Source organism: Oncorhynchus nerka, linkage group LG9b (genome assembly GCF_034236695.1).
Source record: "Oncorhynchus nerka isolate Pitt River linkage group LG9b, Oner_Uvic_2.0, whole genome shotgun sequence".
Classification (NCBI taxonomy): Eukaryota; Metazoa; Chordata; class Actinopteri; order Salmoniformes; family Salmonidae; genus Oncorhynchus; species Oncorhynchus nerka.
In genome coordinates, this window is record NC_088424.1 from 33,147,706 (window position 1) to 33,291,008 (window position 143,303).

Sequence of the window (143,303 nt, forward strand, 5' to 3'; positions counted from 1 at the left end):
GGAGCTTTACCTAGCATGGACTTGTAGATGACCTGGAGCCAGTGGGTCTGGCGACGAATATGTAGCGAGGGCCAGCCGACTAGAGCATACAAGTCGCAGTGGTGGGTGGTATAAGGTGCTTTAGTGACAAAACGGATGGCACTGTGATAAACTGCATCCAGTTTGCTGAGTAGAGTGTTGGAAGCAATTTTGTAGATAACATCGCAGAAGTCGAGGATCGGTAGGATAGTCAGTTTTACTATGGTAAGTTTGGCGGCGTGAGTGAAGGAGGCTTTGTTGCGGAATAGAAAGCCAACTCTTGATTTGATTTTCGATTGGAGATGTTTCATATGAGTCTGGAAGGAGAGTTTACAGTCTAGCCAGACACCTAGGTACTTATAGATGTCCACATATTCAAGGTCGGAACCATCCAGGGTGGTGATGCTGGTCAGGTGTGCGGGTGCAGGCAGCGAACGGTTGAAAAGCATGCATTTGGTTTTACTAGCGTTCAAGAGCAGTTGGAGGCCACGGAAGGAGCGTTGTATGGCATTGAAGCTTGTTTGGAGGTTAGATAGCACAGTGTCCAAGGACGGGCCGGAAGTATATAGAATGGTGTCGTCTGCGTAGAGGTGGATCAGGGAATCGCCCGCAGCAAGAGCAACATCATTGATATATACAGAGAAAAGAGTCGACCCGAGAATTGAACCCTGTGGCACCCCCATAGAGACTGCCAGAGGACCGGACAGCATGCCCTCCGATTTGGCACACTGAACTCTGTCTGCAGAGTAATTGGTGAACCAGGCAAGGCAGTCATCCGAAAAACCGAGGCTACTGAGTCTGCCGATAAGAATATGGTGATTGACAGAGTCGAAAGCCTTGGCAAGGTCGATGAAGACGGCTGCACAGTACTGTCTTTTATCGATGGCGGTTATGATATCGTTTAGTACCTTGAGCGTGGCTGAGGTGCACCCGTGACCGGCTCGGAAACCAGATTGCACAGCGGAGAAGGTACGGTGGGATTCGAGATGGTCAGTGACCTGTTTGTTGACTTGGCTTTCGAAGACCTTAGATAGGCAGGGCAGGATGGATATAGGTCTGTAACAGTTTGGGTCCAGGGTGTCTCCCCCTTTAAAGAGGGGGATGACTGCGGCATCTTTCCAATCCTTGGGGATCTCAGATGATATGAAAGAGAGGTTGAACAGGCTGGTAATAGGGGTTGCGACAATGGCGGCGGATAGTTTCAGAAATAGAGGGTCCAGATTGTCAAGCCCAGCTGATTTGTACGGGTCCAAGTTTTGCAGCTCTTTCAGAACATCTGCTATCTGGATTTGGTTAAAGGAGAACCTTGAGAGGCTTGGGCGAGTAGCTGCGGGGAGGGGGGGGCGGAGCTGTTGGCCGAGGTTGGAGTAGCCAGGCGGAAGTCATGGCCAGCCGTTGAGAAATGCTTGTTGAAGTTTTCGATAATCATGGGTTTATCGGTGGTGACCGTGTTACCTAGCCTCAGTGCAGTGGGCAGCTGGGAGGAGGGGCTCTTGTTCTCCATGGACTTCACAGTGTCCCAGAACTTTTTGGAGTTGGAGCTACAGGATGCAAACTTCGGCCTGAATAAGCTGGCCTTAGCTTTCCTGACTGACTGCGTGTATTGGTTCCTGACTTCCCTGAACAGTTGCATATCACGGGGACTATTCGATGCTATTGCAGTCCGCCACAGGATGTTTTTGAGCTGGTCGAGGGCAGTCAGGTCAGGAGTGAACCAAGGGCTATATCTGTTCTTAGTTCTGCATTTTTTGAACGGAGCATGCTTATCTAAAATGGTGAGGAAGTTACTTTTAAAGAATGACCAGGCATCCTCAACTGACGGGATGAGGTCAATGTCCTTCCAGGATACCCGGGCCAGGTCGATTAGAAAGGCCTGCTCACAGAAGTGTTTTAGGGAGCGTTTGACAGTGATGAGGGGTGGTCGTTTGACTGCGGCTCCGTAGCGGATACAGGCAATGAGGCAGTGATCGCTGAGATCCTGGTTGAAGACAGCGGAGGTGTATTCGGAGGGCCAGTTGGTCAGGATGACATCTATGAGGGTGCCCTTGTTTACAGATTTAGGGTTGTACCTGGTGGGTTCCTTGATGATTTGTGTGAGATTGAGGGCATCTAGCTTAGATTGTAGGACTGCCGGGGTGTTAAGCATATCCCAGTTTAAGTCACCTAACAGAACAAACTCTGAAGCTAGATGGGGGGCGATCAATTCACAAATGGTGTCCAGGGCACAGCTGGGAGCTGAGGGGGGTCGGTAGCAGGCGGCAACGGTGAGAGACTTATTTCTGGAGAGAGTAATTTTCAAAATTAGTAGTTTGAACTGTTTGGGTATGGACCTGGAAAGTATGACATTACTTTGCAGGCTATCTCTGCAGTAGACTGCAACTCCTCCCCCCTTTGGCAGTTCTATCTTGACGGAAAATGTTATAGTTGGGTATGGAAATCTCAGAGTTTTTGGTGGCCTTCCTGAGCCAGGATTCAGACACGGCAAGGACATCAGGGTTAGCAGAGTGTGCTAAAGCAGTGAATATATTCAGGGCATAATGCGCAGACAGGGGTATGGTGGGGTGCGGGTACAGCGGAGGTAAGCCCAGGCACTGGGTGATGATGAGAGAGGTTGTATCACTGGACATGCTGGTTGTAATGGGTGAGGTCACCGCATGTGTGGGAGGTGGGACAAAGGAGGTATCAGGGGTATGAAGAGTGGAACTAGGGGCTCCATTGTAAACTAAAACAATGATAACTAACCTGAACAACAGTATACAAGGCATAATGACATTTGAGAGAGACATACAGCGAGGCATACAGTAATCACAGGTGTTGAATTGGGAGAGCTAGCTAAAACAGTAGCTAAAACAGTAGGTGAGACAACAACAGCCTATCAGCTAGCACAACAACAGCAGGTAAAATGGCGTTGACTAGGCAGGGAGGGTCGGATTAACTACACACAGAGCCTGAGTGCGGCTGGGGCCGACAGATAAAACATAAACAAGCAGAATGGAGTACCGTGATTAATGGACAGTCCGGCATGCATCAAATCAAATCAAATCAAATCAAATCAAATTTTATTTGTCACATACACATGGTTAGCAGATGTTAATGCGAGTGTAGCGAAATGCTTGTGCTTCTAGTTCCGACAATGCAGTGATAACCAACAAGTAATCTAACTAACAATTCCAAAACTAGGATTTTGGTGAAATTCAGGAGGGGTGAAACACAAACACAGTTGTAAAATATAATTGATGTATTTCACCGAAAATCCCTCATTTTGTGTTTTGTGAGACATAGGTTCCGCTTTGCAGACTACTTTATGGGGAAAATATGTAACTATTACAATTTTTACTTTTAAAACCCATAAAAATTCAAGGATGTTTTCAGACCAGGAAATACCAAAACTGATGATGTTGGTATGTTTTTAGGTCTATAATTATCGCTCCTTGACCTTTCACAGGTGTTCAGAATTAAGATGATTAGGATGAATTGGTCCATAAATATTTCTAGTTTGTAGGCACTCCTAGATCATTCAGTCATGTCTCTCCTTTGGCAATGTGCAATTCTTTTGTGACACTGTGTTCCGTCCACATTTTCTGTTCTTCCCACGGGAGAAGGGATGGCGACATTCCACTACAACCTCAATGGCTGTGCCATCAAGAAACGGGTAATGTCTAACTCTTGACCCAATGTATGCCATTTTGGATCCTGCGACGACTAATGCTTCTCCTTCTATTCCCCAGGTGACTGGCAAAAAACACATCTATTCAACCAGCCTGACTTACAGACCTAACCGAAAGCCCAAACCTGCTGCTATTAGTCACCATATTAAGTGTGTTTACATAAGGTAACCATCTATGCCAGGGGTACTCAACTCTTACCCTAAGAGGTCTGGCGCCTGCTGTCTTTCGGTTCTACTTTATCATTAATTGCACACACCTGGTGTCCCAGGTCTAAATCAGTCCCTAATTAGAGGGGAAAGATTTTTTTTAAATGCAGTGGAACTGAGTTGAGTTTTAGGGCTCTATTGGGTGTAGTGTACTCTAGCTATGGTGTTGGAATCAAATCTTCCTAAGCCTTTGCCACCTTCATTATTAAACTAAACATTCCCCTTGTATGTAGACCTGAGGGATGGATTCCCCATTCCTTATCCCTGCCTATGGTAGTGCTGAGGGTCATGGAGGATTGGTTTTCACATGGCACTCCTCAATGGTGAGTGACTCATACAACATCAATTATTGTAAGAATATGTTCAGTCAACTTAACTGGTAAAGAAATTCCTAGCAGAGGACACTGCCCAAAGCTAGTTGAAACCTGTGGCTGTACAGTACGTATGAGCATTGTGCCCCTTCCCTCTCTGTTGCATGTAGAAGACCTTACTGGTCTGGCTAAGAGCAGCCTGTTTCCCCTGGGCTCTTTCATCCCCATCTGGGCAGCAGTGGATCAGAAGGACCATCAGCCCTTGCTGCTGCTCTTGGAGGAGTGTGTGGCGGCCACAACACCAGAACTGCAGTCTGCGAGCCTGGTGTACCCCATCATCACCAACAAGGGGTATGTACCAGACCTGGCTATGGCCATGTAGGGTGCACGTTTTGGTTTTTGACTGCCTAGCGCTACACAGCCTACTCAAATGTTGAAAAGTATTGAATACATTTTAAAGTTAGCTTATTTGCTGGATGGAAGTTCTGTTTGTCTGCTCATTGCACAATGCATTTTCAGTTGCCTTGCAGATGGGAAGACTGGGAACTCCAGGTTCCTGCCTAGGTACCACTCGTCTGCTATTCTGCTTTACCTGCAGTCCTTCAAGTTTGCCTTAGGCGAGGAAGTGAGTGGACCACAAGTTCTCGGTATGACTGGGTTGTTTTCATACTGTAGCTCTTGACTGTTCTCTTATTTCACCCCAGGTGTATATTCATTGTAAGCTTGTTGCATGGGACCCTGAGGTTTTTGATATAGAAAAGAAGGCCTGCCACTACATTAAAGAGACTGGAGAGTAAGTATTGGTCACATAACGACCATAATGACGTTAGTGCCAATGCAACAGCCAACTTTTTTATTCATAGATGGGAGCTGCTGGACGACCCGTCTCAAAGTGACCTCTGCAAGTGCTGTGACTCGAGTTGCAAGCCTCGGTTGAAGAGGGTGTGGATTCAGGTATTTTGAGGCACTTCATTTCAAGCCTGACTAAACTGTAGTTCCATATTCATTTGAGCTGATCACTCTTGAGTTCTGATGGGACTGCAGCTTGAAGTAATTTATATATTTTTCTCAGAACCCCAGGGCCTGGTTCAAAACTCTGTTCTTGGACCGCTCACAATAGTGGAAAACTCTGAAACCCGGATCCCCAGTGAATTTGTAAAATATCCTACTGTAGAACAAGGTTGGTGATTTTGGCATTGAAGACTATAGTTTACACTTGGCTTTTAATTGTATCAGCTTTGATGCCAAATGAACTTGAACCTGTAACCTACTCATCTGTCATTGTGTTCTGTATTCAGTTGACTGGTCGGTGTAATGGTCTGGAACACTTTGCTTGTCAGGTGTGTGTGCTGGTTATTTTACTGTAAAATCCCCAACGGCAATGAGATGCATGTTACTAACAATTCTTCAACCTGTTACAGGGATGGCTGTCTTTTCTGTCTCTACAGCCATCTAATTGTAGGTGGCCTGAAGGGTGCATCACTTTCTACTATCCTCAGTATGGATGTGAAGTCCTTTGACTTGAGCATGTTTCAATAAAATGAGTACTTTACAATGGTGTTTGTTTCTAATGGTTGTCGAAATGCTATGATCCTGATGAGATGTACCCTAAATCCAGTAGTGCGGAGCCGGTATCTACACAAAATAGCCAAGAGGTGACCATCTGGTTGTAAGATGATCTCAATGAGAGTGCTCAGTGTTTTGCGACTTCGTGTCCTGATTACTCTTGAACTGTAACACTTTCTTCTCTTGGCATAATTTGTTTGCTAATGATAGTCACAGCAGGTGTTCATGCAATGGTAGCGCTATTTGAAAGATTGTCATAAGTGAACCTGCTTCTTGTTGGCTATACTTTTTCAGCAGTAGCCCACCCCAAGATGAAATTGACAAGCCAAGTTTAGGGATTGTAGGTGGCTGATGGCCATGCTTAGGTAACAATTCAGGAAAATGGCTGTAGTTTACCTTAGTTTAAATGTTTTTATTTTTATGAGAGTGCCCTTCAGGGAATATACCCCAAAGATTATCTTGGTTTCAGTGTCTTTCATACCTCACTGGCAAAAATGTCTACCTTTCTAACAGTTTAACTAGACTATCATTCGCATAAGGCAAGATTGAAAATCCCAGCAGCATTCATTGACATATAACTGATTAAACATTTCATAACACTGGCATTTCCCCTCTGACAGGTCACAAATGAATCCCACCCCAGTTAAATTTCATCATAGCTCATGAGCCCAGTACTTGCACTGTATCTGGTAACAGAACTCATTACAGACCAAGCGTCACAGGTTTCTTTCTCCCTTTTAAAATGATTTCTTTGCGTTGTCTTCCAGGAACCTCTTGTGGGATGCTGACTTGGCCTGGGGGGTGACTCCAATATGGCTGCTGTTTGTAGACCTGGTACTTTTGAACAGGAACTCATGACTATTAGTTCAATAATGATGGGCTCCCGAGTGGCGCAGAGGTCTAAGGCACTGCATTTCAGTGCTGGAGGCGTAACTACAGACCCTGAATCGACCGGCCGTGATTAGAGTCCCGTAGGGCGGTGCACGATTGGCCCAGCATTGTTAGGGTTTGGCCGGGGTAGGCGGTCACTTTAAATAAGAGTTTGTTCTTTACTGACTTGCCTAGTTAAATGTGTGCTGAAGACACACCCCTCTCAGCTCACATGACAAATAACAGATCTTAGGAACTTTACTTGAGAGAGGAGTATCCCATAGCCAGACAGCATTAGCTATAAATTATCGTTCAGTTTGGTCTCCTAAACGAAGTCCCTATCCACTTCTTGGTACCACTTAGGACCAAAACATTACCTCATCCAATGGCATATGTCAATTGTCAATTTGAGATACTCCCATCTCAAATACACCCTCCTGGACAAGACCAGAAAAGACAGTGAGCCTCCTCGGCTTTACACTAAATCAAGATAAGGACAACCTCAGAGGGGACATGTAATAGTTACAGACACATTCCCATAAGACAAGCCTGACCTCTCCCCTCTCTGGGGCACAAGTAACTTTCCCCACATAAGCATACTTATGAAAATTGATAAAACATCTTATTAATGTTACCTAAAGAATTTGGATTCTGACACAACAGGTGGAAGTTGTGTTGGTGGTTGATGTGGCAGGGGTAGAGGTCATGGTGGGTGTGAAGCCTACAGCTCGAGCCAGACTGGTTGCTTGTGGATATACGGATGGATAATTCTGGGTGCTGCTTCATAAAACTGTTAAAAGCAGTCTATGCCTGCCAACTGCCTTTCCTTATTCAATGTGTTTTGGATTCCCATCCTCTCCGCCAGGTCAACTGACCCGTAACCTAATTCCTATTCTGAACCTAGCCTAACCGTAAACCCTATTCATATGCCATTTAGCATATGCTTTTATCCGAACCCCAAACCTTATTCTAATCCTAACCCTGGCTCCTATTCTAATTCCGACCCCTAATCCTGATAACTGGGGGATTATCTGACTATGATAGCAGACATATTAAGCTAACTAGCTGGCACGCATTTAATTCACCTCAGACGTTCTGCTAGTTAGGTTGCTAGCTAGCTAACTTGGCTAGTCAGTGCCTAAATTACAGCTAGATACAAATGATCAACAATAAAGAGAGATATCTTGCCTCAACATACTAACCTAACATATTACCACTTTACTAATACAATCCAAATGTTTCCTCTAAACAAATGGATGATTTATCTTAAGGCTTCCTTACATGTATATATCAAAAAACAAAATGTATCTAACTTCATTGGATTATATATACAACTTTTTCTAAATGATAAATAATTAAATACATTTAACTCCAAATTGTTTGATGGCATGACTTCAAAAATGTTGAAATAGAGGACATTTGTTGTTGTTGTGAGAATTTCAGGAGGGAGGGCACGCTACCCCAGGGTGCGTCTCGCCCCCATAGTACCCTATATCCTAGTTGATTTGATGGTAAATTTACAACACTTCTAAGCGATGAATAAGAAATGGGAAAGTTCCAATTCCAAACAAGCTTAAGTCTCTTTCTGTACCTGTTCAAATTCTCTGGAAATGCAGTATTGCTTTCTTCCTTCCATGAGATCACTAGCTATTCCATTACTTTTCCAGTGATTTTTTGTTTAAAAATGTACATTTAGAAAGTTGGCATAAAAATAGTCCCGACAATTGAATTGCCTGCTATGATGCGCTTTCATTTCATGTCTCGTATATCTCGTCACATCAACAACAACAAAAATTGCTAAAACCCAGTGTCAAATATAAATTAAGTGGTTGAAGTGTTTTTATTACCCATTTAGGAAAAATGTGAATTAATACATTTGAGACAGGTGGCAGTGCATACAGGCTATCTGTTTCATGTTTCAGGTAGCCCTCGAAAGCCAGCATGGACAGAATGCAATAATTGTCTCATGCCATATTATAATTGCACTGAAATAATTGAATGGTGAAGCTTGCATCCACCCAGTCAACCATAAAAGCAAGCCAAAGCAATTCAGGCATTCTTGAAAGTCTGGACAATCCTCTGACCAGGCTTTGTTGAGGCATGCCAGATCTTACAACAACATATCAGCTAACCACATATGTTATAGCAATCTGGTTCCTGACACTCATTGGTACTAATTTGATGCATGTAGGCCCTCAGAGCAAGGGATCAGAGCAACCTAATGCTGTGTTCAGTAACCAAGTGGTAATTCACCATATATGACTGGGAAAATTCCACTTGAATGGCCCTCCAACTGGTAATTACTAGTGGGAAATTTGTCTATCATCCTGAGATCCCACATGCTGACCTCTGATGTCATCTACTATGAAAATGACCTCAATAATTGCATTTTTTCAGTTAAATGCAACAACAAAACATTATTTATAAAAAAGCTATTTATTAATATGGTTTTTGAACACTATAGTTTGTTTACAAGCATGATAGCTGTACTTTTAGTTTATTGTTCATGCAGCTTGGCATTTCTCAACGAGTTCAAAGCACGGGAATGCATCCAACTAGTTACGACTTCACAACTGGTAAATTCAAATCTCCCACTTGGTTACAAACGCAGCATAAGTATCTGATAATTAATTGCAAGCCTGGAATGAGTTCATACTAATGATTTCCAGATCAGTGATTGATTTCCTGTGTAACAGGTGTAAAATGTACTTGATGTATCTCACCAAAAATCCCTCTTATATATTTGAATTTATTATTCAAAGGTTATTTTAAGATGTATTACATTACTTTCAAGAGTGAATTATTTTTATTGTATTTCATTTCTAAATTGTGTTAATGCTGTGATGTCATCAACGGGAGCCATGCTCTTACTCCTCAGTTTGCTCAGAGCGTGATGAGGAGGGGCAAATATACTTGTATGGAGTCCAGACTGCAGCAGTAACTTTTGCCTTGTATTTGTATCCATTCCATGCAGTCATTAAAAGAGAGACAACTGGCTGAATTGTGTCCAAAGCCTTATCTTCCACCTACACCTTACCAGAACCCAACGCAGAAAGGTACCGGTGCAGAACCGGTTACATTGGTGCCGTGGCCCGGATCAACGTGGATCATTGTGAATCGCCGTTGATCAACACCAGCTTGGTCACCAGGTGGCCAGTCCTGACTTTGGAAATCTTATTACACAACTAGCCCATCAGATAGGACAGTCTATATCATCTCAAATTAGGAAGGAAGGTGAGAAGAAGGAGGACATGCTCAGAGCTCCAGTGCAGGCCAGACATTCACTGACACACCCTCCCTTAATCTATCCGGTATGAACTTGGTGATGCAGTCTGTCGTGAGAGAGCCTCCATGTTTCAGAGGGGATGGGTCTGACAAGTACTCAGTACATGAATGGGAGGAACTCATTGACGTTTCCCTGAGAAAGAGGGGCTTGCCGGTCATAGAACAGTCACAGGAGATCATGTCCAAGCTTATGGGGAGCGCTAGAGACATCATAAAGATAACACTCAGCAGCAATACATCTCTGAAACCTCACGAGACCCCCAAAGTGATAATAGATATACTGAAACAACATTTCAGTGAGTTGACATATTCATCCATGCCTCTTGACGATTTTTATAACACTTTGCCAGTACTAGGAGAAAATGCCATGGAGTACTGGATCCGGTTGAAAAAGGCAGTAGATGTGGCCGACGAGTGTTTGAGGAGGCAGGGTCGGAGCACCGAGGACTCCAGCCGAGAGGTAATGATGATGTTTGCGAAACACTGCCCAGATCCTTCTCTTTCTACGGTTTTAAAGTTCAAAAAAGCCGATAGGTGGACAGCAGCTGAGATACAAGAACGTCTAGACGAGTATCAGTCTGAAATGAAAGCCCAAATGTTGACCAGGTCAAAGCACCCTGCTGCTGTGAGACAGGTGGTCACACATGTCCAGATGCCTGTACTTGAAGATGAAGTGACATCTTGTCCAGTGTCTCCTAACCAGAGTGAGGTAATTGTCACACCCTCTAATCAAACTGAAGGAAACTGCATGCAAACCTTGATAAGCTTACTTGATCGCAGAACACTCAGACAACAGTAAGACCGCAGCACCCACCTAACCAAGGGTACTCTTACAGGAAATATTGCAAGGTGTGTAACGGTTCAAACCACTCTACACTTGCACACTGTAGAAGGGAGGGTCTGTGTTGGTCATTATTTGAGTCAGGTCACTGGAAGAAAAACTGTCCGGGCCTAGATACAGTGAGGAGGACACACGAGCAACCAATGGAGCGGAGCCGTTAAACTAGCGGGCCCGCATATGGAGGGGGGATATGCGGGTGAAGAGAAACAAACCCTCGAGTGTGATGAAGATTTAGAACGACGATATGTGAACGCATGTAGTACAGCACCAGAAGGGGTTCGGGTCATAGCGCAGAATATACAGAGTAGCGCCATTTGATGAACTGTTTTATGCCCCAGTCACTGTAAATAACCAGTTCCAATTGAAAGGGATGCTTGACACTGGCTCCATAGCCTGTTCTTTAAGCGAAGCAGCAGAACAAAGAATGCTGGCGGAAAATATTAGTCTAGAGAAGAAGCCACTATCAGAGCCAGTCATTCTCGTTGGTTTAGGGGGGAAAACAAAATGCATGTATGAAGTTGACCTTGATGTGTATGGGATTAGTTGTTTAGTCCCAGGTCAGCATGATGATCTCATCCTCAGTACAAACTTGATAAAACACCTTATGCATCAAATGAAGGGTACTGACGAGTACTGGAACCTCATATCAGAATGTGCTTCGCAGCCATCATCTGCAGGTGAATACTTTTTGAACATGATGACTAACCTGACATGTTGGCAGAGTGAAGAAATGCCCAGAAAAATAGGGACAGTCAAACTCAACCAGGCTGTCACACTCCTCGCTAAACAAGAGCAGCTAGTATGGGGAGGCTTCCCAACATTTATGAGGATGATGCTTAGCATTTTTGGAGACCTAAACTTCAGTAGCCTGCTGTGTTACCTAGACGACCTCTTGGTGTTTGCACCAAGCGAAAGACAAGCCTTGGATAGATTGGAGCTGGTGTTCCAGAGACTGTGACAGCACAACCTGAAACTGAGTTCAAAGCAATTTCTTGCGGACGTCTGTGAAAGTTTTGGGTCATGTCATTAATGGTGACGGGGTGGCTGTGGACCCAACCAAGGTGGATGTGATATCCAAAATGACAAAGTCGCATCTAATGGAGGAAGATGGGTGCACTCCTTCAGTACGAAGTATCAAATCTTTCCTAGGAATGATATTCTACTATCAACATTTCATTCCAAACTGTTCTGCTATTGCCAAGCCACTCTTCGCTCTCACCGCAGGTCAGAAGAGAATGGGGAAGGTGAAGCCTGAGAAGCAAGCTGGCAGCTTCAGAAAGTTGAAACCTACTGACTGGACTAATGGGTGTGATTCTTCACTTAACAGCCTTAAGGAGAAGTTGTTAAACTGTGCTATTCTTGGTCATCCGGATTTAACAAGGCCATTAATCCTGTCAATTGATGCCTCCCTGGACGGGTTGGGCGCTGTACTGTCTCAAATACCTGCGGGTGAAGATAGAGCACGTCCCATCGCTTTTGCCAGTAAAACATTGAGTGGCTCACAAAAAATATATCCTGCCCACAGACTTGAGTTTCTGGCCTGTGTGTGTGAAAAGAGTGTGTTTGAAAAGTTTAGCCACTGGCTCAAGGGACATTCATTTACAGTTTGGACTGATAATAATCCCCTCACATACATAATGCCGAAACCAAAATTTGACGCCTGCGAGCAACGATGGGTAGCCAAATTGGCGCCCTACTCATTCGATCTGAAGCACATAGCAGGTACAAAGAACGTTGTGGCTGATGCCCTCAGTAGGGACCCATTTGCCAAGTTAGTTAGTCACAGGCTGATCAGTGAGAACTATGTCAGTCTGCTTGCTGAAGACGATGCTATAGGAGAAGATGGGATTCAAGATGTGTTTCGCTTGAAGGTCCAGAGTCACATAGTGAAAAAACAAGCAGAGACAATCTCTACGAATCAGTCTGACAGCTGTCCTTTAACATGTGGCTCTGCAGTAGTGAAAGCGATCTGTGAAGTCTATGATCAGTGTGATGTAGCGACCGAAGCTCGATCAGTACAGTTAGTGCAGTCTGTGCAACTACTCATATCTCCAAGCCATGAGTCCCTTCCTGCGATCTCTTTTGAGACGCTTCAGCGGAGTCAAGAACTTGATCCTACGATTTCTAAGGCTATCCTGTTTGTCATCCGCAAAAGACATCTTTCAAGACGAGAGAGGGATGGATTTGATTCACAAACCCTTGCACTCGTCAAGGAGGGGGAAAGGCTCAGGGTCCAATATGGATTTACAGGGTGACAAAGGATCCCCTGAGCAAACAAAAGAGTGTGTGATGCCCAAAAATATGAAGGAGAAAGCATTGAGTGGTGTGCATGACCATGCTGGCCACCAAGGGCAAGCTAGAACTCTTCATTTGGCAAGGCAGCATTTCTTCTGGCCCAAGATGGAGCATGATGTGAAGGAGTATGTCAAGTGCTGTCGGAGATGCATCCTGGCTAAGTTTCCTGAGCTGTCTGCTCGACCTCCCCTGGAAAGCATCAGAACCTCTGCTCCTATGGAGTTGGTATGTCTCGACTTTTGGCGTGCTGAGGACAACAAGCTACGCTCAGTGGATGTATTGGTTCTGACAGATCACTTCATCAAGTTAGCTCACGCCTTTCCATGCTCAAATCAAACGGCAAAGCAAGTTGCCAGAAAGATATGGGACAAGGTATTTTGTGTTTATAGATTTGCTGAGCATATCCACACGGATCAAGGTGCCAATTTTGAGAGTGAGCTAATCACAGAACTTCTCAAGCTCTCTGGTGTCGCCAAGTCACACACAACTGCGTATCATCCCATGGGGAATGGGGGAACGGAAAGGTTCAATCGAACTCTGGGAAATATGCTTCGCTCACTCCCTCTAAAAGCTAAATAGAAATGGCCGCAGCAGATACAAACTCTAACGTTTGTCTACAATGCTACTGTACACGAAACCACTGGCTATGATCCATTCAAAGTCATGTTAGGTCGCGTTCCGAGACTCCCTGTTGATATAATGTTCAAGCAAGTTTTGAGGGATCCTGTGCTTGTTGACTATAGTAGCTATGTCAAAACACTGAAGTCCCATCTCCATGAAGCAGTGAGCATCACTCAACGGCATACAGTTAAAGAACAACAGAAACAGGCCAAACATTATGACAGAAAAGTCAGAAGCACTCACCTGAACAAAGGAGACAGAGTGCTTCTCGCTAAAAAAGGAGAAAGGGGGAAAAGAGAACTTGCCGACAAGTGGGAAGCTAAGGTGTACACGGTCATTGACAGAAACTTACACACACACATATATAAGGTGGTGGATGATAAAGGAAACACCAAGGTGGTACATCAGAACCTTCTTCTAGACATCAGCTTTCTGCCGGTAGAAACACCTAAGGATGATTCACGTTTATTTTTTTATTTCACCTTTATTTAACCAGGTAGGCTAGTTGAGAACAAGTTCTCATTTGCAACTGCGACCTGGTCAAGATAAAGCATAGCAGTGTGAACAGACAACACAGTTACACATGGAGTAAACAATTAACAAGTCAATTAGACAGTAGAAAAAAAAGGGGAGTCTATATACATTGTGTGCAAAAGGCATGAGGAGGTAGGCAAATAATTACAATTTTGCAGATTAACACTGGAGTGATAAATGATCAGATGGTCATGTACAGGTAGAGATATTGGTGTGCAAAAGAGCAGAAAAGTAAATAAATAAAAACAGTATGGGGATGAGGTAGGTAAAAATGGGTGGGCTAATTACCCGATAGACTATGTACAGCTGCAGCGATCGGTTAGCTGCTCAGATAGCAGATGTTTGAAGTTGGTGAGGGAGATAAAAGTCTCCAACTTCAGCGATTTTTGCAATTCCTTCCAGTCACAGGCAGCAGAGAACTGGAACGAAAGGCGGCCAAATGAGGTGTTGGCTTTAGGAATGATCAGTGAGATACACCTGCTGGAGCGCGTGCTACGGATGGGTGTTGCCATCGTGACCAGTGAACTGAGATAAGGCGGAGCTTTACCTAGAATGGACTTGTAGATGACCTGGAGCCAGTGGGTCTGGCGACGAATATGTAGCGAGGGCCAGCCGACTAGAGCATACAAGTCGCAGTGGTGGGTGGTATAAGGTGCTTTAGTGACAAAACGGATGGCACTGTGATAAACTGCATCCAGTTTGCTGAGTAGAGTGTTGGAAGCAATTTTGTAGATGACATCGCCGAAGTCGAGGATCGGTAGGATAGTCAGTTTTACTAGGGTAAGTTTGGCGGCGTGAGTGAAGGAGGCTTTGTTGCGGAATAGAAAGCCGACTCTTGATTTGATTTTCGATTGGAGATGTTTGATATGAGTCTGGAAGGAGAATTTACAGTCTAGCCAGACACCTAGGTACTTATAGATGTCCACATATTCAAGGTCGGAACCATCCAGGGTGGTGATGCTGGTCAGGCGTGCGGGTGCAGGCAGCGAACGGTTGAAAAGCATGCATTTGGTTTTACTAGCGTTTAAGAGCAGTTGGAGGCCACGGAAGGAGCGTTGTATGGCATTGAAGCTCGTTTGGAGGTTAGATAGCACAGTGTCCAAGGACGGGCCGGAAGTATATAGAATGGTGTCGTCTGCGTAGAGGTGGATCAGGGAATCGCCCGCAGCAAGAGCAACATCATTGATATATACAGAGAAAAGAGTCTACCGAGAATTGAACCCTGTGGCACCCCCATAGAGACTGCCAGAGGACCGGACAGCATGCCCTCCGATTTGAGACACTGAACTCTGTCTGCAAAGTAATTGGTGAACCAGGCAAGGCAGTCATCCGAAAAACCGAGGCTACTGAGTCTGCCGATAAGAATATGGTGATTGACAGAGTCGAAAGCCTTGGCAAGGTCGATGAAGACGGCTGCACAGTACTGTCTTTTATCGATGGCGGTTATGATATCGTTTAGTACCTTGAGCGTGGCTGAGGTGCACCCGTGACCGGCTCGGAAACCAGATTGCACAGCGGAGAAGGGACGGTGGGATTCGAGATGGTCAGTGACCTGTTTGTTGACTTGGCTTTCGAAGACCTTAGATAGGCAGGGCAGGATGGATATAGGTCTGTAACAGTTTGGGTCCAGGGTGTCTCCCCCTTTGAAGAGGGGGATGACTGCGGCAGCTTTCCAATCCTTGGGGATCTCAGACGATATGAAAGAGAGGTTGAACAGGCTGGTAATAGGGGTTGCGACAATGGCGGCGGATAGTTTCAGAAATAGAGGGTCCAAGCCCAGCTGATTTGTACGGGTCCAGGTTTTGCAGCTCTTTCAGAACATCTGCTATCTGGATTTGGGTAAAGGAGAACCTGGAGAGGCTTGGGCGAGTAGCTGCGGGGGGGACGGAGCTGTTGGCCGAGGTTGGAGTAGCCAGGCGGAAGGCATGGCCAGCCGTTGAGAAATGCTTGTTGAAGTTTTCGATAATCATGGGTTTATCGGTGGTGACCATGTTACCTAGCCTCAGTGCAGTGGGCAGCTGGGAGGAGGGGCTCTTGTTCTCCATGGACTTCACAGTGTCCCAGAACTTTTTGGAGTTGGAGCTACAGGATGCAAACTTCTGCCTGAAGAAGCTGGCCTTAGCTTTCTTGACTGACTGCGTGTATTGGTTCCTGACTTTCCTGAACAGTTGCATATCGCGGGGACTATTCGATGCTATTGCAGTCCGCCACAGGATGTTTTTGTGCTGGTCGAGGGCAGTCAGGTCTGGAGTTAACCAAGGGCTAAATCTGTTCTTAGTTCTGCATTTTTTGAATTGAGCATGCTTATCTAAAATGGTGAGGAAGTTACTTTTAAAGAATGACCAGGCATCCTCAACTGACGGGATGAGGTCAATGTCCTTCCAGGATACCCGGGCCAGGTCGATTAGAAAGGCCTGCTCACAGAAGTGTTTTAGGGAGCGTTTGACAGTGATGAGGGGTGGTCGTTTGACTGCGGCTCCGTAGCGGATACAGGCAATGAGGCAGTGATCGCTGAGATCCTGGTTGAAGACAGCGGAGGTGTATTCGGAGGGCCAGTTGGTCAGGATGACATCTATGAGGGTGCCCTTGTTTACAGATTTAGGGTTGTACCTGGTGGGTTCCTTGATGATTTGTGTGAGATTGAGGGCATCTAGCTTAGATTGTAGGACTGCCGGGGTGTTAAGCATATCCCAGTTTAAGTCACCTAACAGAACAAACTCTGAAGCTAGATGGGGGGCGATCAATTCACAAATGGTGTCCAGGGCACAGCTGGGAGCTGAGGGGGGTCGGTAGCAGGCGGCAACGGTGAGAGACTTATTTCTGGAGAGAGTAATTTTCAAAATTAGTAGTTCGAACTGTTTGGGTATGGACCTGGAAAGTATGACATTACTTTGCAGGCTATCTCTGCAGTAGACTGCAACTCCTCCCCCTTTGGCAGTTCTATCTTGACGGAAAATGTTATAGTTGGGTATGGAAATCTCAGAGTTTTTGGTGGCCTTCCTGAGCCAGGATTCAGACACGGCAAGGACATCAGGGTTAGCAGAGTGTGCTAAAGCAGTGAATATATTCAGGGCATAATGCGCAGACAGGGGTATGGTGGGGTGCGGGTACAGCGGAGGTAAGCCCAGGCACTGGGTGATGATGAGAGAGGTTGTATCACTGGACATGCTGGTTGTAATGGGTGAGGTCACCGCATGTGTGGGAGGTGGGACAAAGGAGGTATCAGGGGTATGAAGAGTGGAACTAGGGGCTCCATTGTAAACTAAAACAATGATAACTAACCTGAACAACAGTATACAAGGCATAATGACATTTGAGAGAGACATACAGCGAGGCATACAGTAATCACAGGTGTTGAATTGGGAGAGCTAGCTAAAACAGTAGCTAAAACAGTAGGTGAGACAACAACAGCCTATCAGCTAGCACAACAACAGCAGGTAAAATGGCGTTGACTAGGCAGGGAGGGTCGGATTAACTACACACAGAGCCTGAGTGCGGCTGGGGCCGACAGATAAAACATAAACAAGCAGAATGGAGTACCGTGATTAATGGACAGTCCGGCATGCATCAAATCAAATCAAATTTTATTTGTCACATACACATGGTTAGCAGATGTTAATGCGAGTGTAGCGAAATGCTTGTGCTTCTAGTTCCGACAATGCAGTGATAACCAACAAGTAATCTAACTAACAATTCCAAAACTAGGATTTTGGTGAAATTCAGGAGGGGTGAAACACAAACACAGTTGTAAAATATAATTGATGTATTTCACCGAAAATCCCTCATTTTGTGTTTTGTGAGACATAGGTTCCGCTTTGCAGACTACTTTATGGGGAAAATATGTAACTATTACAATTTTTACTTTTAAAACCCATAAAAATTCAAGGATGTTTTCAGACCAGGAAATACCAAAACTGATGATGTTGGTATGTTTTTAGGTCTATAATTATCGCTCCTTGACCTTTCACAGGTGTTCAGAATTAAGATGATTAGGATGAATTGGTCCATAAATATTTCTAGTTTGTAGACACTCCTAGATCATTCAGTCATGTCTCTCCTTTGGCAATGTGCAATTATTTTGGCTGTCGTCGCAGCAGCAAGCGCTGCCAATGAAGCTACGTCTAATAATGAATGCATAATATGATTATGTAGCGCTGATACCATGTTAACTTGAATAGGCTACTTATCTCATGCTGGCCGCCTAACAGACTAGCCAAGTTGTGGTGTTGGCTCTTGAGATGTGAATGATGACATTATCAAATTTATATTTTTAGATTTTAATGTGGATTGTGAGAAACACTCCATTAAAGTGACATGGAAGGTCAGTCCAGAGTTGGTTGAACATGCTGCCCGTCTTTTCCTTGGACACTGTGTTCCGTCCACATTTTCTGTTCTTCCCACGGGAGAAGGGATGGCGACATTCCACTACAACCTCAATGGCTGTGCCATCAAGAAACGGGTAATGTCTAACTCTTGACCCAATGTATGCCATTTTGGATCCTGCGACGACTAATGCTTCTCCTTCTATTCCCCAGGTGACTGGCAAAAAACACATCTATTCAACCAGCCTGACTTACAGACCTAACCGAAAGCCCAAACCTGCTGCTATTAGTCACCATATTAAGTGTGTTTACATAAGGTAACCATCTATGCCAGGGGTACTCAACTCTTACCCTAAGAGGTCTGGCGCCTGCTGTCTTTCGGTTCTACTTTATCATTAATTGCACACACCTGGTGTCCCAGGTCTAAATCAGTCCCTAATTAGAGGGGAAAGATTTTTTTTTTAAATGCAGTGGAACTGAGTTGAGTTTTAGGGCTCTATTGGGTGTAGTGTACTCTAGCTATGGTGTTGGAATCAAATCTTCCTAAGCCTTTGCCACCTTCATTATTAAACTAAACATTCCCCCTTGTATGTAGACCTGAGGGATGGATTCCCCCATTCCTTATCCCTGCCTATGGTAGTGCTGAGGGTCATGGAGGATTGGTTTTCCACATGGCACTCCTCAATGGTGAGTGACTCATACAACATCAATTATTGTAAGAATATGTTCAGTCAACTTAACTGGTAAAGAAATTCCTAGCAGAGGACACTGCCCAAAGCTAGTTGAAACCTGTGGCTGTACAGTACGTATGAGCATTGTGCCCCTTCCCCTCTCTGTTGCATGTAGAAGACCTTACTGGTCTGGCTAAGAGCAGCCTGTTTCCCCTGGGCTCTTTCATCCCCATCTGGGCAGCAGTGGATCAGAAGGACCATCAGCCCTTGCTGCTGCTCTTGGAGGAGTGTGTGGCGGCCACAACACCAGAACTGCAGTCTGCGAGCCTGGTGTACCCCATCATCACCAACAAGGGGTATGTACCAGACCTGGCTATGGCCATGTAGGGTGCACGTTTTGGTTTTTGACTGCCTAGCGCTACACAGCCTACTCAAATGTTGAAAAGTATTGAATACATTTTAAAGTTAGCTTATTTGCTGGATGGAAGTTCTGTTTGTCTGCTCATTGCACAATGCATTTTCAGTTGCCTTGCAGATGGGAAGACTGGGAACTCCAGGTTCCTGCCTAGGTACCACTCGTCTGCTATTCTGCTTTACCTGCAGTCCTTCAAGTTTGCCTTAGGCGAGGAAGTGAGTGGACCACAAGTTCTCGGTATGACTGGGTTGTTTTCATACTGTAGCTCTTGACTGTTCTCTTATTTCACCCCAGGTGTATATTCATTGTAAGCTTGTTGCATGGGACCCTGAGGTTTTTGATATAGAAAAGAAGGCCTGCCACTACATTAAAGAGACTGGAGAGTAAGTATTGGTCACATAACGACCATAATGACGTTAGTGCCAATGCAACAGCCAACTTTTTTATTCATAGATGGGAGCTGCTGGACGACCCGTCTCAAAGTGACCTCTGCAAGTGCTGTGACTCGAGTTGCAAGCCTCGGTTGAAGAGGGGTGTGGATTCAGGTATTTTGAGGCACTTCATTTCAAGCCTGACTAAACTGTAGTTCCATATTCATTTGAGCTGATCACTCTTGAGTTCTGATGGGACTGCAGCTTGAAGTAATTTATATATTTTTTCTCAGAACCCCAGGGCCTGGTTCAAAACTCTGTTCTTGGACCGCTCACAATAGTGGAAAACTCTGAAACCCGGATCCCCAGTGAATTTGTAAAATATCCTACTGTAGAACAAGGTTGGTGATTTTGGCATTGAAGACTATAGTTTACACTTGGCTTTTAATTGTATCAGCTTTGATGCCAAATGAACTTGAACCTGTAACCTACTCATCTGTCATTGTGTTCTGTATTCAGTTGACTGGTCGGTGTAATGGTCTGGAACACTTTGCTTGTCAGGTGTGTGTGCTGGTTATTTTACTGTAAAATCCCCCAACGGCAATGAGATGCATGTTACTAACAATTCTTCAACCTGTTACAGGGATGGCTGTCTTTTCTGTCTCTACAGCCATCTAATTGTAGGTGGCCTGAAGGGTGCATCACTTTCTACTATCCTCAGTATGGATGTGAAGTCCTTTGACTTGAGCATGTTTCAATAAAATGAGTACTTTACAATGGTGTTTGTTTCTAATGGTTGTCGAAATGCTATGATCCTGATGAGATGTACCCTAAATCCAGTAGTGCGGAGCCGGTATCTACACAAAATAGCCAAGAGGTGACCATCTGGTTGTAAGATGATCTCAATGAGAGTGCTCAGTGTTTTGCGACTTCGTGTCCTGATTACTCTTGAACTGTAACACTTTCTTCTCTTGGCATAATTTGTTTGCTAATGATAGTCACAGCAGGTGTTCATGCAATGGTAGCGCTATTTGAAAGATTGTCATAAGTGAACCTGCTTCTTGTTGGCTATACTTTTTCAGCAGTAGCCCACCCCAAGATGAAATTGACAAGCCAAGTTTAGGGATTGTAGGTGGCTGATGGCCATGCTTAGGTAACAATTCAGGAAAATGGCTGTAGTTTACCTTAGTTTAAATGTTTTTATTTTTATGAGAGTGCCCTTCAGGGGAATATACCCCAAAGATTATCTTGGTTTCAGTGTCTTTCATACCTCACTGGCAAAAATGTCTACCTTTCTAACAGTTTAACTAGACTATCATTCGCATAAGGCAAGATTGAAAATCCCAGCAGCATTCATTGACATATAACTGATTAAACATTTCATAACACTGGCATTTCCCCTCTGACAGGTCACAAATGAATCCCACCCCAGTTAAATTTCATCATAGCTCATGAGCCCAGTACTTGCACTGTATCTGGTAACAGAACTCATTACAGACCAAGCGTCACAGGTTTCTTTCTCCCTTTTTAAAATGATTTCTTTGCGTTGTCTTCCAGGAACCTCTTGTGGGATGCTGACTTGGCCTGGGGGGTGACTCCAATATGGCTGCTGTTTGTAGACCTGGTACTTTTGAACAGGAACTCATGACTATTAGTTCAATAATGATGGGCTCCCGAGTGGCGCAGAGGTCTAAGGCACTGCATTTCAGTGCTGGAGGCGTAACTACAGACCCTGAATCGACCGGCCGTGATTAGGAGTCCCGTAGGGCGGTGCACGATTGGCCCAGCATTGTTAGGGTTTTGGCGGTCACTTTAAATAAGGTTTGTTCTTTACTGACTTGGCGGTCACTTTAAATAAGAAGTTTGTTCTTTACCAAACTGACTTGCCTAGTTAAATGTGTCAATTCAGTGAAGCTTACAAAACAATTCTTAGTATCATTTATAGTGAAGACACACCCCTCAGCTCACATGACAAATAACAGATCTTAGGAACATTACAAAGGAAGACTTTACTTGAGAGAGGAGTATCCCATAGCCAGACAGCATTAGCTATAAATTATCGTTCAGTTTGGTCTCCTAAACGAAGTCCCTATCCACTTCTTGGTACCACTTAGGACCAAAACATTACCTCATCCAATGGCATATGTCAATTGTCAATTTGAGATACTCCCATCTCAAATACACCCCCTCCTGGACAAGACCAGAAAAGACAGTGAGCCTCCTCGGCTTTACACTAAATCAAGATAAGGACAACCTCAGAGGGGACATGTAATAGTTACAGACACATTCCCATAAGACAAGCCTGACCTCTCCCCTCTCTGGGGCACAAGTAACTTTCCCCACATAAGCATACTTATGAAAATTGATAAAACATCTTATTAATGTTACCTAAAGAATTTGGATTCTGACACAACAGGTGGAAGTTGTGTTGGTGGTTGATGTGGCAGGGGTAGAGGTCATGGTGGGTGTGAAGCCTACAGCTCGAGCCAGACTGGTTGCTTGTGGGATATACGGATGGATAATTCTGGGTGCTGCTTCATAAAACTGTTAAAAGCAGTCTATGCCTGCCAACTGCCTTTCCTTATTCAATGTGTTTTGGATTCCCATCCTCTCCGCCAGGTCAACTGACCCGTAACCTAATTCCTATTCTGAACCTAGCCTAACCGTAAACCCTATTCATATGCCATTTAGCATATGCTTTTATCCGAACCCCAAACCTTATTCTAATCCTAACCCTGGCTCCTATTCTAATTCCGACCCCTAATCCTGATAACTGGGGGATTATCTGACTATGATAGCAGACATATTAAGCTAACTAGCTGGCACGCATTTAATTCACCTCAGACGTTCTGCTAGTTAGGTTGCTAGCTAGCTAACTTGGCTAGTCAGTGCCTAAATTACAGCTAGATACAAATGATCAACAATAAAGAGAGATATCTTGCCGCATTGGTGTGGCAGACGGATTCCTGCCCTCAACATACTAACCTAACATATTACCACTTTACTAATACAATCCAAATGTTTCCCTCTAAACAAATGGATGATTTATCTTAAGGCTTCCTTACATGTATATATCAAAAAACAAAATGTATCTAACTTCATTGGATTATATATACAACTTTTTCTAAATGATAAATAATTAAATACATTTAACTCCAAATTGTTTGATGGCATGACTTCAAAAATGTTGAAATAGAGGACATTTGTTGTTGTTGTGAGAATTTCAGGAGGGAGGGCACGCCTTACCCCAGGGTGCGTCTCGCCCCATAGTACCCTATATCCTAGTTGATTTGATGGTAAATTTACAACACTTCTAAGCGATGAATAAGAAATGGGAAAGTTCCAATTCCAAACAAGCTTAAGTCTCTTTCTGTACCTGTTCAAATTCTCTGGAAATGCAGTATTGCTTTCTTCCTTCCATGAGATCACTAGCTATTCCATTACTTTTCCAGTGATTTTTTGTTTAAAAAAATGTACATTTAGAAAGTTGGCATAAAAAAATAGTCCCGACAATTGAATTGCCTGCTACGATGCGCTTTCATTTCATGTCTCGTATATCTCGTCACATCAACAACAACAAAAATTGCTAAAACCCAGTGTCAAATATAAATTAAGTGGTTGAAGTGTTTTTATTACCCATTTAGGAAAAATGTGAATTAATACATTTGAGACAGGTGGCAGTGCATACAGGCTATCTGTTTCATGTCTCAGGTAGCCCTCGAAAGCCAGCATGGACAGAATGCAATAATTGTCTCATGCCATATTATAATTGCACTGAAATAATTGAATGGTGAAGCTTGCATCCACCCAGTCAACCATAAAAGCAAGCCAAAGCAATTCAGGCATTCTTGAAAGTCTGGACAATCCTCTGACCAGGCTTTGTTGAGGCATGCCAGATCTTACAACAAAATATCAGCTAACCACATATGTTATAGCAATCTGGTTCCTGACACACTCATTGGTTGATGCATGTACCCTCAGAGCAAGGGATCGCAACCTAATGCTGTGTTCAGTAACCAAGTGGTAATTCACCATATATGACTGGGAAAATTCCACTTGAATGGCCCTCCAACTGGTAATTACTAGTGGGAAACTTGTCTATCATCCTGAGATCGCACATGCTGACCTCTGATGTCATCTACTACGAAAATTACCTCAATAATTGCATTTTTTTCAGTTAAATGCAACAACAAAACATTATTTATAAAAAAGCAATCTATTAATATGGTTTTTGAACACTATAGTTTGTTTACAAGCATGATAGCTGTACTTTTAGTTTATTGTTCATGCAGCTTGGCATTTCTCAACGAGTTCAAAGCACGGGAATGCATCCAACTAGTTACGACTTCACAACTGGTAAATTCAAATCTCCCACTTGGTTACAAACGCAGCATAAGTATCTGATAATTAATTGCAAGCCTGGAATGAGTTCATACTAATGATTTCCAGATCAGTGATTGATTTCCTGTGTAACAGGTGTAAAATGTACTTGATGTATCTCACCAAAAATCCCTCTTATATATTTGAATTTATTATTCAAAGGTTATTTTAAGATGTATTACATTACTTTCAAGAGTGAATTATTTTTATTGTATTTCATTTCTAAATTGTGTTAATGCTGTGATGTCATCAACGGGAGCCATGCTCTTACTCCTCAGTTTGCTCAGAGCGTGATGAGGAGGGGCAAATATACTTGTATGGAGTCCAGACTGCAGCAGTAACTTTTGCCTTGTATTTGTATCCATTCCATGCAGTCATTAAAAGAGAGACAACTGGCTGAATTGTGTCCAAAGCCTTATCTTCCACCTACACCTTACTAGAACCCAACGCAGAAAGGTACCGGTGCAGAACCAGTTACATTGGTGCCGTGGCCCGGATCAACGTGGATCATTGTGAATCGCCGTTGATCAACACCAGCTTGGTCACCAGGTGGCCAGTCCTGACTTTGGAAATCGTATCACACAACTAGCCCATCAGATAGGACAGTCTATATCATCTCAAATTAGGAAGGAAGGTGAGAAGAAGGAGGACATGCTCAGAGCTCCAGTGCAGGCCAGACATTCACTGACACACCCTCCCTTAATTTATCCGGTATGAACTTGGTCATGCAGTCTGACGTGAGAGAGCCTCCATGTTTCAGAGGGGGATGGGTCTGACAAGTACTCAGTACATGAATGGGAGGAACTCATTGACGTTTCCCTGAGAAAGAGGGGCTTACCGGTCATAGAACAGTCACAGGAGATCATGTCCAAGCTTATGGGGAGCGCTAGAGACATCATAAAGATAACACTCAGCAGCAATACATCTCTGAAACCTCACGAGAACCCCAAAGTGATAATAGATATACTGAAACAACATTTCAGTGAGTTGACATATTCATCCATGCCTCTTGACGATTTTTAGAACACTTTGCTAGTACTAGGAGAAAATGCCATGGAGTACTGGATCCGGTTGAACAAGGCAGTAGATGTTGCCGACGAGTGTTTGAGGAGGCAGGGTCGGAGCACCGAGGACTCCAGCCGAGAGGTAATGATGATGTTTGCGAAACACTGCCCAGATCCTTCTCTTTCTACGGTTTTAAAGTTCAAAAAAGCCGATAGGTGGACAGCAGCTGAGATACAAGAACGTCTAGACGAGTATCAGTCTGAAATGAAAGCCCAAATGTTGACCAGGTCAAAGCACCCTGCTGCTGTGAGACAGGTGGTCACACATGTCCAGATGCCTGTACTTGAAGATGAAGTGACATCTTGTCCAGTGTCTCCTAACCAGAGTGAGGTAATTGTCACACCCTCTAATCAAACTGAAGGAAACTGCATGCAAACCTTGATAAGCTTACTTGATCGCAGAACACTCAGACAACAGTAAGACCGCAGCACCCACCTAACCAAGGGTACTCTTACAGGAAATATTGCAAGGTGTGTAACGGTTCAAACCACTCTACACTTGCACACTGTAGAAGGGAGGGTCTGTGTTGGTCATTCTTTGAGTCAGGTCACTGGAAGAAAAACTGTCCGAAGTCTGGGCCTAGATACAGTGAGGAGGACACACGAGCAACCAATGGAGCGGAGCCGCTAACCTGTTGCGACGAGCAATCCCGTATCCGGGAGCGTAATTATAGCCTCAAGCTCATTACCATAACGCAACGTTAACTATTCATGAAAATCGCAAATGAAATTAAATAAATATATTGGCTCACAAGCTTAGCCTTTTGTTAACAACACTGTCATCTCAGATTTTCAAAAAATGCTTTTCAACCATAGCAAAACAAGCATTTGTGTAAGAGTATTGATAGCTAGCATAGCATCAAGCCTAGCATTCAGCAGGAAAAATAAAATAATTTACCTTTGAAGAACTTAGGATGTTTTCAATGAGGAGACTCTCAGTTAGATAGCAAATGTTCAGTTTTTCCCAAAAGATTATTTGTGTAGGAGAAATCGCTCCGTTTTGTTCATCACGTTTGGCTGAGAAAACCCCCTGAAAATTCAGTCATTAAAACGCAAACTTTTTTCCAAATTAACTCCATAATATTGACAGAAACATGGCAAACGTTGTTTAGAATCAATCCTCAAGGTGTTTTTCACATATCTATTCGATGATAAGTCACTCGTGGCAGTTTGGTTTCTCCTCTGTTCAAAATGGAAACATGCACGCACCTGGAGATTACGCAATAGTTTTGACGGAGGACACGGAGCGGACACCTGGTAAATGTAGTCTCTTATGGTCAATTTTCCAATGAAATGCCTACAAATACGTCACAATGCTGCAAACACCTTGGGGAAACGACAGAAAGTGTAGGCTCTCTCCTTGCGCAATCACAGCCATATAAGGAGACACTTCCTGTATGAAATTTCAAGCTGTCAATTATATGCATAGTCGAGCATCTTTTCGTGACAAAATATCTTGTTGAAACGGGAACGTTTTTCATCCAAAAATGAAATACTGCCCCCAGAGGTTCAAGAGGTTAAACTAGCGGGCCCGCATTTTGAGGGGGGATATGCGGGTGAAGAGAAACAAACCCTTGAGTGTGATGAAGATTTAGAACGACGATATGTGAACGCATGTAGTACAGCACCAGAAGGGGTTCGGGTCATAGCGCAGAATATACAGAGTAGCGCCATTTGATGAACTGTTTTATGCCCCAGTCACTGTAAATAACCAGTTCCAATTGAAAGGGATGCTTGACACTGGCTCCATAGCCCGTTCTTTAAGCGAAGCAGCAGAACAAAGAATGCTGGCGGAAAATATTAGTCTAGAGAAGAAGCCACTATCAGAGCCAGTCATTCTCGTTGGTTTAGGGGGGAAAACAAAATGCATGTATGAAGTTGACCTTTATGTGTATAGGATTAGTTGTTTAGTCCCTGTGCTCATAGTCCCAGGTCAGCATGATGATCTCATCCTCGGTACAAACTTGATAAAACACCTTATGCATCAAATGAAGGGTACTGACAAGTACTGGAGCCTCATATCAGAATGTGCTTCGCAGCCATCATCTGCAGGTGAATACTTTTTGAACATGATGACTAACCTGACATGTTGGCAGAGTGAAGAAATGCCCAGAAAAATAGGGACAGTCAAACTCAACCAGGCTGTCACACTCCTCGCTAAACAAGAGCAGCTAGTATGGGGAGGCTTCCCAACAGCGTGCCACTGTCTCCAGGAAGCACCATGCCATGAAATATCATGGTGGGTCGAGTCATCACACCCATGTGGGGCGACAGGTGGGTGCCCATGAAAGTCACTAACCTATCGGACAAACTCTAAAGACAAATTGCAAGCTGGCTGATGTGTCTCCCTGTCTGGCTGTGGAGGACTTCACCGATTTCCAAGGCTCCTGAAAAATGGAAGGGGGAACTCTAGGAAAGCAGCCCATTACAACCGACTCTGTGGATTTGAAGCAGAAACTGCTTGATGTAGGGTTGGTCAAACCAGTCAAGCATCAAGAGAGGAATTAGTTCAGTTACTTCTTAACTACAATGATCTGTTCTCCAAGAGCGCACTGCATTGGGGCAAAGCCAAGGGCTTTGAGCATTGCATTCGACTCACAGATGACAGACCATTTCGCCTACCATATCGGAGCGTTCCGCCTGCCCATTACCAGAAACTACGACAAGTGTTGACGGAAATGGAGGAACAGGAAATAATCAGGAAATCCGTTTGCGAATATGCTTCCCCTCTAGTAATGGTGTGGAAGAAAGATGGTGGGCTTCGTATATGTACAGATTTCAGATGGCTAAATGCAAGGACACACAAAGATGCACATCCACTTCCACACCAATCTGACTGTCTTGCAGCTCTAGGGGGCTACACCTACTTCAGTACGATGGACTTGACGTCAGGCTTTTACAACATACCTATGTGTGAGGAGAACAAAAAGTATACAGCCTTCACTACCCCACTGGGTCTGCATGAATACAATTGAATGCCGCAGGGCCTATGCAATAGCTTGTTTTCGAGTTGCTGTGCGTTTTGTTGCCAACCTATTTTGCTACCTGACAACTTTACGGTTTTCACTTTTTAATTACCGTTCATATATTTATTTATTTTTTCCTCAACTTTTTCACTCCGGACGCTTTATCTGGACACGATTCGTCAGGACCTCCAACAGCCAAAGCTAAGTAGTAACATTAACATGATGCCTTCTAATTGCAGCCGCTGTACTCGCCTTACGGCGAGGATAGCTGTGCTGCAAGCCCAGCTTCAGACGCAATCGTTAGGCAAGGGTAATTTCAGTGTAGGAAAGGATGAAACAGCGTCTGTGCCACCAGTAAGTACAGATAGTAGTATAAATCCCCTGGCACAGTCCCCGCAGCCGGACAACTTTCTCACGGTTTCTGGAAGGAAATGCTGTAGGAACGCTCAACCGGTTTTCCCCATTAAGCAGCGGGTCGGAGTCAGAGGCCGATTCTTCTCTGGTCTCTACTCCTCCCGTTACGGGGTCTGAGACGCCGAAGCTTCCCACCATTAGCTCTGACAAATTGAAAACTCTTGTCATTGGCGACTCCATTACCCGCAGTATTAGACTTAAAGCGAATCATCCAGCGATCATACACTGTTTACCCGGGGCAGGGCTACCGACGTTAAGGCTAATCTGAAGATGGTGCTGGCTAAAGCTAAAACTGGCGAGTGTAGAGAGTACAGAGATATTGTTATCCACGTCGGCACCAACGATGTTAGGATGAAACAGTCAGAGATCACCAAGCGCAACATAGCTTCTGCGTGCATATCAGCTAGAAAGATGTGTCGGCATCGAGTAATTGTCTCTGGCCCCCTCCCAGTTAGGGGGAGTGATGAGCTCTACAGCAGAGTCTCACAACTCAATCGCTGGTTGAAAACTGTTTTCTGCCCCTCCCAAAAGATAGAATTTGTAGATAATTGGCCCTCTTTCTGGGACTCACTCACAAACAGGACCAAACCTGACTTGCTGAGGAGTGACGGACTCCATCCTAGCTGGAGGGGTGCTCTCATCTTATCTACCAACATAGACAGGGCTCTAACTCCTCTAGCTCCTCAATGAAATAGGGTGCAGGCCAGGCAGCAGGCTGTTAGCCAGCCTGCCAGTATAGTGGAGTCTGCCACTAGCACAGTCAGTGTAGTCAGCTCAGCTATCACCATTGAGACCGTGTCTGTGCCTCGACCTAGGTTGGGCAAAACTAAACATGGCGGTGTTCGCCTTAGCAATCTCACTAGGATAAAGACCACCTCCATTCCTGTCATTACTGAAAGATATCATGATACCTCACATCTCAAAATAGGGCTACTTAATGTTAGATCCCTTACTTCAAAGGCAATTATAGTCAATGAACTAATCACTGATCATAATCTTGATGTGATTGGCCTGACTGAAACATGGCTTAAGCCTGATGAATTTACTGTTTTAAATGAAGCCTTACCTCCTGGCTACACTAGTGACCATATCCCCCGTGCATCCCGCAAAGGCGGAGGTGTTGCTAACATTTACGATAGCAAATTTCAATTTACAAAAAAAACATTACGTTTTCGTCTTTTGAGCTTCTAGTCATGAAATCTATGCAGCCTACTCAATCACTTTTTATAGATAATGTTTACAGGCCTCCTGGGCCATATACAGCGTTTCTCACTGAGTTCCCTGAATTCCTATCGGACCTTGTAGTCATAGCAGATAATATTCTAATCTTTGGTGACTTTAATATTCACATGGAAAAGTCCACAGACCCACTCCAAAAGGCTTTCCGAGCCATCATCGACTCAGTGGGTTTTGTCCAACATGTCTCTGGACCCACTCACTGTCACAGTCATACGCTGGACCTAGTTTTGTCCCATGGAATAAATGTTGTGGATCTTAATGTTTTTCCTCATAATCCTGGACTATCGGACCACCATTTTATTACGTTTGCAATTGCAACAAATAATCTGCTCAGACCCCAACCAAGGAACATCAAAAGTCGTGCTATAAATTCACAGACAACACAAAGATTCCTTGATGCCCTTCCAGACTCCCTCTGCCTACCCAAGGACACCAGAGGACAAAAATCACTTAACCACCTAACTGAGGATCTCAATTTAACCTTGCGCAATACCCTAGATGCAGTTGCACCCCTAAAAACTAAAACAATGTCTCATAAGAAACTAGCTCCCTGGTACACAGACAATACCCGAGCTCTGAAGCAAGCTTCCAGAAAATTGGAACGGAAATGGCGCCACACCAAACTGGAAGTCTTCCGACTAGCTTGGAAGGACGGTACCGTGCAGTACCGAAGAGCCCTTACTGCTGCTCGATCATCCTATTTTTCTAACTTAATTGAGGAAAATAAGAACAATCCGAAATTCCTTTTTGATACTGTCGCAAAGCTAACTAAAAAGCAGCATTCCCCAAGAGAGGATGACTTTCACTTTAGCAGTGATAAATTCATGAACTTCTTTGAGGAAAAGATTATGATTATTAGAAAGCAAATTACGGACTCCTCTTTAAACCTGCGTATTCCTCCAAACCTCAGTTGTCCTGAGTCTGCACAACTCTGCCAGGACCAAGGATCAAGAGAGACGCTCAAGTGTTTTAGTACTATATCTCTTGACACAATGATGAAAATAATCATGGCCTCTAAACCTTCAAGCTGCATACTGGACCCTATTCCAACTAAACTACTGAAAGAGCTGCTTCCTGTGCTTGGCCCTCCTATGTTGAACATAATAAACGTCTCTCTATCCACTGGATGTGTACCAAACTCACTAAAAGTGGCAGTAATAAAGCCTCTCTTGAAAAAGCCAAACCTTGACCCAGAAAATATAAAAAACTATCGGCCTATATCGAATCTTCCATTCCTCTCAAAATTTTTAGAGAAGGCTGTTGCGCAGCAACTTACTGCCTTCCTGAAAACAAAAAGTGTATACGAAATGCTTCAGTCTGGTTTTAGACCCCATCATAGCACTGAGACGGCACTTGTGAAGGTGGTAAATTACATTTTAATGGCATCGGACCGAGGCTCTGCATCTGTCCTCGTGCTCCTAGACCTTAGTGCTGCTTTTGATACCATCGATCAGCACATTCTTTTGGAGAGATTGGAAACCCAAATTGGTCTACACGGACATGTTCTGGCCTGGTTTAGATCTTATCTGTCGGAAAGATATCAGTTTGTCTCTGTGAATGGTTTGTCCTCTGACAAATCAACTGTAAATTTCGGTGTTCCTCAAGGTTCCGTTTTAGGACCACTATTGTTTTCACTATATATTTTACCTCTTGGGGATGTTATTTGAAAATATAATGTAAACTTTCACTGCTATGCGGATGACACACAGCTGTACATTTCAATGAAACATGGTGAAGCCCCAAAATTTCCCTCGCTAGAAGCATGTGTTTCAGACATAAGGAAGTGGATGGCTGCAAACTTTCTACTATTAAACTCGGACAAAACAGAGATGCTTGTTCTAGGTCCCAAGAAACAAAGAGATCTTCTGTTGAATCTGACAATGAATCTTAATGGTTGTACAGTCGTCTCAAATAAAACTGTGAAGGACCTCGGCGTTACTCTGGACCCTGATCTCTCTTTTGAAGAACATATCAAGACCATTTCGAGGACAGCTTTTTTCCATCTACGTAACATTGCAAAAATCAGAAACTTTCTGTCCAAAAATGATGCAGAAAAATTAATCCATGCTTTTGTCACTTCTAGGTTAGACTACTGCAATGCTCTATTTTCCGGCTAACCGGATAAAGCACTAAATAAACTTCAGTTAGTGCTAAATACGGCTGCTAGAATCCTGACTAGAACCAAAAAAAATTGATCATATTACTCCAGTGCTAGCCTCTCTACACTGGCTTCCTGTCAAAGCAAGGGCTGATTTCAAGGTTTTACTGCTAACCTACAAAGCATTACATGGGCTTGCTCCTACCTATCTCTCTGATTTGGTCCTGCCGTACATACCTACACGTACGCTACGGTCACAAGACGCAGGCCTCCTAATTGTCCCTAGAATTTCTAAGCAAACAGCTGGAGGCAGGGCTTTCTCCTATAGAGCTCCATTTTTATGGAACGGTCTGCCTACCCATGTCAGAGACGCAAACTCGGTCTCAACCTTTGTCTTTACTGAAGACTCATCTCTTCAGTGGGTCATATGATTGAGTGTAGTCTGGCCCAGGAGTGGGAAGGTGAACGGAAAGGCTCTGGAGCAACGAACCGCCCTTGCTGTCTCTGCCTGGCCGGTTCCCCTCTTTCCACTGGGATTCTCTGCCTCTAACCCTATTACAGGGGCTGAGTCACTGGCTTACTGGGGCTCTCTCATGCCGTCCCTGGAGGGGGTGCGTCACCTGAGTGGGTTGATTCACTGTTGTGGTCATCCTGTCTGGGTTGGCGCCCCCCCTTGGGTTGTGCCGTGGCGGAGATCTTTGTGGGCTATACTCAGCCTTGTCTCAGGATGGTAAGTTGTTGGTTGAAGATATCCCTCTAGTGGTGTGGGGGCTGTGCTTTGGCAAAGTGGGTGGGGTTATATCCTTCCTGTTTGGCCCTGTCCGGGGGTGTCCTCGGATGGGGCCACAGTGTCTCCTGACCCCTCCTGTCTCAGCCTCCAGTATTTATGCTGCAGTAGTTTATGTGTCGGGGGGCTGGGGTCAGTTTGTTATATCTGTACTTAGTACTTCTCCTGTCCTATTCGGTGTCCTGTGTGAATCTAAGTGTGCGTTCTCTAATTCTCTCCTTCTCTCTTTCTTTCTCTCTCTCGGAGGACCTGAGCCCTAGGACCATGCTCCAGGACTACCTGACATGATGACTCCTTGCTGTCCAACAGTCCACCTGGCCATGCTGCTGCTCCAGTTTCATCTTCCACCTGACTGTGCTGCTGCTCCAGTTTCAACTGTTCTGCCTTATTATTATTCGACCATGCTGGTCATTTATGAACATTTGAACATCTTGGCCATGTTCTGTTATAATCTCCACCCGGCACAGCCAGAAGAGGACTGGCCACCCCACATAGCCTGGTTCCTCTCTAGGTTTCTTCCTAGGTTTTGGCCTTTCTAGGGAGTTTTTCCTAGCCACCGTGCTTCTACACCTGCATTGCTTGCTGTTTGGGGTTTTAGGCTGGGTTTCTGTACAGCACTTTGAGATATCAGCTGATGTACGAAGGGCTATATAAATCTATTTTATTTTATTTTATTTTATTTGAATAGTCCAGCTTCATTTATGAGGATGATGCTTAGCATTTTTGGAGACCTAAACTTGAGTAGCCTGCTGTGTTACCTAGACGACCTCTTGGTGTTTGCACCAAGCGAAAGACAAGCCTTGGATAGATTGGAGCTGGTGTTCCAGAGACTGAGACAGCACAACCTGAAACTGAGTCCAAAGAAATGCAATTTCTTGCGGACGTCTGTGAAAGTTTTGGGTCATGTCGACGGGGTGGCTGTGGACCCAACCAAGGTGGATGTGATATCCAAAATGACAAAGTCAGATCTAATGGAGGAAGATGGGTGCACTCCTTCAGTACGAAGGATCAAATCTTTCCTAGGAATGATATTCTACTATCAACATTTAATTCCAAACTGTTCTGCTATTGCCAAGCCACTCTTCGCTCTCACCGCAGGTCAGAAGAGAATGGGGAAGGTGAAGCCTGAGAAGCAAGCTGGCAGCTTCAGAAAGTTGAAACCTACTGACTGGACTAATGGGTGTGATTCTTCACTTAACAGCCTTAAGGAGAAGTTGTTAAACTGTGCTGTTCTTGGTCATCCGGATTTAACAAGGCCATTGATCCTGTCAATTGATGCCTCCCTGGACGGGTTGGGCGCTGTACTGTCTCAAATACCTGCTGGTGAAGATAGAGCACGTCCCATCGCTTTTGCCAGTAAAACATTGAGTGGCTCACAAAAAAAGATATCCTGCCGACAGACTTGAGTTTTTGGCCTGTGTGTGTGTGAAAAGAGTGTGTTTGAAAAGTTTAGCCACTGGCTCAAGGGACATTCATTTACAGTTTGGACTGATAATAATCCCCTCACATACATAATGACGAAACCAAAATGTTATGCCTGCGAGCAACGATGGGTAGCCAAATTGGCGCCCTACTCATTCGATCTGAAGCACATAGCAGGTACAAAGAACGTTGTGGCTGATGCCCTCAGTAGGGACCCATTTGCCAAGTTAGTTAGTCACAGGCTGATCAGTGAGAACTATGTCAGTCTGCTTGCTGAAGACGATGCTATAGGAGAAGATGGGATTCAAGATGTGTTTCGCTTGAAGGTCCAGAGTCACATAGTGAAAAACAAGCAGAGACAATCTCTACAAATCAGTCTGACAGCTGTCCTTTAACATGTGGCTCTGCAGTAGTGAAAGCGATCTGTGAAGTCTATGATCAGTGTGATGTAGCGACCGAAGCTCGAGCAGTACAGTTAGTGCAGTCTGTGCAACTACTCATATCTCCAAGCAATGAGTCCCTTCCTGCGATCTCTTTTGAGACGCTTCAGCGGAGTCAAGAACTTGATCCTACGATTTCTAAGGCTATCCTGTTTGTTATCCGCAAAAGACATCCTTCAAGACGAGAGAGGGATGGATTTGATTCACAAACCCTTGCACTCGTCAAGCAGGGGGAAAGGCTCAGGGTCCAAGATGGATTTACAGGGTGACAAAGGATCCCCTGAGCAAACAAAAGAGTGTGTGATGCCCAAAAATATGAAGGAGAAAGCATTGAGTGGTGTGCATGACCATGCTGGCCACCAAGGGCAAGCTAGAACTCTTCATTTGGCAAGGCAGCATTTCTTCTGGCCCAAGATGGAGCATGATGTGAAGGAGTATGTCAAGTGCTGTCGGAGATGCATCCTGGCTAAGTTTCCTGAGCTGTCTGCTCGACCTCCCCTGGAAAGCATCAGAACCTCTGCTCCTATGGAGTTGGTATGTCTCGACTTTTGGCGTGCTGAGGACAACAAGCTACGCTCAGTGGATGTATTGGTTCTGACAGATCACTTCATCATGTTAGCTCACGCCTTTCCATGCTCAAATCAAACGGCAAAGCAAGTTGCCAGAAAGATATGGGACAAGGTATTTTGTGTTTATAGATTTGCTGAGCATATCCACACGGATCAAGGTGCCAATTTTGAGAGTGAGCTAATCACAGAACTTCTCAAGCTCTCTGGTGTCGCCAAGTCACACACAACTGCGTATCATCCCATGGGGAATGGGGGAACGGAAAGGTTCAATCGAACTCTGGGAAATATGCTTCGCTCACTCCCTCTAAAAGCTAAATAGAAATGGCCGCAGCAGATACAAACTCTAACGTTTGCCTACAATGCTACTGTACACGAAACCACTGGCTATGCTCCATTCCAAGTCATGTTAGGTCGCGTTCCGATACTCCCTGTTGATATAATGTTCAAGCAAGTTTTGAGGGATCCTGTGCTTGTTGACTATAGTAGCTATGTCAAAACACTGAAGTCCCATCTCCATGAAGCAGTGAGCATCACTCAACGGCATACAGTTAAAGAACAACAGAAACAGGCCAAACATTATGACAGAAAAGTCAGAAGCACTCACCTGAACAAAGGAGACAGAGTGCTTCTCGCTAAAAAAGGAGAAAGGGGGAAAAGAGAACTTGCTGACAAATGGGAAGCTAAGGTGTACACGGTCATTGACAGAAACTTACACACACACATATATAAGGTGGTGGATGATAAAGGAAACACCAAGGTGGTACATCGGAACCTTCTTCTAGACATCAGCTTTCTGCCGGTAGAAACACCTAAGGATGATTCACGTGAATCTCAATCAGATGGAGCTGTAGATCCAGAGTATGAGGGTCAGTCAATGGACCTTTCAGGCTTTGATGAAGAGGAAAGCTCTGGAGATATGACCAGTTCATGGATACTCAGTGGAGTAGATGACCCCGCAAATCAGGACTCTTCGGAGAGACAGGAGACATTCAGAGATGAGATGGAGCAAGAACAGTCAGCGTACAGCTGCAGGGACAATCCAAATCAAGACCATCAAGCTCAGCTATCTCTGAATAATGAGACTGCTATTAGCATTCCTGACTATGACAGGGTAGCTGTAGTCCCTGACACAGAACCTTCAGGTATTCCTGACTCAATTGCACCCACTGATTTAGCTAGTGACCAAGACTTACAAAGACCGGGTTCACGTGATTCGCAAGATGTGGTCAGAACACGCACTGGCAGGGTAGTGAAATCTGTAAGTCGTCTTATTGAGACAATGGCTCAGAGACCATTCACTATGGAGGGCTTAGCCACCAAACTAGGAAAGTAGTCCCAGTCTCTTCCAACTCTGTTTTAAAAAAGGTTTTCTTTATTTCTTCTGTTGTTCTAAGGAATATTCCTCTTCCACTTGTGCCAGTAGTGACTCAGGAGGGGTGAAACACAAACACAGTTGTAAAATATAATTGATGTATTTCACCGAAAATCCCTCATTTTGTGTTTTGTGAGACATAGGTTCCGCTTTGCAGACTACTTTATGGGGAAAATATGTAACTATTACAATTTTTACTTTTAAAACCCATAAAAATTCAAGGATGTTTTCAGACCAGGAAATACCAAAACTGATGATGTTGGTATGTTTTTAGGTCTATAATTATCGCTCCTTGACCTTTCACAGGTGTTCAGAATTAAGATGATTAGGATGAATTGGTCCATAAATATTTCTAGTTTGTAGACACTCCTAGATCATTCAGTCATGTCTCTCCTTTGGCAATGTGCAATTCTTTTGGCTGTCGTCGCAGCAGCAAGCGCTGCCAATGAAGGTACGTCTAATAATGAACGCATAATATGATTATGTAGCGCTGATACCATGTTAACTTGAATAGGCTACTTATCTCATGCTGGCCGCCTAACAGACTAGCCAAGTTGTGGTGTTTGCTCTTGAGATGTGAATGATGACATTATCAAATTTATATTTTTAGATTTTAATGTGGATTGTGAGAAACACTCCATTAAAGTGACATGGAAGGTCAGTCCAGAGTTGGTTGAACATGCTGCCCGTCTTTTCCTTGGACACTGTGTTCCGTCCACATTTTCTGTTCTTCCCACGGGAGAAGGGATGGCGACATTCCACTACAACCTCAATGGCTGTGCCATCAAGAAACGGGTAATGTCTAACTCTTGACCCAATGTATGCCATTTTGGATCCTGCGACGACTAATGCTTCTCCTTCTATTCCCCAGGTGACTGGCAAAAAACACATCTATTCAACCAGCCTGACTTACAGACCTAACCGAAAGCCCAAACCTGCTGCTATTAGTCACCATATTAAGTGTGTTTACATAAGGTAACCATCTATGCCAGGGGTACTCAACTCTTACCCTAAGAGGTCTGGCGCCTGCTGTCTTTCGGTTCTACTTTATCATTAATTGCACACACCTGGTGTCCCAGGTCTAAATCAGTCCCTAATTAGAGGGGAAAGATTTTTTTTTAAATGCAGTGGAACTGAGTTGAGTTTTAGGGCTCTATTGGGTGTAGTGTACTCTAGCTATGGTGTTGGAATCAAATCTTCCTAAGCCTTTGCCACCTTCATTATTAAACTAAACATTCCCCCTTGTATGTAGACCTGAGGGATGGATTCCCCCCATTCCTTATCCCTGCCTATGGTAGTGCTGAGGGTCATGGAGGATTGGTTTTCCACATGGCACTCCTCAATGGTGAGTGACTCATACAACATCAATTATTGTAAGAATATGTTCAGTCAACTTAACTGGTAAAGAAATTCCTAGCAGAGGACACTGCCCAAAGCTAGTTGAAACCTGTGGCTGTACAGTACGTATGAGCATTGTGCCCCTTCCCCTCTCTGTTGCATGTAGAAGACCTTACTGGTCTGGCTAAGAGCAGCCTGTTTCCAACTGGGCTCTTTCATCCCCATCTGGGCAGCAGTGGATCAGAAGGACCATCAGCCCTTGCTGCTGCTCTTGGAGGAGTGTGTGGCGGCCACAACACCAGAACTGCAGTCTGCGAGCCTGGTGTACCCCATCATCACCAACAAGGGGTATGTACCAGACCTGGCTATGGCCATGTAGGGTGCACGTTTTGGTTTTTGACTGCCTAGCGCTACACAGCCTACTCAAATGTTGAAAAGTATTGAATACATTTTAAAGTTAGCTTATTTGCTGGATGGAAGTTCTGTTTGTCTGCTCATTGCACAATGCATTTTCAGTTGCCTTGCAGATGGGAAGACTGGGAACTCCAGGTTCCTGCCTAGGTACCACTCGTCTGCTATTCTGCTTTACCTGCAGTCCTTCAAGTTTGCCTTAGGCGAGGAAGTGAGTGGACCACAAGTTCTCGGTATGACTGGGTTGTTTTCATACTGTAGCTCTTGACTGTTCTCTTATTTCACCCCAGGTGTATATTCATTGTAAGCTTGTTGCATGGGACCCTGAGGTTTTTGATATAGAAAAGAAGGCCTGCCACTACATTAAAGAGACTGGAGAGTAAGTATTGGTCACATAACGACCATAATGACGTTAGTGCCAATGCAACAGCCAACTTTTTTATTCATAGATGGGAGCTGCTGGACGACCCGTCTCAAAGTGACCTCTGCAAGTGCTGTGACTCGAGTTGCAAGCCTCGGTTGAAGAGGGGTGTGGATTCAGGTATTTTGAGGCACTTCATTTCAAGCCTGACTAAACTGTAGTTCCATATTCATTTGAGCTGATCACTCTTGAGTTCTGATGGGACTGCAGCTTGAAGTAATTTATATATTTTTTCTCAGAACCCCAGGGCCTGGTTCAAAACTCTGTTCTTGGACCGCTCACAATAGTGGAAAACTCTGAAACCCGGATCCCCAGTGAATTTGTAAAATATCCTACTGTAGAACAAGGTTGGTGATTTTGGCATTGAAGACTATAGTTTACACTTGGCTTTTAATTGTATCAGCTTTGATGCCAAATGAACTTGAACCTGTAACCTACTCATCTGTCATTGTGTTCTGTATTCAGTTGACTGGTCGGTGTAATGGTCTGGAACACTTTGCTTGTCAGGTGTGTGTGCTGGTTATTTTACTGTAAAATCCCCCAACGGCAATGAGATGCATGTTACTAACAATTCTTCAACCTGTTACAGGGATGGCTGTCTTTTCTGTCTCTACAGCCATCTAATTGTAGGTGGCCTGAAGGGTGCATCACTTTCTACTATCCTCAGTATGGATGTGAAGTCCTTTGACTTGAGCATGTTTCAATAAAATGAGTACTTTACAATGGTGTTTGTTTCTAATGGTTGTCGAAATGCTATGATCCTGATGAGATGTACCCTAAATCCAGTAGTGCGGAGCCGGTATCTACACAAAATAGCCAAGAGGTGACCATCTGGTTGTAAGATGATCTCAATGAGAGTGCTCAGTGTTTTGCGACTTCGTGTCCTGATTACTCTTGAACTGTAACACTTTCTTCTCTTGGCATAATTTGTTTGCTAATGATAGTCACAGCAGGTGTTCATGCAATGGTAGCGCTATTTGAAAGATTGTCATAAGTGAACCTGCTTCTTGTTGGCTATACTTTTTCAGCAGTAGCCCACCCCAAGATGAAATTGACAAGCCAAGTTTAGGGATTGTAGGTGGCTGATGGCCATGCTTAGGTAACAATTCAGGAAAATGGCTGTAGTTTACCTTAGTTTAAATGTTTTTATTTTTATGAGAGTGCCCTTCAGGGGAATATACCCCAAAGATTATCTTGGTTTCAGTGTCTTTCATACCTCACTGGCAAAAATGTCTACCTTTCTAACAGTTTAACTAGACTATCATTCGCATAAGGCAAGATTGAAAATCCCAGCAGCATTCATTGACATATAACTGATTAAACATTTCATAACACTGGCATTTCCCCTCTGACAGGTCACAAATGAATCCCACCCCAGTTAAATTTCATCATAGCTCATGAGCCCAGTACTTGCACTGTATCTGGTAACAGAACTCATTACAGACCAAGCGTCACAGGTTTCTTTCTCCCTTTTTAAAATGATTTCTTTGCGTTGTCTTCCAGGAACCTCTTGTGGGATGCTGACTTGGCCTGGGGGGTGACTCCAATATGGCTGCTGTTTGTAGACCTGGTACTTTTGAACAGGAACTCATGACTATTAGTTCAATAATGATGGGCTCCCGAGTGGCGCAGAGGTCTAAGGCACTGCATTTCAGTGCTGGAGGCGTAACTACAGACCCTGAATCGACCGGCCGTGATTAGGAGTCCCGTAGGGCGGTGCACGATTGGCCCAGCATTGTTAGGGTTTGGCCGGGGTAGGCGGTCACTTTAAATAAGAGTTTGTTCTTTACTGACTTGCCTAGTTAAATGTGTGCTGACGTTTCCCTTACCAATATTTGGAGGAAGGTCACTGGAGACCTGTGGAAATTTCCTGTATTACCAAATCATGAGAGCAAGCCACACGCAAGTCAGTTATATAAAGTCCATATTTATGAGCTTCACCATAGCCCTGTGACTCTCAGATCAATTCAGTGTCTATAAATTAATTCTGAGTGCTTACAAAACAATTCTTAGTATCATTTATAGTGAAGACACACCCCTCAGCTCACATGACAAATAACAGATCTTAGGAACATTACAAAGGAAGACTTTACTTGAGAGAGGAGTATCCCATAGCCAGACAGCATTAGCTATAAATTATCGTTCAGTTTGGTCTCCTAAACGAAGTCCCTATCCACTTCTTGGTACCACTTAGGACCAAAACATTACCTCATCCAATGGCATATGTCAATTGTCAATTTGAGATACTCCCATCTCAAATACACCCCCTCCTGGACAAGACCAGAAAAGACAGTGAGCCTCCTCGGCTTTACACTAAATCAAGATAAGGACAACCTCAGAGGGGACATGTAATAGTTACAGACACATTCCCATAAGACAAGCCTGACCTCTCCCCTCTCTGGGGCACAAGTAACTTTCCCCACATAAGCATACTTATGAAAATTGATAAAACATCTTATTAATGTTACCTAAAGAATTTGGATTCTGACACAACAGGTGGAAGTTGTGTTGGTGGTTGATGTGGCAGGGGTAGAGGTCATGGTGGGTGTGAAGCCTACAGCTCGAGCCAGACTGGTTGCTTGTGGGATATACGGATGGATAATTCTGGGTGCTGCTTCATAAAACTGTTAAAAGCAGTCTATGCCTGCCAACTGCCTTTCCTTATTCAATGTGTTTTGGATTCCCATCCTCTCCGCCAGGTCAACTGACCCGTAACCTAATTCCTATTCTGAACCTAGCCTAACCGTAAACCCTATTCATATGCCATTTAGCATATGCTTTTATCCGAACCCCAAACCTTATTCTAATCCTAACCCTGGCTCCTATTCTAATTCCGACCCCTAATCCTGATAACTGGGGGATTATCTGACTATGATAGCAGACATATTAAGCTAACTAGCTGGCACGCATTTAATTCACCTCAGACGTTCTGCTAGTTAGGTTGCTAGCTAGCTAACTTGGCTAGTCAGTGCCTAAATTACAGCTAGATACAAATGATCAACAATAAAGAGAGATATCTTGCCCTCAACATACTAACCTAACATATTACCACTTTACTAATACAATCCAAATGTTTCCCTCTAAACAAATGGATGATTTATCTTAAGGCTTCCTTACATGTATATATCAAAAAACAAAATGTATCTAACTTCATTGGATTATATATACAACTTTTTCTAAATGATAAATAATTAAATACATTTAACTCCAAATTGTTTGATGGCATGACTTCAAAAATGTTGAAATAGAGGACATTTGTTGTTGTTGTGAGAATTTCAGGAGGGAGGGCACGCCTTACCCCAGGGTGCGTCTCGCCCCATAGTACCCTATATCCCAGTTGATTTGATGGTAAATTTACAACACTTCTAAGCGATGAATAAGAAATGGGAAAGTTCCAATTCCAAACAAGCTTAAGTCTCTTTCTGTACCTGTTCAAATTCTCTGGAAATGCAGTATTGCTTTCTTCCTTCCATGAGATCACTAGCTATTCCATTACTTTTCCAGTGATTTTTTGTTTAAAAAAATGTAAATTTAGAAAGTTGGCATAAAAAAATAGTCCCGACAATTGAATTGCCTGCTACGATGCGCTTTCATTTCTTGTCTCGTATATCTCGTCACATCAACAACAACAAAAATGGCTAAAACCCAGTGTCAAATATAAATTAAGTGGTTTAAGTGTTTTTATTACCCATTTAGGAAAAATGTGAATTAATACATTTGAGACAGGTGGCAGTGCTATCTGTTTCATGTCTCAGGTAGCCCTCGAAAGCCAGCATGGACAGAATGCAATAATTGTCTCATTGTCTCATATTATAATTGCACTCCTCTAGATCTGAAATAATTGAATGGTGAAGCTTGCATCCACCCAGTCAACCATAAAAGCAAGCCAAAGCAATTCAGGCATTATTGAAAGTCTGGACAATCCTTGTCCTGCAAATAAACATTTTTTTTGTAGAAAAAAAATAATTTTGCAAGCAGTAGGCATTTATAATTAAATGCAGTGGAACTTTATAGTTAGACCTTCTGGATGATGTTCTACCTTCAAAATGATTTGGCAATCATCATTTATTAGAAAAAACACAGTTTCCATCATGCAAGAAAGTTTGACCAAACAAAAATCGCCCCATGTCAAATGGATAAAAAATGTGTCAATCTTCAGAAAATGTCTCCTATATCTGCCATTTCTACACTTGTAGCAATGATATTTTTTGCAACATTGCTTTTGTCGAATAAGCCTGGGTCAATGAAAACCTGCCTACTGATCTGATAAGACAGATATGACTGTTTAAACAGGCAGCCCAATTCTGGTATTTTCCCACTCATTGGTCTTTTGCTCAATCAGATCAGACTTTGGGCAAAAGATCAGAATTGGGATGTTTGTGTAAACGCAGCCATAGAAACCACATTCAGTTTTATTGGCACAAGATTAAGGGTGTGTTCCTCTGACCAGGCTTTGTTGAGGCATGCCAGATCTTACAACAAAATATCAGCTAACCACATATGTTATAGCAATCTGGTTCCTGACACACTCATTGGTTGATGCATGTACTGTCAGAGCAAGGGATCGCAACCTAATGCTGTGTTCAGTAACCAAGTGGTAATTCACCATATATGACTGGGAAAATTCCACTTGAATGGCCCTCCAACTGGTAATTACTAGTGGGAAATTTGTCTATCATCCTGAGATCCCACATGCTGACCTCTGATGTCATCTACTATGAAAATTACCTCAATAATTGCATTTTTTCAGTTAAATGCAACAACAAAACATTATTTATAAAAAAGCTATTTATTAATATGGTTTTTGAACACTATAGTTTGTTTACAAGCATGATAGCTGTACTTTTAGTTTATTGTTCATGCAGCTTGGCATTTCTCAACGAGTTCAAAGCACGGGAATGCATCCAACTAGTTACGACTTCACAACTGGTAAATTCAAATCTCCCACTTGGTTACAAACGCAGCATAAGTATCTGATAATTAATTGCAAGCCTGGAATGAGTTCATACTAATGATTTCCAGATCAGTGATTGATTTCCTGTGTAACAGGTGTAAAATGTACTTGATGTATCTCACCAAAAATCCCTCTTATTTATTTGAATTTATTATTCAAAGGTTATTTTAAGATGTATTACATTACTTTCAAGAGTGAATTATTTTTATTGTATTTAATTTCTAAATTCTGTTAATGCTGTGATGTCATCAACGGGAGCCATGCTCTTACTCCTCAGTTTGCTCAGAGCGTGATGAGGAGAGGCAAATATACTTGTATGGAGTCCAGACTGCAGCAGTAACTTTTGCCTTGTATTTGTATCCATTCCATGCAGTCATTAAAAGAGAGACAACTGGCTGAATTGTGTCCAAAGCCTTATCTTCCACCTACACCTTACCAGAACCCAACGCAGAAAGGTACCGGTGCAGAACCGGTTACATTGGTGCCGTGGCCCGGATCAATGTGGATCATTGTGAATTGCCGTTGATCAACACCAGCTTGGTCACCAGGTGGCCAGTCCTGACTTTGGAAATCTTATTACACAACTAGCCCATCAGATAGGACAGTCTATATCATCTCAAATTAGGAAGGAAGGTGAGAAGAAGGAGGACATGCTCAGAGCTCCAGTACAGGCCAGACATTCACTGACACACCCTCCCTTAATTTATCCGGTATGAACTTGGTCATGCAGTCTGACGTGAGAGAGCCTCCATGTTTCAGAGGGGATGGGTCTGACAAGTACTCAGTACATGAATGGGAGGAACTCATTGACGTTTCCCTGAGAAAGAGGGGCTTACCGGTCATAGAACAGTCACAGGAGATCATGTCCAAGCTTATGGGGAGCGCTAGAGACATCATAAAGATAACACTCAGCAGCAATACATCTCTGAAACCTCACGAGAACCCCAAAGTGATAATAGATATACTGAAACAACATTTCAGTGAGTTGACATATTCATCCATGCCTCTTGACGATTTTTATAACACTTTGCCAGTACTAGGAGAAAATGCCATGGAGTACTGGATCCGGTTGAACAAGGCAGTAGATGTGGCCGACGAGTGTTTGAGGAGGCAGGGTCGGAGCACCGAGGACTCCAGCCGAGAGGTAATGATGATGTTTGCGAAACACTGCCCAGATCCTTCTCTTTCTACGGTTTTAAAGTTCAAAAAAGCCGATAGGTGGACAGCAGCTGAGATACAAGAACGTCTAGACGAGTATCAGTCTGAAATGAAAGCCCAAATGTTGACCAGGTCAAAGCACCCTGCTGCTGTGAGACAGGTGGTCACACATGTCCAGATGCCTGTACTTGAAGATGAAGTGACATCTTGTCCAGTGTCTCCTAACCAGAGTGAGGTAATTGTCACACCCTCTAATCAAACTGAAGGAAACTGCATGCAAACCTTGATAAGCTTACTTGATCGCAGAACACTCAGACAACAGTAAGACCGCAGCACCCACCTAACCAAGGGTACTCTTACAGGAAATATTGCAAGGTGTGTAACGGTTCAAACCACTCTACACTTGCACACTGTAGAAGGGAGGGTCTGTGTTGGTCATTCTTTGAGTCAGGTCACTGGAAGAAAAACTGTCCGAAGTCTGGGCCTAGATACAGTGAGGAGGACACACGAGCAACCAATGGAGCGAAGCCGTTAACCTGTTGCGATGAGCAATCCCGTATCCGGGAGCGTAATTATAGCTTCAAGCTCATTACCATAACGCAACGTTAACTATTCATGAAAATCGCAAATGAAATTAAATAAATATATTGGCTCACAAGCTTAGCCTTTTGTTAACAACACTGTCATCTCAGATTTTCAAAAAATGCTTTTCAACCATAGCAAAACAAGCATTTGTGTAAGAGTATTGATAGCTAGCATAGCATCAAGCCTAGCATTCAGCAGGAAAAATAAAATAATTTACCTTTGAAGAACTTAGGATGTTTTCAATGAGGAGACTCTCAGTTAGATAGCAAATATTCAGTTTTTCCCAAAATATTATTTGTGTAGGAGAAATCGCTCCGTTTTGTTCATCACGTTTGGCTGAGAAAACCCCCTGAAAATTCAGTCATTAAAACGCAAACTTTTTTCCAAATTAACTCCATAATATTGACAGAAACATGGCAAACGTTGTTTAGAATCAATCCTCAAGGTGTTTTTCACATATCTATTCGATGATAAGTCACTCGTGGCAGTTTGGTTTCTCCTCTGTTCAAAATGGAAACATGCACGCACCTGGAGATTACGCAATAGTTTTGACGGAGGACACGGAGCGGACACCTGGTAAATGTAGTCTCTTATGGTCAATTTTCCAATGATATGCCTACAAATATGTCACAATGCTGCAAACACCTTGGGGAAACGACAGAAAGTGTAGGCTCTCTCCTTGCGCATTCACAGCCATATAAGGAGACATTGGAACACAGCGCCTCAAAAATCTGTCTCACTTCCTGTATGAAATTTCAAGCTGTCAATTATATGCATAGTCGAGCATCTTTTCGTGACAAAATATCTTGTTAAAACGGGAACGTTTTTCATCCAAAAATGAAATACTGCCCCCAGAGGTTCAAGAGGTTAAACTAGCGGGCCCGCATTTTGAGGGGGGATATGCGGGTGAAGAGAAACAAACCCTCGAGTGTGATGAAGATTTAGAACGACGATATGTGAACGCATGTAGTACAGCACCAGAAGGGGTTCGGGTCATAGCGCAGAATATACAGAGTAGCGCCATTTGATGAACTGTTTTATGCCCCAGTCACTGTAAATAACCAGTTCCAATTGAAAGGGATGCTTGACACTGGCTCCATAGCCCGTTCTTTAAGCGAAGCAGCAGAACAAAGAATGCTGGCGGAAAATATTAGTCTAGAGAAGAAGCCACTATCAGAGCCAGTCATTCTCGTTGGTTTAGGGGGGAAAACAAAATGCATGTATGAAGTTGACCTTTATGTGTATAGGATTAGTTGTTTAGTCCCTGTGCTCATAGTCCCAGGTCAGCATGATGATCTCATCCTCGGTACAAACTTGATAAAACACCTTATGCATCAAATGAAGGGTACTGACAAGTACTGGAGCCTCATATCAGAATGTGCTTCGCAGCCATCATCTGCAGGTGAATACTTTTTGAACATGATGACTAACCTGACATGTTGGCAGAGTGAAGAAATGCCCAGAAAAATAGGGACAGTCAAACTCAACCAGGCTGTCACACTCCTCGCTAAACAAGAGCAGCTAGTATGGGGAGGCTTCCCAACAGCATGCCACTGTCTCCAGGGAGCACCATGCCATGAAATATCATGGTGGGTCGAGTCATCACACCCATGTGGGGTGACAGGTGGGTGCCCATGAAAGTCACTAACCTATCGGACAAACTCTAAAGACAAATTGCAAGCTGGCTGATGTGTCTCCCTGTCTGGCTGTGGAGGACTTCACCGATTTCCAAGGCTCCTGCAAAATGGAAGGGGAAACTCTAGGAAAGCAGCCCATTACAACCGACTCCGTGGATTTGAAGCAGAAACTGCTTGATGTAGGGTTGGTCAAACCAGTCAAGCATCAAGAGAGGAATTAGTTCAGTTACTTCTTAACTACAATGATCTGTTCTCCAAGAGCGCACTGCATTGGGGCAAAGCCAAGGGCTTTGAGCATTGCATTCGACTCACAGATGACAGACCATTTCGCCTACCATATCGGAGGGTTCCGCCTGCCCATTACCAGAAACTACGACAAGTGTTGACGGAAATGGAGGAACAGGAAATAATCAGGAAATCCGTTTGCGAATATGCTTCCCCTCTAGTAATGGTGTGGAAGAAAGATGGTGGGCTTCGTATATGTACAGATTTCAGATGGCTAAATGCAAGGACACACAAAGATGCACATCCACTTCCACACCAATCTGACTGTCTTGCAGCTCTAGGGGGCTACACCTACTTCAGTACGATGGACTTGACGTCAGGCTTTTACAACATACCTATGTGTGAGGAGAACAAAAAGTATACAGCCTTCACTACCCCACTGGGTCTGCATGAATACAATTGAATGCCGCAGGGCCTATGCAATAGCTTGTTTTCGAGTTGCTGTGCGTTTTGTTGCCAACCTATTTTGCTACCTGACAACTTTACGGTTTTCACTTTTTAATTACCGTTCATATATTTATTTATTTTTTCCTCAACTTTTTCACTCCGGACGCTTTATCTGGACACGATTCGTCAGGACCTCCAACAGCCGAAGCTAAGTAGTAACATTAACATGATGCCTTCTAATTGCAGCCGCTGTACTCGCCTTACGGTGAGGATAGCTGTGCTGCAAGCCCAGCTTCAGACGCAATCGTTAGGCAAGGGTAATTTCAGTGTAGGAAAGGATGAAACAGCGTCTGTGCCACCAGTAAGTACAGATAGTAGTATAAATCCCCTGGCACAGTCCCCGCAGCCGGACAACTTTCTCACGGTTTCTGGAAGGAAATGCTGTAGGAACGCTCAACCGGTTTTCCCCATTAAGCAGCGGGTCGGTGTCAGAGGCCGAGTCTTCTCTGGTCTCTACTCCTCCCGTTACGGGGTCTGAGACGCCGAAGCTTCCCACCATTAGCTCTGACAAATTGAAAACTCTTGTCATTGGCGACTCCATTACCCGCAGTATTAGACTTAAAGCGAATCATCCAGCGATCATACACTGTTTACCCGGGGGCAGGGCTACCGACGTTAAGGCTAATCTGAAGATGGTGCTGGCTAAAGCTAAAACTGGCGAGTGTAGAGAGTACAGAGATATTGTTATCCACGTCGGCACCAACGATGTTAGGATGAAACAGTCAGAGATCACCAAGCGCAACATAGCTTCTGCGTGCATATCAGCTAGAAAGATGTGTCGGCATCGAGTAATTGTCTCTGGCCCCCTCCCAGTTAGGGGGAGTGATGAGCTCTACAGTAGAGTCTCACAACTCAATCGCTGGTTGAAAACTGTTTTCTGCCCCTCCCAAAAGATAGAATTTGTAGATAATTGGCCCTCTTTCTGGGACTCTCCCACAAACAGGACCAAGCCTGACTTGCTGAGGAGTGACGGACTCCATCCTAGCTGGAGGGGTGCTCTCATCTTATCTACCAACATAGACAGGGCTCTAACTCCTCTAGCTCCACAATGAAATAGGGTGCAGGCCAGGCAGCAGGCTGTTAGCCAGCCTGCCAGCATAGTGGAGTCTGCCACTAGCACAGTCAGTGTAGTCAGCTCAGCTATCACCATTGAGACCGTGTCTGTGCCTCGACCTAGGTTGGGCAAAACTAAACATGGCGGTGTTCGCCTTAGCAATCTCACTAGGATAAAGACCACCTCCATTCCTGTCATTACTGAAAGAGATCATGATACCTCACATCTCAAAATAGGGCTACTTAATGTTAGATCCCTTACTTCAAAGGCAATTATAGTCAATGAACTAATCACTGATCATAATCTTGATGTGATTGGCCTGACTGAAACATGGCTTAAGCCTGATGAATTTACTGTTTTAAATGAAGCCTTACCTCCTGGCTACACTAGTGACCATATCCCCCGTGCATCCCGCAAAGGCGGAGGTGTTGCTAACATTTACGATAGCAAATTTCAATTTAAAAAAAAAAATTACGTTTTCGTCTTTTGAGCTTCTAGTCATGAAATCTATGCAGCCTACTCAATCACTTTTTATAGATAATGTTTACAGGCCTCCTGGGCCATATACAGCGTTTCTCACTGAGTTCCCTGAATTCCTATCGGACCTTGTAGTCATAGCAGATAATATTCCAATCTTTGGTGACTTTAATATTCACATGGAAAAGTCCACAGACCCACTCCAAAAGGCTTTCCGAGCCATCATCGACTCAGGTGGTTTTGTCCAACATGTCTCTGGACCCACTCACTGTCACAGTCATACGCTGGACCTAGTTTTGTCCCATGGAATAAATGTTGTGGATCTTAATGTTTTTCCTCATAATCCTGGACTATCGGACCACCATTTTATTACGTTTGCCAAACCTTGACCCAGAAAATATAAAAAACTATCGGCCTATATCGAATCTTCCATTCCTCTCAAAATTTTTAGAGAAGGCTGTTGCGCAGCAACTCACTGCCTTCCTGAAAACAAAAAATGTATACGAAATGCTTCAGTCTGGTTTTAGACCCCATCATAGCACTGAGACGGCACTTGTGAAGGTGGTAATGACATTTTAATGGCATCGGACCGAGGCTCTGCATCTGTCCTCGTGCTCCTAGACCTTAGTGCTTTTGATACCATCGATCACCACATTCTTTTGGAGAGATTGGAAACCCAAATTGGTCTACACGGACATGTTCTGGCCTGGTTTAGATCTTATCTGTCGGAAAGATATCAGTTTGTCTCTGTGAATGGTTTGTCCTCTGACAAATCAACTGTAAATTTCGGTGTTCCTCAAGGTTCCGTTTTAGGACCACTATTGTTTTCACTATATATTTTACCTCTTGGGGATGTTATTCGAAAACATAATGTAAACTTTCACTGATATGCGGATGACACACAGCTGTACATTTCAATGAAACATTGTGAAGCCCCAAAATTTCCCTCGCTAGAAGCATGTGTTTCAGACATAAGGGAGTGGATGGCTGCAAACTTTCTACTATTAAACTCGGACAAAACAGAGATGCTTGTTCTAGGTCCCAAGAAACAAAGAGATCTTCTGTTGAATCTGACAATTAATCTTAATGGTTGTACAGTCGTCTCAAATAAAACTGTGAAGGACCTCGGCGTTACTCTGGACCCTGATCTCTCTTTTGAAGAACATATCAAGACCATTTCGAGGACAGCTTTTTTCCATCTACGTAACATTGCAAAAATCAGAAACTTTCTGTCCAAAAATGATGCAGAAAAATTAATCCATGCTTTTGTCACTTCTAGGTTAGACTACTGCAATGCTCTACTTTCCGGCTACCCGGATAAAGCACTAAATAAACTTCAGTTAGTGCTAAATACGGCTGCTAGAATCCTGACTAGAACCAAAAAAATTGATCATATTACTCCAGTGCTAGCCTCTCTACACTGGCTTCCTGTCAAAGCAAGGGCTGATTTCAAGGTTTTACTGCTAACCTACAAAGCATTACATGGGCTTGCTCCTACCTATCTCTCTGATTTGGTCCTGCCGTACATACCTACACGTACGCTATGGTCACAAGACGCAGGCCTCCTAATTGTCCCTAGAATTTCTAAGCAAACAGCTGGAGGCAGGGCTTTCTCCTATAGAGCTCCATTTTTATGGAACGGTCTGCCTACCCATGTCAGAGACGCAAACTCGGTCTCAACCTTTAAGTCTTTACTGAAGACTCATCTCTTCAGTGGGTCATATGACCCAAAACTTTCACAGACGTCCGCAAGAAATTGCATTTCTTTGAACTCAGTTTCAGGTTGTGCTGTCACAGTCTCTGGAACACCAGCTCCAATCTATCCAAGGCTTGTCTTTCGCTTGGTGCAAACACCAAGAGGTCGTCTAGGTAACACAGCAGGCTACTGAAGTTTAGGTCTCCAAAAATGCTAAGCATCATCCTCATGAATGAAGCTGGACTATTGCATAGGCCCTGCGGCATTCGATTGTATTCATGCAGACCCAGTGGGGTAGTGAAGGCTGTATACTTTTTGTCCTCCTCACACATAGGTATGTTGTAAAAGCCTGATGTCAAGTCCATCGTACTGAAGTAGGTGTAGCCCCCTAGAGCTGCAAGACAGTCAGATTGGTGTGGAAGTGGATGTGGATCTTTGTGTGTCCTTGCATTTAGCCATCTGAAATCTGTACATATACGAAGCCCACCATCTTTCTTCCACACCATTACTAGAGGGGAAGCATATTCGCAAACGTATTTCCTGATTATTTCCTGTTCCTCCATTTCCGTCAACACTTGTCGTAGTTTCTGGTAATGGGCAGGCGGAAACCTCCGATATGGTAGGCGAAATGGTCTGTCATCTGTGAGTCGAATGCAATGCTCAAAGCCCTTGGCTTTGCCACAATGCAGTGCGCTCTTGGAGAACAGATCATTGTAGTTAATTAAGAAGTAACTGAACTAATTCCTCTCTTGATGCTTGACTGGTTTTACAGGGTTTGATGTCAATCTCTCCCAACCCTACATCAAGCAGTTTCTGCTTCAAATCCACGGAGTCGGTTGTAATGGGCTGCTTTCCTAGAGTTCCCCCTTCCATTTTGCAGGAGCCTTGGAAAACGGTGAAGTCCTCCACAGCCAGACAAGGAGACACATTAGCCAGCTTGCAATTTGTCTTTAGAGTTTGTCCGATAGGTTAGTGACTTTCATGGGCACCCACCTGTAGCCCCACATGGGTGTGATGACTCGACCCACCATGATATTTCATGGCATTGTGCTCCCTTGAGACATTGGCACGCTGTTGGGAAGCCTCCCCATACTAGCTGCTCTTGTTTAGCGAGGAGTGTGACAGCCTGGTTGAGTTTGACTGTCCCTATTTTTCTGGGCATTTCTTCACTCTGCCAACATGTCAGGTTAGTCATCATGTTCAAAAAGTATTCACCTGCAGATGATGGCTGCGAAGCACATTCTGATATGAGGCTCCAGTACTCGTCAGTACCCTTAATTTGATGCATAAGCTGTTTTATCAAGTTTGTACCGAGGATGAGATCATCATGCTGACCTGGGACTATGAGCACAGGGACTAAACAACTAATCCCATACACATCAAGGTCAACTTCATACATGCATTTTGTTTTCCCCCCTAAACCAACGAGAATGACTGGCTCTGATAGTGGCTTCTTCTCTAGACTAATATTTTCCGCCAGCATTCTTTGTTCTGCTGCTTCTCTTAAAGAACAGGCTATGGAGCCAGTGTCAAGCATCCCTTTCAATTGGAACTGGTTATTTACAGTGACTGGGGCATAAAACAGTTCATCAAATGGCGCTACTCTGTATATTCTGCGCTATGACCCGAACCCCTTCTGGTGCTGTACTACATGCGTTCACATATCGTCGTTCTAAATCTTCATCACACTCGAGGGTTTGTTTCTCTTCACCCGCATATCCCCCCTCCATATGCGGGCCCGCTAGTTTAACGGCTCCGCTCCATTGGTTGCTCGTGTGTCCTCCTCACTGTATCTAGGCCCAGACTTCGGACAGTTTTTCTTCCAGTGACCTGACTCAAAGAATGACCAACACAGACCCTCCCTTCTACAGTGTGCAAGTGTAGAGTGGTTTGAACCGTTACACACCTTGCAATATTTCCTGTAAGAGTACCCTTGGTTAGGTGGGTGCTGCGGTCTTACTGTTGTCTGAGTGTTCTGCGATCAAGTAAGCTTATCAAGGTTTGCATGCAGTTTCCTTCAGTTTGATTAGAGGGTGTGACAATTACCTCACTCTGGTTAGGAGACACTGGACAAGATGTCACTTCATCTTCAAGTACAGGCATCTGGACATGTGTGACCACCTGTCTCACAGCAGCAGGGTGCTTTGACCTGGTCAACATTTGGCCTTTCATTTCAGACTGATACTCGTCTAGACGTTCTTGTATCTCAGCTGCTGTCCACCTATCGGCTTTTTTGAACTTTAAAACCGTAGAAAGAGAAGGATCTGGGCAGTGTTTCGCAAACATCATCATTACCTCTCGGCTGGAGTCCTCGGTGCTCCGACCCTGCCTCCTCAAACACTCGTCGGCCACATCTACTGCCTTTTTCAACCGGATCCAGTACTCCATGGCATTTTCTCCTAGTACTGGCAAAGTGTTATAAAAATCGTCAAGAGGCATGGATGAATATGTCAACTCACTGAAATGTTGTTTCAGTATATCTATTATCACTTTGGGGGTCTCGTGAGGTTTCAGAGATGTATTGCTGCTGAGTGTTATCTTTATGATGTCTCTAGCGCTCCCCATAAGCTTGGACATGATCTCCTGTGACTGTTCTATGACCGGCAAGCCCCTCTTTCTCAGGGAAACGTCAATGAGTTCCTCCCATTCATGTACTGAGTACTTGTCAGACCCATCCCCTCTGAAACATGGAGGCTCTCTCACGACAGACTGCATCACCAAGTTCATACCGGATAGATTAAGGGAGGGTGTGTCAGTGAATGTCTGGCCTGCACTGGAGCTCTGAGCATGTCCTCCTTCTTCTCACCTTCCTTCCTAATTTGAGATGATATAGACTGTCCTATCTGATGGGCTAGTTGTGTAATAAGATTTCCAAAGTCAGGACTGGCCACCTGGTGACCAAGCTGGTGTTGATCAACGGCGATTCACAATGATCCACGTTGATCCGGGCCACGGCACCAATGTAACCGGTTCTGCACCGGTACCTTTCTGCGTTGGGTTCTGGTAAGGTGTAGGTGGAAGATAAGGCTTTGGACACAATTCAGCCAGTTGTCTCTCTTTTAATGACTGCATGGAATGGATACAAATACAAGGCAAAAGTTACTGCTGCAGTCTGGACTCCATACAAGTATATTTGCCTCTCCTCATCACGCTCTGAGCAAACTGAGGAGTAAGAGCATGGCTCCCGTTGATGACATCACAGCATTAACAGAATTTAGAAATTAAATACAATAAAAATAATTCACTCTTGAAAGTAATGTAATACATCTTAAAATAACCTTTGAATAATACATTCAAATAAATAAGAGGGATTTTTGGTGAGATACATCAAGTACATTTTACACCTGTTACACAGGAAATCAATCACTGATCTGGAAATCATTAGTATGAACTCATTCCAGGCTTGCAATTAATTATCAGATACTTATGCTGCGTTTGTAACCAAGTGGGAGATTTGAATTTACCAGTTGTGAAGTCGTAACTAGTTGGATGCATTCCGTGCTTTGAACTCGTTGAGAAACGCCAAGCTGCATGAACAATAAACTAAAAGTACAGCTATCATGCTTGTAAACAAACTGTAGTGTTCAAAAACCATATTAATAGATTGCTTTTTTGATAAATAATGTTTTGTTGTTGCATTTAACTGAAAAAATTCAATTATTGAGGTCATTTTCATAGTAGATGACATCAGAGGTCAGCATGTGGGATCTCAGGATGATAGACAAATTTCCCACTAGTAATTACCAGTTGGAGGGCCATTCAAGTGGAATTTTCCCAGTCATATATGGTGAATTACCACTTGGTTACTGAACACAGCATTAGGTTGCGATCCCTTGCTCAGACAGTACATGCATCAACCAATGAGTGTGTCAGGAACCAGATTGCTATAACATATGTGGTTAGCTGATATTTTGTTGTAAGATCTGGCATGCCTCAACAAAGCCTGGTCAGAGGAACACACCCTTAATCTTGTGCCAATAAAACTGAATGTGGTTTCTATGGCTGCGTTTACACAAACATCCCAATTCTGATCTTTTGCCCAAAGTCTGATCTGATTGAGCAAAAGACCAATGAGTGGGAAAATACCAGAATTGGGCTGCCTGTTTAAACAGTCATATCTGTCTTATCAGATCAGTAGGCAGGTTTTCATTGACCCAGGCTTATTCGACAAAAGCAATGTTGCAAAAAATATCATTGCTACAAGTGTAGAAATGGCAGATATAGGAGACATTTTCTGAAGATTGACACATTTTTTATCCATTTGACATGGGGCGATTTTTGTTTGGTCAAACTTTCTTGCATGATGGAAACTGTGTTTTTTCTAATAAATGATGATTGCCAAATCATTTTGAAGGTAGAACATCATCCAGAAGGTCTAACTATAAAGTTCCACTGCATTTAATTATAAATGCCTACTGCTTGCAAAATTATTTTTTTTCTACAAATTTTTATTTTATTTGCAGGACAAGGATTGTCCAGACTTTCAAGAATGCCTGAATTGCTTTGGCTTGCTTTTATGGTTGACTGGGTGGATGCAAGCTTCACCATTCAATTATTTCAGATCTAGAGGAGTGCAATTATAATATGAGACAATGAGACAATTATTGCATTCTGTCCATGCTGGCTTTCGAGGGCTACCTGAGACATGAAACAGATAGCACTGCCACCTGTCTCAAATGTATTAATTCACATTTTTCCTAAATGGGTAATAAAAACACTTAAACCACTTAATTTATATTTGACACTGGGTTTTAGCCATTTTTGTTGTATTGATGTGACGAGATATACGAGACAAGAAATGAAAGCGCATCGTAGCAGGCAATTCAATTGTCGGGACTATTTTTTTATGCCAACTTTCTAAATTTACATTTTTTTAAACAAAAAATCACTGGAAAAGTAATGGAATAGCTAGTGATCTCATGGAAGGAAGAAAGCAATACTGCATTTCCAGAGAATTTGAACAGGTACAGAAAGAGACTTAAGCTTGTTTGGAATTGGAACTTTCCCATTTCTTATTCATCGCTTAGAAGTGTTGTAAATTTACCATCAAATCAACTGGGATATAGGGTACTATGGGGCGAGACGCACCCTGGGGTAAGGCGTGCCCTCCCTCCTGAAATTCTCACAACAACAACAAATGTCCTCTATTTCAACATTTTTGAAGTCATGCCATCAAACAATTTGGAGTTAAATGTATTTAATTATTTATCATTTAGAAAAAGTTGTATATATAATCCAATGAAGTTAGATACATTTTGTTTTTTGATATATACATGTAAGGAAGCCTTAAGATAAATCATCCATTTGTTTAGAGGGAAACATTTGGATTGTATTAGTAAAGTGGTAATATGTTAGGTTAGTATGTTGAGGGCAAGATATCTCTCTTTATTGTTGATCATTTGTATCTAGCTGTAATTTAGGCACTGACTAGCCAAGTTAGCTAGCTAGCAACCTAACTAGCAGAACGTCTGAGGTGAATTAAATGCGTGCCAGCTAGTTAGCTTAATATGTCTGCTATCATAGTCAGATAATCCCCCAGTTATCAGGATTAGGGGTCGGAATTAGAATAGGAGCCAGGGTTAGGATTAGAATAAGGTTTGGGGTTCGGATAAAAGCATATGCTAAATGGCATATGAATAGGGTTTACGGTTAGGCTAGGTTCAGAATAGGAATTAGGTTACGGGTCAGTTGACCTGGCGGAGAGGATGGGAATCCAAAACACATTGAATAAGGAAAGGCAGTTGGCAGGCATAGACTGCTTTTAACAGTTTTATGAAGCAGCACCCAGAATTATCCATCCGTATATCCCACAAGCAACCAGTCTGGCTCGAGCTGTAGGCTTCACACCCACCATGACCTCTACCCCTGCCACATCAACCACCAACACAACTTCCACCTGTTGTGTCAGAATCCAAATTCTTTAGGTAACATTAATAAGATGTTTTATCAATTTTCATAAGTATGCTTATGTGGGGAAAGTTACTTGTGCCCCAGAGAGGGGAGAGGTCAGGCTTGTCTTATGGGAATGTGTCTGTAACTATTACATGTCCCCTCTGAGGTTGTCCTTATCTTGATTTAGTGTAAAGCCGAGGAGGCTCACTGTCTTTTCTGGTCTTGTCCAGGAGGGGGTGTATTTGAGATGGGAGTATCTCAAATTGACAATTGACATATGCCATTGGATGAGGTAATGTTTTGGTCCTAAGTGGTACCAAGAAGTGGATAGGGACTTCGTTTAGGAGACCAAACTGAACGATAATTTATAGCTAATGCTGTCTGGCTATGGGATACTCCTCTCTCAAGTAAAGTTCCTAAGATCTGTTATTTGTCATGTGAGCTGAGTCTTCACTATAAATGGGTGTGTCAGAATTAATTTATAGACACTGAATTGATCTGAGAGTCACATCATAATTAAATATGGACTTTATATAACTGACTTGCGTGTGGCTTGCTCTCATGATTTGGTAATACAGGAAATTTCCACAGGTCTCCAGTGACCTTCCTCCAAATATTGGTAAGGGAAACGTCAGCACACATTTAACTAGGCAAGTCAGTAAAGAACAAACTCTTATTTAAAGTGACCGCCTACCCCGGCCAAACCCTAACAATGCTGGGCCAATCGTGCACCGCCCTACGGGACTCCTAATCACGGCCGGTCGATTCAGGGTCTGTAGTTACGCCTCCAGCACTGAAATGCAGTGCCTTAGACCTCTGCGCCACTCGGGAGCCCATCATTATTGAACTAATAGTCATGAGTTCCTGTTCAAAAGTACCAGGTCTACAAACAGCAGCCATATTGGAGTCACCCCCCAGGCCAAGTCAGCATCCCACAAGAGGTTCCTGGAAGACAACGCAAAGAAATCATTTTAAAAAGGGAGAAAGAAACCTGTGACGCTTGGTCTGTAATGAGTTCTGTTACCAGATACAGTGCAAGTACTGGGCTCATGAGCTATGATGAAATTTAACTGGGGTGGGATTCATTTGTGACCTGTCAGAGGGGAAATGCCAGTGTTATGAAATGTTTAATCAGTTATATGTCAATGAATGCTGCTGGGATTTTCAATCTTGCCTTATGCGAATGATAGTCTAGTTAAACTGTTAGAAAGGTAGACATTTTTGCCAGTGAGGTATGAAAGACACTGAAACCAAGATAATCTTTGGGGTATATTCCCCTGAAGGGCACTCTCATAAAAATAAAAACATTTAAACTAAGGTAAACTACAGCCATTTTCCTGAATTGTTACCTAAGCATGGCCATCAGCCACCTACAATCCCTAAACTTGGCTTGTCAATTTCATCTTGGGGTGGGCTACTGCTGAAAAAGTATAGCCAACAAGAAGCAGGTTCACTTATGACAATCTTTCAAATAGCGCTACCATTGCATGAACACCTGCTGTGACTATCATTAGCAAACAAATTATGCCAAGAGAAGAAAGTGTTACAGTTCAAGAGTAATCAGGACACGAAGTCGCAAAACACTGAGCACTCTCATTGAGATCATCTTACAACCAGATGGTCACCTCTTGGCTATTTTGTGTAGATACCGGCTCCGCACTACTGGATTTAGGGTACATCTCATCAGGATCATAGCATTTCGACAACCATTAGAAACAAACACCATTGTAAAGTACTCATTTTATTGAAACATGCTCAAGTCAAAGGACTTCACATCCATACTGAGGATAGTAGAAAGTGATGCACCCTTCAGGCCACCTACAATTAGATGGCTGTAGAGACAGAAAAGACAGCCATCCCTGTAACAGGTTGAAGAATTGTTAGTAACATGCATCTCATTGCCGTTGGGGGATTTTACAGTAAAATAACCAGCACACACACCTGACAAGCAAAGTGTTCCAGACCATTACACCGACCAGTCAACTGAATACAGAACACAATGACAGATGAGTAGGTTACAGGTTCAAGTTCATTTGGCATCAAAGCTGATACAATTAAAAGCCAAGTGTAAACTATAGTCTTCAATGCCAAAATCACCAACCTTGTTCTACAGTAGGATATTTTACAAATTCACTGGGGATCCGGGTTTCAGAGTTTTCCACTATTGTGAGCGGTCCAAGAACAGAGTTTTGAACCAGGCCCTGGGGTTCTGAGAAAAATATATAAATTACTTCAAGCTGCAGTCCCATCAGAACTCAAGAGTGATCAGCTCAAATGAATATGGAACTACAGTTTAGTCAGGCTTGAAATGAAGTGCCTCAAAATACCTGAATCCACACCCCTCTTCAACCGAGGCTTGCAACTCGAGTCACAGCACTTGCAGAGGTCACTTTGAGACGGGTCGTCCAGCAGCTCCCATCTATGAATAAAAAAAGTTGGCTGTTGCATTGGCACTAACGTCATTATGGTCGTTATGTGACCAATACTTACTCTCCAGTCTCTTTAATGTAGTGGCAGGCCTTCTTTTCTATATCAAAAACCTCAGGGTCCCATGCAACAAGCTTACAATGAATATACACCTGGGGTGAAATAAGAGAACAGTCAAGAGCTACAGTATGAAAACAACCCAGTCATACCGAGAACTTGTGGTCCACTCACTTCCTCGCCTAAGGCAAACTTGAAGGACTGCAGGTAAAGCAGAATAGCAGACGAGTGGTACCTAGGCAGGAACCTGGAGTTCCCAGTCTTCCCATCTGCAAGGCAACTGAAAATGCATTGTGCAATGAGCAGACAAACAGAACTTCCATCCAGCAAATAAGCTAACTTTAAAATGTATTCAATACTTTTCAACATTTGAGTAGGCTGTGTAGCGCTAGGCAGTCAAAAACCAAAACGTGCACCCTACATGGCCATAGCCAGGTCTGGTACATACCCCTTGTTGGTGATGATGGGGTACACCAGGCTCGCAGACTGCAGTTCTGGTGTTGTGGCCGCCACACACTCCTCCAAGAGCAGCAGCAAGGGCTGATGGTCCTTCTGATCCACTGCTGCCCAGATGGGGATGAAAGAGCCCAGGGGAAACAGGCTGCTCTTAGCCAGACCAGTAAGGTCTTCTACATGCAACAGAGAGGGGAAGGGGCACAATGCTCATACGTACTGTACAGCCACAGGTTTCAACTAGCTTTGGGCAGTGTCCTCTGCTAGGAATTTCTTTACCAGTTAAGTTGACTGAACATATTCTTACAATAATTGATGTTGTATGAGTCACTCACCATTGAGGAGTGCCATGTGGAAAACCAATCCTCCATGACCCTCAGCACTACCATAGGCAGGGATAAGGAATGGGGGAATCCATCCCTCAGGTCTACATACAAGGGGGAATGTTTAGTTTAATAATGAAGGTGGCAAAGGCTTAGGAAGATTTGATTCCAACACCATAGCTAGAGTACACTACACCCAATAGAGCCCTAAAACTCAACTCAGTTCCACTGCATTTAAAAAAAAATCTTTCCCCTCTAATTAGGGACTGATTTAGACCTGGGACACCAGGTGTGTGCAATTAATGATAAAGTAGAACCGAAAGACAGCAGGCGCCAGACCTCTTAGGGTAAGAGTTGAGTACCCCTGGCATAGATGGTTACCTTATGTAAACACACTTAATATGGTGACTAATAGCAGCAGGTTTGGGCTTTCGGTTAGGTCTGTAAGTCAGGCTGGTTGAATAGATGTGTTTTTGCCAGTCACCTGGGGAATAGAAGGAGAAGCATTAGTCGTCGCAGGATCCAAAATGGCATACATTGGGTCAAGAGTTAGACATTACCCGTTTCTTGATGGCACAGCCATTGAGGTTGTAGTGGAATGTCGCCATCCCTTCTCCCGTGGGAAGAACAGAAAATGTGGACGGAACACAGTGTCCAAGGAAAAGACGGGCAGCATGTTCAACCAACTCTGGACTGACCTTCCATGTCACTTTAATGGAGTGTTTCTCACAATCCACATTAAAATCTAAAAATATAAATTTGATAATGTCATCATTCACATCTCAAGAGCCAACACCACAACTTGGCTAGTCTGTTAGGCGGCCAGCATGAGATAAGTAGCCTATTCAAGTTAACATGGTATCACGCTACATAATCATATTATGCGTTCATTATTAGACGTACCTTCATTGGCAGCGCTTGCTGCTGCGACGACAGCCAAAAGAATTGCACATTGCCAAAGGAGAGACATGACTGAATGATCTAGGAGTGTCTACAAACTAGAAATATTTATGGACCAATTCATCCTAATCATCTTAATTCTGAACACCTGTGAAAGGTCAAGGAGCGATAATTATAGACCTAAAAACATACCAACATCATCAGTTTTGGTATTTCCTGGTCTGAAAACATCCTTGAATTTTTATGGGTTTTAAAAGTAAAAATTGTAATAGTTACATATTTTCCCCATAAAGTAGTCTGCAAAGCGGAACCTATGTCTCACAAAACACAAAATGAGGGATTTTCGGTGAAATACATCAATTATATTTTACAACTGTGTTTGTGTTTCACCCCTCCTGAATTTCACCAAAATCCTGAATGCATATCAATCAAGATATGGAACACAAGGGATAACAAACTCTACTGAGTCACTACTGGCACAAGTGAACTCCAAGATTTCATCTTTGTTCTCTGCTATACAAGCTATCTGCAGGCAGATTCAGAGGAATATTCCTTAGAACAACAGAAGAAATAAAGAAAACCTTTTTTAAAACAGAGTTGGAAGAGACTGGGACTACTTTCCTAGTTTGGTGGCTAAGCCCTCCATAGTGAATGGTCTCTGAGCCATTGTCTCAATAAGACGACTTACAGATTTCACTACCCTGCCAGTGCGTGTTCTGACCACATCTTGCGAATCACGTGAACCCGGTCTTTGTAAGTCTTGGTCACTAGCTAAATCAGTGGGTGCAATTGAGTCAGGAATACCTGAAGGTTCTGTGTCAGGGACTACAGCTACCCTGTCATAGTCAGGAATGCTAATAGCAGTCTCATTATTGAGAGATAGCTGAGCTTGACGGTCTTGATTTGGATTGTCCCTGCAGCTGTACGCTGACTGTTCTTGCTCCATCTCATCTCTGACTGTCTCCTGTCTCTCCGAAGAGTCCAGCCAGCCAGCCAGTTTTTTTTTTTTTACCTGGATAATACTCGCCAGTCCAGCTTCCCTGCCCCATCCACCGCTGCCCCCTGGACACTGATCACTTGGCTACATAGCTGATGCATGCCGGACTGTCCATTAATCACGGTACTCCATTCTGCTTGTTTATGTTTTATCTGTCGGCCCCAGCCGCACTCAGGCTCTGTGTGTAGTTAATCCGACCCTCCCTGCCTAGTCAACGCCATTTTACCTGCTGTTGTTGTGCTAGCTGATAGGCTGTTGTTGTCTCACCTACTGTTTTAGCTACTGTTTTAGCTAGCTCTCCCAATTCAACACCTGTGATTACTGTATGCCTCGCTGTATGTCTCTCTCAAATGTCATTATGCCTTGTATACTGTTGTTCAGGTTAGTTATCATTGTTTTAGTTTACAATGGAGCCCCTAGTTCCACTCTTCATACCCCTGATACCTCCTTTGTCCCACCTCCCACACATGCGGTGACCTCACCCATTACAACCAGCATGTCCAGTGATACAACCTCTCTCATCATCACCCAGTGCCTGGGCTTACCTCCGCTGTACCCGCACCCCACCATACCCCTGTCTGCGCATTATGCCCTGAATATATTCACTGCTTTAGCACACTCTGCTAACCCTGATGTCCTTGCCGTGTCTGAATCCTGGCTCAGGAAGGCCACCAAAAACTCTGAGATTTCCATACCCAACTATAACATTTTCCGTCAAGATAGAACTGCCAAAGGGGGAGGAGTTGCAGTCTACTGCAGAGATAGCCTGCAAAGTAATGTCATACTTTCCAGGTCCATACCCAAACAGTTCGAACTACTAATTTTGAAAATTACTCTCTCCAGAAATAAGTCTCTCACCGTTGCCGCCTGCTACCGACCCCCCTCAGCTCCCAGCTGTGCCCTGGACACCATTTGTGAATTGATCGCCCCCCATCTAGCTTCAGAGTTTGTTCTGTTAGGTGACTTAAACTGGGATATGCTTAACACCCCGGCAGTCCTACAATCTAAGCTAGATGCCCTCAATCTCACACAAATCATCAAGGAACCCACCAGGTACAACCCTAAATCTGTAAACAAGGGCACCCTCATAGACGTCATCCTGACCAACTGGCCCTCCGAATACACCTCCGCTGTCTTCAACCAGGATCTCAGCGATCACTGCCTCATTGCCTGTATCCGCTACGGAGCCGCAGTCAAACGACCACCCCTCATCACTGTCAAATGCTCCCTAAAACACATCTGTGAGCAGGCCTTTCTAATCGACCTGGCCCGGGTATCCTGGAAGGACATTGACCTCATCCCGTCAGTTGAGGATGCCTGGTCATTCTTTAAAAGTAACTTCCTCACCATTTTAGATAAGCATGCTCCGTTCAAAAAATGCAGAACTAAGAACAGATATAGCCCTTGGTTCACTCCAGACCTGACTGCCCTCGACCAGCACAAAAACATCCTGTGGCGGACTGCAATAGCATCGAATAGTCCCCGCGATATGCAACTGTTCAGGGAAGTCAGGAACCAATACACGCAGTCAGTCAAGAAAGCTAAGGCCAGCTTCTTCAGGCAGAAGTTTGCATCCTGTAGCTCCAACTCCAAAAAGTTCTGGGACACTGTGAAGTCCATGGAGAACAAGAGCCCCTCCTCCCAGCTGCCCACTGCACTGAGGCTAGGTAACATGGTCACCACCGATAAACCCATGATTATCGAAAACTTCAACAAGCATTTCTCAACGGCTGGCCATGCCTTCCGCCTGGCTACTCCAACCTCGGCCAACAGCTCCGTCCCCCCGCAGCTACTCGCCCAAGCCTCTCCAGGTTCTCCTTTACCCAAATCCAGATAGCAGATGTTCTGAAAGAGCTGCAAAACCTGGACCCGTACAAATCAGCTGGGCTTGGACCCTCTATTTCTGAAACTATCCGCCGCCATTGTCGCAACCCCTATTACCAGCCTGTTCAACCTCTCTTTCATATCGTCTGAGATCCCCAAGGATTGGAAAGCTGCCGCAGTCATCCCCCTCTTCAAAGGGGGAGACACCCTGGACCCAAACTGTTACAGACCTATATCCATCCTGCCCTGCCTATCTAAGGTCTTCGAAAGCCAAGTCAACAAACAGGTCACTGACCATCTCGAATCCCACCGTCCCTTCTCCGCTGTGCAATCTGGTTTCCGAGCCGGTCACGGGTGCACCTCAGCCACGCTCAAGGTACTAAACGATATCATAACCGCCATCGATAAAAGACAGTACTGTGCAGCCGTCTTCATCGACCTTGCCAAGGCTTTCGACTCTGTCAATCACCATATTCTTATCGGCAGACTCAGTAGCCTCGGTTTTTCGGATGACTGCCTTGCCTGGTTCACCAATTACTTTGCAGACAGAGTTCAGTGTCTCAAATCGGAGGGCATGCTGTCCGGTCCTCTGGCAGTCTCTATGGGGGTGCCACAGGGTTCAATTCTCGGGTCGACTCTTTTCTCTGTATATATCAATGATGTTGCTCTTGCTGCGGGCGATTCCCTGATCCACCTCTACGCAGACGACACCATTCTATATACTTCCGGCCCGTCCTTGGACACTGTGCTATCTAACCTCCAAACGAGCTTTAATGCCATACAACGCTCCTTCTGTGGCCTCCAACTGCTCTTAAACGCTAGTAAAACCAAATGCATGCTTTTCAACCGTTCGCTGCCTGCACCCGCACGCCTGACCAGCATCACCACCCTGGATGGTTCCGACCTTGAATATGTGGACATCTATAAGTACCTAGGTGTCTGGCTAGACTGTAAATTCTCCTTCCAGACTCATATCAAACATCTCCAATCGAAAATCAAATCAAGAGTCGGCTTTCTATTCCGCAACAAAGCCTCCTTCACTCACGCCGCCAAACTTACCCTAGTAAAACTGACTATCCTACCGATCCTCGACTTCGGCGATGTCATCTACAAAATTGCTTCCAACACTCTACTCAGCAAACTGGATGCAGTTTATCACAGTGCCATCCGTTTTGTCACTAAAGCACCTTATACCACCCACCACTGCGACTTGTATGCTCTAGTCGGCTGGCCCTCGCTACATATTCGTCGCCAGACCCACTGGCTCCAGGTCATCTACAAGTCCATGCTAGGTAAAGCTCCGCCTTATCTCAGTTCACTGGTCACGATGGCAACACCCATCCGTAGCACGCGCTCCAGCAGGTGTATCTCACTGATCATTCCTAAAGCCAACACCTCATTTGGCCGCCTTTCGTTCCAGTTCTCTGCTGCCTGTGACTGGAAGGAATTGCAAAAATCACTGAAGTTGGAAACTTTTATCTCCCTCACCAACTTCAAACATCTGCTATCTGAGCAGCTAACCGATCGCTGCAGCTGTACATAGTCTATCGGGTAATTAGCCCACCCATTTTTACCTACCTCATCCCCATACTGTTTTTATTTATTTACTTTTCTGCTCTTTTGCACACCAATATCTCTACCTGTACATGACCATCTGATCATTTATCACTCCAGTGTTAATCTGCAAAATTGTAATTATTTGCCTACCTCCTCATGCCTTTTGCACACAATGTATATAGACTCCCCTTTTTTTCTACTGTGTTATTGACTTGTTAATTGTTTACTCCATGTGTAACTGTGTTGTCTGATCACACTGCTATGCTTTATCTTGGCCAGGTCGCAGTTGCAAATGAGAACTTGTTCTCAACTAGCCTACCTGGTTAAATAAAGGTGAAATAAAAAAATAAACGTGAATCATCCTTAGGTGTTTCTACCGGCAGAAAGCTGATGTCTAGAAGAAGGTTCCGATGTACCACCTTCGTGTTTCCTTTATCATCCACCACCTTATATATGTGTGTGTGTAAGTTTCTGTCAATGACCGTGTACACCTTAGCTTCCCACTTGTCGGCAAGTTCTCTTTTCCCCCTTTCTCCTTTTTTAGCGAGAAGCACTATGTCTCCTTTGTTCAGGTGAGTGCTTCTGACTTTTCTGTCATAATGTTTGGCCTGTTTCTGTTGTTCTTTAACTGTATGCCGTTGAGTGATGCTCACTGCTTCATGGAGATGGGACTTCAGTGTTTTGACATAGCTACTATAGTCAACAAGCACAGGATCCCTCAAAACTTGCTTGAACATTATATCAACAGGGAGTCTCGGAACGCGACCTAACATGACTTGGAATGCTGCGGCCATTTCTATTTAGCTTTTAGAGGGAGTGAGCGAAGCATATTTCCCAGAGTTCGATTGAACCTTTCCGTTCCCCCATTCCCCATGGGATGATACGCAGTTGTGTGTGACTTGGCGACAGCAGAGAGCTTGAGAAGTTCTGTGATTAGCTCACTCTCAAAATTGGCACCTTGATCCGTGTGGATATGCTCAGCAAATCTATAAACACAAAATACCTGGTCCCATATCTTTCTGGCAACTTGCTTTGCCGTTTGATTTGAGCATGGAAAGGCGTGAGCTAACTTGATGAAGTGATCTGTCAGAACCAATACATCCACTGAGCGTAGCTTGTTGTCCTCAGCACGCCAAAAGTCGAGACATACCAACTCCATAGGAGCAGAGGTTCTGATGCTTTCCAGGGGAGGTCGAGCAGACAGCTCAGGAAACTTAGCCAGGATGCATCTCCGACAGACATACTCCTTCACATCATGCTCCATCTTGGGAAACGTCAATGAGTTCCTCCCATTCATGTACTGAGTACTTGTCAGACCCATCCCCTCTGAAACATGGAGGCTCTCTCACGACAGACTGCATCACCAAGTTCATACCGGATAGATTAAGGGAGGGTGTGTCAGTGAATGTCTGGCCTGCACTGGAGCTCTGAGCATGTCCTCCTTCTTCTCACCTTCCTTCCTAATTTGAGATGATATAGACTGTCCTATCTGATGGGCTAGTTGTGTAATAAGATTTCCAAAGTCAGGACTGGCCACCTGGTGACCAAGCTGGTGTTGATCAACGGCGATTCACAATGATCCACGTTGATCCGGGCCACGGCACCAATGTAACCGGTTCTGCACCGGTACCTTTCTGCGTTGGGTTCTGGTAAGGTGTAGGTGGAAGATAAGGCTTTGGACACAATTCAGCCAGTTGTCTCTCTTTTAATGACTGCATGGAATGGATACAAATACAAGGCAAAAGTTACTGCTGCAGTCTGGACTCCATACAAGTATATTTGCCTCTCCTCATCACGCTCTGAGCAAACTGAGGAGTAAGAGCATGGCTCCCGTTGATGACATCACAGCATTAACAGAATTTAGAAATTAAATACAACTAGGTGTGGATTAGGTATTTTTTACATCGATTTAAAGCGTATTTTATGCGACAATCAAAATGCTGATCAAGGTTAAGGTAAGACCAGCCATTTAATTGGTGGCCAAGACCGCTAGTTTACATACTGAATGATCATCTCATCACCGATCTAGCTATCTGCCGTAGCTAAATATATGAATAGATCTGAAAAGCGCTATATAGTGGACATTGCAGCAGGCCATTGACATTGAAACAGTTATCCCCGTATAAAATGTAGAGTTAGCTAACATTAACTATATTGAACCAAAATATAATCTCCACAAGTAACAATTAAAGTTTTTTCAGAGTTATATTTCATATAAGGAAATCAGTCAATTGAATTAAAATTCATTAGGCCCCAATCTATGGATTTCACAGGACTGGGCAGGGGCGCAGCAATGGATGGGACTGGGAGGGCAAGTGCGCAGCCACAGGGGAGCCAGGCCAAGCCAATCAGAATGAGTTTTCCCCCCAAAAAGGGCTTTATTACAGACAGAAATATTCCTCAGTTTCATCAGCTGTCAGGGTGGATGGTTTCAGAGGATCCCTCAGGTGAAGAAGCCAGATGTGGATGTCCTGGGCTGGAGTGATTACACGTGGTCTGCAGTTGAGGCCGGTTGGACATACTGCCAAATTCTCTAAAATGACGCCGGAGGCAGCTTATGGTAGAGAAATTAATATTAAATTCTCTGGCAACAGCTTTGGTGGACTTTCCTGCAGTCAGCATGACAATTGCACACTCCCTCAAAACTTGACACATCTGTGGCATTGTGTTGTGACAAAACATTTTAGAGCAGCCTTTTATTGTCCCCAAGTGGATGGATTGTTTTGGCAAAGGAAAAATGTCTGCCATCTTTTAAATCAGCTCATGAAACATGAGACCAACACTTTACATGTTGCATTTATATTTTTGTTCAGTGTACCTAATTTACTTTAGGTAGCTTACTACCATACTACATTAAGTTGTATGGCCATTGTCCTATGTTTGAGCTGCTTTGCTCACCCAGTCTTCATCTTAATCCAGACAGGATACAAGGCCTCACTTCTTACAATAAACAGGTGCTGTTGAACCATAGCCATTACCCACTAATTTAGGCCAATCCTTATACGATGTTGCTGTTTAGTGCAATATTGTATTTTATGCTCTGAAATGATCAATTATTTTACTGTTACAGACTCTCACTGGCAAAGAAATAGAGATCGACATTGAGCCCACAGACAAGGTATGAAACATCTACATTACTCCGGAGGTTGATGATATTCATCTCATGGATTTGCTTTCTATGTGTAATATGACTCATGTCAGCATATATTGCTGGGGAGTGACGTCCTAGTAAAGACATTTAGCTCATATGCTTTCTTGTACACATGAAGGTGGAGAGAATTAAAGAAAGAGTGGAGGAGAAGGAGGGGATTCCACCTCAACAACAAAGACTAATATACAGTGGAAAACAGATGTTAGTGATCAACCCTTCCATCACAATCTTGTCATGAAACATCAGCTCCATTTAATCAAGTGGTGGCATTACATCTTGGATGTTTTATCTGCTCCCATCCCTCAGGAACGATGAGAAGACTGCTGCAGACTACAAGATCCAGGGAGGCTCAGTTCTGCATCTGGTCCTGGCGCTAAGAGGAGGGCTAGTCTGCCACTGTAACAGAATACAACTCATCGTCTAGTGGGCATTGGGGCCGGCCTTGTGCCAACCCACAAGTTTCTGTCATTGTCACTCACACCATGTTGCAACACAGAGCAGCAAATTGCCACAATGGTGTGGCACTAATGTTATTAGGACTCCTGCACCTCAGCAAACAAAGGACCTTCTGCTATAAATCTTCTGTGTAGATTGTTTTTGTAACCACCTCTTGCTTTAAGTTCAAGTATTTTGCTTGTGATTAAAGTTGAAGTTTGTTTTGAAGTACATGGCTGCTATTGTATGAGTGTGTGACTTAGCAGTGCATTGTTAAACTACTTTCCATATATAGGCAGTTATAGGAATTCTAAACTCATTAAGGTTTGATAACCTTTAATTAGAAATGACAACATGGGAGTCAAAGGCAATGCACACAAACCAAATTCTCTTTCCGTCTCCATTTCTCCAGCTGGTTCCTTTGAGTGTAGTGGTCTAAAGGGTGGATGTTTTGCTTATTTGCACTGAATCCCATTGGAAGCATACAATTACTAATATTCTCAACCCAATTTACTTAAACAATTGCAAGGGCAGAACATTTATTTTCTATTACTACTTTTGTAACCTTGTGGAGGCACTTCTCCAATATGCATCAATTATTTGGTATTGCAACAAGATTTGCAATCTCATACAACCCAAGACTATCTAGTGTTTTAAGAACAAGAACATTTCTTATTTTTTTGCTGAAAGTGGTTGGGTAGTGTATGCAGGGCAGGGGTCAGGGCCAGTCTTTCCCCGGGCATAGAAAATAACTTCGGAAGCTAAAGCTATGGCAGGGGAAACACAGGTTAGGACTGGCACTGATGCTTCAAAGATACAGCGATATGGGGGAGTTAAATCATTCACAGATAAAACAGCAACTCTCACCTCATTAAGTCAATATACACATACACCATAATACCTCAGCTCCAAAAGGGGGTTCTGAGTGACAGGCACAAGGGAAGAGAGAAGCAGCCGATCAGATGGTAAAGAGAGGTAGGGACAAGAGCACACCAGAGGAAGGCATGTAAGTATAGATAAGGCGTAGTGTTAAGGGATGCTGATCATGTGGCTCAGACTACAGAGAATTGTAACAGTGACCTACACCAGTAAGTAGGTCAGTAGTCCTGGAGTGAAAGACACGTTGTCAAGCTTTTAACTAGTTTACAAGGTTGCACGAGCCAAGACTACCAACTACTCTTAAAATGTATCCTGACAGACCCCTTTCATGTGGACAGTCATGATTGCAGTTCTCAGGATTTATTGATCTTCTGATTGGACGAGTACCATTGGCTCAGGCAGACAGCTGCATATTACTGTTGTTGATTGATGTGACACAGATGACCTGCAACTCTGGAAATATACAGCGAAGCTAGTACCATGTTCAGTGGTGTCATTAATACCGCTAGTTAACCTATGGGTAATGTAATACCAGTAGTCCGAACAGGAGCTGAAAAGGTAGAATGGTGACAATGGCTTTTAGGGTGACAGTCTCTTGAGAGTTCATCTACATGAATCCTTGTCAAACTGTAGGGGAACAATTTCCACAGTTCACGAGGGTCAGCCATTTAGAAAAATAACAGAATTAAGAGTAATTTGAAAAAACATCAGCTTGGACTGACAGCATCAGGTTGTAGTGTGGAATAGTTGATTGACAGAGAGGATCCCCTCAAAATGATTTACAGGCAGCTGTTAGGTAGAATGGGTCCCCACTCCTGGGCCTGGTCAGCTGTCGATCCTTCCACGTACATTGTCTGATGTCTGTGTCAGTGTTGATGGACAGGTTGATTGCAGCGGTCATTACCAGGCAGTGCTTGGGAAGGAGTCGATCTGCACCGTGTCCTGGCAGACAGAGCTCTGGCTGGTGTAGCACACACGCACCCTAATCTTCAGACTCACCTGGGGGGGAGAAGTTCATTTTTAGTCCATTGTGGGTGTGCGCATGCATGTGGTGACCATGAACTGACTGAATGAAGACCCACCTTGTTTGGGTTGTTGAGGAGCACAGTCTGGGTCACCTGACCTAAGCCATGCGCAGGGATGACGTCACCACTCGGAGCCTTCATCTGTAACTGGACGCTCTGAGGTGGATGGGAGTGCGAGATAAAGGTCATGAACAGCCTATATCTAGGACCCAGAGTTTTACAAAGGTCACAAACAGCCTATAAGTAGGGCCCAGAGTTCTTCCTGGTCAGTTACATGGTCTAGAGGACCCTACTCATGACGTAAAAGCTTGGAATACCAAATACAAAAGGTACTCCGACACAAAGAGATGGGGAAGCAGACCTTGGGTACTGCTGCTTGCAGTGTGAGGCCAGTGATGTCCCCGTCAGTGGAGTTGGTGGCAGTGAGGGTAACGGTCATCCCTGTGTCTGTCTGTGTGTCAGTCTGTAGTTTCAGCGTCACACCGTTTTTCTCATACACTGTAACACTAGGTGGTGCTATGGCAAAAAAGACAAAAAAAATCTGTCACTGGAAATCATGGAATCCAACACCAAAAACAGATGATCATTAAATACATTATGAAGATGTACTGTATATTTTGTATAAAGCTACAGATGTGTTCATTCCAAAACAGTTGATATTTGACTCCATCTCGCCCTCCATCCATCTCTTTCCCTCTCTCAGCTGTTGTGTGTCTCACCAGGTGTTACATCCAGGCCTCCCAGCAGGTCCAGTAAGTCTCCCCCAGCCGTGCTGCTAGCTGGGCCGGGTGCTGTGCTGGACAGGGATGGGCTGGGCTGGAAAGGCTCCCCAGAACCACCCAGCAGGTCCAACAGATCACACACCTTGACAAGGTAAAGCGAGGGTAAAGATTACACGTCATGTAATATTCAAGAAGTTTAGCTTGAGAAAGTACACACACAGTATACAATAGTAGGTCAGTTATATATATATATCCAGGTAGCTGAAATACCTAAGTTTATTGCAGTCATTTTCATCACTTACCTGATTAGAAGGTTCCTGGGGAAATACTATTTCCTGTGTCAGTTTGGTTGGCTCCAACTCTTTGATAGTCCCCCCTGCTGATTCTCCATTGGTATGTCTCGGGGAGCTTTTGTCAATCACCGGCATTCTCTCCAGCACCGCAGCCCTGCGAGCACAGAGAGCTCTCTTAGCAGTGTACTGGGGTGGGATATAGTGGCTTCCATGATGCAATGCCCCACTCACTGGCAATGTACCCATACATAAAATATAATAGTCGAAATCAAAAACAAATTCTATTAGTCACATGCGCCAAATACAACAGGTGTAGCTCTTACAGTGAAATGCTTACTTATGAGCCCTAACAAACAATGCAGTTAAAAAAAAAAAATTCAAGAGAAGCAGTAAAATAACAATAGCGAGACTATATACAGGGGGGGGGTACCGGTACAGTTAGTTGAGGTAATATGTACATGTAGATAGAGTTTAAAGTGACTATGCATAGATGATAACAATGGACAGTAGCAGCGGTGTAAGCGAAGGGGGGGGGGGGTCAATGCAAGTAGACATTTGATTAGGTGTTCAGGAGTCTTATGGCTTGGGAGTAGAAGCTGTTTAAAAGCCTCTTGGACCTAGACTTGGCACTCCGGTACCGCTTACCGTGCGGTAGCAGAGAGAACAGTCTTTGACTAGAGTCTGACCATTTTTTAGGGCCTTCCTCTGACACCACTATATGCATGTATGATTGGCTAACATTGCAAATAGTATTATGTACATTATAGGTTGTACCTCATGTGGTCGTATTTCTTGAAGAGAGCGTTATATTCCACTGCTCTCTGCTGGAGTTCCACGTCGATACAGCTGCCGTAGATGCTGACGATGCTCCTAATGCGACTGCCAGAGACGGACAGGGGAGAGAAAAACAGGCGGAAGCAAGAGCTATTTTAGTATTCGCTGTATCAGCAATGTAGAGAGTCAAGTCCCAAGACCCCACACAGTGGGCAAAAACTGACATAGCAGTTTTCAGTTATTGCTGTATAGTAGTTCAAGCAGTGTGAGATACTGATGCTTACTCCACGTTATGTGTTATACGTGTGCTGAGTTTCATGGTTGCTGTGAGAGCGAAGCCCCTGGTTGCTGGCGATGACATATGTGACTGTAGAACCGTTTCCAAGGCGTCCAGGACATCATCCTCTGTCACCTAAGGGCAGGACAGAAAACAAGAACTACTGCCTCGGTTTAATGACAATTACTACTGTATTGTCAATTGGTGTTAACCATGACTGTGTTACAACAACCAAAGCATGTACCTGAACAGGTTCTGTCTCCTCACACTCTCCTCTCAGAAGCAGGTCTCCATACTCCCCAATACACCAGCACGCAACCTGTACCAGGGATTGCTGCGTACACACAAACGTTGCACAGTGCCACAGCTGATAATCCGAGTATAACCAGAGCCTTGAGGTTTTCCTGACTGATAACACACACACACACACACACACACACACACACACACACACACACATTCCTACAGAGCATGGCACACAAACACATTCATACTAAAGCCATACCACTGAGATGTCTGTAATCAGGGCTCTGTACAGCTTGTGGACCGTGTAGCAGTGAAGTTCTGTTGCGGTGGTGATGAGCTGGATCAGGTTGGGCACCGTCTCATCCCGCACATCACCCCCTGCCTGAAAGAGAGTTCTTAGTTTGACTGAGCTTCAAGTTCCTTGGTGTCCACATCAACAACCAACTAGAATGGTCCAAACACACCAAGACAGTCATGAAGAGGGCATGACAAAGCCTATTCCCCCTCAGGAAATTAAAAAGATTTGACATGGGTCCTGAGATCCTCAGAAGGTTCTACAGCTGCAACCTAACAGTTTTGTATCCCTGCCTGGTAATGACAGCAATTGCTCGGCCTCCGACCACAAGGCACTTCAGAGGGTAGTGCGTATGGCCCAATACATCACTGGGGCAAAGCTGCCTGCAGTCCAGGACCTCTACACCAGGCGGTGTCAGAGGAAGGCCCTAAAAATGTTCAAAGACCCCAGCCATAGACTGTTCTCTCCACTACCGCATGGCAAGCGACACCGGAGTGCCAAGTATAGGACGAAAAGGCTTCTCACAGTTTTTACCCCCACGCAATACGACACCAAATGGTTACCCGGACTATTTGCATTGTGTGCCCCCCCCCCCCCAACCCCTCTTTTTACACTGCTGCTACTCTGTTTAACTATACATTCATGTGCATACTACCTCAATTGGCCCGACCAACCAGTGCTCCTGCACATTGGCTAACCGGGCTATCTGCATTGTGTCCCACCACCCGCAAACCCCTCTTTTTACACTTCTGCTACTCTCTGTTCATCATACATGCATAGTCACTTTAACCATATCTACATACTAGCTCAATAAGCTTGAATAACCGGTGTCTGTATACAGTGGGGCAAAAAAGTATTTAGTCAGCCACCAATTGTGCAAGTTCTCCCACTTAAAAAGATGAGAGTGGCCTGTAATTTTCATCATAGGTACACTTCAACTATGACAGACAAAATGAGAAGGAATTTTTTTCCCCAGAAAATCACATTGTAGGATTTTTAATGAATTTATTTGCAAATTATGGTGGAAAATAAGAATTTGGTCAATAACAAAAATGTATCTCAATACTTTGTTATATACCCTTTGTTGGCAATGACAGAGGTCAAATGTTTTCTGTAAGTCTTCACAAGGTTTTCACACACTATTGCTGGTATTTTGGCCCATTCCTCCATGCAGATCTCCTCTAGAGCAGTGATGTTTTGGGGCTGTTGCTGGGCAACACGGACTTTCAACTCCCTCCAAAGATTTTCTATGGGGTTGAGATCTGGAGACTGGCTAGGCCACTCCAGGACCTTGAAATGCTTCTTACGAAGCCACTCCTTCGTTGCCCGGGCGCTGTGTTTTGGATCATTGTCATGCTGAAAGACCCAGCCACGTTTCATCATCAATGCCCTTGCTGATGGAAGGAGGTTTTCACTCAAAATCCCACGATACATGGCCCCATTCATTCTTTCCTTTACATTGATCAGTCGTCCTGGTCCCTTTGCAGAAAAACAGCCCCAAAGCATGATGTTTCCACCCCCATGCTTCACAGTAGGTATGGTGTTCTTTGGATGCAACTCATTCTTTGTCCGCCAAACACGACGAGTTGAGTTTTTACCAAAAAGTCCTATTTTGGTTTCATCTGACCATATGACATTCTCCCAATCGTCTTCTGGATCATCCAAATGCTCTCTAGCAAACTTCAGACGGGCCTGGAGATGTACTGGCTTAAGCAGGGGGACACGTCTGGCACTGCAGGATTTGAGTCCCTTGCGGTGTAGTGTGTTACTGATGGTAGGCTTTGTTACTTTGGTCCCAGCTCTCTGCAGGTCATTCACTAGGTGTGGTTCTGGGATTTTTGCTCACCGTTCTTGTGATTATTTTGACCCCACGGGGTGAGATCTTGCGTGGAGCCCCAGATCGAGGGAGATTATCAGTGGTCTTGTATGTCTTCCATTTCCTAATAATTGCTCCCACAGTTGATTTCTTCAAACCAAGCTGCTTACCTATTGCAGATTCAGTCTTCCCAGCCTGGTGCAGGTCTACAATTTTGTTTCTGGTGTCCTTTGACAGCTCTTTGGTCTTGGCCATAGTGGAGTTTGGAGTGTGACTATAGTAGAGTTTGGAGTGTGACTGTTTGAGGTTGTGGACAGGTGTATTTTATACTGATAACAAGTTCAAACAGGTGCCATTAATACAGGTAACTGGAGGACAGGGGAGCCTCTTAAAGAAGAAGTTACAGGTCTGTGAGAGCCAGAAATCTTGCTTGTTTGTAGGTGACCAAATACTTATTTTCCACCATAATTTGCAAATAAATAAATAAAAAATCCTACAATGTGATTTTCTGGATTTTTTTTCTCATTTTGTCTGTCATAGTTGAAGTGTACCTGTGATGAAAATTACAGGCCTCATCTTTTTAAGTGGAAGAACTTGCAATTGGTGGCTGACTAAATACTTTTTTGCTGCACTGTATAGCCTTGCTACTGTTATTTTCAAATGTATTTTTACTGTTTCACTGTAAAAGCATTTTAGCATTTCACTGTAAGGTCTACACCGGTTGTATTCGGCACACGTGACAAATAAACTGTGATTTGATTTAGTACTGCCTAGTAGAAAGTTAGACAGCGGGTCCTGATCTAGAACTCTAAATAATGTCACGAGTCTGGGTCGGATCGAATTGTCCCAGGTATGTGTCATTTTAACTGACTTGTCCTGAAGGATCCATACAGATCTGAATATGACTGCTGCAGTAGAGAAAGAAATTCTAGAATTTATGCTGCTGCTCTTGGTGCGGGTCGGAACGGGTCCTTTCTGGATCAGTGAAGAACTCCACTGTCTAGACTAAAGTCAAACATTGGCAATGTGGGGTGGCCTAGTTTCCACCCAGACGGCTTGAGGTATAGGCTAGTGGAGTGAGACCAGTGAGACACATCATGGGGGTATTTACAATAGATATTCATAGTTAAAAACAAGTTGTAAAGGCTCTGAAACCAGGTGATTGTGGTGCAGTATATAGTGTCATTATTTACCGTGGTGAGGACATGCAGGATGGTGTCAATGTGCCAGCGCTGAGAGGGAGCATACCTAACAGAGACAGAGACTTAGTGGTCAGTGTTGCGGCTCAGACACAAATATAGACAGTCACAGAGACTGACACACAGGGAGGGCAGGCTCCTGGCTAGGCCTGTGCATGTTTTATGATAGAACAGCCAGATAGCTGTGAGATATACAGACACTGAGAGCAAGACAGAAACACAGTAACATGTCACTCAAAGAGACAGGGAAACATTCATATAGACAAAGACACAAAATGAGACATCCCAGCACACAGACCACAAAGAGAGACTTTGTGGCATAGAGATTAAAGCCCATAGCCAGGCGAGGTCCAGCCCTGTACCTCTCTGCAGCGTTGAAGATGCCCGAGGTGGTGTGTGCTCGGAGCTCTGGGGGACAGCTGGAGAGGAAGAGGAGAAGCTCCTTCATCAGAGAGCGGATGTTGACAGCTGAAACCAGGGCCAAAGAAAGCTCCAACGCCCGGCTGAGGGATAAACATAAATAATAGAACAATATACTGTTTGCTGTTCTCTACATTACCACACCTCCTTCCATCGTATCTCATGTATAGGCAGCACATGGCCAGCTGGTAAGATAAGTTCAGAAATCACAACATTACCGTTTGACAGAAGCATCCTGGTCCTTCAGGCAGTCCACTATGGTCCCCCTGTGACGCTGCACTGCATTGTGGTCCGTCTGAACAATTTTCTGAAGGGAAGTCATGGAAATATACCTGTGCATGAATAAAAATAAAGACATTCAGACAAGTTATATTTCTGCATTATATTTGTGTGAGGGCTGTGAATTGATCAACACAATTGGTGCATGGATACATTTCACGGAAAATATACTCTGCTCAACCAAGCAACATGCTTGTGATTCTTGTCTACAAGTATAATTTCCAAGATCTCCCATCTCATATATCTTATGTAAAAAATTGCTGTGTGCTTTCTTCCCTGGTGTTAAGCATGACTGCTCTCCTCCAAGTTCAAGGTCTTTGAATTTTCTTTTAAATATCTACACTACATGACAAAAAGTATGTGAACACCTGCTCGCCAAAATCAAAATCATGGGCATTAATATGGAGTTGGTCCCCCTTTGCTGCTATAACAGCCTCCACTCTTCTGGGAAGACTCCACTAGATGTTGAAACATTGCTGAGGGGATTTGCTTCTATTCAGCCACAAGAGCATTAGTGAGGTCGGGCACAGATGTTGTGCGATTAGGCATGGCTCTCAGTCGGCGTTCCAATTCATCCAAAAGGTGTTCGATGATTTTGAAGTTAAGGGCTTTGTTTAAGCTAGTAAAGTTATTCCACACCGATCTCAACAAACCATTTCTGTATTAACCTCACTTTGTGCACAGGGGCATTGTCATGCTGAAACAGGAAAGGGCCTTCCCCAAACTGTTGCCAGAGTTGGAAGCACAGAATCATCTAGAATGTCATTGTAGTCTGTAGAGTTAAGATTTCCCTTCAGTGGAACAAAGGGGCGTAGCCCGAACCATGAACAACAGCCCCAGACCATTATTGCGCGGCGGCTCAGCCAAGGAAACACATTTCATGAAGCTCCCGACGAACAGTTGTTGTGCTGACATTGCTTCCAGAAGCAGTTAAAAAACATATATATATTTTTTAAACGGTAGTGAGTGTTGCAACCGAGGATAGACCATTTTTACGTGCTAAGCACTTCAAGAACCTGCGTTCCCATTCTATGAGCTTGCCTACCACTTCCCGGCTGAACCATTGTTGCTCCGAGATGTTTCCACTTCACAATAACAGCACTTACAGTTGACCGGGGCAGCTCTAGCAGTGCAGAAATTTGCCTAACTGACTTGTTGGAAAGATGGCATCCTATGACAGTGCCAAGTTGAATGTCACTGAGATTTTCAGTAAGGGCATTCTACTACCAATGTTAGGCTATGGAGATTGCATGGCTGTGTGCTCAATTTTATACACCTGTCAGCAACAAGTGTGGCTGAAATAGCCAAATTTGAATGGGTGTCCACATAGTTTTGTATATGTAGTGCATCTGGTGAAACGATATGACAGAATGATCCCATCTAAGCCAGTCTAGCAGCTCTCCAGCAGCCGTCACACTGTCACAGGGATGTGAGCTTAAGCCTAAAACCAGACAAGAATAGCCTGCTGGACCAGACAGACCCTACTGAGGCAATCCCAACAGGAAGTATGCCTCAGAACAGACAGATAAAAGGAAACTTCATATATGAACGTGAGCCCACGACGTACAGAGAACCCCGTCTGTCATTCTAAGGGCTCTAGCTAAATAATCCCACAAATAGACATTACTGACCGTGTTAACCATGATCAGAAACCAGATGTTTGTCTGCCTCAGGCTACAATAATCTTCTAGGCAACAGGCCAGAAACCATGAAAAAGGACCAGATGAGATCAAAGGAAGAGAGAGAGGGAAGACTAACCGGATGTTCCGATCATTGTTCAGAAGAAATCTCCCCAGGATGTTCACAGCCAAGACCTGTCACACACAAAACATCTTAGATACGGCTTCTGTTATGCAGAAATGTAAGCTACATTAGCCTCCATCACTTGTAGCACTTCCAATAGATATAAATATATACAAACAAGAAATCTCTTGATGATGCTATCATGCGTGACCACTTACCCTCAAGCCACTTTCTGATTTGATGTCCATGACAGTAAGAACAGTTTCATACAAAACAGCACTGCCTGCGGTCTTACTGCTGTCTGTGTTCGTAGCCACCTGAAGGTCAATAATACAAAAGCTGTGATTAAAATCTAAATAGTTCATACAACAACCCTGCATGACTATTTACTGATGGAAATACTGTACCTGGGCCAGCAGGTCATTCATGGCATCACTGGCTGTGTCATTATTGCGCCCCAGGATCCTCAGCAACCTAAGAATGCGCACCTAATGATGGAGGAAGTCGGAGGAAGAGAGAGAGAGAAACATGTAGATTCTGTCACAATATGCTTGTTTTTACCCCGATTCCAATTCACTATTCAAAACACTGACCTGCAGGAATGGGTCACTGATCCCAGCCACATTGTGTTCTGGAGAGTAGCCCGACATCACCAGGCCTTTCATCATCAGGACCAGCTCCGGCACCGCCTGGACCAAACACACACAGAGCAGGAGTCAGGCTCACTAGGGTTGTGGGAGAATGTGTTCTGTTTTTGTAATTAGATGTTTAGATGTTTTACAGTGTAAAACCAAAGGTATACATTTCAAGGGACTGAAATGTAATGTCTCATGTTGAGTGGATGTACTGGAATGGAGTAGGATGAGGTGTATGTGTGTGTGTGTGTGTCTTACCTTACGAAACTGCTCTAGAGTGTCTGGGTTGCGCTCACACAGCTCAGTGATCAGAACCACAGCTCCATGTAACACCCCTGCAATCGGACCAAACCATTAGGACAGGGGATAATTTGCCACACTGACACCATTTACTATAACATGCATAATAACAGCTCACAGTCAAAATGTAAGACTACGTACTGTCCTCAAATGTAAGACTGTGAAATAGGTAGAGACGGACAGCCTGGTACAGAGGAGCAGACAGTGAACAGTTGTTTGATTTATTTATTTGAACAGATTGCTGGTAATAAAAATATATTTTTTAAATGGTTAGATGAAAGTGACTCACCGTGGTTCTTTTCAGAGAGCAGGGATCGAGCTGCAGGGGTGAACAGCTCCCCTAGCTCTGGTACTTTTCTCACCATGTGTACTGCACATAGAGCTGCCTGAAATGTCATCACGATCAGCTTCATAACTAAAATAACCTTCAACATCAGTGCCCATGATTGTTTACATCAGTCTGTTGCAATGCAGTGTTTGACATTAGTGATCAAGATGGATTGGTTTGTGTTTCTGCATTACCAAGCTCAAGCATGATGGAAGGAGTGGCGGTGTGTGTGTGGCTACAGACGGTGCTCACCTTCTTCTTGATGTAGGAGTTTGAGGCTCTGAGGAGGCGGTCGATCTCTGGGGCCAGGTCTCGACACATCTCAGCCGAGCCCATACAGGCCAGAGTACACAGAGCCAGAGACTGGACATACTGACTGCTGTGGGACAGGTCACTGAAACACACACACACAGAGAGAGAGAAGGGGTTTCATGACCATTTATTTCTCAATGACTTTGTCCTCAAGTAGAGGCTACTAGACCACTATGTTTATGTGACTAATGACTACATTGATCATACACAGCCTACACATGATTATGGAACTGTAGAACTGTCCGTCTGTCTTATATTTCCCCTTTAATAGAGCATTTCAGATAAAATTGTCCTTACTTCTTGATGGAGTTAGTGATGAGCAGGCTGGCATCCTGTTTCTCGTCTAGAAGCATCATGGCACCCAGGTACCCAACACGTTTCTCATTGTACCGAGGGCTTGCAATCAGACGCACACACTCCATCTGACACCAGATTGGGGGGGGGGGGGGGGGTCGTTAGGATACAAAAAGAGCAAATATACCAACTCTACAGTCATCCCCTGACATCTTATGTACACTGAACAAGAATATAAATGCAACATGTAAAGTGTTGGTCCCATGAGCTGAAATAAAAGAGCCAAGACATTTTCCATATGCACAAAAAGCTTATTTCTCTCAAATTTGGTGCATAAATTTGGCTACATCTTTGTTAGTGAGCATTTCTCCTTTGCCAAGATAATCCATCCACCTGACAGGTGTGGCATATCAAGAAGCTGACTAACAGCATGTTCATTACTTAGGTGCACCTTGTGCTGGGGACAATAAAAGGCCACTCTAAAATGTGCAGTTATCACACAATATAATGCCACAGATGACTTAAGTATAGAAGGAGCCTGCAATTGGCATGCTGACTGGAGGAATGTCCACCAGAGCTGTTGCCAGAGAATTTAATGTTCATTTCTCTACCATAAGTCGCCTCCAACATCGTTTTCAGAGAATTTGGCAGTACGTCCAACCGGCCTCACAACCGCAGACCACGTGTAACCACGCCAGCCCAGGACCTACACATCTGGCATCTTCACCTGCGAGATCGTCTGAGACCAGCCACCTGGACTGCTGATGAAACAGACTGTGGGTTTGCATAACCAAAGAATTTCCGCACAAACTGTCAGAAACCGTCTCAGGGAAGCTCATCTGCGTGCTCGTAGTCCTCACCAGGGTCTTGATCTGTCTGCAGCTCTGTATCGTAACCGATTTCAGTGGTGAAATGTTCACCTTCGATGGCCACTGGCACGCTGGAGAAGTGTGCTCTTCACGGATCAATCCCGGTTTCAACTGTACCGGGCAGATTGCAGACAGAGTGTATGGCGTTGTGTGGGTGAGCAGTTTGCTGATGTCAACGTTGTAAACAGAGTGCCCCACGGAGGTGGTGGGTTATGGTATGGGCAGGCATACGCTAGAGACAACGAACACAATTACATTTTATCTATGGCATCCGGAGGCCCATTGTCTTGCCATTCATCAGCCGCCATCAACTCATGTTCCAGCATTATAATGCACATCCCCCATGTCGCAAGGATCTGTACACAATTCCTGGAAGCTGAAAATGTCCCAGTTCTTCCATGGCCTGCATTACTCACCAGACATGCCACCAATTGAGTACGTTTGGAATGCTCTGTATCGACTTGTACGACAGCGTGTTCCAGTTTCCGCCAATATCCATCAACTTCGCACAGCCATTGAAGAGGAGTCGTACAACATTCCACAGGCCACAATCAACAGCCTGATCAACTCTATGTGAAGGAGATGTGCTGTGCTTCATGAGGCAAAAGGTGATCACATCGGATACTGATTGATTGTCTAATCCACGCCCTTACCTTTAAAAAAAAAAAAAAAGGTATCTGTGACCAACAGTTGCATAGCTGTATTCCCAGTCATGTGAAATTCATAGATTTGGGCCAAATTCAATTATTTAAATTGACTGATTTCCTTAAATTATCTGTAACTCAGTAAAATCTTTGAAATTGTTGCATTTATATTTTTGTTCAGTGTAGCTACATTCTGTATATATTTTATATGTTGCTTGTTTATTTATATGATCAACACTGAGATGTAATGAAAAGCGCTGTAGAAACTAAATAAATAATTATAATCTTAAGAGCACTGTTCACTACCTGACCAAAGTGGGCGGGGTAGCCCAGCATGTGCACATACAGCAGCTTTGCCAAGTTGTGAGAGCGGGTCCCATTGTCAGCCTGTCTGAACTGTGCCCGGATGGCAGCACACTCTCTTTGGATCACACCACGCTCCTCACCCTGTGTACGGGCTCCTCTGATCACCCTGATCATCTCCTGCAGACGCACCGAAGGAGACATGGCTCTGCTGTTTGAGTGAGTGAGAGAGAGTTCAGGATGAGCTCCAACAACATCAACAAAGGTCCTTATTACCTGCCTGGTTCACCGACACGTAAGGCAAGTGACACACATACAAGAATACATAGTAATCTGAACGGGAAAATGCATTGAGTATCGGTCCAAGCAGGACTAATAACACGTTCATGAGCGCCTGTAAAAACACTCGCATTTCCTGTACAGTCATGAAGAACAACAATATTACTTCCGAGGTGCAAGTGGGGTTAATGATACACCCGAGAAGGTCTCTAATTCGTTTAATAGAGCAGCCGTTCAGTCATTATTTACAGTGAAAAGTAAAATACGAAACGACCATGATGTACAACTAAACAAGCTTCACGTGATACAGGCAGCCGTGAAATATAAAACATTGACGTCAATTTTATCTTGACAGTCAATGTAGTTAACTATCAAATTCACTCACCTAACTAGCACTCCTAGCCACACACAACACACGATGTTTTTATGCTGTGATGGCAAGCGAGGAACCACAGCTCTTGCATGGAAATTCAGTTCGTTAGGCGATCTACTTTTAGAACATGTTTAATAGAGATGTCAACCATGCATTTATTTAGCCAGCTAGCTAACGTTAATGCCCGAGGATAACCTCCGACTACATGGGAGCTTGTCTCTTACCTTCAGAAAGTGAAAACGCCCCTATAAAAATACCAAGCCGGTTTCTTTGCTCAATAAACGGAGATGTGTCAACATTCATTAAACTCTTGCCTCACAAATGAATGCGCAACTAAACCTAGTCGGCGGCTTATATTGGCTGGACGCCTAATGTACGACAGTACCTAAACCCATAAACTTCATCTGAAAAACATAATGGCAGCATCACTTCCGAAATCGGATCTCTGACAAGCCCTGAACTCCGCCCCTTAGGAAAACTGAAGGCTAAAAAAAACAAATTATTTATATACACACTAGATGATTTGTAGGGGGTGCTGTGTTGAAGCCTCTTTGCCTCCATCTTGGCACTCCTCGCTTCTCAATGGCCAATACATAGCATTGTAAGTCAGAATTTATAGACACCTTCCATCTTGGCACTCCCTCGCCGTTGGAAAGAAAAATAGTTATAGAAATTAATGCCTACATTCATTTTTGCCACATTTGTTGTATTACATACACCTTAATGCATGATGTTAGTGTCACACTATAACAAAAAACATACTTAAATATGTAATTTTGTCCTTGAAACATTTCATTTAAATACAGTACAATTCCATTCATTCCTACGTAGGACTGCGCCTACTGGGGGTTGCCAATATGGCCGACCACTGGCGTCAAAGCCTCTCAATGGCCAATACATAGCATTGTAAGTCAGAATTTATAGACACCTTTGCTAGGAACACTGTCTGTTCCTAGGCCTAGACTGTAGGCTAGGTGGAGGTCGGTGTCCTTGACAACAGGGGTGTATTAAGTCGGATTCCGTTGTAAAACGTTTCTTGTTGCAAAACATTTAGCAACAAACTGGTTTTCGTTTGTTCTATGAATCAAAACGAAAGCAAACATAACTGAATTTGTCCAATACAAACATTTGTCCAATACAAACTAGTTGCAAAACAATCCAACTAATTAATACACCCCAGGTGGATGAAAGCTTGAGGTGGGGGTGCTGAGTAAACTGATGGTGCATTGACAGAGAAGCGATCACCTGAACAATTAAATTGAAGGTCATGGTCAGTCATCTTTTTCCATATTATAGCAACATTCCTCTCATCAGTCATCCCTATAAATGCAATTTTATTTTCATCCATAACATTGTGTGTGTAAGTGTCTAAGCATGCACGTTTGCCTTTCTGCCGCTGCACAACTCAATTAACACATTTACATGAGAGCTGTATTACACGTTATTACTAAACAGTGGTGGTAAGTTAAATAATATCCTCGGAAGCATAGATCGGACCACATAAATGGAGCAGAGAGATAGTGTTTGTGGGAGGATTTTAATGGCAGGAAGGAACTAAACCACCAGCATTGGGCTTCCCAGCACCACAAAGAGACAGTAGGAGCATGCCTGTTCATTGTCATTGCCTGTTGCTTGACAAACAGGGGAACAAAGCATGTAAGAGATGGTGGCAGTTCAGTGAGGAATTTCTTATCATTCAAATGACTAGTGTGTTAGTGTGTTTCATTGCGTGTTTCTATTGATATTGAGAATATAAGATGGTAATGAATCTTGAAAGTGTAAGGAATTAGTGATTCCATGCTGAGCAGCACAGTAATATCAAACATTTCAATCAATGCAATGTGTATCACCAAACAAAAAGACCTGTGACTGGCATTAAGGAAATACGTTGCATTATTATTGACAATCATACACAGACGTGGTTTGCCCCTTTGAGCAAAACTTAATGTAAATTATATATTTTCTATGCAGCATTTCTATGATTATTAATCATTTGTTTACATAATTATTACATTCAGTGTATGGGTCATGCTAGTTCTTTTGCAAGAATTACAAATCTAATCTTGAAGATCTACATATGAAGTTATGTGAGTGGTATAACGTGACTTTGAAGTGGCTTTATCACGTAAAAGGATCTAATCGTTCAGGAGTACACCTACCCTGTAGTTCATTGAAGAGCAGTCTACAGAAGACATTACTCATGTACAACAATAACAAAACAACGAAAAGGGGTGATAAATTAAATGCAGTAAACAAACATTTAGGGAATGACAGTTTGTTTAGTGTTATGTGGAAGACTATACATTAAGATCACTATTCAACTTTGCCACAACCAAAACAGAAATTAAACCGATACCAAAATCTAAATAAAAAGACAATACAGTACAACATTCCCCAAAACAGATCCTACAGAAAATTCTTTACATCTGAACATCAACATTACTTATCTGTCCAATATATTGATATTGCAGCTCAGACTCATGGGAATGGGCAGTAGTATTGCATTGAGGCAGATGTGTAAAGTCTTAAGGCCAGTCAACATTTACAAGAGAAAACCAAGTGCTGTAGCATATCTCCTTGAGTGCATCCGTCCATCTTTTGATGTCTCCCAGTCTCTCTCAACACCCTTTTAGGAGTGACTGTCTGTGCCAATGTCCATTCAGATGAACACATCCCCTAGATCTTTCTGTCCCTATTCCGTTCCCTGGTTTCCTACATTTCTGCTGTCGCCCATGTCTGGGTACACCACCACACAGAACTTTTGGCACACATGGGTCATCTTACCTGGGTGGGAGAAAGAAGTGAGTAACCAACTGTAGAAGAGGAAAAAAATAGATTTCATATCAATACAGTCGTGGCCAAAAGTTGAGAATGACACAAATATTAATTTTCAAAGTCTGCTGCCTCAGTTTGTGTGATGGCAATTTGGATATACTCCAGAAGGTTATGAAGAGTGATAGATGAATTGCAAAGTTCCTCTTTGCCATGCAAATGAACTCCCCCCCAAAAAAAAAAAACATTTCCACTGCATTTCAGCCCTGCCACAAAAGGACCAGCTGACATGTCAGTCAATCTCTCGTTAACACAGGCATGAGTGTTGACAAGGACAAGGCAGGAGATTACTCTGTCATGCTGATTGAGTTCAAATAACAGACTGGAAGCTTCCAAAGGAGGGTGGTGCTTGGAATAATTGTTCTTCCTCTGTCAACCATGGTTACCTGGTGAATTGCAAAGGTCTTGAAAAAGGGTCAACACTGCAAATATTGACTCTTTGCGTCAACTTCATGTAATTGTCAATAAAAGCCTTTGATACTTATGAAATGCTTGTAATTATACTTCAATAGTCCATAGTAACATCTGACAAAAATATATAAAGACACTGAAGCAGCAGACTGAAAATGTATATTTGTGTCATTCTCAACTTATGGCCACGACTGTAATCCCGAAAGCTAAGCATTTTGCACAACAATAAATGGTACAGGTACTGTCATTTAGCACTTTACTAGAAAGAACTAGGGGTCGTAGTAATGAGCATCATCACTAGTGAATATGGTTTCCATACCGATGAAGGTGTTGAAGCATTGGGGCTTGTTGTCCCAGAAGACCCCCAGGAAGTAGACAGGGACTCCAGTCAGCATGATAGCCATGCCGAGGCCACACACCACAGGCTCAGAGTACAGCGAGAAGAGGAGCAGGAAGGCCCAGAACAACAGGTAGATCACTGGCCACACCAGGCTCACCTGAAGACAGGACAGCCAACAATCTTATACCATCTCATACATGATGAAATTTACACAAACAATGTAATGCATACAAAGTACAGAGTAAACAATTGAACAATCCACAGGGGGAACACAACACATGTTTTGACAATTATGGCAATGTTCATGTGTCAGCTTGTAACTTGTCATAATCAAGAGTAGACCCATGACTGCAATCAGGACAGTATTGAGTAAAGAATTCTTATCAAAACCATGCTCCTCCCAAAATGTGCAAGCAATAACCTTGTCCAAACGGATTGAGTGATGGAAGCACAGGCATGAAGGGTTTACCTTGATGGGCCGATATAGGTCTGGCTGTTTGATGCGCAGCACAATCTGCCCAGCGACGGTGACCCCATAGAAGAGGTAGTTTATGAAGCCCACATAGTTGATGAGGGTATACATGTCACTGGTGCACAGCATCAGTAGGGTGGATATACACTGTAAAAAAGCAGGGTGGTGGGGCAAAAGTCATCCATTCATTTTAAAGTCAAATTAAGCATTAAAGACTCGAGAGACTACTGTACATAGAGTGAACTGGGATGACACGTTTGTAGGTGTGAGAGAGGAAGAGAGGTTATGCCGGGTAACGTTAGGACTCACGGTGAATAGTAGGGCTGGGATTGGGGTACAGCGTTTCACATGAATCATTGCCAGTAGCCGGGGGAGATGGCCTTCCCTTGCGCCAGCAAAAAACAGCCTGAAAGAGACGGTGAAGAACATGAACATAAGGTCAGCACTGAGATACTGGAAAAACAGTCCTCTCTCTTGTTGCTTTTGGACTCACAAAGAATGAGGGGTAAAAAAAAAGAAACTGTCCATTGAGGTGTAGAAAAACAAACAAGTGATAACAAATGGGACACAAAGAAATTAAGACAAAGCAAGGCAGTGATGGTAGAGGCACACAGAGGTGCAACATATGGAATAAGAAAGGGGTTAGAGAGTGCAGAAAGAACAGGAATCATAGTGACTAGATGTGATCATTCTGTGGTCTGATATTTCCACACGTATGAAGGACGCACTACAGACAGGAGGCAAGAATGGGGAATGTAATTACAGACAGCGTGAGAGCAAAAAGACAAACCGAGAGCGAAGGATGGGGTGCATAAACTGACCTCGACGAAGTGAAGAGGGAGCCATTGACCCCCCCAAAAGTAGACAGTGCGACAGAGATGGGCATGATCCATGACATCACTCCAAGTAACTTCTCACCAAATGTCTGGAAGAGAATTTGTGGACATAGGAGAGTTTCAACAAACAAATTCTACTAACTGATGTTTCAGGATGACTTTGAAATCCAAGACTGGTGACTAAAAGCATTTTCTACTGATAACCAGACTTTAGACCAAGCTGCATGAGTCCCAAAAGCAGCCATTCCCAAAAGCAGCTACACAAGGGCAGCAGAATGGGGAGGCCCGGGGCATCTCACCACAGCGACGGCATTGGAGGCCAGCAGCTCCTGAGGACTCATGGCGGTGACATAGGCGATGTTGGCGAACACATAAACAAAAGTCACCAGAGGGATGGAGATGAAGATGGCCCGAGGAAGGTTCCTGTTATACAGAGAGAACAGGGTTGAAGAGCTGGGGTTCTGGTGGGGGTGTATTTATGGTGTGAATTACCATCCAAATTGATAACACAGGCCTAACAGGACACCGTCTCATCTGGAATACAGAGTTAAAAGGTACAGATCATGGTTGACTAGGAGTCTCATCTGTAATACAGAGTTAAAGGTATAGATCATGGTTGACTAGGATAACCAGTGCTCGACTTGGACTGAAATAGGTTCCGATACTCATTTTGGGTGCCGGTACCGTATATATTTAGGTACAGCATTTCCACAATACATTTGAGCTACTATTCTATAAGGAGGTGCAGGAGCTCAAGCAGTAGAACATTTTTGGTGCCGGTACTCTACCCCAGTGAGCTCCTGCCCAAGTCGGGCACTAATGATATCCAGACATGACTGGCTAGATTGGGTGTGTATGTAATGCTACCCTGTTGAGACCATGTGCAACTTGTGATTTCGGTCAAGTTGGGGGATCTAGCTCACTTGTAGGGGTCGACAAGCTCCTCTGTGACATAGTTGAGGAAGTTCCATCCCCCGTAGGCAAAGGAGCCTTGCAGGAAGGACAGGGCTATCTGGCCAATGTCATAGGGCTGGAACGTCTCAAATGCATGCGCAGGCTCCAGCCAGTAATACTCCCCTGGGCACAGACAACACAGAACACAGAGTGGGTGATGGAATTGTGTGTGGGGTCCATGGACATGAAAACCAGTAGATCGTGACAGCGCTGACGTCATCCATGTATTAATATGGGGAAAAAGCAGCTGGCGCATGAAGCCAGAAGTATTTTAATTTGAAGCGCGCAATCTTGCTGAATTGAGCTGAATGGCACCAACAACAAAAAAATCACTAAGGATCATGTTGAAAGTGGCTGTAACTGCAGGAAAAGATTGTGGTCGATGTAGTCATTTTCATCCTGCCTGAGAGTCAACCTTAATGTCTATGGCATGAGGGAGTGGCCCTCCTCAGAGCCTACTGGCCAGTGATTCGTCTGTCAGCACGTGGTCCTGCGTCACAACAAATGAGGTCAGAATGGATAACTACACTGAACAAAATTATAAATCAACATGTAAAGTGTTGGTCTCATGTTTCATGAGCTGAAAAAAAATCCCAGAAATTTTCCAAAAGCACAAAAAGATAATTTCTCTCAAATCTTGTGCACAAATTTGTTTACATCCCTGATAGTAAGCAGAAATCTGCTCCTTTTATTCTTTGTCCCCAACGCTCTAGGCGACCAGTTTTGATAGCCTTTAGCCGCACCCTCATACTACTCCTCCTTTCCATCCCTCTTGTTGTCCTTGCCTTGTCTGAATCCTGGCTTAGGAAGGCCACCAAAAATTCTGAGATTTCCATACCAAACTATAACATTTTCCGTCAAGATAGAACTGCCAAAAGGGGCGAAGTTGCAGTCTACTGCAGAGATAGCCTGCAAAGTAATGTCATACTTTCCAGGTCCATACCCAAACAGTTCGAACTACTAATTTTGAAAATTACTCTCTCCAGAAATAAGTCTCACTGTTGCCGCCTGCTACCGAACCCCCTCAAGCTCCCAGCTGTGCCCTGGACACCATTTGTGAATTGATCGCCCCCCATCTAGCTTCAGAGTTTGTTCTGTTAGGTGACCTAAACTGGGATATGCTTAACACACCGGCAGTCCTACAATCTAAGCTAGATGCCCTCAATCTCACAAATCATCACGGAACCCACCAGTTACAACCCTAGATCTGTAAACAAGGGCACCCTCAGACGTTATCCTGACCAACTGGCACCTCAAATACATGTCCTCTGTCTTCAATCAGGATCTCAGCGATCACTGCCTCATTGCCTGTATCCGCTACGGGCCCGCAGTCAAACGACCACCCCTCATCACTGTCAAACGCTCACTAAAACACTTCTGAGAGCAGGCCTTTCTAATCGACCTGGCCCGGGTATCCTGGAAGAATATTGACCTCATCCCGTCAGTTGAGGATGCCTGGTCATTCTTTAAAAGTAACTTCCTCACCATTTTAGATAGGCATGCTCCGTTAAAAAAATGCAGAACTAAGAACAGATATAGCCCTTGGTTCACTCCAGACCTGACTGCCCTCGACCAGCACAAAAACATCCTGTGGCGGACTGCAATAGCATCGAATAGTCCCCGCGATATGCAACTGTTCAGGGAAGTCAGGAAATCAAAGGCCAGCTTTTTCAAGCAGAAATTTGCATCCTGTAGCTCTAACTCCAAAAAGTTCTGGGACACTGTAAAGTCCATGGAGAACAAGAGCACCTCCTCCCAAGCTGCCCACTGCACTGAGGCTAGGTAACACGGTCACCACTGATAAATCCATGATAATCGAAAACTTCAACAAGCAAGGCCATGCCTTCCTCCTGGCTACTCCAACCTCGGCCAACAGCTCCGTGCCCCCCCCCCAATGTTGTCCAGTCCTCTGGCAGCCTCTATGGGGGTGCCACAGGGTTCAATTCTCAGGCCGACTCTTTTCTCTGTATATATATCAATGATGTTGCTCTTGCTGCGGGAAATTCCCTGATCCACCTCTACGCAGACGACACCATTCTGTATACTTCTGGCCCTTCCTTGGACACTGTGCTATCTAACCTCCAAACGAGCTTCAATGCCATACAACACTCCTTCCGTGGCCTCCAACTGCTCTTAAACGCCAGTAAAACCAAATGCATGCTTTTCAACCATTCGCTGCCTGCACCCGCACGCCCGACTAGGATCACCACCCTGGATGGTTCCGACCTTGAATATGTGGACATCTTTAAGGAGCTAGGTGTCTGGTAGACCGTAAACTCTCCTTCCAGACTCATATCAAACATCTCCAATCTAAAATCAAATCTAGAGTCGGCTTTCTATTCCGCAACAAAGCCTCCTTCACTCACGCAGCCAAACTTACCCTAGTAAAACTGACTATCCTACCGATCCTTGAACTCGGCGATGTCATCTACAAAATAGCTTCCAATACTATACTCAGCAAACTGGATGCAGTTTATCACAGTGCCATCCGTTTTGTTACCAAATCACCTTATACCACCCACCACTGCGACTTGTATGCTCTAGTCGGCTGGCCCTCGCTACATATTCGTCGCCAGACCCACTGGCTCCAGGTCATCTACAAGTCCATGCTAGGCAAAACTCCGCCTTATCTCAGTTCACTGGTCACGATGGCAACACCCACCCGTAGCACGCGCTCTAGCATGTGTATCTCTGATCATCCCTAAAGCCAACACCTCATCCTTCCAGTTCTCTGCTGCCTGTGACTGGAACGAATTACAAAAATCGCTGAAGTTGGAGACTTATTCCCTCACCAACTTTAAACATCTGCTATCTGAGCAGCTAACCGATCGCTGCAGCTGTACATAGTCTATCGGGTAATTAGCCCACCCATTTTTACCTACCTCATCCCCATACTGTTTTTATTTATTTACTTTTCTGCTCTTTTGTACACCAATATCTCTACCTGTACATGACCATCTGATCATTTATCACTCGTGTTAATCTGCTAAATTGTAATTATTCGCCTACCTCCTCATGCCTTTTGCACACAATGTATATAGACTTTTTTTCTACTGTGTTATTGACTTGTTTATTGTTTACTCCATGTGTAACTCTGTTGTTGTCTGTTCACACTGCTTTATCTAGGCCAGGTCGCAGTTGTAAATGAGAACTTGTTCTCAACTAGCCTACCTGGTTAAATAAAGGTGAAATAGATGTATTTATAAAAAATAAAATAAAAATCATTTTCCAAGATAATCCATCCACCTGACAGCTGTGGCATATCAAATAGTTGATTAAACAGCATGATCATTACACAGGTGCAGCTTGTGCTTGGAACAATGAAATTACATTTTAAAATGTGCACTTGTGTCACAACACAATGCCACAGATGTCTCAAGTTTTGAGGGAGCGTGCAATTGGCATGCTGACTGCAGCAATGTCCACTAGAGTAGTTGCCAGAGAATTCAATTTTAATTTCTCTACCAAAAACTGCCTCCAATATTGTTTTAGATAATTTGGCAGTATGTCCAACCGGCCTCAACCACAGAGCCAGTGCCCAGGACCTCCGCATCTGGCTTCTTCACCTGCGGGATCATCTAAGACCAGCCACCTGGACAGCTGATGAAACTGTGGGTTTGCACAACCGAAGAATTTTTGCAGTCAGAAACCGTCTCAAGGAAGATCATCTGCGTGCGCAGTCCTCAGCATCTCGACCTGACTGCAATTCGGCGTCATAACCGACTTCAGTGGGCAAATGCTCACCTTGCCCAGTCAAGTGAAATCAACAGGTTATGGCCTAATGAGTTAATTTCAAATGAGTGATTTTCTTATATGAACTAACTCAGTAAAAATGTTGAAATTGTTGCGTTTATATTTTTGACAAATACAGTTGAAGTCGGAAGTTTACATAAACTGAGTTTGAATATATTTGGCTAAGGTGTTTCACAATTCCTGACATTTAATCCTAGTAAATATTCCCTGCCTTAGGTCAGGATCACCATTTTGTTTTAAGAATGTTAAATATCAGAATAATAGTTGAGAATTATTTATTTCAGCTTTTATTTCTTTCATCACATTCCCAGTGGGTCAGAAGTTTACATACACTCAATTAGTATTTGGTAGCATTGCCTTTCAATTGTTTAACTTGGGTCAAACGTTTCAGGTAGGCTTCAACAAGCTTCCCACAATAAGTTGGGTGCTTCTACACCTGCATTGCTTGCTGTTTGGGGTTTTAGGCTGGGTTTCTGTACAGCACTTTGGAGATATCAGCTGATGTACGAAGGGCTATATAAATACATTTGATTTGGGCCCATTCCTCCTGACAGAGCTGGTGTAAGTCAGGTTTGTAGGCCTCCTTGCTCGCACACGTTTTTCTGTTCTGCCCACATTTTCTATAGGATTGAGGTCAGGGCTTTGTGATGGCCACTCCAATACCCTGAATTTGTTGTCCTTAAGCCATTTTGCCACAACTTTGGAAGTATGCTTGGGGTCATTGTCCATTTGGAAAACCCATTTGCGACCAAGCTTTAACTTCCTGACTGATGTCTTTAGCTGTTGCTTCAATATATCCACATCATTTTCCCTCTTCATGATGCCATCTATTTTGTGAAGTGCACCAGTCCCTCCTGCATCAAAGAACCCCCACAACATGATGCTGCCACCCCCATGCTTCACGGTTGGGATGGTGTTCTTCGGCTTGCAAGCCTCCCCCTTTTTCCTCCAAACATAACGATGGTCATTATGGCCAAACCGTTCTATTTTTGTTACATCAGACCAGAGGACATTTCTCCAAAAAGTACTATCTTTATCCCCATGTACAGTTGCAAACCGTAGTCAGGCTTTTTATGGCGGTTTTGGAGTAGTGGCTTCTTCCTTGCTGAGCGGCCTCTCAGGTTGTTGATATAGGACTCATTTTACTGTGGAAATATATACTTTTGTACGAGTTTCCTCCAGCATCTTCACAAGGTCCTTTGCTGTTGTTCTGGGATTGATTTGCACTTTTGGCACCCACATACGTTCATCTCTAGGAGACGGAAGGAGTCTCCTTCCTGAGCGGTATGACGGCTGCGTGGACCCATGGTGATTATACTTGCGTACTATTATTTGTACAGATGAATGTGGTACCTTCAGGCATTTGTAAATTGCTCCCAAGTATGAACCAGACTTGTGGAGGTCTACCCAAAACAATTCTGAGGTCTTGGCTGATTTCTTTTGATGTTCCCATGATGTCAAGCAAAGAGACACTGAGTTTGAAGGTAGGCTTTGAAATAAATCCACAGGTACACCTCCAATGATGTCAATTGGCCTATCAGAAGCTTCTAAAGCATTGACATAATTTTCTGGAATTTTCCAAGCTGTTGAAAGGCACAGTCAACTTAGTGTATGTAAACTTCTGACCCACTGGAATTGTCATAATGACTCCAACCTAAATGTATGTTAACTTCCGACTTAACTGTATATTTAATTAAATATCCCGATTTGTAGCAAAATTTAAAATGATTACCAGTGGGGATCGAACGTCATAATAAAATACATTTTAGTGGCCAAAACAGCAGTCTAAAAAAAGTTTAGTTTGGCCATTCTGCCAATGGTAATTTACACAGGATTTCTATGGTAGACCAGGGCTTTTGGCACCGCTAGGTTGCTACGCAGGAGCCGATTGCATTTTTTTCTATTGGAGAAGCATCTCCATAGTGTACTGTCTTTGCCAATACTCTACGTACAGTAGGCCTATCCTGTAGACATCCCAATGACTAATGAATGATGAAACAAATCAACAGTTACAGATCAGAATCAAAATCAAAGAGACAGAGTCTACCTTTGCAGATCTGCACAAAGCCCATGATGATGATAAGACCTAGGGCTAGCAGCTTCCCAGTAGTGAAGACATCCTGAACACGAGTGGCCCAGCGCACACTGGAGCAGTTCACCCACGTCAGCAACACTGGGACGAAAGGAGGAAGAGTCACATCACGCATCATAGCAACTTACCACACATGGAATACAGTAACATACTAGACTATACTAGACTGGGTAATACGGTATATTTGACCTACAAATATACCTCAAGTCTCAAATTCAGCGAAGAGAGACAGGAGGGCCAGTGATCAGGCTGAAGTAAACAAAGTAGTCCAAAAACAACTAAGGCGGCATGCATGTTCTCTGAGGCGCTCACATAGACAGACAGCAGCCAGCAGGCGGAGGCCATTCTCTGGGGGGAAGCAGGAGGGAAATAGGGGCTGCAGGACATAGTTGGAGAAGGTGAGGGCGATGACCGCTTGGTTGGTGGGGTAGATCACCAATACCGCGATCCACAGACGCAGGAACCTGGGAGAGGTAGGTAGGGAGGGAAGGAGGTCAGAGAATCACACGTCAAAACACCTCAATCACGTATATCAACATCTACATTTCTGATGTAGAGCAAAAACCTGTCAGAATACTTGAGATACTGTATGTGAGGAAAATAAATACCAGTGCTCATTAGAGGACAGTGTGAACACAAAGAACCAACTAGCAGACATTCAATAATATGGGCTGATGCATGTGTACAATAAAGGGCAGACACTAAAACCAGGTTAATGACATACAGGAAATGGTGGGGGACAAAAGGATGGAAATGTACTGCTTCGTGGGGGGGGGGGGGGGGGGCTTTGTACAGTATACTGTCAATTTCTGTGTCTGAGAAAAGGGTGGCTCAAAATGACAGATGGTAACCAGCACTTCTCTTGCAGTACTCTTACAGTATTCTCTCATCACCATGCATTTCCCTTACCCGGCAAGTCCTCCAAATATGTCCTTGACGTACGAGTAGTCTCCTCCAGACTTGGGGATGGTAACGCCCAGCTCGGCATAGCAGAGTGCGCCAATGGCTGTGATCACTCCAGTGACAATCCACACGATGAGAGCCAGCCCCACAGAGCTCGCATTCTCCAGAACACCCTTTGGGCTCACAAAGATCCCTGAACCGATGATGTTACCTGAGACCCAGACAAAGAGACAGGGAGGGTAAGGAGGAGTGGAAAATGCTGCATCAATCTTTCAAAAGTGGAGGGTAATATTACACAACATTGACTAAGGCCGACATGGTCCCTTTGGCTGACAAACAAGTGGAGTGTGGACTGGAACGGAAAGTGAGCGTTTCCGGTCACTTAGTCCACAGCTTCCTGCTTAGTGGCCAAGTAAGCACAACATCACAGGAACCCTTTGCCAACTTCTCATACTGTATAACTCACTTTCCACTACCTCTTCTCATTTACATCAGTCTCAACACAGCAACTACATCTTCAGACTACTTGTTGTGACTCAAACATAAGATCAGGATTATCAGAATGTTTTTGGGAGTCTGAGATAATACAGTAGCACAAACAGGACAGCAGGGCAAAACCACCAACTGCTGACTAATCACGCTCAGGAACAGACTGACACTCACATTTCCCCCAGGCTTATCTGACTGATCCCTTCACCACAAAGACCACCCAGGAAGGAAGATCCCAGTCAGACTCCGACTTCAAAAGTAATTCTAAAAGATCAGACCTACATGCAGAGAAATTGTTATGAAGTGTGATTCTACAGCACCGGTCTGGCTCTCTAACCCAGTTCCTGGAGCGCTATACTGTCCTGTAGGTTCACTTCAACCATGGAGCCCAGTTACATAAAACATCTTAAGTATTACCCTTAAAGGAAAGGAAGCACGAGTTCTTACTTGCCAAAGTAGCAGTGTGGTCAAAGACTTAGTAACTTAGTTGTAGTCACGATCTGGTTACCTAAAACTACAAACAAATGTAAAAAAGCTTAAACATAACTTATTTACGGATATCTTCGGAACTACCCACAATACATTTCTCAGCGTCATATGGAGAACCGGTGCTACCTAGCTCATTTCAGCTGGCTAACACTACCTACTACCTGCTAGCATGTAATTGCATTCCAAACCAAGTGTTGCCACTGGTGAGCTACTATGTACATCCACAAAGAAGAAACCATATAAAGTAATGTTTGTTAGTGGTAGTCGGGTGAGTGTTGTAGTTCTTTTTGTCGCTAGTACAGTAATACCCACAAGGACGGGGTTAGGACTCATTTGTGGTCCAAAAAGGAGAAGCAAGCTTTGAAGTCGGAACAGTTTGTCCGGTTGAAGTCAGCAGGTTATAATCAGTAGAAGGCAGGATTCAGAATGAGTGACAAACCAGGTGAATGTGAAGCCTGCAACCTATTTCCTACAAACCTATATGGCAAGTGTCAACAGTGGAGATAAACCAGGTAAATGTAATGTGGATTTACCTCACTATATTGCTATTGGATTAGCTAGCTCTCCCTCTGAAGGTCTCTCCTTAGCTCTTCTTTGACTTTGGTAACCAACTCAGCTGTCCATTTTTTTTTGGGGGGGGGGGGGTGTTCTGTGGGTTCCTGCCTATGCTAGACTAATTTCTCTGGCTTACTACTTAGCTATGTAGACCATGGTGGTTGGCTAGCTAGGTTAGTTAGCTGTCAGACTAAAATAACTTTAGGTGGCTAGATAAGAACTACATATACACCGGTAACATTATTGGATAACTGGTTAGATGGCATTATGCATTTTCAAAAAGTTGGTTTACTTTAATGTTGCTGGAAGGTAGGTGCTGATAGCATCTGGCTGACTCACAATACTAATGTAACATTAGCAGATTGTAGGGCTAACGTTAGCAGGCTAGTAACCTTGCAAGCTGATTTGTAACATTCATATTTGCTTGTAAATTGGCTGAATTTAATTGAAACCAGTAGTCATGAGTGCAATTGATTTGGTATAATTTGAAGTTATACATTTGAAGTTCTGTTATTTCTGTTGGAGTTTACATATAGGGAATAGGCTGACTTGTCGCATCCTCCATATTAAGTCACCCCACAATTTATTTTTCTTTCCCGGCATGACTGCCGATCCGTTTTATGTAACAACTCAAAACGTAAAAGTGAACGTTGTACTGAGACTTTTGCTGCGTATTCTAATGCAAATTCATATGTTACATGTGGTTACGTTTATGCTACATACCCTTTAAGGGTTTACCCTAAAGCTGCAATATGCAACTTTTTGGGTGACTTGACCAAATCACATTGAATGAGATCTAACCCACATTCTTTGAAAGCAAGTTTAAGAGGTGGTAGGTCTGTTCTGTGTGCTATTTCTGTGTGCCATTTCTGCAGTGCACCTTTAAAGATGCACTACTATACAGAAATAGCTCCGCCATTTCCTGGTTGCAAAAATTCTAGTAGTTAGTCTAATTTCAGTTTGACAAAACAAGAGAGTCCAGTACATTCTGAAAGTTCAGACCCCTTAACTTTTTCAAAATGTTGTTACGTTACAGCCTTATAAAATGGATTAAATATTTGTTTCCCTAAATCTACACACAATACCCCACAATGACAGTGAACACCGGTTTTTAGAATTGTTTGCAAATGGATTATTTACATAAGTATTCAGACACTTTGCTATGAGACTCGAAATTAAGCTCTTGTGCATCCTGTTTCCATTGAGCATTCCTGATGTTTCTACAACTGTGTTATATTCAATTGATTGGACATGATTTGGAAAGACACCTGTCTATATAAGGTCCCACAGTTCAGTGCATACCAGAGCAAAAACCAAGCCATGAGGTCGAAGGAATTGTCCGAAGAGCTCAGAGACAGGACTGTGTCAAGGCACATATCTGGGGAAGGGTACCAAATAAATGTATGAAGCATTGAAGGTCCCCAAGAACACTTTGCTGATCCATGCTGATGATTTAAATTGCAGCTGGTACACAGGCCAAGCATTATTGAGATTACTTTTTATTGACTTCCTCTGCATGTGGGTGGGATGGATGCAGCTCTGTGACAGCCATTTTAGAACAAATCCACATACCAGTTAAATAGACAACCTCACACAGGCACATAATGTATTTTGAGCCCTGTGGATTTTCTTGCAATCACAAAACTTCCAGGAAGTAGCCTGGCCATTAAAGAATGTACAGGTTTTTCAAGACCAGTTCAGATCAACTACAAAATTAGCACTGTTTGTGCAATCCATACATTTCATCGCAATCTATTTAGGTTGGATTTTAGGTAGACACACCCATACCTACATTGAGGAAGACATAATAGATAGCAAGAACGGATGAGCATAATAATGACTTGCCCACAATAATTCCACATGCGCTGACAAGGCCAATCTCCTTCTTCAGGGCCACTCTTCCGGAGCCCTCTTCAGTGGATTCGGAGGAAAGCGTATCCCCATCTGCCGATGCATTGCCCCGCAGCCTAGAACCATCGGTCATCTCGTCTCCAAGATTACTTTTGTTGGATGAAAAGCGCAGGTGCGGTGCAACCTATCTCAGTTTGGTGTTACCTGCATTAATGGAGAACAAAAATCGTTTATCTACAGAAACACTATATCAGTGTCAAAGTTATCTTTGATGCCATAAAAAAAACAGCCCGTGGCACAAATGTGATTTACAAATAACAATGGTCAGTGAGAATTCTCTAGTTAACTAAAACATAAATGTAAGCGTTCAGACTGATGAAGCGTACAATATACCGCCCTATAACGTTTCCCTGCCATTCGAATAGTGTGTGGGCTACACCGAGATTACTGCTATTATTAGAAACTACATTGCTTCATAAATAATTCAGTTGTTCGACGCAACGCGGTGCGACCAGCCAGCCCAGCCCCACCTGCGTAAAGTAGGCACAAGATCACCCAGCAGTAATAGGCTTTGTAGAGGAAATAGGCCACTGAAGATAATCTTATAGGCCTACTATACACAGCGGCAGGTCGACCACATTGAAAATAACAATGGCAAACTGGCAATGGCAAGCAATTTACAGTAGGTTATATCAGTAACCTAAATGTTCCCAAGAACCCATACTGTGTGCCAGACTACTACATTCCTGTTGCCTATTGCAGTATGTATTATTTCTCATTTGCCCCTAAAGTTCATTTATTTGTTTTAAAAAATATATACAAAAAAAGAATGCATGATATAGCCTAGTAGGGGCGCAACTTTGGTTTTAGAAGTGTGGGGGTGGGGGGGACATATTTATTTGTTTTCCAGTCGGATAAACACTCCAAACAGCCTACCCGACCGCTCACAGGTGTCCGCATGGTCCTACGGCACAATCGTTTTGTATCGTGGACAAAAATACAATTTCAGAATGTGGGGAACGTCCCCCTTCCCCAGTGACAGTAGCGCCCCTGTAATTATTGATGAGGGCGATTAAGTTTGGATGGATACAATATAGCCTATGCCATTGTAATCCTTGACACTGTTTTACAGCCTCAAATTCAAGCAATTGACAAAATGATCGACCCACCTCTTCTTCGGAGTAGCCGTGACTTTTAAAATGACGAATCACCAGCATCCTGTTATCAGCACAACCGACAGCTGTTCTACATTCGCAAGTGAACAAGATCTCCGCCTTACCAGAAAATTTAACACAATTTGCTTGAAATGCTCAACCAATCAACGTGGCCGAAATAGTCAACACAGGGTTAGCCCCTCCCCTCCACGTTTCAGCAGGGTTGTTAATTTATTATTTTACTGTTATAATGCTTTAGTAAACCCAAATACAATTTAAGAATGTTAGTTTATATTAGTTTGTGAAAGGTCAAGAGGAAGTAGAATGATGTAAATAATTCAAATGCATTAAATAGGAAGGGTGTGAGTAGCCATCATATTATATAGCATTGACACTGATTTCAGTGTTTTCTGTGAGTTGTCTGGAAACTAGATTGATCTGAGAACTAAACGGGTTCCTCTAAAACAACCATGCCTTTGAGGTGGAGGCTACAACCTGCCCTCCTTCACACCTGTGTTTACAGCTGGATATTTGTTTTCTCTTAACATGAGCAACTCTGTCATCACAAGAAATCTGTCAAAACACCTTATTAGGGTCACGCAGATGGACAGATGGAGAGAAACACTGACTTTGAGTTGGTCAAATTCCAAGCTATGCCTCAGTGAATTAATGTTTAATTGGGGAAAAAACATCTTATACTTGTGTCACATAATACATGATAATGACAATTATCATGTGTGCACACATTACGTACACAGCTTGTTGGTAAGACAGCAGCCAGAGTGAGTGTGTGGTTGAGCTAGCGTTGCTGCTGGTCTTCTCATGGTAAAACAGCGTGGGACAGAGACAGCAACACAGTCAGCATTTTCAGAGAATGAAAACATCAATGGCAGTTAGTGAGCAGTTTGGTTTGTGATGTGGATTAAGGCCAACATTTGAGAATATTTTAGGGCTTGTTTTGCATTAGTGTTTGTCCCACCCTAAAATGGCAGGGTACCTATATATCTAGAGCAGACACTATTTACAGGAATATGAGAGGGCCTAAGTATTCTGGTCAAGAAAGGTCACTTGGTGCCAGAACTGTGTTGAAATACGTGTATTACATTTACATTTAAGTCATTTAGCAGACGCTCTTATCCAGAGCGACTTACAAATTGGTGCATTCACCTTATGACATCCAGTGGAACAGCCACTTTACAATAGTGCATCTAAATCTTTTAAGGGGGGGGGGGGGGGTGAGAAGGATTACTTTATCCTATCCTAGGTATTCCTTAAAGAGGTGGGGTTTCAGGTGTCTCCGGAAGGTGGTGATTGACTCCGCTGTTCTGGCGTCGTGAGGGAGTTTGTTCCACCATTGGGGGGCCAGAGCAGCGAACAGTTTTGACTGGGCTGAGCGGGAACTGTACTTCCTCAGTGGTAGGGAGGCGAGCAGGCCAGAGGTGGATGAACGCAGTGCCCTTGTTTGGGTGTAGGGCCTGATCAGAGTCTGGAGGTACTGAGGTGCCGTTCCCCTCACAGCTCCGTAGGCAAGCACCATGGTCTTGTAGCGGATGCGAGCTTCAACTGGAAGCCAGTGGAGAGAGCGGAGGAGCGGGGTGACGTGAGAGAACTTGGGAAGGTTGAACACCAGACGGGCTGCGGCGTTCTGGATGAGTTGTATGGGTTTAATGGCACAGGCAGGGAGCCCAGCCAACAGCGAGTTGCAGTAATCCAGACGGGAGATGACAAGTGCCTGGATTAGGACCTGCGCCGCTTCCTGTGTGAGGCAGGGTCGTACTCTGGGGATGTTGTAGAGCATGAACCTACAGGAACGGGCCACCGCCTTGATGTTAGTTGAGAACGACAGGGTGTTGTCCAGGATCACGCCAAGGTTCTTAGCGCTCTGGGAGGAGGACACAATGGAGTTGTCAACCGTGATGGCGAGATCATGGAACGGGCAGTCCTTCCCCGGGAGGAAGAGCAGCTCCGTCTTGCCGAGGTTCAGCTTGAGGTGGTGATCCGTCATCCACACTGATATGTCTGCCAGACATGCAGAGATGCGATTCGCCACCTGGTCATCAGAAGGGGGAAAGGAGAAGATTAATTGTGTGTCGTCTGCATAGCAATGATAGGAGAGACCATGTGAGGTTATGACAGAGCCAAGTGACTTGGTGTATAGCGAGAATAGGAGAGGGCCTAGAACAGAGCCCTGGGGGACACCAGTGGTGAGAGCGCGTGGTGAGGAGACAGATTCTCGCCACGCCACCTGGTAGGAGCGACCTGTCAGGTAGGACGCAATCCAAGCGTGGGCCGCGCCGGAGATGCCCAACTCGGAGAGGGTGGAGAGGAGGATCTGATGGTTCATAGTATCGAAGGCAGGCGATAGGTCTAGAAGGATGAGAGCAGAGGAGAGAGAGTTAGCTTTAGCAGTGCGGAGCGCCTCCGTGATACAGAGAAGAGCAGTCTCAGTTGAATGACTAGTCTTGAAACCTGACTGGTTTGGATCAAGAAGGTCATTCTGAGAGAGATAGCGGGAGAGCTGGCCAAGGACGGCACGTTCAAGAGTTTTGGAGAGAAAAGAAAGAAGGGATACTGGTCTGTAGTTGTTGACATCGGAGGGATCGAGTGTAGGTTTTTTCAGAAGGGGTGCAACTCTCGCTCTCTTGAAGACGGAAGGGACGTAGCCAGCGGTCAGGGATGAGTTGATGAGCGAGGTGAGGTAAGGGAGAAGGTCTCCGGAAATGGTCTGGAGAAGAGAGGAGGGGATAGGGTCAAGCGGGCAGGTTGTTGGGCGGCCGGCCGTCACAAGACGTGAGATTTCATCTGGAGAGAGAGGGGAGAAAGAGGTCAGAGCACAGGGTAGGGCAGTGTGAGCAGAACCAGCGGTGTCGTTTGACTTAGCAAACGAGGATCGGATGTCGTCGACCTTCTTTTCAAAATGGTTGACGAAGTCATCTGCAGAGAGGGAGGGGAGGGGGGGAGGAGGATTCAGGAGGGAGGAGAAGGTGGCAAAGAGCTTCCTAGGGTTAGAGGCAGATGCTTGGAATTTAGAGTGGTAGAAAGTGGCTTTAGCAGCAGAGACAGAAGAGGAAAATGTAGAGAGGAGGGAGTGAAAGGATGCCAGGTCCGCAGGGAGGCGAGTTTTCCTCCATTTCCGCTCGGCTGCCCGGAGCCCTGTTCTGTGAGCTCGCAATGAGTCGTCGAGCCACGGAGCGGGAGGGAGGACCGAGCCGGCCTGGAGGATAGGGGACATAGAGAGTCAAAGGATGCAGAAAGGGAGGAGAGGAGGGTTGAGGAGGCAGAATCAGGAGATAGGTTGGAGAAGGTTTGAGCAGAGGGAAGAGATGATAGGATGGAAGAGGAGAGAGTAGCGGGGAGAGAGAGCAAAGGTTGGGACGGCGCGATACCATCCGAGTAGGGGCAGTGTGGGAAGTGTTGGATGAGAGCGAGAGGGAAAAGGATACAAGGTAGTGGTCGGAGACTTGGAGGGGAGTTGCAATGAGGTTAGTGGAAGAACAGCATCTAGTAAAGATGAGGTCGAGCGTATTGCCTGCCTTGTGAGTAGGGGGGGAAGGTGAGAGGGTGAGGTCAAAAGAGGAGAGGAGTGGAAAGAAGGAGGCAGAGAGGAATGAGTCAAAGGTAGACGTGGGGAGGTTAAAGTCGCCCAGAACTGTGAGAGGTGAGCCGTCCTCAGGAAAGGAGCTTATCAAGGCATCAAGCTCATTGATGAACTCTCCGAAGGAACCTGGAGGGCGATAAATGATAAGGACGTTAAGCTTGAAAGAGCTGGTAACTGTGACAGCATGGAATTCAAAGGAGGCGATAGACAGATGGGTAAGGGGAGAAAGAGAGAATGACCACTTGGGAGAGATGAGGATCCCGGTGCCACCACCCCGCTGACCAGAAGCTCTCGGGGTGTGCGAGAACACGTGGGCGGACGAAGAGAGAGCAGTAGCAGTAGCAGTGTTATCTGTGGTGATCCATGTTTCCGTCAGTGCCAAGAAGTCGAGGGACTGGAGGGAGGCATAGGCTGAGATGAACTCTGCCTTGTTGGCCGCAGATCGGCAGTTCCAGAGGCTACCGGAGACCTGGAACTCCACGTGGGTCGTGCGCGCTGGGACCACCAGATTAGGGTGGCCGCGGCCACGCGGTGTGGAGCGTTTGTATGGTCTGTGCAGAGAGGAGAGAACAGGGATAGACAGACACATAGTTGACAGGCTACAGAAGAGGCTACGCTAATGCAAAGGAGATTGGAATGACAAGTGGACTACACGTCTCGAATGTTCAGAAAGTTAAGCTTACGTAGCAAGAATCTTATTGACTAACATGATTAAAATGATACAGTACTGCTGAAGTAGGCTAGCTGGCAGTGGCTGCGTTGTTGACTTTGTAGGCTAGCTGGCAGTGGCTGCGTTGTTGACACTACACTAATCAAGTCGTTCCGTTGAGTGTAGTAGTTTCTACAGTGCTGCTATTCGGGGTCTAGCTGGCTAGCTAGCAGTGTTGATTACGTTACGTTGCGTTAAAAGAACGACAATAGCTGGCTAGCTAACCTAGAAAATCGCTCTAGACTACACAATTATCTTTGATACAAAGACGGCTATGTAGCTAGCTACGATCAAACAAATCAAACCGTTGTACTGTAATGAGATGAAATGAAAATGTGATACTACCAGAAAAATTCACATTTTTCTGTGTACAGTATTTGAGTATTTTCAAATAATGTGGCCGAAATCAGCTAATTCTATTGGAAGTATTTTCAAAAAATGTCCAATTTCCTATTTGAAAATACTTATTTCCAATTACATTACAAATACTCCTAGGACATGAGTTCAAATGCCACAGAGTATTTATTTGAAAATTATTGATGTGGGAAAAGGTGAAAGTATTACCTACACTGCAGCAATAACACTCTCGCCTTGTGGAGACGATTTTAAGAAAGGTCTTCTTTTCCAGAAGGAAACTTGGTGTTTACCAGCAATTCCAAGAATCTGTGATAAACGTTCCTCTGTTGGTATAGCTGTGTTCCTTCTCCATTTCTATTGGACCTGATCCCTAAATGACAGCATGTGTGGCTTAGCTACCTACTTGTGTTATTTTGATAGATTTGCCTCAAATGGTGTAAGCCATCATTGTAAATAAGAGTTTGTTCTTAACTGACTTGCCTGGTTAAATCAAAAATAAAATGCTAATTACATTCAATGCCAATATTTGATCCTGACCTCTCCTATGGTGACACCTACTGGACAGAATACATCACCACTGTACAAGCCATGGTGCAGTCAGATATTAAAACCAGGGTGCAGTCTGATCAGACACAAAAAGGAATAGATCTTTTATATACAATTTCTTTGTGTACATGCATGCATTTAAGTTTTCCATTCCAAATATCCTTTTGATATGCATACCCGGAATTAAAAATAATTCAGTGGATTAACAACCTTACCACAGCCTGCCATTTAACCCACGAGGGAACATGCTAAATAAGTAAGTAGATGCAAGAGGCACATATACAAACAGGGCAAAGAGCAGCAAGTTGCTAGTAATTGTCTTTATTGACAATATGGATCCGACAAAAAACGTAACAAAAAGAAACAAACACCTGAAAAACATATGACCTGAACAGCCCATCTCCTACACACTGCTGTATCGGAGTTGTAACCAGTTTAAGTGTGTCGAGTTACAATTTAGAGCCATTTCATCGATCCGTTATAGTATGGAATAGGTCTTTTGACCAATCACATCAGATATTTTTCATAGATGATCTGATTGGTCAAAAGAACAATTAGTGAATAAAATATCAAAATTCAGCTGCCTGTCTGAATACTGCCATTGGGGGTCTCTTGACTGCCGGCAAAATAAGTAACTTAAATTCAATAGGTATGGGAATGTATGTGGATGATAGGAGTCAGTTTCAGGCATGGACTAACTATACTGTAAATTAACAGCCTCAAAATCGGTCCCATCTAAACCATTGATTGGGTTCTTATTCCCAGCTCTAAAGCCTCACTGTGACCCTGGTCTGTAGGTTTGTAAAGCCTCACTGTGACCCAGGTCTGTAGGTTTCTAAACCTTCAATTTGGCCCTGGTCTGTAGGTTTGTAAAGCCTCACTGTGGCCCTGGTCTGTAGGTTTCTAAACCTTCAATTTGGCCCTGGTCTGTAGGTTTCTAAACCTTCAATTTGGCCCTGGTCTGTAGGTTTCTAAACCTTCAATTTGGCCCTGGTCTGTAGGTTTCTAAACCCTCACTGTGACCCTGGTCTGTAGGTTTCATGGTATGAGCAGGCTCATGATTACAGGTGAATAGGTAAAATGCTAGACCTTTTGAGCAAGACTACCTCAACTTCATTTGCAACTAAGTGCCTGTTTAATTGCGTCTGTATGCATGTGGGTGTATGTGGGTGTGAGATCTTCACAGGCCGATGGTGTAGGATCGTCCTGCTGGATTGTGGATAGCGGAGCATGAGGGCTCTGTCACGGCCCATTCGTACCACACCTTCTTCCCATTGTTACACCTCCAGAACCTCACCACGACGTCATCATCCTTCGTCACAGGGATCGGTTGCTGCAGGTGGGAGAGGGAAGGAAGAGTAAATACACTACATTATTTTGGGTAATAAAATGTAAAGACATTTTACATGACCGTATGACAGTCAACTTACTTTGAGAGGGAAGAGGATGGGGAACCAGGAGAACATTCCAGGAGAGTGGGTCTCTGGCTTGATACCTTGACCAAACAGATGCACACATTGATGTTAATGTTATCCAAACACCTTAAAACCTCATCATCATCGTTTTCCCCTCTTACTACTTACTGAGTGTGACATCTCCGTAGAGTGTGGTCTCAAAGTATCCAGCAAAGCCATGCAACACTGTGTTACACCCCACAGAGAATCTGAGGCACTGATACCGGTTGTTGTTCATATCTGAAGGAAAGGAGAGAAGCGCATTTAGTACATATCTTATGTGTGATCATTAACCTCTTCCTTCTACCCCCTAATTTTTCGAACATTCTGTTAAAAATCGAGCAACATTTCAGCGCCCTGCTACTCATGCCAGGAATATAGTATATGCATATGATTAGTATGTGTGGATAGAAAACACTCAGGCGTTTATAAAACTGGTTAAATCACGGCTGTGGCTATAACATAACGTGCGTTTCATCGGAAAGCGCAGGAAAATCTGATCACTGAAAATGGAAAAATATATCCCTGCGCGACTTGAACCCATTGATAAAGGTGAACCACAATTAATGGGGCTGAGGTTGCAGTACCTACAGCTTCCACACGGTGTCTAGAGTCTTGTCATTTGCCTACTATTTGTTTCTTGGTCAAACAGATGCAAGGTAGCGCAGTTCTTCAGGTCTAGGACCGGATATTTTGGTTGAGTTTCTACCCGGACATTTTTCCAGACGGACAGCTATAGAATATACTTCGTCTTGTGATTAATTTGATCGCTTATTAACGTTTACTAATACCTAAAGTTGCATTACAAAAGTATTTCGAAGTGTTTTGTGAAAGTTTATCGTCGACTTTTTGAATTTAAAAAAATGACGTTACGTTATGAAACGCTTTTTTTCCCCGTTTATCACACAGTCTACATATAACGATATCTAGGCTATATATGGACCGATTTAATCGAAAAAAAGACCCAATAGTGATTATGGGACATCTAGGAGTGCCAACAAAGAAGATGGTCAAAGGTAATGAATGTTTTCTATTTTATTGTGCGGTTTGTGTAGCGCCGAATATGCTAATTATTTTGTTTACGTCCCCTGCGGGTCTTTTGTGGTGTTACATGCTATCAGATAATAGCTTCTCATGCTTTCGCCGAAAAGCATTTTAAAAATCTGACTTGTTGCCTGGATTCACAACGAGTGTAGCTTTAATTCAATACCCTGCATGTGTATTTTAATGAACGTTTGAGTTTTAACTAATACTATTAGCATTTAGCGTAGCGCATTTGCATTTCCAGAGCTCTTGATGGGACGCAAGCGTCTCAGTAGGAGCAAGAGGTTAACCGTGTTAGCTAGGGTGCGTAAGCATTAACCATGTAAGGGTGTTTGACGTGTGTGTATGCGTGTGTGTTACCTGTGGTAGGGTGAATGAAGGTGAAGCAGGCCTTGGGCTCAGCCAGCTGGTGGAAGTTGTGGAGTCGGACTACGTAAGGGGTCTCAAAGTGGCACTCAGGGTCCTTGTCCCGCTCCCTGCACCCCCGGACCTCATTATACAGCTTGGAGGAAGAGAGGGGGGCCAGGAAGGAGGTGTAGGAACAGGGGATGCTCACCCCACCATCTAAGAGGAACAAGAGAATGGGAACACTTTTAAGATGAAAGGGTAGAGGTGGATGAGGCAAAATAAATGGTTATTGTCTTTCAATGCCCATGATATGACTGCAATTAGAAAGACCCCCCCTACCTTTGAGAAAGTTCTGTGCTCCATCTAAACACTCTGGGGACAGCTCATTGTCCCCGAAGGACCCGAGCAGCTCGCTGACGATGATGTCAGCCTTCTCAGGTGCCGCCCACTCCCTCATGTCACATGACACTACGGTCACCTGATCGCCCCACTCCTCAAACTTCCAGTTCTCAAGCCTGGGAGTGTGTGACAGGATCAGTACAGGGAATTTTTAGGAGCTCAGTGGAGAAAATCCCATTTTCATCTGGATTTATTAATCTGCCAAAGCTATCCGGGGAAATTACTCCTAATGCCTGAATTTAAAAAAATGGAGGACTTCAATTATCTTCTGGAATGAGTTTAGTCTGTGCTGGCAATTCTTTTGGAGGTCAGGGTTCAAAATGAGAAAAAGTTCCACTCACGTTACGACAGCGTTGGGGTTCTTCTCCACAGCGTAGATACGGAGCTTTCTGTCAGCCTGCTTGGCAGCCCGCAGGGAGGCATTGACCAAAGGACCTCTCCCAGCACCCAGCACCATCAACACCCTGGGGTTACAGAGAATGCATACCGTTACCCACAGGAGAATAGATACTCAGAGGACAGACAGTGAGGTGAGGTGTTGGAGCTACTCACTGTGTATTGGTCTCCTTCTGCTCCTCCGGGACTCTGTCCATTAAACACTTATACACAGCCTGCATAAAGATCAGGAGAACCCAATCGGAACTTAATGATATTACTGTGTTAAACCCTACCAGCCACATCACTAATACTGTTAGTGTATTATACTGTGAGAACATGCATGTCAAAGGCTCCTTACCTGCTGGTACTGGGAGTATTTGATGGGATCCTTCTCAAACACTTCATATGTCTGAGACTCCAGATTGTCCATGAGAGGCTAATGGGAAGAGAACAGTTAGACATAACAAAGAATCCAATGCATACAGACAATAGGTATGCCTATTTACAAACTTAAACACAAACCTGAAGAGGAGACTGTAGGTAATCCTCGTAACCTTTGGCGAACAGTTCATAGGCATTGGGGGCAGGGCGGTTCTGGTTGAGGTATTCAAGGTACTGCAAGTAAGAGCGGAAGTCCTTCTCACTGTGACGACTGGTGCCAGTGAAGATGAACTGGGCCTCAAGCTGGGAGAACAAGGAAATGTTTTGTAAAATACATTTTCAAGAACAGAAGACAGACTGAAGATAAAACGGTTGTAGTTGCTATAACAATTGCCATATAGCCTAGCATTTACAGTACCTTGAATAGACGGAAGATGATTTGCTGGTGGGCTTTTGAAAGGACTGGGAACCCTTTTTTATTGGTCAGAAAGATCCTAGTGGGAAGAATAGCTGCTTTAATTGGCTCTCCAAGCCACTTGTCGATCACAGCGTTGGTGGGCATGTTTGCGCCAACCTCAATGGCTTCAGGGAAAGGAATGGAAGAAGGGTCAGTATCAATTGTGACCAAAACAATTCCTTATCAGTTTGTCAACACTCCAACCATGTTTCCCTGTCCTGCTTCCTTACCTAAACAGATTCTCTTGTTGTAGTCACAAAGAGTTCTGAATGAATGCCACCTGAAAAATTAAAAACAGAAGGTACATTTTTACAAAAAGCAAAAAAACAAGGCTGAAAACCTTGATGCCGTAGCCACGTGGCCCTAGCTGTGATGGCAGACCCACCAGGCCCAGGTCTTCTCGTCATTACTGCCATCATCTGTGTGTTTCGTTTGCTCATTCTCGATGATGTCATCACGCATATCATCAGAGGAAATCAGGGGGACCCGGATCCAGAACTGATATGACACAATCCACAATTTCTTAGTTGTAGGTTTCATAACTTCAATTTTAAGTTCACTGAAATACCATGAAATTGCCAGTCACAACACAAGCCAAGGATTAAGAATGAGTTATAGTTCTTATATGGTACAGATAGATAACTCTTGACTGCTGTAGCTACCATGCAGGAGTGGTGTCCAGTCTGGATGTGGTTGAGCAGCACACGGGCCAGGTTGGCACAGTGAGGGCCCTTCAGAGGGATCATAAAGGCTGGCAGACCCAGATACGCTGAGAAGTTCAGCTCCTGGACCAGAGCCTGAGACATGACAGAGGGATGAAAGGAGAGCAACAATTCAAACTGTGGCAAATATGTTTCAAATGTTCTGCTTGAGCGGACAAAGGAGGCCATGGTGTATTCACTAAAATTCAAACGGAACCCAAACAGAACAAAATGGAGAGGGACCTACCTGAATTTAAACAATAGAAACAGTCATTTTCATAGCGAAACGTCCTCCATTGCAAAGCGTTTTGCAACTTTTTGTTACGGTGTGAATATGTCTTTTCATGATGTCCAACTCACCGCTTCTGAATTCCTGCGCTCCGTCTCCACCTCTGAGTCTGTCTCGATCCACGGAGAAAGCTTTCCAACAACCAGAGTGTTCCAGTCTGGGTAAGGAAGAATTGTAATTCAATATTCTGACACGTAATAAAACATCTGATTAGATATTTATGTAAGTAGATGCTCCTGTGCTCAGTGGAACTTGGGAATGAGAATGTACTGTCTAGTTCCTACCATTGAGGCCAGTATAAATACAGGTTGCCTCTGACCTCACCTCGCCCACAAAGTAGCAGGTCCGAGCGTGTATGTGCTCCAGATCGGACTTTGGCGGGATCCAACTCAAACTCCCTCCTGAACCTCGGGTGGAAGAGGGGCATGCACAAGAAGTCAAACCTGTAAGAGAAGGGACAGATGGGACACTTTAGTTGAGTTGTCGATGATCTACAGTCCCTGGTTCTAATCCAGGCTGAATCACATCCGGTCGTGATTGGGAGTCACATAGGGCGGCGCACTACTGGGCCAGCGTCGTCCGGGTTTGGTCTGGGCAGGCCGTCATTGTAAATAAGATTTTGTTCTTAACTGACTTGCCTAGTTAAGTAAACTGTTAAATAAAAAATAAATAAAAACATTTTAAATGTAAAAACTAGCCTGATGCTCTTGCAAAGTTCATTGTACGAAAATTACTTTACAAACGTAGTTAACATTTAATTGGATAATACATTCAAGTAACGTCATGGATCTACAGTCAAATGTATTCTCAACAGATCATATTGAGGTAATGGCCAGGAGGAACATTTCTTAGCCATTGTGATAGTGCACGTGCTAATATTTCACCGGCAAATGAACCTAGCTAGTTTGCTGTTACTGCCGCGCTAAAATAGTTAGCTAGTTAGCTGGCTACATCACGTGTAGAAATGAAGCCGAAGGGTAGATAGGCATATCCTACTCGTCTCCAGTATTTGACTGCTTGAACGAAGCAGTTTACTTACCCAAGTTTAGCGACCGCTGCAAGTGTGTCAGCAACCTCGGGCACACAATTCAAATCTCTCCCGCAAGACACCCTGCCCCCTGTACTGTGGGACGCCATCATTAACCGAGGGAATGGGAAAGAAGGGAGTTGCAACTAGAATCGGGGAAACCGACGCCATTTTGGCTCTAGTCAAGCGTATGCTGTCATAGCGTGGATATGGAGCGCAGAATCAAAATGACTTCCCCCGGAATGCAGTTTCAACAACTGTCGCGACACTTGTACCCCCAGCGAGATTATGGTAGTTTGGGGTCACGTCACAGATGTTTGATAAACCATTGGGATCATTATTTGGTCACACCCAGACAACGTAAGTAAGTATCTAGCTGCAGAATTTTGGGGGGTGGTTGTTATTTAGATTCGTCCCGCCGTTCTTGATTTTCCATTTTCTTTAATTTATATATAAAAAATATATTGGCTCTATAAAAAAAAATCACATTTTCAGTGATGTTAAGTACTGAAGTAAATATATTTAAGTACTACTTAAGTAGTTATTTTGGGTATCTGTACTTTACTATTTATATTTTTGACTACTTTTACTTCACTGCATTACTTAAGAAAATATTGTACTTTTTACATTTTCCTTGACACCCAAAAGTACTCTTACATTTTGAATGCTAAGCAGGATAGGAAAATAGTCAAATTCACACACTTATCAACCGAACATCCCTGGCCATCCCCACTGCCTCTGATATGGCAGACTCACTAAACTAACTTACTAAGAAATGCTAATATAGGTACCATTTGACTTCCATTAGATTTATGTTTGCATTTGAAACAGTGGCCAGGTAAATAAAACTGAAGCGTTGCTGTGATACCGGGGGCGTATTCAATACACAGATTCTGTTTCAAAACGGAAGCAAACAAAATGGGGCGGGACCTACCTGAATTTGTCCAATAGTAACTCTAATTTTTCTTTGTTCGCTTCAGTTTGGTTCTTAAACAATGAACGATTTCCGTAATGAATATGCCCGAGGGCCATAGACTGCTTACAGAGTAAGAAAACCAATATGTATTTTTGTAATTTGAGTGAACTATCCCTTTAAAAAAAAGAATCACAGAATAGCAGGAATAGCACCATCTTGTGGTCAAGAACCTGGTAATATCAGGATGTGGGATGGTACATAAACCCAACAACTCCAATGCCAAATTTCTCAACAACAACAAAAAAAAAGTTCACTGAGAATACACTACATATGATGAAGAAACCATACTGTGAGCCACAGCTCCATACTATTTGTCAAATAGAGAACTGATAGTATATACTCGTTGTTGGGCTGAGATTGTGGGGGGTCTGTGGGTGTCTTTTGTCAATTCCTCATGTCTAACTCATTAGCTAGGTTTCCATCCAATTGGCCACAGATTTCTGTGCGAATATTCAACAATCTGCATAAAAGCAATGTATGCATTTTACCACCAGAGATGAGTTTCCATCAAATGTACTTTTTGCGGATAAAAGGCTGTGTGTGATGATGTAGTGCACATAAAAAAAACTTTTGCAGTTTAATTCCCATGAACCGAATAAAAAAATACAGGTTAAATGGGTTTCCATTGCATTTTCAACTCCACTGATGGTTTTGTCACAAAATGTTTTGCATTATAGCGAATGTGCCCACTCTGGTATTGGCACATGTGCTCTAGCCAACAGATCGCAGCTACAGTGTGGGTATAGTGTACATTATGAGATTATTATGGACAGAGTGAGATTATTTTTATTTGTCAAACCTCAGCCAAGCATCAACCATCATGTCACAATAATAAAACCCTCGATACTGTGCAGTAGTCACACCCCTTGACTTTTTCACATTTTGTTGTGTTACAGTCTGAATGGAAATTAAATTCCATTGAGATTTTTTTTTCACTGGCCTACACACAATACCCCATAATGTCAAAGTGGAATAATTGTTTTACAAATTAATTGGAAATGAAATGCTGAGCTATCTTGAGTCAATAAGTATTCAACGCCTTTATTATGTCAAGTTCAGGAGTGAACATGTGCTTAAAAAGTTGCATAAATTCACACTTTGTGCAATAATAGTGTTCAACGTGATTTTTGAATGACTACCTAATCTCTGTACCCCACACATACGATTATTTGTAAAGTCCCTCAGCCGAGCAGTGAATTTCTAACACAAATTCAACCACAAAGATCAGGGAGGTTTTCCAATGCCTCGCAAAGAATGGCCCCTATTGGTAGCTGGGTAAAAAAAAAAAAAAGATATTGATTATACAAAGTCGTTCTGCCTCTGAGCAAGACAGTTAGTGGATGTCGATTAAGGCAGACCCACGCACCTCTCTGATTCAGAGGGGTTGGGTTAAATGCGGAAGACACATTTCAGTTGAAGGCATTCAGTTATACAACAACTACAATCAAATCTAATTTTATTTTTCAAATGCGCCGAATTCAACAGGTATAATACAACAACATTTCACCTTACAGTGAAATGCTTGCATACGAACACTTAACCAAAAATGCAGTTTTAAGAAAAGACCTAAACAAATGTAAGAGATAAGAAATAATTAGAAAGCAGCAGTAAATAACAATAGCGGGGCTATATACAGGGGTACCGGTACAGAGTCAATGTGCAGGAGCACCGGTGTCGAGGAAATTGACTGCACGGCCAGGCACGACTCCAACACCATTAAGTTTGCTGATAACACAACAGTGGTAGCCCTGATCACTGACAATGACGAGACATTATACATGTAGGTAGAATTATTAAAGTCTCTTGGATCTAGACTTGGCGCTCCAGTACCGCTTGCCGTGCGGTAGAATAGAGAACAGACTAGGGTGGCTGGAGTCTGACAATTTTTAGGGCCTTCCTCTGACACCACCTGGTATAGAGGAGGTCCTGGATGGCAGGAAACTTGGCTCCAGTGATGTACTGGGCCGTATGCACTACCCTCTGTAGTGACCTTGCGGTTGGAGGCCGAGCAGTTGCCATACCAGGCAGTGATGCCACAACTTGCAGGCTTGTTTTCGAGTTGCTGTGCGTTTTGTTGCCAACCTATTTTGCTACCTGACAACTTTACGGTTTTCACTTTTTAATTACCGTTCATATATTTATTTATTTTTTCCTCAACTTTTTCACTCCGGACACTTTATCTGGACACGATTCGTCAGGACCTCCAACAGCCGAAGCTAAGTAGTAACATTAACATGATGCCTTCTAATTGCAGCCGCTGTGCTTGCCTTACGGCGAGGATAGCTGTACTGCAAGCCCAGCTTCAGACGCAATCGTTAGGCAAGGGTAATTTCAGTGTAGGAAAGGATGAAACAGCGTCTGTGCCACCAGTAAGTACAGATAGTAGTATAAATCCCCTGGCACAGTCCCCGCAGCCGGACAATTTTCTCACGGTTTCTGGAAGGAAATGCTGTAGGAACGCTCAACCGGTGTTGCTCATTCAGCCGACAGAAACTTTCAACCGGGTTTCCCCATTAAGCAGCTGGTCGGTGTCAGAGGCCGAGTCTTCTCTGGTCTCTACTCCTCCCGTTACGGGGTCTGAGACGCCGAAGCTTCCCACCATTAGCTCTGACAAATTGAAAACTCTAGTCATTGGCAACTCCATTACCCGCAGTATTAGACTTAAAGCGAATCATCCAGCGATCATATACTGTTTACCTGGGGGCAGGGCTACCGACGTTAAGGCTAATCTGAAGATGGTGCTGGCTAAAGCTAAAACTGGCGAGTGTAGAGAGTATAGAGATATTGTTATCCACGTCGGCACCAACGATGTTAGGATGAAACAGTCAGAGATCACCAAGCGCAACATAGCTTCTGCGTGCATATCAGCTAGAAAGATGTGTCGGCATCGAGTAATTGTCTCTGGCCCCCTCCCAGATAGGGGGAGTGATGAGCTCTACAGCAGAGTCTCACAACTCAATCGCTGGTTGAAAACTGTTTTCTGCCCCTCCCAAAAGATAGAATTTGTAGATAATTGGCCCTCTTTCTGGGACTCACCCACAAACAGGCCCAAGCCTGACCTGCTGAGGAGTGACGGACTCCATCCTAGCTGGAGGGGTGCTCTCATCTTATCTATCAACATAGACAGGGCTCTAACTCCTCTAGCTCCACAATGAAATAGGGTGCAGGCCAGGCAGCAGGCTATTAGCCAGCCTGCCAGCCAGCATAGTGGAGTCTGCCACTAGCATAGTCAGTGTAGTCAGCTCAGCTATCACCATTGAGACCGTGTCTGTGCCTCGACCTAGGTTGGGCAAAACTAAACATGGCGGTGTTCGCCTTAGCAATCTCACTAGGATAAAGACCACCTCCATTCCTGTCATTACTGAAAGAGATCATGATACCTCACATCTCAAAATAGGGCTACTTAATGTTAGATCCCTTACTTCAAAGGCAATTATAGTCAATGAACTAATCACTGATCATAATCTTGATGTGATTGGCCTGACTGAAACATGGCTTAAGCCTGATGAATTTACTGTTTTAAATGAAGCCTTACCTCCTGGCTACACTAGTGACCATATCCCCCGTGCATCCCGCAAAGGTGGAGGTGTTGCTAACATTTACGATAGCAAATTTCAATTTACAAAAAAAAAAATGACGTTTTCGTCTTTTGAGCTTCTAGTCATGAAATCTATGCAGCCTACTCAATCACTTTTTATAGCTACTGTTTACAGGCCTCCTGGGCCATATACAGCGTTTCTCACTGAGTTCCCTGAATTCCTATCGGACCTTGTAGTCATTGCAGATAATATTCTAATCTTTGGTGACTTTAATATTCACATGGAAAAGTCCACAGACCCACTCCAAAAGGCTTTCGGAGCCATCATCGACTCAGTGGGTTTTGTCCAACATGTCTCTGGACCCACTCACTGTCACAGTCATACGCTGGACCTAGTTTTGTCCCATGGAATAAATGTTGTGGATCTTAATGTTTTCCTCATAATCCTGGACTATCGGACCACCATTTTATTACGTTTGCAATTGCAACAAATAATCTGCTCAGACCCCAACCAAGGAACATCAAAAGTCGTGCTATAAATTCACAGACAACACAAAGATTCCTTGATGCCCTTCCAGACTCCCTCTGCCTACCCAAGGACGCCAGAGGACAAAAATCCGTTAACCACCTAACTGAGGATCTCAATTTAACCTTGCGCAATACCCTAGATGCAGTTGCACCCCTAAAAACTAAAAAAATGTCTCATAAGAAACTAGCTCCCTGGTACACAGAAAATACCCGAGCTCTGAAGCAAGCTTCCAGAAAATTGGAACGGAAATGGCGCCACACCAAACTGGAAGTCTTCCGACTAGCTTGGAAGGACGGTACCGTGCAGTACCGAAGAGCCCTTACTGCTGCTCGATCATCCTATTTTTCTAACTTAATTGAGGAAAATAAGAACAATCCGAAATTCCTTTTTGATACTGTCGCAAAGCTAACTAAAAAGCAGCATTCCCCAAGAGAGGATGACTTTCACTTTAGCAGTGATAAATTCATGAACTTCTTTGAGGAAACGATTATGATTATTAGAAAGCAAATTACGGACTCCTCTTTAAACCTGCGTATTCCTCCAAACCTCAGTTGTCCTGAGTCTGCACAACTCTGCCAGGACCTAGGATCAAGAGAGACGCTCAAGTCTTTTAGTACTATATCTCTTGACACAATGATGAAAATAATCATGGCCTCTAAACCTTCAAGCTGCATACTGGACCCTATTCCAACTAAACTACTGAAAGAGCTGCTTCCTGTGCTTGGCCCTCCTATGTTGAACATAATAAACGGCTCTCTATCCACTGGATGTGTACCAAACTCACTAAAAGTGGCAGTAATAAAGCCTCTCTTGAAAAAGCCAAACCTTGACCCAGAAAATATAAAAAACTATCGGCCTATATCGAATCTTCCATTCCTCTCAAAAATTTTAGAAAAGGCTGTTGCGCAGCAACTCACTGCCTTCCTGAAGACAAACAATGTATACGAAATGCTTCAGTCTGGTTTTAGACCCCATCATAGCACTGAGACGGCACTTGTGAAGGTGGTAAATGACATTTTAATGGCATCGGACCGAGGCTCTGCATCTGTCCTCGTGCTCCTAGACCTTAGTGCTGCTTTTGATACCATCGATCACCACATTCTTTTGGAGAGATTGGAAACCCAAATTGGTCTACACGGACATGTTCTGGCCTGGTTTAGATCTTATCTGTCGGAAAGATATCAGTTTGTCTCTGTGAATGGTTTGTCCTCTGACAAATCAACTGTAAATTTCGGTGTTCCTCAAGGTTCTGTTTTAGGACCACTATTGTTTTCACTATATATTTTACCTCTTGGGGATGTTATTCGAAAACATAATGTAAACTTTCACTGCTATGCGGATGACACACAGCTGTACATTTCAATGAAACATGGTGAAGCCCCAAAATTGCCCTCGCTAGAAGCATGTGTTTCAGACATAAGGAAGTGGATGGCTGCAAACTTTCTACTATTAAACTCGGACAAAACAGAGATGCTTGTTCTAGGTCCCAAGAAACAAAGAGATCTTCTGTTGAATCTGACAATTAATCTTAATGGTTGTACAGCCGTCTCAAATAAAACTGTGAAGGACCTCGGCGTTACTCTGGACCCTGATCTCTCTTTTGAAGAACATATCAAGACCATTTCGAGGACAGCTTTTTTACATCTACGTAACATTGCAAAAATCAGAAACTTTCTGTCCAAAAATGATGCAGAAAAATTCATCAATGCTTTTGTCACTTCTAGGTTAGACTACTGCAATGCTCTATTTTCCGGCTAACCGGATAAAGAACTAAATAAACTTCAGTTAGTGCTGAATACGGCTGCTAGAATCCTGACTAGAACCAAAAAATTTGATCATATTACTCCAGTGCTAGCCTCTCTACACTGGCTTCCTGTCAAAGCAAGGGCTGATTTCAAGGTTTTACTGCTAACCTACAAAGCATTACATGGGCTTGCTCCTACCTATCTCTCTGATTTGGTCCTGCCGTACATACCTACACGTACGCTACGGTCACAAGACGCAGGCCTCCTAATTGTCCCTAGAATTTCTAAGCAAACAGCTGGAGGCAGGGCTTTCTCCTATAGAGCTCCATTTTTATGTAACGGTCTGCCTACCCATGTCAGAGACGCAAACTCGGTCTCAACCTTTGTCTTTACTGAAGACTCATCTCTTCAGTGGGTCATATGATTGAGTGTAGTCTGGCCCAGGAGTGGGAAGGTGAACGGAAAGGCTCTGGAGCAACGAACCGCCCTTGCTGTCTCTGCCTGGCCGATTCCCCTCTTTCCACTGGGATTCTCTGCCTCTACCCTGTTACGGGGGCTGAGTCACTGGCTTACTGGGGCTCTCTCATGCCGTCCCTGGGGGGTGTGTCACCTGGGTGGGTTGATTCACTGTTGTGGTGAGCATGTCTGGGTTGGCGCCCCCCCCTTGGGTTGTGCCGTGGCGGAGATCTTTGTGGGCTATACTCGGCCTTGTCTCAGGATGGTAAGTTGGTGGTTGAAGATATCCCTCTAGTGGTGTGGGGGCTGTGCTTTGGCAAAGTGGGTGGGGTTATATCCTTCCTGTTTGGCCCTGTCCGGGGGTGTCCTCGGATGGGGCCACAGTGTCTCCTGACCCCTCCTGTCTCAGCCTCCAGTATTTATGCTGCAGTAGTTTATGTGTCGGGGGGCTAGGGTCAGTTTGTTATATCTGGAGTACTTCTCCTGTCCTATTCGGTGTCCTGTGTGAATCTAAGTGTGCGTTCTCTAATTCTCTCCTTCTCTCTTTCTTTCTCTCTCGGAGGACCTGAGCCCTAGGACCATGCCCCAGGACTACCTGACATGATGACTCCTTGCTGTCCCCAGTCCACCTGGCCATGCTGCTGCTCCAGTTTCAACTGTTCTGCCTTACTATTATTCAACCATGCTGGTCATTTATGAACATTTGAACATCTTGGCCACGTTCTGTTATAATCTCCACCCGGCACAGCCAGAAGAGGACTGGCCACCCCACATATGCTCTCTCTAATTCTCTCTTTCTTTCTCTCTCTCGGAGGACCTGAGCCCTAGGACCGTGCCCCAGGACTACCTGACATGATGACTCCTTGCTGTCCCCAGTCCACCTGACTGTGCTGCTGCTCCAGTTTCAACTGTTCTGCCTTATTATTATTCGACCATGCTGGTCATTTATGAACATTGGAACATCTTGGTCATGTTCTGTTATAATCTCTACCCGGCACAGCCAGAAGAGGACTGGCCACCCCACATAGCCTGGTTCCTCTCTAGGTTTCTTCCTAGGTTTTGGCCTTTCTAGGGAGTTTTTCCTAGCCACCGTGCTTTTACACCTGCATTGTTTGCTGTTTGGGGTTTTAGGCTGGGTTTCTGTACAGCACTTTGAGATATCAGCTGATGTACGAAGGGCTATATAAATAAATTTGATTTGATGCAACCCGTTATGATGCTCTCGATGGTGTAAATGTAAAACCTTTTGAGGATCTGAGGACCGATGCCAAATCTTTTCAGTCTCCTGAGGGGTAATAGGTTTTGTTGTGCCCTCTTCACAACTGTTTTGGTGTGCTTGGACCATGTTAGTTTGTTGGTGATGTGGATGCCAAGGAACTTGAAGCTCTCAACCTGCTCCACTACAGCCCCGACAATGAGAATGGGGGCGTGCTCAGTCTGCCTTTTCCTGTAGTCCACAATCATCTCCTTTGTCTTGATTACATTGAGGGACAGGTTGTTGTCCTTGCACCACACGGTCATGTCTCTGACCTCCTCCCTATAGGCTGTCTCATCGTAGTCGGTTACCACTGTTGTGTCATCAGCAAACTTAATGATGGTGTTGGAGTAGTGCCTGGCCGTGCAGTCATGAGTGAACAGGGAGTACAGGAGGGGACTGGGCATGCACCCCTGAGAGGCCACCATGTTGAGGATCAGCATGGCGGATGATTTGTTACTTACCCTTACCACCTGAGGGCGGCCCATCAGGAAGTCCAGGATCCAATTGCAGAGGGAGGTGTTTAGTCCCAGGGTCCTTAGCTTAGTGATGAGCTTTGGGGGCACTATGGTGTTGAACCCTGAGCTGTAGTCAATTAATATCATTCTCACATAGGTGTTCCTTTTGTCCAGGTGGGAAAGGGCAGTGTGGAGTGCAATGGACCCGTACAAATCAGCTGGGCTTGACAATCTGGACCCTCTATTTCTGAAACTATCAGCCGCCATTGTCGCAACCCCTATTACCAGCCTGTTCAACCTCTCTTTCATATCGTCCGAGATCCCCAAGGATTGGAAAGCTGCCGCAGTCATCCCCCTCTTCAAAGGGGGAGACACCCTGGACCCAAACTGTTACAGACCTATATCCATCCTGCCCTGCCTATCTAAGGTCTTCGAAAGCCAAGTCAACAAACAGGTCACTGACCATCTCGAATCCCACCGTACCTTCTCCGCTGTGCAATCTGGTTTCCGAGCCGGTCACGGGTGCACATCAGCCACACTCAAGGTACTAAACGATATCATAACCGCCATCGATAAAAGACAGTACTGTGCAGCCGTCTTCATCGACCTTGCCAAGGCCTTCGACTCTGTCAATCACCATATTCTTATCGGCAGACTCCGTAGCCTCGGTTTTTCGGATGACTGCCTTTCCTGGTTCACCAATTACTTTGCAGACAGAGTTCAGTGTGTCAAATCGGAGGGCATGCTGTCCGGTCCTCTGGCAGTCTCTATGGGGGTGCCACAGGGTTCAATTCTCGGGCCGACTCTTTTCTCTGTATATATCAATGATGTTGCTCTTGCTGCGGGCGATTCCCTGATGCACCTCTACGCAGACGACACCATTCTATATACTTTCGGCCCGTCATTGGACACTGTGCTATCTAACCTCCAAACGAGCTTCAATGCCATACAACACTCCTTCCGTGGCCTCCAACTGCTCTTAAACGCTAGTAAAACCAAATGCATGCTTTTCAACCGATCGCTGCCTGCACCCGCATGCCCGACTAGCATCACCACCCTGGATGGTTCCGACCTTGAATATGTGGACATCTATAAGTACCTAGGTGTCTGGCTAGACTGCAAACTCTCCTTCCAGACTCATATCAAACATCTCCAATCGAAAATCAAATCAAGAGTCGGCTTTCTATTCCGCAACAAAGCCTCCTTCACTCACGCCGCCAAGCTTACCCCAGTAAAACTGACTATCCTACCGATCCTCGACTTCGGCGATGTCATCTACAAAATGGCTTCCAACACTCTACTCAGCAAACTGGATGCAGTTTATCACAGTGCCATCCGTTTTGTCACTAAAGCACCTTATACCACCCACCACTGCGACTTGTATGCTCTAGTCGGCTGGCCCTCGCTACATATTCGTCGCCAGACCCACTGGCTCCAGGTCATCTACAAGTCCATGCTAGGTAAAGCTCCGCCTTATCTCAGTTCACTGGTCACGATGGCAACACCCATCCGTAGCACGCGCTCCAGCAGGTGTATCTCATTGATCATCCCTAAAGCCAACACCTCATTTGGCCGCCTTTCGTTCCAGTACTCTGCTGCCTGTGACTGGAAGGAATTGCAAAAATCGCTGAAGTTGGAGACTTTTATCTCCCTCACCAACTTCAAACATCAGCTATCTGAGAAGCTAACTGATCGCTGCAGCTGTACATAGTCTATTGGTAAATAGCCCACCCATTTTCACCTACCTCATCCCCATACTGTTTTATTTATTTACTTTTCTGCTCTTTTGCACACCAATATCTCTACCTGTACATGACCATCTGATCATTTATCACTCCAGTGTTAATCTGCAAAATTGTAATTATTCGCCTACCTCATGCCTTTTGCACACATTGTATATAGACCCCCTTTTTTTCTTTTTTTTTCTCTACTGTGTTATTGACTTGTTAATTGTTTACTCCATGTGTAACTCCATGTGTTGTCTGTTCACACTGCTATGCTTTATCTTGGCCAGGTTGCAGTTGCAAATGAGAACTTGTTCTCAACTAGCCTACCTGGTTAAATAAAGGTGAAATAAAATAAAAAATAAAAATCAACTGTGGATCGGTTGGTGCAGTATGTAAATTGGAGTGGGTCTAGGGTTTCTGGGATAATGGTGTTGATGTAAGCCATGACCAGCATTTCAAAGTATTTAGTGGCTACAGACGTGAATGCTACGGGTCGGTAGTCATTAAGGCAGTTTACCTTAGTCTTCTTGGGCACAGGGACTATTGTGGTCTGCTTGAAACATGTTGGTATTACAGACTCAGACAGGGAGAGTTTGAAAATGTCAGTTAAGACACTTGCCAGTTGGTCAGCGCATGCTCGGAGTATACGTCCTGGTAATCTGTCTGGCCCTACAGCCTTGTGAATGTTGACCTGTTTAAAGGTCTTACTCACATCACACGCAGAGTGCGGGATCACACAGTTGTCCGGAACAGCTGATGCTCTCATGCATGTTTCAGTGTTACTTGCCTTGAAACTTGCATATGCTTGTGTGGTAGGCTCGTGTCACTGGCCAGCTCTAAGCTGTGTTTCCCTTTGTAATATTTTGCAAGCCCTGCCACATCCGATGAGCGTCGGAGCCGGTGTAGTACAATTCGATCTTAGTCCTGTATTGATGCTTTGCCTGTTTGATGGTTTGTCGGAGGGCATAACGGGATTTCTTATAAGCTTCCAGGTTCGAGTCCCGCTCCTTGAAAGCGGCAGCTCTACCCTTGTTGCCTGTAATCCATAGCATCTGGTTAGGGTATGTACATACAGTCACTGTGGGGACGACGTTCTCAATGCACTTATTGATAAAGCCAGTGACTGATGTGGTGTACTCCTCAATGCCACCGGAAGAATCCCAGAACATATTCCAGTCTGTGCTAGCAAAACAGTCCTTTAGTTTAGCATCTGCTTCATCGGACTACTTTTTTATAGACCGAGTCGCTGGTGCTTCCTGCTTTAATTTTTGCTTGTAAGCAGGAATCAGGAGGTTAGAGTTATGGTCAGATTCACCAAATGGAGGGTGAGGGAAAGCTTTGTACGCATCTCTGTGTGTGGAGTAAAGGTGGTCTCTAATTGTTTTCTCCCTGGTTGCACATTTAACATGCTGATAGAAATTAGGTAAAACTGATTTAAGTTTCCCCGCATTAAAGTTCCTGGCCACTAGGAGCGCCGCCTCTGGATGAGTATTTTCCTGTTTGCTTATGGTAGAATACAGCTCATTGAGTGTGGTTTTAGTGCCAGCCTCGGTCTGTTGTGGTATGTTGCTACGAAAAATACAGATAGTGTGGTCTACAGCTTATCATGAGATACTCTACCTCAGGCGAGAAAAACCTTGAGACTTCCTTAGATATCGTGCACCAGCTATTATTTGCAAATATGAATAGGACCCTGCCCCGTGTCTTACCAGAGGCTGCTGTTCTGTCCTGCTGATAGAGTGTATAACCCACCAGCTGTATGTTCTTAATGTCGACGTTCAGCCACGACTCTGTGAAACATAAAATATTACAGTTTTTCATGTCCCGTTGATAGGATATACGTGCTTTCAGTTCCTCTCATTCATTTTCCAGCGATTGGACGTTAGCTATCAGAACAGAAGGAAAGGGCAGATAAGCCACTCATCTCCTGATCCTCACAAGGCATCCTGATCTCTTTCCGCGAAACCTACGTTTCCTTTTCCAGAGAATCACAGGGATTTGGACCTGGTCGTGTGTCTGTAGTATATCCCTCACGTCTGACTCATTGATGAAGAACTCCTTATACAATTTGAGGTGAGTAATCCCAGTTCTGATGTCCAGAAGCTCTTTTCGGTCATAAGAGACGGTAGCAGCAACATTTTGTGCAAAAAACACACAAAGAAACCTAACAAAATAGCATGGTTGGTTAAGAACCAATAAAATGGCAGCCCTCCCCTCCGGCGCCATCTTGTATATATCCCCCTTTCCCTATAGGTTATTGTGTGTAGATGGGTAACAAAAAAACATTTAAACCATTTTAAATTCGTGCTGCAACACAACAAAATGTGGAATAAGTCAAGGGGCATGAATACTTTCTGAAGGCACTGTATTTATTGGAAAGGAGCATCAAGCTCATCACTGTGCACTTTCACCACCCTGTGAAGTTCGTCATGATTTATTTCATCTGTAGCCTAATAACCTGCATACTTTCCTGAGCCGTAGTGGGAGGAACACATGACTAGTCATCACGTGACTCCAAGTTGACTTCAATATGATGGTTAATATATCAATATTTGAGCATAAAAGCATTTCCATTCCGTTATTTCTCACATAATTAATTGTCTAGCGTATTTTGTTTTGTCGGGATTTGGAACGTTTACCGACAACGCCTGTCGTGACATTTTTTATGCAACATGTACTTTACTCGCATAAAAAGGTTGGATGGTAAACTGGTCATAGTTAGAAAAAGGTTTAGTCCAAATCAAACGTTGGGCATAATATTTATTTAATATTATGAGTCCTATAAATTAAAATGGCCAATTTTGGTGCAATTAATTAGCTTAATTTCTGAGATCAAATGATATTTCAACAAAATAATGTTGCATGAATGCTAATCTTACCTGTTTCTAACAACAGGCACGATTTCAGAACAATATGAGATGGTGTCGAGATGGTGTCGAAATCCTCTTTCTTGTTCTTTTTGAAGGGGAACGACCCTTTTGTGAAGAATAATAATAATTGGATTTACCTTCAAATATAACTCACAGATATAAAATGACATTAAATGTGAAACAAAAAATGTAACAAGAGGACATGTTTATGTAAGTACAAGTGTTGCTTCACTAATGTGGCCTATTGACAAGCTGCCTCAGAATTGACCCTGTAGTGTTTGTAGAGTCGCTTCTCTATATCGTATCACCATCACAACAGAAGCACTATCATATATCGCTAAGTCAAGCTAAATGCTTGTGAGAAATATTAGTGTGTGTGTGTGTTTGTGCGTGCATGTGTGTGTCAGACTGCTATATAAAAACACTTCAAGTTCAGTGTCATTGCATTTGGGGAGAGAGTTGATACCAAGCAGGACTGTCATATACAAGGCCGTAAAAAAGGATTTCACTGGGAGAAATTGAACAAGCCTAAGGACAGTTTCTCTGGATTATGGATTGCTCTGTGCTGTTAAATTGTATTGCCTCTCCTTATTGAGAGATTACACTGAGCATCAACCTTTTACACAAATTCAAGGGACAGTAAATCTGTTTTTGTAGGGAGATTGAGTCTGTTTTGTGATCTTTATTGCATTGATATCTACCACAATCCGTCAGCAAAATACCATCACAATGGCTTTACAAGACGTCAGTGGCTTTCAGGACACCCCTATGTCTCACATGTGGAACACTCCTGCCTCACTATCTGGGCCTATGGGAGATACCACTCCTCTCCTGGACATGGCTGATGAAAGGATCCTTGGTTGGGGAAGGTTTAAATCATCTGAGAGAGATGGAGGGGTCCCTCTGCGCTTTTTCATACCTCCTCCTCAGAGCTCTGTTCCTTTCTGCTGTGACAACAGACACACGTCCCTTTCTTCCCTGTCCACCTCCTCATCACCGCCCACCCGCCGCCCATTCCCTTTGTCTCATGGAACCACTACCCTGGCCTTTGTGTTCCAAGGAGGTGTTATAGCAGCGGCAGACACACGTGCCAGCTGCTCAGGGCTTGTCGCCTGTCCCTCTGCCCAGAAGATCCTGCCCATCCACTCCCATTTACTGGTCACTACTTCAGGCAGTGGTGCAGACTGCATGCTATGGGAGAGAATCCTGGCCAGAGAGATCCGCCTTTACCAGCTACGCCACGGCCGCCGCTTGTCAATTACTGGCTCTGCCAAGCTCCTCTCTCATATGCTGCACCCCTTTAAGGGGACTGATGTGTGTGTGGCAGCCACTCTTTGTGGCTGGGATGTAGAGGAGGTTAGGGTGGAGGAATTCAAGGGACAAAGAGTTGATAGGATGGGATCAGGCAGAGACGACAGCATCTCTCCAGCAAAACGGCCCATTGAAGAGACAGTAATGTCAACTAGTGATGCTTGTAGTCAAGATGACTTGACTGACCGTGCCTGTGAGAGAACAAGACATGCAGTAACTGATGTGGACCTGACAAGATCCCATCCTGTCAGGGATCGTTGTGGCCCAAAGCTGTTCTATGTGTGCAGTGATGGCACCCGGCTGCAGGGAGAGCTCTTCTCGGTTGGCTCAGGTTCGCCTTATGCTTACGGAGTGCTGGATGGAGAGGTGCGGTGGAGCCTGAATGAGGAGGAGGCTATCTCATTGGCCAGAGAAGCTGTGTACAGGGCCACACACAGAGATGCATATTCAGGGAACTGTGTGGACCTTTTCCACATCACTGCCCAAGGATATTGCCGAAGAGACAGGGAGGATCTGAGAGAGGAGTACCACAGAAAGAGGGAGAGGGTGCTGAAGAGGGGAAAAGAAGAGAGTGAGGAAGATAAGAAATAGGGATTGATAAATAGGGAAGGGGGATGGTTGGGGTTAGAGGGTAGGGGTAGATTTAGCCCATTCATAGCTGCTAATTACCTTTAGCGTCTATTCATGAACGTATATCTTTTGGCCGGGGGGGTTTAATGAAGAGCCCCGACACTCGTGCTGAACGTTAACATTCATCACTTGCAGTACGGTTTTGGAAACATAAGGAACGTATATTTCATATCAGCCATATTTCCATGTTACAGTTCTTGTTTACAGAAAACAGATGGAAGACAGAGGTGACTACCTCTGCTAATTAGCTATCTGCGTCTCCGAACACCTGTGTGTAAACGGAAGACGGACACCATAATTGTGTTGTCACAAAAAAATACTGTCGGCGGCAACTCTGTTAAAACCGGTTAAAATAGTGTACAGTAAATGTAGCCTATATTTAGCATTTGGGAATTTATTTTGATGTGATATGAAGGTAGAGGGCTTTATGTTTCTAGAACTGCACCGCAATTGAGAATGAATTCACGTTTAGATTGAGTATTTGGATGTTTGGACTGCCAGAGCCAATTCGCCTAGAAACAGAACATGTCAGTTCCTTGGACTATAGCGAGTAATTTTATGCTTCTTTAGTTCATTCTTGGGCTAGGGTAGATTTAAGGAAAATGTCAAGTAAATAGAATCACTGGCCACTTTTACAGAAAGTAAGGGAAATGCATGCAGAGATGGTGGGGTAGATACAGGGTGTAGAGGGAGAGAATGAAGAGGAAAGGTTGGCAACAAGCAAGGAATAAATTAGATGAGAGCTGCTGCCACAGTCTGCCAGTGATATACTATTTCTTCTTGGATTAAGTTTAACAGCGGTTGGCATCCTGCCAGTGCAATAGTGGCCGCTCTTAGCATTTGGCGTCTTCGATTCAAAGAAGACAGAAAAGAAAGATGCCGGGAGTCATGCAACATCTTTGGTCTTGACTCTAGGTGTGGGGAAGAGGGGATCAGTAGAGCGAGAGAAAATACAGAGAGGTGGAGTAAAATGGCATGGAGTGGAGTGAAAGCTGAGTTCGAATCGAGCAGAGCATCAAGCAAAGTTGGTGAAGATGAAAGTCCTGAATGGACAACAGCAGTGTCAAACTGGAACAAAAAGGAAATTGTCTAAAATTGGAGTGAAGGATACGTCTACGAATGATAGTGATTTGCTTACTTTTTTTTTGGGGGGGGGGGTCTTATTTTGATTCATTGTATTTCTGAAGATTGCAGTGGGCCTCAAAAGAATCCGGACAACAGAAATTTGTGCTTTGAACTTCGGAGTAGATCACCCGTCAAAAGAGTCATCTCAGGGGTGACGATGGATGTTCATGTTGAATACCTAAGGAGAATTCCTGGTGTGGTTTGGTGCCCGGCTTCTGACTTGCTGGGTGAATGGAGAGAAGAAGAAAGTCTGTTGGTCCTATTTATTTTTTTGACAAAGAGCATCTACCTACGCATGTGAAGCTTGGTTATGTAAGATACAGTGTTAGAGCTTTCGTTCCCAAACCACTGCAGTGTAAGAACTGGATTGTTGTTTCAAGTGTGTGCAGATGGACAGAGTATACTGAAGAACGATGTGTAGAAGGACGACGGTGTTGCAATTGTGGTGGGGTTCATGATCCCGAGTTCCTGGAGTGAAGGCGATTGAGTTGGCAAAAGTTAGAGTGATCAATCGAATCTCCTATGCGGAGGCGATTTAAAATAATTTATTAAACAAGTGATGCTAGTGAACTTAGGGTAGTGGATGCACCACAGCCTGTAGTAAAAGTTTGCTGCCAGTCAAACAATACCCTGTGTGTTAAAAAGGTAGAGTTCCTGTCCACATTTATAAACTGTACAACTCAAGTCTCAACGAAGTCTATAAAACTGGACATTGTGACTGCAGCAGGAAAGACTTTGGGACATAAAGATTTGACATCTGAAGACATGCAAGGGGTACTGGTGCCAGAAGAAGGCCTGCCCTCCGAGGCTCCCCTTGTGCCTGTGTAGGGATCAGATCTATACATTTTTTTAACAGTAAAGTTGTTTGATTTATTTAATAACATTTTAGGTATACACTACCGTTCAAAAGTTTGGAGTCACTTAGAAATGTCCTTGTTTTTGAAAGAAAAGCACATTTTTTGTCCATTAAAATTACATTAAATTTATCCAAAATGCAGTGTAGATATTGCTAATGCTGTAAATGACTATTGTAGCTGGAAACAGCTGATTTTTAAAATGGAATATCTACATAGGCATACAGTGGCCCATTATCAGCAACAATCACTCATGTGTTCCAATGGTGCACTGTGTTAGCTAATCCAAGTTTATAATTTTAAAGGCTAATTGATCATTAGAAAACGTTAGCACAGCTGAAAACTGTTTTTCTGATTAAATAAGCAATAAAACGGTCCTTCTTTAGACTAGTTGAGTATCTGGAGCATCAGTTCGATTACAGGCTCAAAATGACCAGAAACAGAGACCTTTCTTCTGAAACTAGTCAGTCTATTCTTGTTCTGTGACTTGAAATCTTTTCCATGAGAGAAATTGCCAAGAAACTGAAGATCTCGTACAATGCTGTGTTCTTCTCCCTTTACAGAACAGCGCAAACAGGCTCTAACCAGAATAGAAAGAGGAAGTTGGAGGCCCCAGTGCGCAACTGAGCAAGAGGACAAGTACATTAGAGTGTCTAGTTTGAGAAACAGACCCCTCACAAGTCCTCAACTGGCAGCTTAATTAAATAGTACACGCAAAACACCAGTCTCAATGTCAACAGTGAAGAAGCGACTTCCGGGATTTCTCGCATGGAATAGCATTAATTTCACCGAACAAGATAATGGGCCTCTACGCCTATGTAGATATTCCATTAAAAATCAGCCGTTTCCAGCTACAATAGTCATTTACAACATTAGCAATGTCTACACTCTATTTCTGATCAATTTGCTGTTATTTTAATGGACAAGAAATGTGTTTTTCTTTCAAAAGCAAGGACATTTCTAAGTGACCCCAAACTTTTGAATGGTATATATAAATCCCAGAGTCGTTAGTGCCGTTCAAAAGTTATGAAGTATTATCCTCTTTTCATCCCGTACAGTAGGTGGCGGGATGCACATCCAATTGTGCATTCGCAAAAATACCATAGAAGGAGACGTGTATGTCGGTTGATCTCCAAAACACTTTCAAAGATGGCGTTGTCGAGTGTCTTGCAGAGTGAGTCTGCGGATTTTTCATTTAATAATGACCGGTCTTTTTCATTTGGTTGTCGATTCGGTCAGACCGATTTGGGATTTGGGGCTGCACCGGGCGACAGACTTAATTTCGCCATAAAAGCTTCACTCGGCCCTGACGACAAGGACGGCCCGGAGAGAAAAATAGAATTTCTCCATGGGACTACCACCTTGGCTTTCAAAGTAAATTAAAGATTGCTAGTTAAAGCCTTTTTTAAAATGTAAAATAGCTCACACATGAACTAAAATGATATCCGTGATAATTGTATTTGATATCAGCTATATCTAGCTATATTGGTGACGTGTTCTTGAGTTTCTTGCTTTGTCTGTTTTTCAGTTTTCTTGATGGTTAGCTAGCTAGCTAGCTTATGTTAGCGTGTAAATTGTGCTTGCTCATTGCCAACGCTAGCCAAGCTTGCAAGTTAGCTATTTAAATAACTGCCTACAGTAGCTTGACAACACTGACAGTTCTCCAGCTAGATTACAAGTTTGCTTTATCCAAATGTGTCACATACTAGCTAGTAGCCACAGTTTATTTGCTTGGCATTTGTCAGTAATTTCAATTGCACTTAGTTAGTTACGTGGTCCTATCCAGGGCAAAGGTTACTTGCTAAGTATACATTACATACTGGCCTAAACGTTGTTCATGAGAATTTGTATCCTTCTAAAAGTGTTGGATCAACTTCTCTATAGCAGAAAGAAACCATCAACGGACAGCCAGTAAAGCCACCAATTTCTCAAGTCACGAGCAGTTGGCCCTCCTTAACCAACCTGCAATCCCATTTGTCATCATTCCACAGTTCCAACATGGCGTCATCGTGGCGGTGGACTCTCGGGCCACAGCTGGCGCCTACATCGCCTCCCAGACTGTAAAGAAGGTTATAGAGATTAACCCGTACCTGCTGGGCACCATGGCTGGAGGTGCAGCAGACTGCAGCTTCTGGGAGCGCCTGCTGGCCCGCCAGTGTCGAGTCTATGAGCTTCGCAACAAGGAGCGCATCTCTGTGGCAGCTGCCTCCAAGCTTCTGGCAAATATGGTGTACCAGTATAAAGGCATGGGCCTCAGCATGGGCACCATGGTGTGTGGTTGGGACAAGAGGGGGCCAGGTAATTAAAACTCCTACACTCTGAGCACACGTGTTACCCCAATTGACGTAGCCATGTTACAGTGGAACCCCAGTCATACCTGTACATGTATTTGTATTTGTTTACACTATGATCCGGTGAACTAGCCAACTATGTAAACTGTTTTCCCATACTCATACCAAAGGTAGGCAACATACAGCATGAGTTAGTAGCTGTTCAGAGTATGAGGTTTGTGTGTGTATATATTATTTTTTGTGGTTCATAATAGCAATAGTTAGCAGGGATTGAGTGAACTTCTCCTGTCTCTGCTGCTTGTGAAAATGTTTACAACACATCAGCTGTCAACAGTTACCAACACAGTTCAGAAAGTAGGCTAAGTACTGGATTGAGTGCATTTTGGTTGTCTCCCACTAGATGGCATTGCTGTCACACTTGCTTACTTTTGTGTATTTAACTTGTGTTTTTAGATGCTGTGAGGTAATAGTCAGTAGCCTACATTACAGTACATGAGGTGTGCTTAAAGAGGGCTGCACCATGACGCTGTGATGGGAGATTGATAGGGCTGGGACTGTGGGCCAGGGAGAGCCGGCGTGGTGATTGACGCAAGGTCTCGGCCCGGACAATTGGGTCGCATGCATAAAGTGGTTCTGCTTGATCGATGAGCTTTGTTCACAGAGTGTGGAGTATGTGTGGACTTTCAGAATGCCTGGGACCTTGGTGACTCGTATTAAATCCTGCAATCAATCGCGTGAATAATGATCCCACTATAAGTGCAGTAGGAATGGCAGCAGCTACAATGCCAGTGATTGAATGGAGAGGTAAATGTCATCTAAATTAAATCAATCTCGATTAAGAGAAAGCTCATTAGCGGTTACAATGATGTCAAACACTGTTATTCTGGTGATTAAGTGTCTTAAGTGGCACAAGAAATATATCTAATGAAGTATGTTAAGATCTTGACTAATATGACTGTAATAACATTCAATGCCATGACTCTCATATGGTGAACAGGCTTAGTGCCTGGTAATAACATTCAATGCCATGACTCTCATATGGTGAACAGGCTTAGTGCCTGGTAATAACATTCAATGCCATGGCTCTCATATGGTGAACAGGCTTAGTGCCTGGTAATAACATTCAATGCCATGGCTCTCATATGGTGAACAGGCTTAGTGCCTGGTAATAACATTCAATGCCATGACTCTCATATGGTGAACAGGCTTAGTGCCTGGTAATAACATTCAATGCCATGACTCTCATATGGTGAACAGGCTTAGTGCCTGGTAATAACATTCAATGCCATGGCTCTCATATGGTGAACAGGCTTAGTGCCTGGTAATAACATTCAATGCCATGACTCTCATATGGTGAACAGGCTTAGTGCCTGGCTGCTAGATGGTGTGAGTTAACACACACCTCTCGCGGTCGTGTTCTGATGCTGGTTTCTAGGACACAAATCGTCTCATGTTTTGTGATCAGTGGACTTAAAGTAACTGTCCAGTGAAAAGCTCACTTTTAAAAGTTCTTATTCTGTTAACTCGTATCCAAATAATGTTGTTGACTCGTACTATACTCCTATTTGTGGCTAAAGGGGAAAAAATACTTCAAAAGCAAGAATAATTTTTAATGACACACATTCTGTACGCCCACACCATTCCAACACAATTAACATACTTAATTACAATTTTTTGGGGGGAAGGAAAACTATTAATTATATTTCAAAGAAATCTGGGAACATTGAACAGTTACTTTTAAAGGGTAAGCGTCATAAAATGGAGAGAGACTATATGATGCATTGACGGCCAAGTTAATGCACTGTAATACCAAACCACATAGGCTCCTGAAGTGAGTGAGTCAGTGGATTTGCACAGGTAGCAGGAGCTACACAGTATAGGTAAGCTGCTGTTCCCTAGTGAGTGTGAGGCTGAGCATCTGTTTTCGAAGCCCCTGGCCTCCTTTCCCTTGGAGCAGAGCCAGTGATGTGTTTAAGTGAGACAGACACATTCAGACAGACAGACACTCTGCTCGTCCGTCTGATGCCAGCCCCTGCTCTTCTGAAGGCTGTCACTCTGATGTTCCTCAGCGCTGACATGAAAAAGAGCTAGAGCTTAACCGCCTGTCACCTAACTGGTGGAGTGGAAGGCGAGGCGCGATGCCGGAACGTTCCGCCTTTCGCAGCCCGCCGCCTTCCTGCAGGTTTATGTGGGCTCGTGAATTTAAGCCCTTTTGTTCTGCCATGATGAGCGTCCCCCTCTCCCCTCATCTTCTGTGCCGCTTCTCAGTGACGCACTCTCCCTCCCCCTCCGTCATCCCAATCTACATTCCTGCGTTCTCTACATAGATCCCAGGTGTGTTATGGATGTGGAGGTGTTGGTGCTTTTATCCCTGCCTGGCCCTGAAGAGCCACCCTCCTCCTTCCTCCCTGCCTCTTTGCATGAGTGGCTGCCTTTAGAAAAGTCTCTTCTATTACATTTTTAACCAGTCCTCAGTCTTCAGTCGCAGCTCCAAAATGGCAAATTATCCTGGCGCATAGGCAGGAGCTTAGTGATTATCAGAGAGAGCTAACGGCGCGTATAGAAGGTGCAATTTGCCAGTTGAAAGCAATTGTGACTTCTTAGAGCAATTTCTTAAAGAAGTGTGCTTTAATAGGCTGTCCTTAACTGTCCTGGGAGCTGTACTGTGTGTGTGTGTGATTCACAATTATCATAGGTTCATGTTTTTATGGTGTTGAGAGACTGGCTTTTTCCCTCCCTGATTCACCATCTGTAGGTTGGCTCTCTGGTGGAACAGCACAGGCTGGTGGGGCTAGTCACTGCTGCTGCGTCACTGTGATCAAGCCCTCTGCGTGTCACATTGGGGATTAAACTGTCTCACAAGTCATCCTTGCAAATACACCAGCCTGAATTTTGTGTGTGTATGTGTGCTTGCATTATCAGGTGTAGCATGTGCGAGTGTGTATATATGAATGTGGTTGTGATTTTGTTTATTTTTTCCATCTTTCCTCTGAGTTCGGGTCACCTGCTTGGCCTGGTATGGGTCGATAGTTAATTTGGGTGTGTTGGGAGGGATCAATAAGGCCTAGAGCAGCGCCCCGGGGTAGAAAGGCAGGCAGTGTTTCGGGATGTGCCTCGTCAGCAGGTTCTGCTGGGCTTGGTTTACTCTGAGAGGATGCAGCTGTTCACATTCCCTCTGGAGGGCACCGCATGGTGTGTGCACTTGGATCTATTACGTGTTTGTGTGTGTGTGAGAGAGAGAGAAGTGTGTTTGTGGATAGTAGGGCTGTCCCTAACTAAAATAAAAAAATTATAATCTTGGTCGACTGAGTTGTCTGTTCTTTCAACCAAGCGATTGGTAGACATTTTTTTTAAAGTGTATTTTTAAATATATATTTGACACATCCTATGTTTTTATAAAAAAATAATCTATGTGGGCTACTGAGCTTGCCTGATGCTTTAAGCACTGTTATTTAAAAAATAAAGTAAAACAAATGACTAAGAGTCCAAGATCAATGTAGGCTAACCAGATGGAAAAAAACCTGTTCCCGACCCTCCTCTTCCACTGCTGGCCCTCGCAGATTCTGCCATTATGCTCCTGAAGTTGCCGGTAATAGCCTACACCAGCGGTTTGGAGTGCCAAGTTATCATACCCTTTCTACCGATCTGCGTGCAAGTTATGATTTTCATGTGCACATTTTCGTGGAACAGTTTAATTTAATTTATAATAGTCTATATATCTCAAAAATAAATTGGTTTCAAGTTTGTCATTGAGTGACCCAGCCAGAGTCCATTCAGAGACTTGTCCCGAAGCCATTCCTGCGTTGTCTTGTCTGTGTGCTTAGGGTCGTTGTCCTATTGGAAGTGAACCTTCTCCCCAGTCTGAAGTTTTGAGTGCTCTGGAGCAGGTTTTCATCAAGGATCTCTCTGCGCTTTGCGCTGTTCAATTTTCCCTCGAACCTGACGAGTCTCCTAGCCCCTGCCGCTGAAAAACATCCCCACAGCATGATGCTGCTACCACCATGCTTCACCATAGGGATGATGCCAGGTTACCTCCAGATCTGACGCTTGGCCTCTTGGTTTCATCAGACTAGAAACTTGTTTCTTATGATCTGAGAGTCCTTTAGGTGCCTTTTGGAAAACTCCAAGCAGGCTGTTATGTGCCTTTTACTGAGGAGTGGCTTCCATCTGGCCACTACCATATATACCTGATTGGTGAAGTGCTGCAGAGATGATTGTCCTTCTGGAAGGTTCTCCCATCTCCCCAGAGGAACTCTGTCAGAGTGACCATCGGGTTCTTGGACACTTCCCTGACCAAGGCCCTTCTCCCCCGATTGCTCAGTTTGACAGGCCGGCCAGCTCTAGGAAGAGTCTTGGTGGTTCCAAACTTCTTCCATTTAAGAATGATGGAGGCCTCTGTGTTCTTGGGGACCTTCAATGCAGCAGAAATGTTGGTACCCTTCCCCAGATCTGTGCCTCAACACAATCCTGTCTCGGAGCTCTACGAACAATTCCTTGGACCTCATGGCTTGGTTTTTGCTCTGACATGCGCTGTCAACTGTGGGACCTTATGTAAATAAGCTATTTGTTTTTTATAAGTCTGCAAATTCTAAACCTGTTTTCACTTTGTTATTATGGGATATTGTGTGTAGTTAGATTTGATTTGAGGGTAAAAATGTTATTTAATACATTTTAGAGTACGGCTGTAATGTTACCATGTGGAAAAAGTCAAGGAGCCTGAATACTTTCCGGGGGGTGTATATTTAGATGTGTGTGTATATATATTTATTTACATGTGTGTGTATATATATATATATATTTATTTATTTATTTATATGTGTATATTTATATATATGTATATATACACACACACACACGTATATAGACTGATGGACGGACGTGCTGAACTGCCAGGGAAATTGAGGTGTAGGCTACACACTAGGGCTGACCCCATTTAAGTGGAAAATATATATATATATTTTTCCCACTGCTAGTCTAAAAAAAATATTGGCCGACCAACGGCCTGTCCACTTAATGGGGTCAGCCCTAGTGTGTAGCCTACACTTCAATTTCCCTGGCACAGTTCAACACTTGATTCCGAAAGTCTGTTAAATTAACCCACTTTACCTTGCTCTCCTTTTACCCCTCCCTGAATGTCAGATGGTATAGACTGATTCCGGTCTCTGCTTCCTCAGGGTTGTACTACGTGGACTCGGAGGGGAACCGTGTGTGCGGGGACCTGTTTGCAGTGGGCTCTGGGTCCATGTATGCGTACGGTGTGGTGGACAGCGGGCTGAGACAGGATCTATCTGTGGAAGAGGCGTGTGAGCTGGGCCGCAGGGCTATCTACCAGGCCACATACCGAGATGCCTACAGCGGAGGACAGGTCAACCTATACCACGTCCACAGTGAGGGCTGGACCAGAGTCTCCCAGGAAGATGTATTGAAGCTGCACCACCAGTACCAAGAACCAAAGAAATAGAGAGGGGAGGGAGGAATGGTCGAAGAGTTTGAGAATTATAAGAATTAGGGATGGTTGATAAGGATATCGCAATAATTTTCTTCCGTTTTGGATGCATTTCACTTACACGTCTGTTATGGTTTACTTTCAGATATGTTCCTAGCTCATTTAAATGTTTGAACATTTTTCCCAAACAGTTCCCCCACACGGTGTTTGATATGGGGGGCTCAATATACGGCTCACTCAGTCTTGGAGTAGTCTGTCTCTTACACTGTTATAGCTCTACCTTGTAACCACAACTGGGAAAGCAAATATTTTCTCAATAAATCCTGAGGTTTTTTTTCAGCTTGGAATGTGTCTTTTTATTTGTGTCCTTTTGTTTTTCCTCCTGTGTTTACTGTAGATGTGCATGTTATTCATGTACACAACACATTCTCACCTGTCATTTCATATTTTTCCCCAAAATGTTCATTTTCTGTTGACATTTTGTCATTTGCATCTGAGATCCTGATGTTTTCTGTTCCTCTACCGATAGCGACCCTTCTAACCCTGCTCTGTGATCCATTGGGGAGTAGCTGCAGTTTACCTTTTAAACTTTTTTTTTTTTTACCTTTTATTTAACTAGGGAAGTCAGTTAAGAACAAATTCTTATTTTCAATGACGGCCTAAGAACAGTGGGTTAACTGCCTGTTCAGGGGCAGAACGACACATTTGTACCTTGTCAGCTCGGGGGTTTGAACTTGCAACCTTCCGGTTACTAGTCCAACGCTCTAACCACTAGGCTACGCTGCCGCTAATTACATATCTATCATTAATTGTGTTTCCTGTGTGGAATACAGTGTATTTTCCCCTCACGTGTAACTTCCCCTCCACTGGTTTAGCAAAGATTTATTTATTTAATTGGAAGGGAAATGTATTGTTTAATTTCTCTATGACACATTTAGCTTCTCAATGCTAATGTTATGTGCCGCTCTGTCACTGTGCTTTACAATGTAACGATCTGCGTTGGGCTGTGAGGCCCTTCAGCGGTTTTATGGGCGGGAAACAACGGCAATGGGTAGACGTCTAAGCCCCTACCCCTTCAGCCAGGGTTAGAATCTAGTTTCACAGGTGGATAGTTGGCAGATGGAAAAATGAACAAATGGGATTTCAATAAATGTAAACGAGCCTTTTCCAGCGCTCTGCTCTGAGTAAAAGGAAGAGATGCGAATTGCAACCTCACAATGGCACTGTGTGTTGAGCTGGATTCATACAGAGCATTTAACTTACTGGTTAGTGGACCACTGATGAGATAGCAAGGTCATATGAGTGAGCAAAGACTATTTTAAGGATAAGCACAAGATTCATAATTCAAATATTGAACTAATCTTGGTCTTCTCTTTCCAACATGATGAACTTGAGTGTGTAGAAGAACTGGAATGGAACAAAAGCTTGTACAACATGAGGGGCCTGTGGCCAGTCATGACCGAAGTTCTCCACCAGTGGAGGACGAACAGTTGGAACATCCTCAGTGAATTTCATAATTTAAATAATGAAACAAAGTTATCCTTTTAATATTAAACTATACTAAATATATTTACGTCACCAAATAATTCATTCAAATACTATTTTGCAAGGAAGGTCTATAGTAGTCTCAACAGCACTGTACGGTAGCACGGAGGACAGCTAGTTTCCATCCTCTAGGTACATTGACTTCAATACAAAACCTAGGAGGCTCATGGTTCTCACCCCTTCCATGAACTTACACAGTAATTATGACAACTTCCTGAGGACGTCCTCCTACCTATCAGAGCTATTGCAACATGAACTGACATGTCCACCCAATCAAAGGATCAGAGAATGAATCTGGTACTGAAAGCATAAGCTACATCTAGCTAACACTGCAGTGCATACAATATGGTGAGTAGTTGACTCAAAGAGAGAGAAAGATAAAAGTTACATTTCTTAAAAAACGAAGAACAAATAGAGAGAGCTAGTTATATTTTGTTGTATTTTTTTCACATTCACGTAGCTAGTCTAGCCTCTTGAAAAAATGGCTCACACAGAGAGGCACCCTATGATATCTACCTGGCTATGGCTATCCAACACTGGAACTCTTCCAAGTTAAGGTAAGCTTTTGGTTTTATGAATGTATCGCCACAGGGATCTGCTGTTGTAACTGCTAAACTGCTTGCTGACTATACATTACTGCATGATTGTTGCGGGTTTATTAACGCCTTAGTTCTATTTACTATGTTGACTGTGACGCTTGCTAATAGGTTGACAGCGATGTAGGCTGTGCTTAGCGGTTAGCAGTTATGATATGAAGGTTTGGCTTGGAAAGTTTTTTTCACCTGGTCACAGACAGATGTGATTTACACTGAAGTCCACAAATAAGAGGAAAAGGTGAGAAGAGGAGAGCTCTTATATGCGAGATGGAATTATACAACAAACAAATGGTCATGCTTTTTGTATTTGGCTGCTATGAAAGTGAAATGTTTGTGGGTGATCTAGGATGTATTTATTCCACCGATTCTGTTAAAAAATTTTCTTAAATGGAACGAAATGGGGATTAATATACTACCTGAATTTGAAACTGTTTGCAACTGTTGGACTAATGATTACATCCTAGATCCACTAGATGCAGGGAAGAGTGTGCAAGGCGGTACTCAATGTCACTGTCACTTTGATTACAAAAATTTCTCTCAAACTACGTTGTGAACTTTCATTCATAGGCTAGGTTGTTACAACCTCATGATGGGTACAGGGAAAATTTGAGTTATGTAGTAGCCAAAACCTATTGATGTTACATTGAGCTGGGTGAATGGAATATGAATGACAGTCATCCAATATGCTGTAATAGAAATGAGCCATTCTCATAAAAAATGTATCGTCTTCCCTCATCTTAAACGGCACCGACTGCCACTGGTCTCCACCCTTGGTATAGGGCCATTTAGCTCTCAATATGAGGGACATTTTTCAGTTTCATCATCTCATAATTTGCTCTCTCCACTCTCATAATGATTCAAAATCGACTATTGGATGGTGACACGGGGACGGTTTGACAAATGGTGAAAATAACATTGTGTTTGAACCTAAATAACAGTGCATTTTGAAAAAGACCAGCTGGTGAATGGCGATATAGGAAGGTGCCAGCACAATGATTTTCACAGTGTCAGAAAATAACCTCTATGCCCACGTTATGCCATCTGTCAGGTGGTCCTATGCGATTTTGGTCTCAGCTACCAAATCTGATTAAGGGTGAGGCTCCTGGGGGAGGCCAGTCTGTTAGATGAACACAGATCCATTTCAAACTGGATAGCTCCTGTGGATGGTCCTGTGTAGCTCAGTCGGTAGAGCATGGCGCTTGCAACGCCAAGGGTCGTGGGTTTGATTTCCGCTGGGGCCACCCATACGTGAAATGTATGCACACAGGACTGTAAGCCATTTTGGACAAAAGTACTATAATGGCATATACATTGCCTTCAGAAAGTATTCACACCCCTTGACTTTTTTCCAAATTTTGAATGTATAGATTAAAATGAGATTTAGTGTCACACCATACCCTATAATGTCAAAGTGGAATTATATTTTTCAAAGTATTTACAAATTGATTACAAATGAAAAGCTGAAATGTCTTGAGCCAATCAGTATTCAACCCCTTTGTTATGGCGAGCCTAAATAGGTTCAGCAGTAAAACATTACCTTAAGTCATATAATAGGTTGCATGGACTCACTCTGTGCAATAATAGTGTTTAACATGATTTTGTAATCACTACCTCATCTCTGTACCACACACATACAATTATCTCTAAGGTCCTTCAGTCGAGCAGTGAATTTCAAACACGGATTCCATCACAAAGACCAGGGAGGTTTTCCAATGCCTCGCAAAGAAGGACACCTATTGGTAGTTACATTTTTATTTTATTTTTTCATCAGACATTGAATATTCCTTTTGAGCATGGTGAAGTTATGAATTACACTTTGGATGGTATATCAATAGACCCAGTCACTAATAAGATACAGGCGTCAGTTGCAGGAGAGGAAAGAAATCTCACAGGGGTTTCACCATGAGGCCATGGTCACTTTAAAACAGTTACAGAGTTTAATGGCTGTGATAGGAGAAAACTGAGGATGGATCAAAAACATTGTAGTTACTCTATAATTCTAACCGAAATGACATAGTGAAAAGAAGGAAGCTTGTACAGAACAAATATATTCCAAACCATGCATCTTGTTCGTAATAAGGCACTAAAGTAAATCTGCAAAAAATGTGGCAAAGAAATGTACTTTATGTCCTGAATACAAAGCGTTAGGTTTGGGCCAAATACAACACTACACATAACTGAGTACCACTCTTCATATTTTCAAGCATCTTGGTGGCTGCATGATGTTATGGGAATGCTTTTCATCAACAAGGACTAGGGAGTTTTTTGGGATAAGAAGAAACGGAATAGAGCTAAGCACATGCAAAATCCTAGAGGAAAACACGGTTCAGTCTGCTTTCCAACAGACACTCGGAGACAAATTCACCTTTCAGCAGGACAATAACCGAAAACACAAGGCCAAATATACACTGGAGTTGCTTACCAAGATGACATTGAATGTCCCTGAGTGGCCTAGTTACAGTTTTGATTTAAATCGGCTTGAAAAGCTATGGCAAGACTTGAAAATGGCTGTCTAGCATTGATCAACAACCAACTTGACAGAGCTTGAAGAATAAACATTTTTGTAATGTGCAAATATTGTACAATTCAGGTGTGCAAAGCTCTGAGACTTACCCAGAAAGACTCAAAGCTGTATTTACTGCCAAATATGTATTGACTCAGGGGTGTGAATACTTATGTAAATTATATATTTCTGTATTGTATTTTCAGTAGATTATCAAAAAATGTCGAAAAACATGGATTCACTTTGTCATTATTGAATGAAAAAAAGCAATGTAATCCATTTTGAATTCAGGCTATAACAACAACAAAATGTGGAATAAGTCAAGGGGTATGAATACTTTCTGAAGGCACTGTATTATTATTATTAAATATCTACAGGTCGATCTAAAACACTTATTCCATGTGAAGGTAGGAGCAAAGAGATCAAAGAGAAAGAGAAAAACAATGATTAGCATGTGTGCCTTTGGTGATGATTGAGTGTACCAGAGAAAAACATGTTATTATTTATTTTAATCTCATCCTTGATGCTGTACCAGGATCGGCAAAACAAATGAGAAGTCTATTTGGCTGAGGTAATGACTCTGGGCGCGCTGTCTTGTGTCCACCCTGAAGGCTCTCCGGGCGTCTGGTAAGCCTAATCAGCATGCTCGAGTCCTTAAACGCGCGCCAGTTTCTGACAAACAGCAGAGCTGGCGTGATGGATAATTGCGTTTGTGCTTCTTGCGCATCCCTATCCTCCGTCGTGCAAGAGGCTGCTGCTCCCTCGCCTCATTTGAGAGGTGCCATTTTTCATTTCTCTGCGGCTCTGAGGCGCTTGTCATTCCTGTCACGTGCTGCTGGTCTCCTCGAACCTGTTTTTCCTCTCAACAACATTGTTTTTGACAATGGCTTTTCCGTCAAAATAATTCAGCGGCAAGAATGAATAACTCCTCACTGAGAAAACATTGCCAGCCTTTAAGTGTGGTCTAACAGGTCTGGTCCATTCCGAGTCAGTCCTTGTCATTTTCAGAGGCAGGTTTGTAGGCACTTTTAGTGTGCTGTTCCCCCACTGCTGTGCGTGTTGTTCTGATGATGGTGATGGTGACAATGATAGCCCCAGAG

At 43.8% G+C, this 143,303-nt stretch overlaps 7 protein-coding genes and 3 pseudogenes across 13 annotated transcripts; 6 read left to right on the top strand and 4 right to left on the bottom strand.

The window, feature by feature from the left end:
* Window positions 1-3,531: 3,531 nt before the first annotated feature.
* On the top strand, window positions 3,532-5,758 carry LOC135565782 (uncharacterized; annotated as a pseudogene).
* Window positions 5,759-18,541: 12,783 nt separating this feature from the next.
* Window positions 18,542-20,771, top strand: LOC135565705 (uncharacterized). The gene is made up of 10 exons (XM_065013580.1): window positions 18,542-18,674; window positions 18,751-18,854; window positions 19,133-19,224; window positions 19,384-19,564; window positions 19,733-19,838; window positions 19,918-20,006; window positions 20,077-20,168; window positions 20,288-20,395; window positions 20,514-20,555; window positions 20,638-20,771. Exons 1-9 carry the CDS (start codon window positions 18,627-18,629, stop codon window positions 20,528-20,530), a joined length of 837 nt encoding a protein of 278 aa, XP_064869652.1. The 5' UTR covers window positions 18,542-18,626; the 3' UTR covers window positions 20,531-20,555; window positions 20,638-20,771.
* A 16,317-nt stretch (window positions 20,772-37,088) lies between these two features.
* Window positions 37,089-39,638, top strand: LOC135565706 (uncharacterized; annotated as a pseudogene).
* Window positions 39,639-58,825: 19,187 nt separating this feature from the next.
* LOC135565707 (uncharacterized) lies at window positions 58,826-61,370 on the bottom strand (annotated as a pseudogene).
* Window positions 61,371-67,513: 6,143 nt separating this feature from the next.
* Window positions 67,514-69,455, top strand: LOC115114683 (NEDD8). Its single transcript, XM_029643134.2, has 4 exons — window positions 67,514-67,593; window positions 68,709-68,756; window positions 68,908-68,990; window positions 69,096-69,455. Exons 1-4 carry the CDS (start codon window positions 67,576-67,578, stop codon window positions 69,211-69,213), a joined length of 267 nt encoding a protein of 88 aa, XP_029498994.1. The 5' UTR covers window positions 67,514-67,575; the 3' UTR covers window positions 69,214-69,455.
* An 88-nt stretch (window positions 69,456-69,543) lies between these two features.
* On the bottom strand, window positions 69,544-83,963 carry LOC115114682 (AP-1 complex subunit gamma-1-like). 5 transcript variants are annotated; one of them, XM_029643132.2, is made up of 22 exons: window positions 83,754-83,963; window positions 82,881-83,057; window positions 81,065-81,189; window positions 80,708-80,849; window positions 80,417-80,513; window positions 80,086-80,162; window positions 79,786-79,881; window positions 79,600-79,680; window positions 79,411-79,509; window positions 79,208-79,263; window positions 77,389-77,502; window positions 77,113-77,253; window positions 76,745-76,799; window positions 73,700-73,822; window positions 73,439-73,528; window positions 73,202-73,329; window positions 72,918-73,022; window positions 72,153-72,297; window positions 71,848-71,992; window positions 71,490-71,644; window positions 71,186-71,284; window positions 69,544-71,102 (listed from the first exon to the last, which is right to left on the bottom strand). In XM_029643132.2, exons 2-22 carry the CDS (start codon window positions 83,052-83,054, stop codon window positions 71,004-71,006), a joined length of 2,346 nt encoding a protein of 781 aa, XP_029498992.1. In that variant the 5' UTR covers window positions 83,055-83,057; window positions 83,754-83,963; the 3' UTR covers window positions 69,544-71,003. The 5 variants fall into 5 exon arrangements, with proteins under 5 accessions (XP_029498992.1, XP_029498991.1, XP_029498988.1 ...); XM_029643131.2 differs by having other exon boundaries at window positions 82,881-83,085; XM_029643128.2 differs by having other exon boundaries at window positions 82,881-83,088.
* A 1,084-nt stretch (window positions 83,964-85,047) lies between these two features.
* On the bottom strand, window positions 85,048-100,781 carry LOC115114684 (large neutral amino acids transporter small subunit 2-like). Of its 3 annotated transcripts, none has more exons than XM_029643135.2 (12): window positions 100,676-100,781; window positions 99,501-99,710; window positions 96,129-96,333; window positions 95,532-95,683; window positions 95,175-95,300; window positions 89,344-89,497; window positions 88,720-88,843; window positions 88,406-88,509; window positions 87,894-87,990; window positions 87,582-87,731; window positions 87,092-87,269; window positions 85,048-86,313 (listed from the first exon to the last, which is right to left on the bottom strand). In XM_029643135.2, exons 2-12 carry the CDS (start codon window positions 99,637-99,639, stop codon window positions 86,222-86,224), a joined length of 1,521 nt encoding a protein of 506 aa, XP_029498995.1. In that variant the 5' UTR covers window positions 99,640-99,710; window positions 100,676-100,781; the 3' UTR covers window positions 85,048-86,221. The 3 variants fall into 3 exon arrangements, with proteins under 3 accessions (XP_029498995.1, XP_029498996.1, XP_029498997.1); XM_029643136.2 differs by lacking the exon at window positions 100,676-100,781 and adding an exon at window positions 100,037-100,277; XM_029643137.2 differs by lacking the exon at window positions 100,676-100,781 and adding an exon at window positions 99,893-100,016.
* Window positions 100,782-106,175: 5,394 nt separating this feature from the next.
* On the bottom strand, window positions 106,176-112,533 carry LOC115114685 (protein arginine N-methyltransferase 5-like). The gene is made up of 16 exons (XM_029643138.2): window positions 112,361-112,533; window positions 111,646-111,764; window positions 111,393-111,478; window positions 110,994-111,128; window positions 110,717-110,829; window positions 110,562-110,611; window positions 110,293-110,456; window positions 110,016-110,177; window positions 109,852-109,929; window positions 109,668-109,726; window positions 109,457-109,579; window positions 109,056-109,231; window positions 108,729-108,932; window positions 107,454-107,564; window positions 107,301-107,365; window positions 106,176-107,203 (listed from the first exon to the last, which is right to left on the bottom strand). The coding sequence occupies exons 1-16, from the start codon at window positions 112,459-112,461 to the stop codon at window positions 107,051-107,053; spliced, it is 1,899 nt and encodes a 632-aa protein (XP_029498998.1). The 5' UTR covers window positions 112,462-112,533; the 3' UTR covers window positions 106,176-107,050.
* A 14,098-nt stretch (window positions 112,534-126,631) lies between these two features.
* Window positions 126,632-127,804, top strand: LOC115114875 (proteasome subunit beta type-11-like). Its single transcript, XM_065013615.1, has 2 exons — window positions 126,632-127,244; window positions 127,464-127,804. The coding sequence occupies exons 1-2, from the start codon at window positions 126,632-126,634 to the stop codon at window positions 127,802-127,804; spliced, it is 954 nt and encodes a 317-aa protein (XP_064869687.1).
* Window positions 127,805-130,935: 3,131 nt separating this feature from the next.
* On the top strand, window positions 130,936-137,898 carry LOC115114687 (proteasome subunit beta type-5-like). Its single transcript, XM_029643139.2, has 3 exons — window positions 130,936-131,196; window positions 131,814-132,120; window positions 137,288-137,898. The coding sequence occupies exons 1-3, from the start codon at window positions 130,972-130,974 to the stop codon at window positions 137,572-137,574; spliced, it is 819 nt and encodes a 272-aa protein (XP_029498999.1). The 5' UTR covers window positions 130,936-130,971; the 3' UTR covers window positions 137,575-137,898.
* The last annotated feature ends 5,405 nt before the right edge of the window (window positions 137,899-143,303 follow it).

Excerpts from the sequence above, each read along its gene's own strand:
- LOC135565705 (XM_065013580.1), top strand. The coding sequence starts at position 18,627 with ATGGCGACATTCCACTACAACCTCAATGGCTGTGCCATCAAGAAACGG. Across the intron at positions 18,855-19,132 it reads ATTAAGTGTGTTTACATAAG|ACCTGAGGGATGGATTCCCC; the intron begins GTAACCATCTAT and ends CCTTGTATGTAG. Across the intron at positions 20,169-20,287 it reads GAAGAGGGGTGTGGATTCAG|AACCCCAGGGCCTGGTTCAA; the intron begins GTATTTTGAGGC and ends ATTTTTTCTCAG.
- LOC115114683 (XM_029643134.2), top strand. Across the intron at positions 68,757-68,907 it reads ACATTGAGCCCACAGACAAG|GTGGAGAGAATTAAAGAAAG; the intron begins GTATGAAACATC and ends GTACACATGAAG. Across the intron at positions 68,991-69,095 it reads ATATACAGTGGAAAACAGAT|GAACGATGAGAAGACTGCTG; the intron begins GTTAGTGATCAA and ends CCCATCCCTCAG.
- LOC115114682 (XM_029643131.2), bottom strand. The coding sequence starts at position 83,081 with ATGTCTCCTTCGGTGCGTCTGCAGGAGATGATCAGGGTGATCAGAGGA. Across the intron at positions 79,510-79,599 it reads TGAATGACCTGCTGGCCCAG|GTGGCTACGAACACAGACAG; the intron begins GTACAGTATTTC and ends ATTGACCTTCAG. Across the intron at positions 73,330-73,438 it reads AGGAGACAGAACCTGTTCAG|GTGACAGAGGATGATGTCCT; the intron begins GTACATGCTTTG and ends TCCTGCCCTTAG.
- LOC115114684 (XM_029643135.2), bottom strand. The coding sequence starts at position 99,639 with ATGACCGATGGTTCTAGGCTGCGGGGCAATGCATCGGCAGATGGGGAT. Across the intron at positions 96,334-99,500 it reads CGCATGTGGAATTATTGTGG|GTAACATCATCGGTTCAGGG; the intron begins GCAAGTCATTAT and ends TCTGGGTCTCAG. Across the intron at positions 87,732-87,893 it reads TCCCAGCCCTACTATTCACC|TGTATATCCACCCTACTGAT; the intron begins GTGAGTCCTAAC and ends GCTTTTTTACAG.
- LOC115114685 (XM_029643138.2), bottom strand. The coding sequence starts at position 112,461 with ATGATGGCGTCCCACAGTACAGGGGGCAGGGTGTCTTGCGGGAGAGAT. Across the intron at positions 109,727-109,851 it reads AATACTCCCAGTACCAGCAG|GCTGTGTATAAGTGTTTAAT; the intron begins GTAAGGAGCCTT and ends ATCTTTATGCAG. Across the intron at positions 109,580-109,667 it reads CAGAAGGAGACCAATACACA|GGTGTTGATGGTGCTGGGTG; the intron begins GTGAGTAGCTCC and ends CTGTAACCCCAG.
- LOC115114875 (XM_065013615.1), top strand. The coding sequence starts at position 126,632 with ATGGCTTTACAAGACGTCAGTGGCTTTCAGGACACCCCTATGTCTCAC. Across the intron at positions 127,245-127,463 it reads GGCAGCCACTCTTTGTGGCT|GGGATCGTTGTGGCCCAAAG; the intron begins GGGATGTAGAGG and ends CCCATCCTGTCA.
- LOC115114687 (XM_029643139.2), top strand. The coding sequence starts at position 130,972 with ATGGCGTTGTCGAGTGTCTTGCAGAGTGAGTCTGCGGATTTTTCATTT. Across the intron at positions 131,197-131,813 it reads CTACCACCTTGGCTTTCAAA|TTCCAACATGGCGTCATCGT; the intron begins GTAAATTAAAGA and ends ATCATTCCACAG. Across the intron at positions 132,121-137,287 it reads TTGGGACAAGAGGGGGCCAG|GGTTGTACTACGTGGACTCG; the intron begins GTAATTAAAACT and ends CTGCTTCCTCAG.